The sequence below is a fragment of the Urocitellus parryii genome, chromosome 3 (assembly GCF_045843805.1).
Source record: "Urocitellus parryii isolate mUroPar1 chromosome 3, mUroPar1.hap1, whole genome shotgun sequence".
NCBI lineage: Eukaryota > Metazoa > Chordata > Mammalia > Rodentia > Sciuridae > Urocitellus > Urocitellus parryii.
The window spans coordinates 134,064,098-134,201,719 of NC_135533.1; the positions used below are offsets into that span (position 1 = coordinate 134,064,098).

At 62.7% G+C, this 137,622-nt stretch overlaps 1 protein-coding gene across 5 annotated transcripts; it reads left to right on the plus strand.

Moving 5' to 3' along the window:
- The first annotated feature begins 18,463 nt into the window (after positions 1 to 18,463).
- Positions 18,464 to 74,581, plus strand: Scarb1 (scavenger receptor class B member 1). Of its 5 annotated transcripts, none has more exons than XM_026402979.2 (13): positions 18,464 to 18,797; positions 46,274 to 46,431; positions 48,516 to 48,657; positions 48,912 to 49,115; positions 51,087 to 51,182; positions 52,165 to 52,280; positions 54,168 to 54,334; positions 58,684 to 58,802; positions 62,194 to 62,267; positions 67,195 to 67,246; positions 68,183 to 68,329; positions 70,991 to 71,116; positions 73,802 to 73,888. In XM_026402979.2, the coding sequence occupies exons 1-12, from the start codon at positions 18,672 to 18,674 to the stop codon at positions 71,114 to 71,116; spliced, it is 1,527 nt and encodes a 508-aa protein (XP_026258764.1). In that variant the 5' UTR covers positions 18,464 to 18,671; the 3' UTR covers positions 73,802 to 73,888. The 5 variants fall into 5 exon arrangements, with proteins under 5 accessions (XP_026258764.1, XP_026258766.1, XP_077652193.1 ...); XM_077796065.1 differs by lacking the exon at positions 18,464 to 18,797 and adding an exon at positions 19,896 to 19,916; XM_077796066.1 differs by lacking the exon at positions 18,464 to 18,797 and adding an exon at positions 21,292 to 21,361.
- Positions 74,582 to 137,622: the final 63,041 nt, after the last annotated feature.

Genomic DNA, 137,622 nt, shown 5'->3' on the forward strand with positions numbered 1-137,622 from the left:
TCCCCACGGGGAGGGTCTGAGCTCTGTTCTTGTTTGGGCTGCTTCAGTGAGAACTCGGTTCCTCTCGTCAGCTCCACGCTGGTAAACGGTGATTTCAGTTCTTGATTTCTCAGGAATTACCCAGAACAGAGCTGGAACTGCTGTGGGGCCTGATTCTCCAATCTGAAATTCGCATCCACAGCATAAGCCTGGAGGGGAGCCTGAGAGGGAGGCTGGGAGAACTGGGACCATCTCTAACGGCCAGAGGCCCCCTCCCTTCAGTTCCAGAGCTGGAGTGTCAGAGGGGCGTGTGGCCACCACTGGAGGGGTGGTCCCCATCTTCCTAACCCCAACCCTAACCCAGGTGCAGCCTCAGGGTTGAGTGATGGGGACCTTGCTGTGTCCTCTTCTCTTTCCTGTCTGCTTTCAGCAGGAGAGTGGATGGGGAACTGAGAGTGGAGGTGGAACTGCTCTGACCCTGGGCAGGGTGGAGTAGTGAGATGAGATGGCCGGGGGCTGGTTTCGGGGCCACCATATGGAGTAGGGTCTCCTTCCTTCCTGGACTACCAGCCATCCCTACATGGTTATTTCTAATTCACCCCAGACGCTGTATTTTGGGTCTTGTGATTGTGCTTTCATTGCTATAACAAAACACCAAAGGCATGCGAAGTTTCTAAGAAAAAGAGGCCTATGTAGCTCACGATTTTGGAGGCTGAAGTCCAAGGAGTGTGAGGGCCACCTGCTCTCCTAGTCTGCGTCCCATTGCGGATGGCGATAGTAGGAGCCACTGTGGGAGGAAGAGATGGCATTGTTCAACAGAGGCCCAAGAGGAATGGCTGCTGTCCCTGGGGCATGCCCAGGCTGTCCCAGGGACCCCTCACTAGGCCCTGCCTCTTAAAGGCCCTCCGCCATTCTCCACCACCTGAGCCTCCAGGGCAAACCCTGGCGGGCTAGCCACCACCCTGCACCTGGCGGGCAGCCTCCCCGTCCACGCAACTTTAACTCTTGCCTTTGTAACCTGGCTCTCCTGACAGAGGCGCTCCCTGAGAACCACAGCCGACTTGGTGTTCAGCCAGGGCCCAGCCGGATAGCAACGCTGGAGGGCAGACATGGGACACCTGAGGATCCACAGGAGCAGACCCGCCAGGCACATTCCTCAGGCCTCCCTAGCCTCCGGATCCTGCTTGGACCTGGCCACATGGATGTGACCTCACTTAGAAAGGGTGGGAAGATCCCACTGACCAAGGTGACTACAATAACAAAGTATTAGCTGCAAAGGTCCAAGAAATGGGGAGGATGTAAATGTAGACAGCTTTAGAATCCTGTGGAAATAAGGAAGGCGGAGCCGGGCAGGGGGGCCACGCCTGTGATCCCAGCAGCTTGGAGGCTGAGGCAGGAGGATCATGAGTCCAAAGCCAGCCTCAGAAATGTAGCAAGGCCCTAAGCAACTCAGTGAGACCTGTCTCTATATAAAACACAAAAAGGGGCTGTGGACGTGGCTCAGTGGTTAAGCAAGTTAGGCAAGCACTCTGCGCTGGCTACCTCTCCACCCACAGGCCTTTCTTTTCTTTTTTTTAAATCAAACCCAGGGGCGCTTAACCTGGGGTTTGAACTCCAGGCAAAAGAAAGAAGAAGAAGAAGAAAAAAGTCTTGAATTTGTGGCCTTTGATCTTTGAAAGGAAAAATTCCTTTTGGAAAGATGTCAGAGTTCGCTCAATTTTAACCGGAAATCCATGAAATTCCAACCAAAATAACAACAGGAAAATTTGGGGAATTTGAGAAAAGAGTGTTTAATTGAAAAAAAAAATATGAATGTGTGAGAATTTCCAGGGAAATTCTAGAACTGAAGTATAACGAGGGACACTAGCTTTACCAAATACCCAAATGAAGTACAAGGCAGGGTATTGGATATGCTGGTCCTTCAGAAAGGATGGACAGACTGAGCAATGTCATAGGTGGAGTCCAGAAAGAGACGCAGGTGGCTAGGGGCCTGGGCGGCTCCCACCAGGGGAGGGCCGCGGAGCTGCGTTGGGTGGGGACCGCCGGATCTCTCTCTTTTCCAGAGAAGACAACAAATTTTGAAAAGGAGAACACATGCAAACACTGGAAGAGATGGAGAGTGAGGAAAAAACAGTCTCAGTCCGGGGATTTCTTGATCAAGACCCACGTATGCAAAATCCCTAGGACAGTCCCAGCCTCCCTGACGACCCTTCCACCGTAGGATGGTGCGCGAGGACACGGCTCCACAGAGATTATACTTTGAGTTTGCATTTGCTCTTTCCCAGCCTCATGGGGTGCAGAGCGAGCCCTCCTGGGCTGGGCTGTGGGGCAGGCCAGGAGGCTTTAGAGCATTTCCAAGTTGTGACAGGGTCCCCAGGACGTGGCCTCACTGTGTGTCCACATCTGTGCACTTTGAATGTTCACTTGTGGTTTCAGATCTCATTGCCACGATAACGTATCACGAGGTACTATCACGTCCTGGGGGGGCCTGGCTTTCACCTGCCATAACACCTGCTGACCGGCACATGTCTGTGTGGCTGGGAGACGGATGACCACAGGCCTCTGGGCAGGCGGCTGCTGGGGGCCCGGGGGGGGGGGAGCGAGGTCTTGAGCTCTGACAGGCTCTCGAGCCCCTCCAGGATGGAGGTCACACAGTCCCGCCGCGCAGCACCTGGGCAGAGGCAGGTGGAAACGGCACTCGGACCACCTGCCACCTTCTGAGGCTTTGGAAAGCATGAACTACCAGGGCCGGGTGCAGTTCTGGGATGGAGCTTCCCTGGCTAGCGAGGCCCTGGGTTCCCTCCCTAGCACCACAGACGTGTAAGAGAAGAACAGGTGGTGACAGTGAGGGACCAAGAAAGGGGACCTTCTTCCATCAAAGATACCTTTCTGTTAGGACCATGTTCCAGAATCTCCCACCTCAGGGTCAAATCTGGGCTGGGTCAGTCCCTGGCTGTGTGACCTTGGACAAATCCCTTTACTTGTCTGTGCCTCAGTTTCTTCATCTGAAGAGCAGAGTTAGTATTGCTCCTGACATCAGAGGTGAGCGCAGGGACTCAGTGAGCTGAGGTGTAGGCACTGCAGGGCGCCTGGCCCAGGTAAAGCTAAAATAAATATTAACATTTATGATCCATATCTGTCATGGTCTCCTGGAGTCCCCCTGGGTATTGAAGCCTTAACCCCAAATACCCCAGAGGGTGACTCCATTTGGATAAAGGGTGGGCCTGAGGGCCCCGAGACTTCGTCCTCCTAAGAGAGGCACAGAGGGAGGGCGGTAGGAGACAGCTCTGGGCCCCAGGAAGTGGGAGATGAGGGAAGGAGCTTCCTTTTTTTTTTAAAAAAAAGAGAGAGATAAAGAGAATTTTAATATTTTTTTTAGTTTTCGGCAGACACAATATCTTTGTATGTGGTGCTGAGGATCGAACCCGGGCCGCACACATGCCAGGCGAGCGTGCTACCGCTTGAGCCACATCCCCAGCCCCAGGAAGGAGCTTCCTTGTCCCTGCAGACAGCCTGATTTTGGACTTGGCCTCCAGAGCTGTGAAGGAACAAGGTTGCTGATGTCTTCAGCCATAGTTGGTGGCACTTCTATGACAGCACCCGCAAAGAAATACCACATCTGTCCATGATCACTTGATAAATTCAACAAAAGTGATTCTCGTAGCCTCTCTCTCTCCCTTTCTTCCTGTGCCCTGGGGCAGGGGTGTGTGTGGTGGGCACCCGCAGCTGCCCCTGGGTCAAGTTCACAGGTACCAGGGCTAGGTGACCGGGGGCTTCTGCAGGTGCGTGGGGGTCCCCCAGCTGCTGCCCTCAGGAGCGTCTCTGGTGAGCTTTAGGACTCTCACCTGCAGGCAGAGGGAGGATTTAGACCAGTGAGGGGCTGGCGCTGTCCTAAAGGGAGCAGGGTGTGGCCTGGAACAGTGGTTCTCAAAGTGCGGTCCCTGGACCATCAGCAGCTGTGTCCCCTGGGAATTTGTTGGAAATATGAAACTATGCTGAGTGCAGTAGGGCACACCTGTAATCCCATGGCTCGGGAGGCTGAGGCAGGAGGATTGAGAGTTCAAAGCCAGCCTCAGCAACTTAGCCAGGCCCTAAGCAACTCAGTGAGACCCTGTCTCTGAATAAAAAATAAAAAATGGCTGGGATGAGGCTCAGTGGCTGAGCACAACTGGGCTCAATCCTCAGTGCCAAAAAAAAAGGAAAAGAAAAGAAATGCAAAACTCTGGGCCATCTGACCTCCTGAGCCAGGCGCTGAGGCTGGGCCACTTGGGTTCACCAAGTCTCTGGGGCTGTGGCTGCACGTGCGCCCGTGTGGAAACCCTGGAGTCAAGGAAGGCATGGGGCGGGCCCACTGAGAGTGGAGGGTGCCTGGGGCCAGGGTGACGCGTCAAAGGATCACACACTGTTACCTAACGCAGCCTAACTTTCAAAGTTCTGGAGGCCAGAAGTCAGGAGCCAAGGTGTGTGCAGGGCCAGGCTCTGAGGGCCCAGGGAGGCCCTCCTGCCTACTAGCCCGGAAGGCTACTCCTCTTTCTCTAGCCGAGTCCTCCTCTGCCTCCAGAGACCCCCGGCCCCTGCCTTGGTCACAGAGATTTCCTTGCTCTTGTAAGAACGTCACTCTTTGGATCAGGGCCACCACAATCCAGAGTGATCTCCTCAACTTCATCCCATCTGCAAAGACCCTACTTCCAAATAAGGTCAGGTTCACTGGTACTGGGGCCTGGGTCAAGTTCACTGGTACTGGGGCTAGGTCAGGTTCACTGGTACCGGGGGCTGGGTCAAGTTCACTGGTACCAGGGAGCTAGGTCAAGTTCACTGGTACCGGGGATTGGGTCAGGTTCACTGGTACTGGGGATAAGTCAAGTTCACTGGTACCGAGGGCTGGATCAAGTTCACTGGTACCAGGGCTGGGTCAAGTTCACTGGTACCGGGACTAGGTCAAGTTCACTGGTACCAGGGGCTAGATCAAGTTCACTGGTACCGGGGCCTGGGTCAGGTTCACTGGTACTGGGACTAGGTCAAGTTCACTGATACCAGAGGCTGGGTCAAGTTCACTGGTACCTGGACCTAGGTCAAGTTCACTGGAACCAGAGAGCTAGGCAGGTTCACTGGTACTGGAGCCTGGGTCAGGTTCACTGGTACCAGGGCTAGGTCAAGTTCACTGGTACTGGGGCCTGGGTCAGGTTCACTGGTACCAGGGCCTAGGTCTAGTTCAATGGTATGGGGCTAGGTCAAGTTCACTGGTACCAGGGGCCTGGGTCAAGTTCACTGGTACTGGGGCTAGGTCAGGTTCACTGGTACTGGGACTAGGTCAAGTTCACTGGTACCAGGGGCCTCGGTCAAGTTCACTGGTACTGGGGCTAGGTCAGGTTCACTGGTACTGGGACTAGGTCAAGTTCACTGGTACCAGGGGCCTGGGTCAAGTTCACTGGTACCAGGGGCTGGCTCAGGTTCACTGGTACTGGGGCTAGGTCAGGTTCACTGGTACTGGGGCCTAGGTCAGGTTCACTGGTACTGGAGCTAGGTCGGGTTCAATGGTATGGGGCTAGGTCAGGTTCACCGGTACTGGGGCCTAGGTCAGGTTCACTGGTACTGGAGCTAGGTCGGGTTCACTGGTACTGGGGCTAGGTCAGGTTCACTGGTACTGGGGCCTAGGTCGGGTTCACTGGTACTGGGGCCTAGGTCGGGTTCACTGGTACTGGGGCTAGGTCAGGTTCACTGGTACTGGAGCTAGGTCAGGTTCACCGGTACTGGGGCCTAGGTCAGGTTCACTGGTACTGGGGCTAGGTCAGGTTCACTGGTACTGGGGCTAGGTCAGGTTCACTGTTACTGGGGCCTAGGTCAGGTTCACTGGTACTGGGGCCTGGGTCAGGTTCACTGGTACTGGGGCTAGGTCAGGTTCACTGGTACTGGGGCCTAGGTCGGGTTCACTGTTACTGGGGCCTGGGTCAGGTTCACTGGTACTGGGGCTAGGTCAGGTTCACTGGTACTGGGGCCTGGGTCAGGTTCACTGGTACTGGGGCTAGGTCAGGTTCACTGTTACTGGGGCCTGGGTCAGGTTCACTGGTACTGGGGCCTGGGTCAGGTTCACTGGTACTGGGGCTAGGTCAGGTTCACTGGTATCGGGAGCTGGGATCTGGCATGGATTTTTTTTTTCCTTGGCAGGGGCAGGGCCACACTCTGCCCACTACTGATGGGAGAAGTGAAAGCCGCCAAGTGGAATCTGAGTGATCAGTGGGGACTGGCTGTGGAACAGGAGAAGACGAACCCGCCTGCGGCCATTGTCACAGGATAACTCAGCTGGGAGTGCCCTGGGCTAGGATTTCAGGAACCTTATCCTGAGATTTTGGACTGGTAAACAGGTTGCTGAAATGGACTCCTGCTCACCTGGAGACAGCTGGCTTCCCGTGGGGGCCTGGGAGGCGGGAGGGCGCCAGGGGCCCCAGGTCCTGTCTGTCCTCACTCCCAGAACCCGGCACCACACCAACTCCAGCTCAGGTGACACCTGGATGCCAAGTTCAAGGACCCAGGGCCACCTGAAGTTGCTGTAGATCTCGGTGGCCTCGAGGGAAGGAGGGCGTCAGGGACAGTCAGCCTGTCCTGTTGTGCAGGAGCCAGCCCCAGAATCCCCTGCAGGGCTTGCGAAAAGGCAGGCCTCTCCTGAGTGTGACTCATGGAGTGGGTGAGGACCAGGGACTGCATTTCTGTCCTGTCCCCACACGGCCTGGTACTGCTGGTCCTGAGAACACTTGGGAGGACGGCCAGGCCCCAGGCCTGCGGGCAGTGGGAGGCCACGGGAGGGTTGTAGAGGACACCAAGCACTGCCAGGGTTCTCTGAGGGTGGCCTCTCCATGGCCCTGGGGGCTCTGGAGGGAGGTCAGAGGGAGGTCACACCTCTTGCCATCCTGTTCCAAAAGCCTGCTGTGGCCCCGGTCCTCCCTGCTCACTCCCTCATGCCAACCTCTCCCTCACACCCATCGTGGGCCCTGTGTTGTGCTGGAGACCCCGCGGGGAAGGCCAGCCAGGTGTCCACCCTCGCAAAGCACACTCTGCACAGGCGCCACCAAAACCAAACTGAAGCGCATGACCAAGGGCGCTTTTTTTAAAAAAAATATTTTTTAGTTGTTGATGGACATTTATTGATTTATTTGTATGTGGTGCTGAGAATCGAACTCAGTGCCTCGTGCATGCCCAGACAAGCACACTACGACTGAGCCACAACCCCAGCCCCCCAAAAGCACTTTTTTTAAAATCTCATTTAGCTTTCTAGGTACTGGGTCGGAGCCCAGGGTGCTCCACCACCGAGACGCACGTCTTACTTCGAGACCCGTTCCCACTAAGTTGCTGAGGCCCAAGGTCTGAGTTCCTCTTCTCCATTCCCTCTGACCGTTGAGGCTGGCTTTGAATTGGCGAGCCTCCTGCCTCAGCCTCCGGAGCTGCTGAGATCACAGGCGTGTGCCACTGCACCTGGCTTAAAAGGCATTACTTTCATGGGCTGCTCAGGGAGGTCTCACTGAGGAGGTGACATTGGAGGTGCAACTCAAAGAAGCTGCTGTGGAGACTGAGACTTTTTAATACGGGGAATATTTAAAACAGGGGGCACCGCACATGCTTAGGTCCTGGGGTGGCACAATGGGAGCAGGCGGGAAGATTCACAAAAACTCAGGGGAGGCTGCCTCCTGGGCAGCCGTGGAGGAGGACAGGAGGTGGGCCCAGGGGTCCAGCTTCCATGCCTGCCCTGCGGGAACCTGCAGAGTGCTGAAGCAGGAAGGAACGCAACCCCTTGGCCTCGACCAGCTGCGCTGTGCAGCCTCCAAAACGGGCCTTCACAGAGCGGGTCCCACACCTGGAAGCATTTTTCTCAGGTGTCATTAGAGACATGTTGGTGTGACCACAATATCTTGGTCTGCACAGGTCTGTGACCTGTGTGAGGCACAGTTAGTGCCCCTGTGTCCCCCCCATAGGGAGTGCTCAGTCTGCACCGTCCAGTGCAGGGCCCTGTCCACCCCCTTCCCAGGCAGGAGCCTCCAGCTGTGCCCAGGCAGGTGTCCCTGCCCACTGTGTGCCCCTGAGCATCCTGGACACTGCTTCTGCATGGCTGCCAGACGCCCGGCTGGAGGACGCCCCCCAGGAAAGAGCCCCAGGGAGCGGCTGGCCTGGGGTGGGTCTTGAAGAGCAGTTTCTCACCTAAAGGGCTCTGGGCACGGGCTGGCTTCCCAGAGGTGCCTGCCAGGTGCGGCCAGGTCGGGCTGCCCTCCACCCTGCTGTTGTTGACAGAGCCCCAGGGCCTCTGCAGCTTGGGCAGGGAGGCGGGTGCTGGTGAGGAGGCCAGTGTTCTGGGCAGGAAGGAAACACACTTCTGGCAGGGAGAATGGTAGGGCAGATCGGGACTTGCTGAAACCCTGTCAGGCTGGAGCCCCGAGACCTGGCTTCCCTGGGACAGGCTGGCGTGTGGCAGACCCACACACGGGGAGAGAACCTGGAGCCTGAAAACCCAGCTCAGCCTCCAACAAACCTGAGCTTGTAAACTCCGGTCCTGGAAACAGAAGTCCAAACAAAAAGGGAGGGAGGAGAGGGACTCGGACTGCGGGCTTTTTGTTCACTTTTAAACACTTTCTTGAAAGCCACCATCACAACTAAGCCATGTCACAGTCCACATTTCAGTTCCATGAACAACCAAAGTTCAGGCCGACCACAGGGTCTTTGCACATGCCATGCTCACCACTTGGAATGCCCACCCCATTTCATCCAGCTCTCTCTTCAATGTCACCTCCCCAAAGAAGGGCCAGCCTCCTCCACTGTCCTCCTAACCACTCTGTTTGGTTTCTTTCTCGCCATTTAACACATTAGTCGGCTCTGTATCTGCGGATCTCACATCCGCACGTTGACCAACGGTGCATGGGAGATATTTAAAAATATGATGTTAATATGTGAATGTGCAGACTCTGTCACCGTTCCCCAGACAAGGCACTATAGCAACTGTTGGTTCATTTACACTGTGTTAGGCTTACAAGTCATCTAGAGAGGATCTCAAGTGTAGGGGAGGGTTCGTGTTGATTACAGGTAAACATGACATCATCTTATACAAGGGACCTAATTATCCTTGGAATTTGGCATGGGCGGAGGTCCTGGAGCCAATCGCTGTGGACTCCAAGGGATGACTATCTGAAATTAGGCTGTTGGGGGGTGGGGTGCAGCTTTGCATGCAGGAGGCCCTGGGTCCAAAAGCCAGCACCGAAAAAAACAAAAAAGAAAAACCTGTTTGCTTGTTTGTGGACTCGCTTTTGAGTCTCTCTGCAGCCTCTGCAGCGCACGTCTATAAAAGAAAGGCCAGCGTCCCTCATGCCCTCCATTGCCCAGATCTGTCTGGACATATAGAAGGTCTCTGTAAATAATTACCAAGTGAATCGATCAGTATGGCTGTTGATTGTGGCTGCTGGCTGCTGGCCAGAGGGTTTTATATCTGTACCTGTGGGGTTGCTTTGGTTTAAAGTACTAGAAAGTACCAGCAGGCACGGTGGCACACACCTGTAATCCCACAGACTCAGGAGGCTGAGGCAGGAGGATCACGTTTGAGGCCAACCTCAGCAACTTATTGAGGCCCTGAGCAAGGTAGCATCCCACTTATTGATCTTTCTCAAAAGAAAAAAAAAAAAAGAATCAACCCAGAGGTTTAGCAAGGAAGACATCGTTTGTCCTCACCTATGGGGACAAGCTGGGGTGACTCTCTCTGAGTCAGGGCTGCCTGGCTGCCCACCAGCGCCCAACACCAGGGCAGGAGCTCGACCTTGAGTTCTCTTTAGACGTGGGAACCCTCCGCACTGCCCGGCCCCGGCACGCTGCCAGAACTTGATGACACGTGTCCCCCTCGGCCAATCACAGCAAGGGGGACCTTGTTGCCCAGGTCGACTGGGAGCAAGCAGAATGCTCCAGTGCGGGCTCAGGGACCCCTTTTCCAAGCATCGGTGGCTGCTGGGAGGAGGGTGGACCCTCTGCCTTCCAGAAAGGAGCGGGGAGAGGACGGGCCAGGAGCGGTCCCCACTTCTCCAAAGAATAAAATAACAAATAAGAAAAAGGAAGAAAAGAAAAACAAAGTGGCTCTGCCTTGGGCAGTCACAATGCTCCCGTGGGCCCCTGGAGGCCTTGGGCGAGGGCCCCTGGGACGCCCTTGTTAAAGCTGAGTGACCACAGTCCCTGCCATGGTGTCCGGCTCAGGGCCGAGCAGCTCCTCCCCTGGAACGTGCCAGGTCATTCACACGCTGGGCTTCCTGGGCGGGGGTCTCGGCTGCGGCCACCGGGCGCTGTCACCGCAGCAGGGAGGCTGCTACGAAGGGGGCTCGGGAACGCGCGGGCGCCAATAAAGCTCCACTCACCGGCTCATGGCCCGGTCAGGTGCAGCCTGCGGGCCTCACTGCCGTGGGACTTAGACCAAGGGACGCTGTTCCAGGGATGTTTTCATCACCGACAGGGTGAGCGTTAGGGCCACGGTGTTGTCAGCAGGGCCGGACTGTGAGTGGGCTGCACTGTAGTCCAGCTCTCCTGGCGGTGCCCGAGGGGCTCGCCACGGTCCAGCTGTGGTTCACGCGTATTCTCAGGCCACAGAGGAGCACCTGGCCTGAGGGGGCACCTGGTGACCAGAGCAGGTACCAGGGCTGGAGGCCTTGAGCCACTTGTGCAGATCCCAGGCCCCCTTGCAGAGCGAGACCCTCCCGCCCCCTTCCAGGGGTGCTGGGAACCAGGGAGGCCGCCCCCTCCTCGGCCTCTGCTCCCCCCTCGGCCTCCTCCCCTCCTCGGCCTCCTCCCCCACCCCCACCCGGGGCCCAGCATCTCCTCTCTGCCTGTGACCTCTCTGCTCTGGGGACCTCCCTCGACGACTGGCTACATCAGAGCCTGCTGCCCTCGGGTTTGCTGGGCTGGACGAGGATCCGCATGGACAGCCTCGGCTCCTGTCTGCACTCCTCGTCCGTGGGTGGGTATAAGGCTTGCTCCCATCCGTTGCTGGGAACCCTGGTGTTGGAGGCCTGTTTCCGGTCCTGCCCTGGATCTCTCTAGGTACATTCCCACCAAGGGACTCGCTGGGTCGGCTGGTAGTTCTGCTCTTATTTATTTCTCCATTTGGACCTGGGAATTGAACCCAGGAGCGCTTTGCCACTTAGCCACACCCCCAGCCCTTTCTACACAGGGTCTGGCCAGTTTGCCAGGGCTGCTCTCAAACTTGCAATCCTCCTGCTTCAGCCTCCCAAATTGCTGGGATCATAGGCGTGAGCCACCACACCTGACCTGTTTTATTTTATTTTTTTTGCACCAGGGATTGTACTCAGGAGCACCAGACCACTGAGCCACCTCCCCAGCCCTATTTTGTAGTTTTATTTAGAGACGGGGTCTCACTAAGTTGCTTAGCACCTGGCCATTGCTGAGGCTGACTTTGAACTTGAGATTCTCCTGCCTCAGCCTCCCGAGCCACTGGGATGACAGGCGTGGCCGCGGCGCCCAACCTGACTTGTTTTGGATTTTCTGAGAAACGCCACCCTGTCTGCAGCAACTGCTCCTCTGCCCTTTCTGTCGGCTTGGCGAGGTCTCTGGGCCCTGGCCAGGGCTCGCGGTCTTTGCATTTGTCCGGAAGCGGTCCTCACGGGTGCGAGGGGGTGGTGAAGGCTCTTTGTGTTTCCCTGATGGTCAGTGAGGAGGCTCAGCCTTGGAGGTCTGCCCACAGGAGGCCCCCACGTGCCCGCCCCCACTGTCTCCTCTGAGGGTCCAACAGGCTGGGGCAGTGTCTCACAGCAGCCAGGGGGTGGCTGCTGCCCATGGGCATGGCTTTCCCCTTGTGCAGTGGGCACGAAGACATGCCCAGGACAGTGAGGGCCAGGCAATGATGGGGTGACTAAGGAGGGTCTCTTGACATCCCCCTATGCTTAGGGAGCCCTGGGGTCCCTGAGACCCCCACCCTGGCCCACCTTGCCCTGGCACCCCCATCACCGGCACCCTGGCTCTCTAAGGAAGGTTCTGGCCCATTTACAGGGGGTCGTGGAGGCCTGAACCCCACTCACCATCTCCTGGTCTGCTCCTAGTCACCCCCAAGCTTTCATCCCATGGCCCTGTCCCTGCCTCCAGCCCCTAGCCTCCAGCCCCCAGCCCCCAGCCTCCTGTCCTCTCCTCCTGTCCTCTCCTCCTGTCCCCTCCTCCTGTTCCCCCCTCCTGTCCCCCACCCCAGCTCCTGGGCATGTCAGCCTCTGGGCAGGAAGTGGACAGCACCTGGGAACTGGAGACCAGAGGGTCCAGGGCTCCCTATGAAGGTTGAGGCAGTGGCGGGTGGCACTGTCCCAGAAGGGACGTGGTGTTCCTCAGGATTCTAGGGGTCAAATAGGCAGTTCTGTCTTGTCACAGTGGCTGGGATGCTAAGGTGGCAGGAGGGTACCAAAAGGGCCTCACTTGGGCACAGGTGGCAGCGGGGCTCTGAGGGCCCAGCTCTGCCCGGGTGGCCGGGTTCCCCGCATGCCAGTGGCTTAGTCAAGGACGGATCCAGGGCTGAGAGAAGCCACTGGTTTCTTGAGGTCACGTAGTGTCCCTTCTACCACCTGCGGTTGGTGGAAAGGGTCACGGTGCCACTCCGGTGGCAGGGAGGAGTCACGAGGGCTGGGGGCGTCTCATCTACGTGCTGGGGGCAGTTCTTCTGCGGGGAGCCAGCTGCAGGTCAGCTTCCTGGGGAGCAGCGCAGGACGGGGGACTGATGGTGATTCTGAGCCCATCCTTGAATGTCCTCCCACTCTCAGGCCCTTCTAGAATCCTCCTGGGGGTGTGTTTGCCAACGTGAACCCCAGCGGTCAGGTGTGGTCGGCTCTCCTGGAGACTGGGGTCCCGATGCCCTGCCCACCACGGACCCCATGTCCCTCCCCTCCAGCCTGCGCCACTTTGCTCTGTTCAATCCGTCCAGCTCCTCCTGGTCCCCCTCACCAGTCACGCGACCCAGCTCCCCAGGACGGCGGCGCCTCCGCTTTTACACCTGACTCCCAAGCAGCAGCCAGAGGGTTGCAGTTTATTATTAAAGAAAAGAAAAGCAGGGGCTGGGGATGTGGCTCAAGCGGTAGCGCACTCGCCTGGCATGCGTGCGGCCCGGGTTCGATCCTCAGCACCACATACCAACAAAGATGTTGTGTCCGCCGAGAACTAAAAAATAAATATTAAAATTCTCTCTCTCTCTCTCTTTAAAAAAAGAAACAAACAAACACAAAAGTAGAGGAAATCCCCCTGAGCTCGCTGGCTCCAGGACCCATTTTTCAGACCCGACAACAAGCCGTACTTGTATTTCTCTACTTGTCACCGTCTCTCGTCCTCTTTTTCTCTTTCGTGACTCCTTTGGAAGCAGACTCCATCCGGGTGGTCCTTCTCCCCTGCGTCCCCCAGCATCGCCTCTGGAGCAAGTGGACATTGTCCTGCGGCCCACCGGGCACCCTCTCCCCCTCTCCCCCATGGTGTCAGTGGTCCAAGGTGGCTCCTTGGCTGAGCACCGCCCCATGGCCCCGAGAGGAGAGGGGACCCTGTAGTTCACTGTCCAGATGCGGAGAGCTAAAGGGGGTGCTGTGGCACTCTGCGTGGGGACGGGGTATGAGCAGGGGCTCTGAGGCCCTCCTGGGCCAGCTCGCCTGAACCCCCGCCTTCTCTCTAAAGAAATCAACTGCTGTGTCTCGTCAGCACCATCTCAAGTCTGTGCTTACGTGGATTTTGGGTTTTTTTGGTGCTGGGGCTGGAACCCAGGGCCTCCTGTGCGCTAGGAGGCTACAGCTAAGCCCCCCCCCCCCACACACACCCAGGCGTGTTTTGAGTGTTTAAATCTCTCCCTCGCCCCCTGCTAAAATGTAAGGCCCACCCAGAAAGGACCTGGTGTGGCTCCCTGTCCTATCTCCATGCCCGCCTGTCCCCAGGGCCAGGGGCAGCTCCCACACCAGCACCTTTGTCCTGGAGACTGTCGGTGCTGAAGAGTCCACCTCACCCGTCCCCAAGGCTGGGGCAAAGGTGAGCTCACTGCCAGCCTCAGTGGGGGAGGCCCTCCTGGAGGCCCGCTGTGGTGGCCGGCAGGGCAGCCGCTGGGGGAATCAGGACTCCCGGGGGCTCCCTCGCCCAGGCTGCTCTGCTGCCCGAGGCCGGGCCTCCATCAGCGGTTTACCTCACCCAGTTCTGGAGGCTAAAAATCCAAGATCAAGGCCTGGAGAGGTTGGCATCTCTTGCTGTCACTTCCTGTTCCTAGATGACGCTTCTCGCTGCTCCTGGCCCCGGGGAAGGGCCAGCAGCCCTCTTGTAGCCACCTTCATGGGCCCGGACGCCATTCCCAAGGGCCCAGCTTCTAGCGCCGTCACATGCCACTTAGGGCTGGACAGGAGCCATTCAGGCCACAGCATGAGGCTGGGGGCCCAGCAAGGGCTGAGTCCAGGGGCTGAGTTGAGTCTCTCCAGGGGTGCGTGGGGCACGGGCACGTTGTGAGGGACAGGTCAACCTCTGAAGAAGACACCCCAGGAGCCGCTCGCACCGACTTAGGCAAAAAAGGAGCTTTCTCCTTCTTTGGGTGCTGGGGACTGGACCCAGGGGTGCTCTACCCCTGAGCCACATCCTCAGCCCTTTTAGTTTTTTTTTTTTTTGAAGCAGGGCCTCACTAAGTTGCCTAGGCTGGCCTTGAGATCCTCCTGCCTCAGCCTCCCAAGGTGCTGGGATCACAGGTGCGGGCACTCCACCTGGCTTTAATGGTGTGGGTTTTTATGACCCTATGTGTCCAGTATTGTCATTTCACACTGAGATCCACATAAGAATATCAAGTGGCCTTCTGTTCTTTCCATGCTGGGCCTTTGAATCTGCTGTGTGCAAGACCTTAAGCACCTACTGTGCTTAAGGTAGGTGCTTAAGCAATCCAGGCTGCGTGAATCGAGGAGCAAGGGTGAGCTCCTTCCCCGCACTCCATCCTCGTGGAATGCAGTGGACACCGAGAGGGTACACAGCTTGCCCTAGGCCACCACACTGGGCAGCTGGGCTCCCCGGCTGTGGGCAGTTCCTAGCCACAGCTCCGAGGACCTCCTGTCTGCCCCACACCATTCTAGGAGTGGGGCCCAGGAAGGCACAGAACAGATTCCTGTTCCTTTGACCTTGTGTCACTCTAGAGGAGGAAAGGAGGAGACTCGGTGAAACAAATCAGTCCACGTACGGGGTGGCATGTTGGACTGGCGGGTGCTATGGAGAAACAGCAGGAGGGAGACACATGGGCAGGGTGGGGGTGGCCTTGCGATTTTGAAAGGGCGGATAGGAAGCGAGATGTCTTTGATAAGGTGACATTTGAGCAAGAGCTTAGAGGGAGAGAATCTGGGGCTCTGGAGAGATGAGCTTCCTGTTGTGGGAAAGGCCCGAGGCAGGGGCAGGCCGCAGGTGGAGGAGCTCCCAGTTTGGGTGGGGCTGGAGCAGAGTGGGGCTGAGGGGAAGGTGAGGTCAGGGCCATGGCGTGGACATGGTGGCCTTGGCAAGGACCGTGGCTTTGATTCTGAGTGAGGTGGGAGCCATGGCAAAATTCTTCTTCTTCTTCTTTTTTTTAAATAAGTCTTTATTGAGATACAATGTGCATGTCATAAATCTACCCATTTAAAGTTTACAAATCAATGGCTTTTAAAAATATTTTTATCATGTTTTTGTGTTTTTTTAATACCTTTATTTTTATATGGTGCTGAGGATGGAACCCAGTGCCTCCCACATGCTAAGCAAGCGCTCTGCCACTGAGCCGCAACCACAAACCCCAATGGCTTTTAGTATATTCATAGTCGAATACCATTACCACAATCACTTTGCTTGTATTTTATAGTGTTCCTGGGGATCTAACCAGGGATGCTGTCCCACTGAATCACTTCCCCAGCCCTATTCTATTTTATTTTGACACAGGGTCTCACTAAGTTGCCCAGACTGGCCTCAAACTTTCAATCCTCCTGCCTTGGCCTCCTGAGTCGCTGGGATTACAGGCATGTGCCACCACGTCCAGCACTACCATCAATTTTAGAACATTGTCACCACACCAAAAAGGGACACTGTGACCCATGAATCCTCACCCTGCATTCACCCCAGCCCCTGGCAACCACGAGTCCACGTTCTCTTACAGCCTGCCTGTTCTGACATTGTGTGGAGGTGGAACCCGCCTTCAGTTCCAATCACTTGGTCTGTCCCCGGGCCAGCAGGGTTGGGCTTCACCCTCCTGTGCTGAGGGCCACGTCTCTCCTCAAGGCTTCTCTCCGCCTCTTGAGGAAGTCCTTCCTCTCCCTTCCTAGGCTGCGCTCCTCCTCAAGGCCGAGGCTGGTCATGTGTGTCTGACACCCTTTCATCTCTGCCCATCCTTCTGGTGAAGTGACAGCGCCGTGGGGCGCCAGGTCACTCTGGCCCTGGCCTTGGGTTCTCTTAGGTAAGCGCCACGTACATTTGGTCCTTGAAGACTCGATGATACGCAGAAGTTGGCCTGGGTGGCGGGGTCAAGGTGAGTCGGTATCAGGGAAAGGAGGGAGTCGGTGGCCAGTGGCCGCTCAGCTGGCTGGCCAGTTCCCAGCAATCACAGACGTCACTGGGGATAAAGCAGCCCCCGTGGTGGAAGGCTGCCCAAGACCTTGGAGTTCCATGAGAGTTATTTTAATTAATTAATCAATGAGTTACTTGATGAATTAGAAGTTAATTAATTGAGTCTTCGAGTATTCAAGGAGACCTGCGGGGCCCACACCGCCGCCGGGTGGTGTTCCAGGGGCTGACACTGGTGGCAAAAAAGACCGGCTTCTCTGAGGAGATAAATGAGACCTCTCAGACAGAAGCCGGTATTTGCTGGAGGCGGAGGGGACTCCCAGTTCCAAGAGAGTCCACCCTGAAGCTCCTGGGAGGAGGACAGTTAGCCGGGGAGAGGCGCAGGGGAGTGTTCTAGAGGCGAGAGTGGCCAGGCTGGGGTGGGGTGGACAAGGGGAGAGGGCAGGAGGTGAGGCAGAGAGGGAGCAGGAGCCAGGTGATGTGAGGTCTCAGTGATGCTCCCACACACTCCTGACACCGTTCTGAGCAGGGTCTCAGATCTTCAGCATGACCGTCCTTGGAAAGCACCTCCAACGTCCCCATTGTACTGAGGAGGAAACTGGAGACTGTGAAGGCTCAGGACTCTGGGGTGGGAAACCTCAGAATACAAGTTTCTCTGAGTGTCCCCATCTGACGGATGCCACAGCCTGGCCCTGTCCCCAGCCCCCTGGTGTAAGTTGGGGTAGCCCTCTTGGGGCACTATACACATCGGGTCTGCAGGCAAGGCCAGGGCATACATAGTAGGTGCTCAAGAAGTGCTGACTTGGGCCAGGACAGGCTGCCTAGGTGCTGTCTCTGGGGTGGCCCGCACTGCATGAGGCCTCGTCCTGAGCCTTCCATTGAGGACTGGGCCTGCCTTAGCCAGGGGACACGACCCTAACTCAGAGTCTTGCCCTCCTAGTAATCCCACCCAGAAATCGAGGGACTGACCTGCATGAGGGACCCCACACTCATGGTCAGCAGGGTGCAGGCCAATGAGGGCTGTGAAGAGACCTCTCCATCTGGGGGCAGCTGCCACTCTGCACCACTCTGCCCCAGACAGTTGTTGGGCACAGTTTTGTTTCCTTGGGGGCACTGACCAACTAGTCACTTGGTTAAATGACTGTTAATTAAGGACGTTGGGGAACTGCCCACATGCATCTGCTGCCCTGCTCCCCTGGCTTTCCCAGTGGCACTGGGCGCCTCAGTTTCCTCTGTGACACGGAGCCGGTCCCTGCTCTGCGCAGAGGGCTGGAGAAGCCTCCTGGTTCACTCTGCAGGGCTTTTGGGGGACATTCTCCCGCAGGGCAGTGCCCCGAGCTAGGCACTTGGTGGGGCGGGGTTACTAGCGCCGTCTCCCTAGCCGCGTTCTAGGTGGGCACACGGTCAGCAGGCGGAGAAGCAAAAGATTACACGCGGGTGGTGCTGGCCGATAAGGGTGGGCGCTGTGCTGCACAGGCGCGAGGCAAGACCTTTCTGATAAGGTGCCTCGAACAGGCGGGTGTCTGGGGACACAATTCCGATGAAAGGGTGCACAAAGGCCCCGAGGCCGGGGTCAGCTCCCCAGTGGGCCTGGTGTAGGGGCAGTGAGGCCGGGCGTGTGCATGGAGTGCGGGCTGAGGTCCGGAAAGTGGCGGTGGCGTGGGGACCATCTCAGAGCTCTGTGCTCCCGGGCGGGCGGTCCGTTCCCGCTAAATGTAAGCAATGACAGCGATGGCGGGAGGAGGAGAGGGGACCGGAGGACGAGGAGGAAGAAGGGGAAGGAGCGAGGGGGCGCCTGGCGCGACCGCCACCCGGGGACAGCTCGCCCGCGCGCCCCTACTAGAGCCAAGGCGGGCGGAGGCGTGTCCCGCGCCCCGGCCCCGCCCCGCGTCCGATCCACGCCCCGCCCCGGCCCCGCCCCGGCCCCGCCCCCGCACCACAGGCCCCGCCCCCGCCGCGGAGCCGCCCGGATCCCCGCGCCCAGGGCGGCCGGGGCGGGCCATGGCGCATAAAACCGCTGGCCACCTGCCGGGCTGCTCCTCTGCGCGCCACCGTCCCGGTCCCTCCGTGCCGCCGCCGCCTGCGTGCCCGGAGTCCCGCCCGTTGCCTCTGTCGCCTGGTCGGCCCGTCGCCGTCCCCCCGGGCGGGCGCCTGGGCGCGCAGACATGGGCGGCCGCTCCCGAACGCGCTGGGCGGCCGTGGCGCTGGGAGTCACGGGGCTGCTGTGCGCGGTGCTGGGCGCCGTCATGATCGTCGTGGTGCCCTCGCTCATCAGGCAGCAGGTCCTCAAGGTGGGTGAGAGCGCCCGGGGATCGGGCCGCCAGCGCGGGGCAGCAGGGCCCTGGGGCAGCAGCTGCCCACCTCCCCACACCCTCACGGCCCAGGCCTGGGCGCTCAGGGTCTTTGCTGGAGGCACGGGGCATGGGTGACCGACCACCCGGGGCCTGACCTCAGCCTCAGGAGTCTGGGGCCCAGGACGGGTGAGGAGCAGGACCAGGCTGCCCGCGGTGCCGCCTGAAGCTGCCCACCGCCGCCTGTGCAGTGCCGGTGACATTAGGGCTGCGCTTTGCCTGTATCTCGAGCGCCCACGAGGACAGGATGTGCTGCTGTGGGGCTCACGTGGGTGCCCAGCCCACAGTAGGTGCTCAGCAGGGTACCCTCCCCCGCCCGGAATCTCCCAGAGCGACCCTGCTCTGGCGCCGAGGGCTGCCCTGTCCCCCTGCTGCCTTCCCGGCGCTGTAGGCGGGCTAAGCCGCTTTTCTCCCCAGATGCAGGCGGAGGCAGGCACGAGCCCTGTGCCGGCGGCCTGAGCCTCCCCTGATTCCACGTGGTTGCCCTTTTACCCAGGGAGACACACGGGGTGTCACTGGCCTTCAGACCAGCGGACAGGAGGCGGTGGCTGGCCTTCAGACCAACAGACTCTGCCCGGGCTGGCGGCCTGTTTGAATGAGCTGGCCTGAGTGAAGGGCCAGGAGATGGCAGCTGTCACATTAGAAGTGCCTCAGAGCTTTGAGGCCACTGGGCAGTGCCCAGGCAGGAAACTGAGGCTCACCTGTCCGGAGCCTCCCAGCCCACCCTGAGCTGGGGTGAAGGGAGGGTGTCGCCAGGCAAGTGGACGTCTTTCCCCCCTTCGTCCGCTTCTTTAGGAATGGGGATGTGTCTGCAGTTCTCGACATGCCCGGTGCGTAGAGCGTGAGAGAGAGCGAGCAGGAAGGAAGGACACGTCTGTTTAGGTGTCTGCCACTTCTTGGGACCCCGCAGGCCTGGAGGATGGAGCCCTGTTTGCTTTCTCTCGGGGTCTCTGGGAGAGCAGTGGTGCTCTCCGCTGTTTCCTCTTTTCTGTTTTTTGGGTTTTCCAGTCTTGCCCCATGATGTCCTGGAATCTGCTTGCAGAGAAGCCCTGGTCAAAGGTGAGGTCACCTCCGAGGTGCGGGAAAGCTCCTTCCCTTCCTCCTGGGCAGCTCCAGGGTGTTCTGTTTTGATTTGCAGAGTAGCGGCCAGCCGAGCTTATCTCAGTGACAGCCTGTGGTTTCTGTAGTGCCAGGACCTCTCCTGTGTCACAGCATCTGCCCAGGCTGCCCGCTCCGGGAGAGCCTGTCGTGCGTGCGTGGGGTGTGAGCCGGTGGAGCCGTGCCAAGGGCACCTGTGTCTCGCTGGGGGGGCCTCGGCATAGGTGGATTCCAGGGGAGACCAACCCGCCGGCTCGCCTCGTTTCAGGGTGCTTTCTTTCTCAGGCTGTGGATCGGGGTGACGGAGGTCAGTGGGTTTATGTGTTCACACGTGCGTGTGTCCCCAGACTCCCTCCTGTCCCCTGGTCTGGCAGAGAGGCGGACCACGTCATCCTGAGCCGTCCTGGAACTCAGAGCTCCAGACTCGGGGCTGGGGGAGAGCCTCCCCGCACCCCGGCCTGAGGATTGGCTTGGGGCTGAGTGGCGTGAAGGCAGGAAGACTGCGAGACACGCCCAGCCCAAGGCGGCTTCTGGAGCAGCCCGGGCTGGAGTGGCGGCCAAGGGCCTCGTGGAAGAAGAAAGCCTGTGTTCAGAGGCTGAGGGTGGGACTCCAGGGTGGGAGGGCGCCCGCCCGGGTTTTCTTTGGCCTCCCATGTCCATGTGCCTCTGAATGGGAGCCTGTGTCTGGCTCTTTGTTGGTTAATGCTGTTTTTGTTGATTAAAAAAGTTCATGGACAAAAGCATGAATACTTGCTTATAAAAATAAAAACTCATGGCTGGGGGTGTAGCCGAGCCGCAGAGCTCTTGCTCAGCACTTGCCCTGGGTCTGGTGGCGCACAGTGGGAAGAAAAAGTTCAAATGGGGGGAAAAAGATAGTTCCCTTGTTTTACTTCCCTCTCTTTGTGGAGTGGATCCTCCTAGACCTTTATGTGTGTCAGAAACACACGTCCACACATTAATGCATAAACCCAATTGTGCTCTGTGTAAATATGTTACCATTCGTCTTTCAATGTAGTGATATTACTCCAGGATTTCTCCCTGTTGGAACATGTGTATCTTGTCACATTTTTTTTTCATCACTGTGTCGTTTTCCTTTGAATTGGTGAATATTTGTTGTCCTGTTTCTCTCTCTCTCCCTCTTTTAATTTAATTTAATTTTTTTTTTTTTTTTGGTGCTGGGGATTGAACTCAGGGGCACTCTACCACTGAGGTACACCCTAGTCCTTTTTTAAAATTTTGAGACAGGGATTTGATAAGTTGCCTAGGGCCTTGCCAAGTTGCTGAGGCTGGCCTCTAATTTGTGATCCTCTTGCCTCAGCCTCACAAGTCACTGGGATTACAGGGGTGCCCCACCGTGCCAGGCACCTGTTGCTCTGCTGACTGATAATCTTCTCTGCCACATGTCGGTGAGTCCGTACCTCTGAGTGCATCCAGCACCCCTCCACAGCATGGATTTCTGCAAGCGCAGCTTCTAGACCCAATGTGTGCTCAGTCGGCGTTGTGATAGTTACTAGCAAACCTCTCTTTCACCCATAGGTGAGGGAGTGTCCCTTCCCCTCCAACCAGAGATTTTTTTACTATCCTTTTCTTCTTTTTTAGGGTTCGTCTGATGAGTTGATTTGCATTTCTCAACGGGGTTGAGTAGGTACATGACATATATATATTTTTAGTTGTCAATGGACTTTCATTGTATTTATTTATATGTGGTGCTGAGAATCGAACCCAGTGCCTCCCACATGCCAGGCAAGCGCTCTGCCACTGAGCCCCAGCCCAGGCCCTACGTGGTGTGTTTGAAACGCACATGGGTGGCAGACTCCTGGGAGAGCGGGCGGCCAGCTCTGTGCTGGCCGGGGACCTCGGGGACCTCGGGCCTCTCAGATCTGCTTTGCCTCCCAACAAGATTAGCAGGAACAAAGGAGATTAGAGTGTGTGGACCGCTCTGGATGTACCCCGGCCCTCCTGCCCCACTGACGGCCGCTTTGTGAAACCCACAGAGGCCCTGGCTCCCCTCCTTCCTGGAGATAAGCTATCTGGGCCGCGGCTAAGGTCAGGCACTTGGTCAGGAACGCGCTGGGCAGCAGCTTGTGGTGGGCAGGGTCCCCAGCACCCCCAGCCCGGTCAACTCTTCAGTGGGGAAGTAGAAAAATAAACCAGGAGCTCTTTTGTCCAAAGGATTTCTGAGCAAAAATTAGAAAGCAGGAAGTGGATGTGTACATTTCAGCCCAGTTGCTGAAGCACCCTGCTAAGGGACAGAAAGTCTCTGGGGATTTATGATAAAACAACAACAACAACAACAACAAAACTACTCAACAATATTCTGTATTTTCATTCACTTTCTCTCCCCTCCTTCTTCCTTCCTTCTTTCTTTTTTTGAAGTACCCGGTTTACCAGGGGTGCTCTACTGCTGAGCCCCATCCCTAACCCCCACCTTTTTAAAAAAATTTTTATTTTGAGACAGGGGCCTCACTAAATTGCTGAGGCTGGCCTCCCACTTGCAATCCTCCTGCCTCGGCCTCCTCAGTGGCTGGTGTGGTATGCACCACTGTGTCCAGCAATGCTCTGTATTTTCAGTAGGCTCATATTCGTGCATTCAAAAGCTTGGACGCAGGTGTGGAAGGGTCTGCGCCAGCCTGACAGAGCTGGTTTCTCCAGGTGGGGAGGACGGGTCGCCTGGGGGCGTGGCCAGAGGAAACTATTAAAGGCAGGGCTTTGTCCGTGATGCTCCTTGTTTTGTTAACAGAGCGTTCATGCTTTCTGTGTTCAATTTAAAAAGTGACATAGCTTTTGTTAAAGGGTGGCCCAAATGCAGAGCGTGTAACAGAGGGGCCCCTGGCACTGAGGTCGCAGGGGGATGGTGTCTCCTTTCCCCCAGCGGTAGGGTGGGACAGGTGTCCACACCGGGGCTGTACTGGTGAACGTCTTGGCTTCCCTTTGTGGTGCTCCCTGTGTGTGGGGCAGGAGTCACAGTCCATTCTCCAGGTGGCTTTGCTGGTGTGTGTGTGTGTGTGTGTGTGTGTGTGTGTGTGTGTGCGCGCGCGCGCGCGCGCGCGCGCCCGGTGAGTCTGTACTCCAGGCGGGGGTGGGGTTGAGGGGTCCTGCTTCCCCTGCACCCAGTTGCCCCTCTGCCTGGCCACCGTCCTTGATGATGGCCCTTATGACCTTCTCCCACATCCAGGAGAGAAGCCAAGTCCCCGATTCCCCTGGTCCCTGCTGCTCTCCTTGAACCCAGGGGCGCTTGCTTCTTCCCTGAGCCACGTCCCCAGGACTCTGCTTTCTATGTTTCATTGAGAGACAGGGTCTCCCTGAGTTGCGGAGGCTGGCTTGGAACGCGGGGTCCTCCTGCCTCACTTCCCCAGCCGCTGGGGTTTCGGGCGAGGCCACCCGCTGCTCCCTGGGATCAGCCTCAGGGCCACTGACCTTCCGGCTGTGCGGGCCTCCCCTGGCCGGGTCCAGTCAGTGGCATCTCTGTTGGTTTCCAGGTCGCCGTTGCCTGTGGGCTCCTTCGCGACTCCCCTGTATCTCACAGGCCAGCAGATCTCAGTGACTTTACCATCAGGACACCTGGACCCTGACCCCTCCTTATCATCTTGGCCCTGGCCGCCCTCCCCTCCCGTTGGCAGCTTGGACCTGCACTAGAGTCCCCGTCTCCAGGGAGGCTCCTTGTGTCATTCCACCCCTCCCCCACCCGGCCTCCCTGCCCCTTCGCCGCAGCCCTGTGGTCCTGTGTCCTGTCGGTGGTCCTCCCCCACCCCGGCCTGCTGCCGCCTGGACGCTCGTTCCCCACTCATCTTGGTAGCCTGCCCCTGGCTTCCTGAAACATGGCCCCGTGAGCATGTTTATTGGTGCCCTCTCCCTTCCTCCCTCAGGAGCATGACGTCTGTGAGTGGGGGCTTTATGTCACGTCCCAGCGCTGTGCCTGGGTCATGATGGACGGAGCGGGCAGTGCGCACTTGACGTCAGGCTGTGTCCCCTCCCGCCTCCTCAGGACCAGCCACAACCTCAGACTCTGTTCTCCCCATGTCCCTCCACAGCGGCCACCGTGGGAGCCCGGGCTGGCCGTGGACCGAGCTGGGATGCTCTGTGTCCTTTGCTGGTCAGTTCAAGGTGGGCTGATGGCGGAGGACAGTTAGGGGCACTCCTTGTGCAGCCATAGGCTCCATGGTTCACCTCGTTTCATTCAGTAGGGAAACCGCCACCGCCTCTGTTTTATTGAGGGGGTCACCAATGGAAAGTAGCTGGCCCTGGTCACCTAGCTGCAAGGATGGAGCTGGGGACCTCCCAGGGAGCCCGGCTCCTGAGCCACAGGGGGACACCCTCCTCCCTGCCTGGTGTCCGCTGGTCCTGCCTGGTCCGCGTTGGCCCTGGCCTCAGCCGGGTGGCCCTTGGGTTTCTCTGCATCGCAGCGGGCAGCGGTGGTCAGTGGTCAGTGGTCACAGGCCCTCCTTATTCCCCGCTGAGGGTCCACGCTGCCTCCCCGGGTCTGGAGGCTGATCCAGGAGCCCATGGAGGGGAGGCCCCGTCCTAGCAGCTGCCTGGGCCCTGGGAGGAGGATGAGGGTCCCGCCTGGAGATGCTCAGGGGACAGGTGGCCCCAGGTCGTGCCCACAGGTACTTTCCCGTGTCCTGCCCACAGGTCCTGGCAGCTGGGGCTGCTGGCCAGCGCCTGCTTTGTTCCCTTGAGGCTATGTCTTGTCTGTCTCTCGCCCCTGCCCGGCTCCCTGCTCCGTGTACATGGTGGCCGTGGGCGCCTGGTGGCCGTGTGCGCCTGGTGGCCGTGGGCACGGGACGTGCGCACACCTGCACCCTCGGGCAGGACGTGCCCCACGGCTGGTGTGTCCATATGCTGGGCGATGCCCACTGCTGCCTGGCTGTCCTTCCAGGAAGCCGCTGCCCTTCCTCGAATGATTGGGCAGCTGTACCCAGGCCCATCCACCCTGGCCAGCGGGAACTTGGGAGCTCATTACCTGGAACCACCGCACCCTGGCCCCGGCCAGCACCTGAGGCGGAACTGGGTCCCTGCCGAGGACAGGCAAAGTGACAACTTCCCTCAGGTGCATCTTGGTCCCCAGGGACCTGGCCGGGGGCACCTGTGCCCTTGGCGTCTGTGGGCCCCGCGGGGGCAGGAGTGGGGAGAGGCGTTAGTGTGCAGAAGAGCTGTCACATGCTCTCAGCCAGCAAGAGAGGCTGGGGTCCCCCGAGCCAGGCCCCCAAGGGAGTTCCAGGGTCTAGTCTCAGGACAGAGTCCAGGAGGGAGGTGACCCCCGCACCCAGCGTCTCCCTAGCAGCTCAGACGCTGGAATAGATCTTCCTTTTTAGGTGCTGGGGACTGAACCCGGGGGCCTTTCACCACTGAGCCACGTCCCCACCCTTTTTGGTTTTTATTTGGAGACAGGGTCTCACTGAGTTCTTAGGGCCTCCGTAGTTGCTGAGGCTGGCCTGGGACTTGGGATTCTCCTGCCTCAGCCTCCCCCGTCGCTGGGCCAACAGGCGTGCGTCACGGGGCACCGAGCCCCGCCGTAAACAGTCGATCGTGCAGAGGACTCCATGGGCGCCGCCAAAAATAAAAACAAAATAAAAATTTTATTGACTTCACCCCCCCTTCTCCCAGTTCAAAGGCGACCTGGGGCTCCAGTGGCCTGGGGAGTGGCCAGCCTGGGGCTCACCAAACAGCACAGAGAGGCTGGCTGGGCTTTGCAGCCTGAGGGAGGCCCAGCCTGCAGCCTGTCCAGGGTGACTCCCTCTGCCCAGAGCCCCCAGAACCAGAGACCCCAGCGTGGTCTTTGTTTTCGCAGCCCCCCCCCCCCCCGTTTCTTCCTGTTGAAGGAGCATCTGTTGCTGGGGGGTGGGGGGAAGGAACGGGAGTGGCCGGCCCTTGGCTGCTTCCTGGCATTTTGAATGAGTTCCTTCCACCTTCTCTGGAAGCTACTTGAAGGTCTCTTGAGCCACTTTAGACGTGCATCCTGGCTTTTCCTCCTCCCTCGCTGGCCGGCCCCTCTCGGTCTCATCTTCCCGGCCTCCTCAGTGGCCCGGTCCTTGCTGTGACTCCCAGGCTTCGCCACACTCCCAGTGTCCACTCAGGCCCGGGCAGCCTCACCCAGAGGCACACGGGAAGTGCCCCTTTGGCCTTGCCCACTCCCAACTTGGTGTCCCCGGGCCTGGCTGCTTCCCCTGGAGTCCAGCCTCCAGGGCTGACTGTGTCCCCCGCAGGCCAGCTCCCGGCACCCTCCGCCTTTACCCGCGGCCCCTCCGACTTGCCGCTGCCGGGGACCAAGGCCAGGGCCAGCCCTCATCTGCTCCCTCTGCTGCCCACTTTGGACCCATCGAGGATTCGAGCCACTTGAAGACGGCTTCAGCTTCAAAACCCAAAGTCCGGCTCTTTCTCTCAGGGCCACGGCCAGCGCTCTGGTCTGAGGCCCGTCAGCTTGGATTCCCCAGGTGGCCTCCCAGGGCCTCCCTGAGCTCTGTCTTGCTCCCCAGGAGGGTCTTCAAGCCACTGGCCTCTGCTCCACACCTGCAGGGCTGCTGTCACCCGGGTCCAGAGGCAGAACCCTCTGCCTCCGTCCGCCCCTCTGGCCTGGGCCCGTCCCCTCCCTGGCACGCTGGACTCCTGGTCACCTCCAGCACAGTCTGTGCCCTCAGCCCTGGCCTGCTCATGGAGGACGCCCACCCCCCTGGGGAAGATGAGGTTCCTCCCGTGGCCCGGACCCCGCCCCCTGACCCCACCCCTGCCCCCCGGCCCTGCTGTGCTCTGTGGCTCGAGACACAGACACGTGCCCTTCACCTGTGGGTCGCGGCTTTTGTTTGTTGTCAATTTCTCTTCATGAGAACGTCGGGCCCAAGAGGACCTTTGTGTCCCCAGCGCTTGGAACGAGGCCATCACTTAATCTCAGGTTCTCAAATATTTATCAAATGGACACTCAAAAGGCAGGTCACTGCACAGGGTGGCTTGTCACCGTGGCGGGTCACCATCCTGTGCTGGGGGTGAGGCCACCCCTCTCAGCTGCCACGTTCCTCGCATAGCTGCCAGCACTTCCCTGTGGCTGTTCCCTGCCTGTCCCTGTTGTCCTCCTGCCACTCCTTCCTGTCACAGCCAGAGGCTCTTTAAAACAGGCAATTTGGATCATTCTTGGGATCTGAGGAGAGCCCTCCCGCACCTGGCCTCTGCCTGTCCACCCGGCCTTCGTGTCCTTCCTTCCTGGCCCCCCCGCCTACCTCACCTCTAGCGTCCCAGCCCGGCCTCTCAGGCCTTCCTTCAAATCTGCTGAGCTTTTCCTGCCCCAGGGCCTTTGCACAGGCTGTTGCCTCTGCCCAGAAGGCCTCCTGGGGGCTCTGACATTTCAGTTCAAATGCAGTTTCTTGAAGAGGACCCTTCCCAGGCCCAAGCCTAGGTGGACCTTTGCCCTGCCCCTGCCACTGGCTCCAGTGGCACGGTGACTGCTCCGTGGTCCCTGCTGAGCCCTGGCCTTCTTTGAAATGACCTCATCTACTTGCTTGGGTTCCAGAGACGGGGTCCTCCATGTCTTGTTCTTGGCTGAACCCCACAGTTGGAGGCCCTTGTCCAGGGAGGAGACGTGCCTGGGGTGGGGCCTGGGACCTAGCCCGGGAGAGGACCCCGGAGGATCCCCGAGAGCGTGACTGTGGAGCCCAACTGGGTAGGTCCAGCCCCTGCTCTCACTCCTCCTGTGTGGCTGAGGGCGAGGACATGCCCTGGCTGTGCCCAGCCACCTCCTGGGGCTGCGTGAGGCCGAGGGGGTCACGTGCCCCTCGGCACCCAGAGTCTGGGCCCTGAGCTGCAGCCTGCCTGATCCGCGTTCCGGAGCCTTCTCTCTGGGTCGTGTCTCCTCTGAGCACTGGTGTCCGCCTCTTTCCCGCCCCAGTGGAGGCTGGTGGTCAGGAAGGGGGGACAGACAGTTTAGAGTCCTGTCCCCAGGCTGCCCGAGGGCCGGGCCAAGAAACAGCCCCTGTCCTGGCAGAACTGGGAGGCAGGGGGCTGGTCCCGGCACCGCGGCCTCGGGGAGCGGGCCTCCAGGAGGGCCGACGGGACCGCTCAGGTGGCAGCGTCACTCTCCACCTTCGGGCTTCAGCAGGGACAGTGGGGTGACCGAGGGGCCGTCCCTGTGGCTCAGGAAAGGCACCGCTCTGATTGGTCGGCCCAGGTCCCAGGCTCGTTGGGAGGCGAGGGACAGCTGGCCTTCTCCAAACCACAGGGACTCAGGTGGGAACGGTGCCCTGGAGGAAGGAGAGTGGCGAGCAGGACAGGGAGGGGGTGACATAGTGACATGGTGTCGGGCCTGCTGCCCCCAATAGTGCCCTCGCCTGACCCCACACTGCCTCCCACGGTGGCGGCTCGCTGTGGCGGTATTAGGGATTATTTGGCGCTGTATCCAAGACCTGGGGGTGGCTGCCTGTCACAGCCCATGGGGGAGGTGTCAGGGCTCTGCAGGTGGCTGGCTCTGGGGCTCCCGGGGCCACTCCCTGGGGAACCGTCCCGGGGCAGCAGGCTCTACCCACGGCTGGGAGCGGGGACTGTTGGCAGGTGGGCTGCTCCGGCCCCGGGAGGCAGGAGGGCGTGGGAGCTGGAAGGGGCCTGGGTAGGGACAGGAACAAGTCATCAAGAGAGACGCCAGGCCATGTCCCCGGGGTCCCATCTCCGCCCGCCTGCCCTGGCCTGGCGTCGGGGCTGGGAGGGGTGTTTTTCCATAAAGCAGGAGAGATGTCAGCTGGGTGGGCCCGAGACGGCTCCGCCTGGCTCCAGGGTGGCACTGGGATGCAGGTGAAGGGGACGGGGCCAGGTCAGCCCACCCTGGCCCCTGGGAGCACCCTTTATGAGCCTCACAAGTGGCCCGGGTGCCCTCACGAGTCCCTGCCACCTGGCCAAGAGGCCCCGGCAGAGTGGGGAGGTGTGGTCCCAGATGTCACTGTCAGGGTCACGCCTGTGCTCTCAGGTCCTTGGCAGGGCCTCAGCTTGCAGAGCTCAGATGCACTGAGCACAGTGTGTCAGCCCTTAGAAGAGCAGCTGGGGGTGGGGGTGTCACCTCTTGTTTGCCGTTTTCAGCATCTTCACCTGGTAGAGGAGCCCCGGGGCTGTGCCTGTCACTCAGGTGGGTGGGGCTGTGCTCTCCTTCCTGCGCCAAGCTCCTCTCTCAAGGTGCTTGTCTGAGTCTCTCACGGTGCTTGTCTGAGTCCCCCAAGGGTACCAGGGCTTGTCATTAAATATCATGCCAACTCCTGGGACACCTGGGTACCCCCAGCCGGTTCCCCAGAGCTTTCGCAGTGGAAGACCTTAGGCTGAGCAGCCCCGGGGCTTTTCGTCCACACCAAGGTTTTATTTTGAAAATTTTTATTTTGAGAAAATTACACCACAACATGAACCTTGGGTTCTCTCTCCTCCCTCTCTCTCTCTCTCTCTCTCTCTCTCTCTCTCTCTCTCTCTCAGACTTCTTTTTGGTCCTGGGGATGGAACCCAGGGGTGCTCTACCCCTGAGCCACACCCCAGCCCTCTGTAGCTTTTTATTTTGAGAAGGGCCTCTCTAAGTGGCTGAGGCTGGCTTTGAACTCAGGATCCTCCTGCCTCAGCCTCCAGGGCCAGTGGGATGGCAGGTGTGGCCGCAGCAGGTGCCTCCCCTGGAGGCCTGTGGCCCAAAGGCCGTGCTCCCTGTCCCTCAGGCGGGGGGCGGGTGGGCATGCACGCCGGGATGGAGCTCAGGATCCCGCTGACCAGCCGGTGCTGACACCCTCCGGGCCACACCACCCTCCGTGGGCGGCTTCATTTTTATTTTTTACTTATTTATTAGTTTTTGACATTTTCATTTTAAACCAGACTCTTGTCCTGTGTCATCTGTCCTCCCTTCTCTGGGCCAGGGAGAGGCCTGGCCAGTGCCTTTGGCAGGACACGGTGACGCTGTCCAGGTGGACCTGTCTGGTCGCTTGCCCTCCCCCAGACCCTGGGAGGGGACGGAGCAGAGCCCTCCCGCGGTGGCCTCGGACCCGGTGAGTTTCAGCGCCTGGCTGGGGACAAGCTGCCTCTGCGGCTGCTTCCCCCACAGTGACCTCCGTTCCCTGGCCCCACTCTGCGCTGGCCGAGGTGTCCGTCCCTCCAGAGCCTTGGCCAGGCCCGGGCCCGCCAGGCTCCAGGACATGGAAGGAGAGGTCGGTCTTACTCCTGAGCCACCTCGGGTTGGCAGGTCTGGGCCCCGGGTGCCAGGGCTGTGCTGGTGGGGGTGGCGCACCCGCGGGGGTGCAGGTGGGGCTTCTCCGTCCCCGCCAAGCCCTGCAGAGAGCCCCGGCCAGCTCCCGGCTCCGTCTGCGGGAGGCCACTTTGGCTCCAGTTGGCCGGGAGCCGAGTCCGCCGGGCTCCTGGGCAGCTTCGGCCGCGGCACTGGCCTTGGGATTTCCTTCCACTGTCCGTTCCCAGGCGCGCCGGCCCCACCTGCGGCCACCCCCGGCCACCCTCTCACCTCGATGCCTGCGATTTCTTTTTATTGTGAAACATTATGCAATTCTGGGAAGGTGCATGACAGCCGTGCAGCCAGACAAACAGCCAAGCCGGGCACACGTGCAGTGACCCAGGAGGAGAACGGACCCTCCCCGCAGCCCCTGGGGAGGAAGGCGCCAGCTCCCCACTTGGCTGGCTCCTCACAGCACCCCCCTCTGGCCATCGCTGCTCTCTGGGTTTGGCTTGTTCTGAACGTCACCTGAGTGGACGCTCCTCACTTTGCCCTGTTGGGCTGCTTTTTGGTTCAAATTATCTTCGTGAGACTCAGTCCTATCGTGGCCATAAGGGATGCCTCATTTTCACGGCTGTGTAATACTCCACCAGGTTGCCACGGTCTATCCAGCCTCTGGGTGACCCAGTGGTGTGTCCCGTCCTGAGCTGTGGACTCTTGTTCTCCTGACTCCAGGGCTGGAGGAGGAGGAGGGCTGGTTATTGCCTGGGAAGTGCAAAACATTTTTCAAAATGATTGCCATAGTTTTTGGTCCGACTCATGTTTTTTATTTGATTATTTATTGAAGTGATGTTGACCTTGCAGAGCATTGAGGTGCTGGGGGCCGGCAGGTCTGGGTGGTCCTTGGTGATCCTGGCTTGGGGCAGGTCACTCTGGTCTGCCTGTCCTCATAGGGCCTTCTCTGGGGTTTCTCCTCTTCTCTAAGGACCTGTGTCCTGGATTCGGGGTGAGTCGTCCCCAAGTCCGGGGTGATCTCGTTCTGAGGGTCCTGATGGCGTCTGCAGAGACTTATTTCCCAATGAGGACCAGGTGGACATGAATTTGGGGAGACAGATCATGCAGCCCATGTGCCCAGCACCAGGATCTGCAGAAACCGGGGTGTGTTCAGGACCCGCTCGCGGCCCGGGAGCCAGCCGCTGGCAGGGGCACCAGGGGCTCTCCGCCAGCCTCGCTCCAGGGGGACCTCAGTCAGTAGCTGCTTGTTTCTTCCTGCAGAAAATATGTCCCTGTCCCCAGGGCCCAGCTCTGCACGCTCTCTGCCTGGCCTGGGCACACCGGCTCTGCTCCCTGGGCCCTGTGGCACCGTGGGTTGGCACCAGGTGGGTGGGGGCACCGGCTCGTCCTCTGGAAGCCAGGTCTGCCCCTCGCTATGGCTTTGCAGATGGGCCTGCACAGGACAGAGCCACATGTCCACAGGCAGAGCCCTGGGGAGGGCCGGGCCGTGGGGCTGGCAGGTGGGGCCACCCGAGGCGTCTCACCAAGTGGGAGCGTCACCCAGAGGACCCGTGTGCCCGTGTCCCAGGGCCGCCTGGCCCACCACCATGGGCTCAGGGCGTGGGGAGTGCATTTTGCAGCCTGGGGTCCAGGTGTGGGCCGGGTGCTGCCTGCCCCCGAGGACCTTCCCGTCTCGTCCTGCTCCCCATGTCCCTCCTGTCCCTGGGTCCCAGCCTCTCTTCACAGGCCCCCTCCTCAGTGCCTTCTCTTGTAAGGACGCATGACATGGGCTTTGGGCCGTCCTCGTCCAGGGGAGCTCGAGACCCTTCACTTAATGATGACACCCGCCAAGACCCTCTCTTCCAACAAGGCCACTGTCACAGGTGCTGAGTGGACTTAACTCCTGGGGTGCCACCATTCAGCCCCCCAAAGGAGGGATGGCGTGCACAACAGCCAGCACTGATGGAGTGCTTGCTGTGTGCGGCTTCCCAAGCTGTATGACGTCTCCGTTCAGATCCAGACCCACCCACTGAGGCACAGTTACGCTTTTCGTAGGAGGAGGCACAGGCTCAGAGAGGTTGAGGTACCTGACTGAGGCCACACAGCTGCTGGTGGAAGCCAAGTCCCAACCAGGACTCAGTGCCCCACTCTTGCCAGAGGCTGTGCCCTGGTCGTGCCCAGCCTGGGCCTGGCAGGGCTGTGTTGGTTTCCAGGACTTAAAAATGAGCAGATCCTGATGTCCAGACCTAGATTCCCACACAGTCAGGGCGAACGGGAAGAGCAATGGCGGCTGCTGGCCCACTTAGGCTGGGCTGGTCCTCGCTGGACGGTGCTCTCTAGCCTGTGGCACAGGCAGGACCCTGGGCTTGCCCGAGCCTCGGTTTCCTTGTCTGTAGCTGGGGCTGGCGATGGCCCTGCTGCAGAGCAGATGCTCCAGGAAGGAGCTGATGGGGGGACCCTGGGGGTGCTGCCGGTCCTCGGCTGCCCCTGGGGGCTGTGAGGCAGCCCGCAGGTTGGCGCCGTCACTGTGCTACACGGTCAGCGGCTCTCGGAGGCATCCAAGGCCACGGGTGGGGGTAGGAAGGTTTGTGGAGGAGGCCTGGGTGCCTGGGCCAGCAGAGTGACAGGCTGGGGAGGCCGGGGCTTGTCATCAGCCCAGCTCTGACCTCATGGCCTGCGCTCCACCCTGCAGGTGAGGAGAGGGACGAGGCACGCCTCCGCCACTCCTACTCTGAGCCACAGCATGGGGGGACGGCCAGGCAGGCCCTGCGCTGGCCTCCGGCTTGTCCCGCCTTCCCTGTGCTGAAATGCAGAGCTCTGAGCGCCCCCGGTCCTGGAGGGTCCTGGAGGGTCCTGGAGGGTCCTGGAGGGTCCTGGAGGGTCCTGGAGGGTCCTGGGGCTGGGCCGAGGTGACAGGGTGAGCTGGCGAGGGCAGTGCTGGGCTCCTCCACCCAGAGGCACGAGCCAGCCCGACCTGGGGACGGGTGAAGGTGGCGGAACTGCCTGGAGCTCGGCTGTGGTTGTGGGTGGCTGTCCTGACGTGGCTGGCCTCGCGCTCCCGTGGCCTGCGTGACATGCGGAGAGGGGCCACGCCGTCAGCACTCAGGGCCACCTAGGCCTTGGTGTCAGGAGCACAGAGTCGGGCCGTCCTGGGCAGCGCCAGGCCCAGCTGAGGGCGGGACACAGGCACCGCGGACCCCAGTAGTGCTGCGGGTGGCCGCCCCCACAGCGAGCTGTCCTGGGCTGTCACCGCTGTGGCCTGGCTGAGCGCAGAGGGAGAGGAGGGGATGGGCGGGGCGGGGCGGGACCCCAGAGCCCGGTGACGGGCGCAGGCTCCTTCCCTGCTGCCTGGACAGGTGCTCGCCCACCTTGGGTGCCTGCCATGTGCTGGAGCTGCCACCGTGGACGGGGGAGGGCGGGTCCTGCCAGGGCAGCTCCATTCCAGTGGGAGAGGGACCGGGGACAAGAGTGTCCCCATGCAGGGGGCTGGGGGGGGTGAGGAGGGGACCCCGGGCGGGTAGTCTCAGCGCCCCTTGCGGCCGCGCCAATGGAGCCAAGGGGTAGCCGGCACAGGAGCCGGGCCAGTGGAGGGCACAGCAGGGCAGAGGCCAGAGCCGGGCACAGGCCCAGGAAGGGCGGGAGGACAGCTCAGAGTGACACAGTCCTGGGAGACCCGGGGGGCCCGGGCAGCCCTTCCCCAGAGGGGACGTGCAGGTGACCAGCAAGCAGGTGGGAGGCAGAGACCGGCCCCTTGGTGGCCACTGTCCACGCCCAGAGCCCAGGAGCTGTGGGTGGGCTCCAGCCCGTGTGGCCTCTGCGGAAGAGACAAGGGCTGGACTTCAGATCACCGAGGGCCACAGCGGTTCCCCCGGGCCCAGCTGACCCCAGGGACAGGACGCTGGGGCTCTGAGTTGGCGGCCACGTTCTCCACCAGAGCCACGGCGGGAGTGAGCTGGGTTCACTCACTGGTGACTGGTGGACACCAAGGCGCGCCTCCCAGGGGGCATTGTTGGGAAGCTGTTGGGCCACAGGCTATGGCGAGGGTGGACGCTGCGCAGGAAGCTGGCCGAGCTGGACGGGCACAGCGCCTCTGTGTGCGTGAGCCACCTGGAGTGGACGACGCGATGGGTACCGGGTCCGACGGAGGAGTCCAGGGGCGTGTTTCCCGGGCCGGGGCTCAGCCTGACAGCCTCTGAGGGGATGGCCAGGGTGGGCAGCCCTGGAAGGTCCTGGACGCCACTCAGCTGCACGCGGTGACCTGGGACCCACCCGTGCTGGGGGTCTGTACCAAAATTAAAACAAACCCCCAAAGCAGTCCCCCAAAGGTGTGAGCCGGAGGGACAGCGGGTCACCGCAGGGACCGTGCTGCTGGTGTGGGGACGGGAGAGCCTGGCCGAGAGGGGTGGCCTTCCAGTGCACTGAGCCGCTTCGAAAGCCACCGTCCGAGGAGCAGCCTGGGCTTCGGGTCCCCGCCGGCCTGGGCCCTGGGCCTCATCCCCGAGGCCTTGGCGAGGCTCAGGAGCGTCCCTGACCCGTGGCCAGGGTGACCCCAGGAAGCCCGTCTCGCCTGGCCCTCTGAGGCGCGTTTGCTGCTGTGCTTTCTCGGGACAGCTCATGTCCCCGGTCCTCGTGTCCATCGTCACCCAGAGGAGGGGAGGCGCTTATGTCCCCGTGTGGGGCTGGAGGGAGCTGGTCTGGGGCACCTGCCCCTCCCAAGTGGCGTGGCCCAGTGTCACGTGGGTTGCTGGCATGGCAGGGACAGTCTTCCAGGGCTTGTGAGTGGGCAGGACGGGAGCTGGCCAACTCTGCAGGGACCGACAGTCCTCAGTGTGAGCTCTCTGCGACCCGGGTCTCAGCTACTGAGCCTGCTGCTGCGCCGGCCATGGCCGCAGAGGGGGCCGAGCTGAGCAGGGGGAGTGGACACTGAGAGGCGAGTCACATGTCATTTTCACATGTCACAAAATGTGCTGTTTCCCTTTCAAAAAAAAAAATTTTTTTTTAGTTGTCAATGGACCTTCATTCTATTTATTTATTTATTTATCTGCGGTGCTGAGAATCGAACCCAGGGCCTCACACGTGCCAGGCAAGTGCACTACCACTGAGCCCCGGCCCCAGCCCATCAAAAATTTTTTTTAAAACATGTTTTGGTCCCGAGGATTGAACCCAGGGCTCTCGGCCACCGAGCCCCAGCCCCAGCCCTTTTTGGTATTTCTTTGGAGGCACAGTCTCGCTGAGTTGCTCTGTGCCTTGCCGTGGCTGAGGCTGACTTTGAACTCGTGATCCTCCTGCCTCAGCCTCCTGATCAAAACAACTTTTGACCATGTCGAGAGGAAAAGCTATCGTTAGCATCTGGGCCGAGCAGGAGCGGGAGTCGGGCTGAGTGTCCCCGGGCCGCTGGCTGAGGGTGCCTCAGCTGCACCAACCGGCTTTCTTGGCTGGAGGGACATCTCGGGGCGTAGAGGAAGAGTTGTCCTCTGCCCGACTTATGTGCAAAAAGGGAGGCTGGGATCTGCCCTGGAGCTGATGTGGCTGGTGTCTGTCAGGGAGGGACCAGGAGGGGCGGACGCTGCCCCGCTGGGGCTTCGCAAAGTTGTGCTGCATTTGCCTTGGGACCACTGGAGCCGAGGAGCAGTCGCTGGGTCCTCACCCTTCACACCACCTCTGGCCTTCACTGGGGCGTGTGTCAGGGTCCTGGGGTCGGACCCGACTTTAGGACCCTATGCCACATCTGGGTTTATGCCTTTGAGAAGGTGAGTGGCTTGGTCTCTCTCTGGGCCTCGGTTTCCTCATCTATTCGCTAGAGTCCGTGACAGTGCCTGCTCCACGGGCTGTTAGACTGATGTGAAGGATGCCTTGTTCAAATGACGCTCTTTTTGGTGGTGCTGGGTTGAACCTGCAGGTAAGTGCTTTGTCACTGAGCTACCCTCTCAGCCCCTGAAGGGTGTTCTGAGCTACAAGCAATCTATTATCTGTTTCCCAGTGGCTGGTATGTTCCCTGCCATGCTGAGTAAGGGTCAGGAGCAGGTGGCCTTGCCACGTGTTGAGTAGGTCAGCAACGTCCAGACTCTGGGTTTGTCTTAGCCTTGTCCTCATGGTCTCATGATGGCTGCCATAGCCTCAGACATTTCCACACAACATCACTCAAAGCCGAAAAGGAGGTGTGATACGTTGGGAGGGCTGCCCAGGTCTCTTATTGGAAGGGGACGTTTTCCCCAGAAATCTCTTTCTTGTTGGCCAGCGTAGGGTCACGGCCGGCCTGGACTGGGGTCTGGGCTTTCTTAACGGGAGTCCGTGTCTCTTCATGGGCACAGGGGCAGCGGTGGCCTCTGGTGGATGGCAGACTGCGCGGCAGGTGTGGGAAGCCTGATGGGCACACGGTGAGTGGCCACATCAGGACACCAGATTGCCACCAGCACCAGGAGCAAGAAGCAAGAGCCCCCTTCCCTGGGGCGTCCTCGAGACCCACTCCTGGGACGTGGCTGAGGAGATTGCCCTGAGCCAACCTGGGCTTTTGCTCGGCACCAGGTGGGACTTGGGCAGGTGCAGCAGCCCCCGCGAGAGTCCCCCCGCGGCAGTCCCCCCGCGGCTAGAACTGCTGGTGGGGCCGGGCCGGGCTGGGCTGGCCAAGCCACCAGGAGCATCATGTGCCAGCCCATGTGCACACGCTTTCCTTCCTCTGGAGGAACAGCCAGGCCAGTGACGGTGTGTAGTGTCCCCTGCCAGCCGTGTCTGGGAGTGCTGCGTGCACCAGCGTGAGCTTCCAGGGGCTCCCGGTGTCCCTAGCTCTTCCTGTTGTGGTTGAGTCCTTGTGAGTCTCGGGCCCTCTGTCCCACTTCCTGCCCAGGAGCTTGGCCTTGCAGCTCTGTGCCCAGGGCGCGTGGGCAGGTCGGGATGAGCCGGCACCTGTGTTGCTCCATCCTCTGCAGGGCCTGTGGGGAGCGGCCAGGCGCCCTGGGAGGCGGGAGGAGCCGTGGCCTGGGGTGCAGATGGCCCTGGCGCAGCTCCCGGTTTCTAAAAGAAGCCAGAAACCGGGAATCTCTCTTTGATTTCCAGATATCGTCCACAAATTCCAATACCATGTGACCCAAAGCTCCCCTGTGGCCCATGGTCTGGCCTCTGCCTCCTGGGCTCTGAAGTCTGTTTGGGGATCTTTTCATAGTGTGTGTGGGGGGGCAGTGTCAGACACTTTTAAGTGACTTTAAAGAACTCGCTGCTATGAAAACCTTGAGGCAGACCTGTAAAGAGGACAGAGGCTGCCCGGCCTCCGGGACGGGCCTCATCGGGTCTCCTGCTCTTTCTAGTTGGGCTGCGGCACCTGTGAGCCAAGGTCCCCTTTGTCTCTGGCCCCTCTCTGACTTTGTGACATCAGCACATCCCCCAAGGCCAGAGTCCTGAGCCTTTCCTAGAGTCCCACCTGCTGCTGCTGGCCAGGGACCTCACTTTGAGGACCGCAGCTCCTGCAGCAGGACCGTGGGGGAGCCACACCAGGGGCAGGAGACCCCGAGCATTGCCCTGGGGCCAGGGGTACTTTCAGTTCAGCACCTGCTCCAGAGCTCCCCACTTCCCAGGCCTCCACCCTGGGCCTCCACCCTGGGCCTCTGCCTGGGCTCTCAGCCCTTTGCTCCACTGCCGTCAGCACAGAGGATGGGCGCCGACAGGGTCTGGGAGCTTCTGGGCTGTTTCTGCTCTCTGTGTGCGCATCCCCTGGGAACCCGGGGGCCTCGAGGCTGCCCAGGGGGAGGGGCAGCGGGCCTGCCAGGGTCTGGGACCCGATGAAGGCACCACACCCTTCCCGGTGCCGCTCGCTGGCTTCCTTCCTAACACTGGAGTCCTGTCCAGCAGGGTCGGAGGTCACCAGGAGCCATGGTCAGCAGGGAAGATCCCGGATCCCTTTTTGGAGAACAAAGGGCCCGCTGGGCCACTGGAAGGCGGCCCTCCCCACTGCTGCCCGTCCCTCCTGGGGCAGCTCGGGAGAAGTGCGCAGGGTCCCCAGTGGGTGTGGCAGCGCATCCTGGCTCCCCAGGGGCTCCGTCCTGATTCTGGGGACCGGGAACACTCTGCCCTGTGGGGAGAACGTGACGAGGCCCAGGGTCTGAGATGCAGAGGCCACCCTGGGTCACCCAGGTGGCCCCGTGTCCTCCACGGGTGCTTATGAGAGGAGGTGGGAGGCGGAGGAGGACGGAGTGGACCAGGGGTCAGTGCTGCTGGGACAGGCTGCAGACCACGGGTGCCCCTGGGTGCTGGGGCGGGCCTGTGCGCCCGGGGAGGGCAGGGGACGCCGGAGCTGCTGTCGGCTGTGGCTCAGCTCTGTTTCGGCAGGGCCTCCCTGGAGGGCACTCACTGCCCCGAGAGCCAGGAAAGCACAGGTAGGGTCCCTGGGGCTGGTGGAATGACATCTGGACACATAGAGTGACGTTCTAAGGGGTCAGATGCTGCTTTGGAAATTCTCAAAATTTTAAAAGCTGACGTTCAGGGGTGGGGGAGTCACGCCAAGGACACGGACACGTTTTTTCCTTTTGTCTAAATAAAGCTCGGGGGGGACCTGGCAGGCGGGCTGTGACCCGGGGACCTGCGACCTTTGTTTTTGAAGGACTTTCTGTTCCAGAACAATCCCAGGTTCAGAGGAAATCAGGGAGGACAGGGCAGGGTCCGTGCCCAGCACCCCCCGGGGCTGATGCCGGGACCTGGCTCGGCTCTTTGGGACCGTAAGGGACCGTGTGGGCACACTGTGGAAGTCACAGCCGCTCCTGGTCCCCTCCCAGGACTGCGGCTCCTGGGCTCACGTCTCCTTGGTCTCCTGGGTCTGCACCGTCGGTTCTCATGACTGGGCCATGCTGAGGAGCCCTGGCCGGGGCTTGGTGGGCCCCCTGCTGGGCTTGTGTGACTGTCCCCTCACTGTCGGGTGGGTGGGGGGTGTGGGCGGAAGAGCCCGGGTCCCCCTCGCCCACATCAGCCCGTGTGGCCCTGGAAGTGGGTCCTCCTGTTCCCCCTGTTTAGCAGGTGAGGAAACCGGGCCTCGCACCTGTCTCCCGAGGTCCCCAGCAGCTGTCCTGGGGTCACCTTGCTGCCCCGGGATGGTGAAGTGCTTCAGAAGTCAGAGTTGACCGGCAGCAGGACCCTCTGTGGGCCTGGGGCACCTTCATCCCGGGAGTGGGCCCCGGGCTGTGCTGGACACCCGGGAAGTGCCCTCCTTGGCGGCAGGAAGGTTGTGCTGTGACGTCTTTCTCTGTACGAGATGGAGCGCCATGCTGGCCGGAGGGCGCTCTCTGGGGTGGGGTGGCAGCGCCCGAGAGCCAGCGCCATCTGCCCTGGCCCAGCCCTGGCCCTCCCTCAGCTCCCACCCGCCCCACGCCTCGCCCTCCGTGACCCCCGACCCAGGGGTCGGTGAAGGCAGCATCCAGCCTGGTGTCCCTGTCCCACACCGTCGCTGGCCGTGGCCTGTCCCTGTTGGGGAGCTTCCCCTGTGTGACTGTGTCACCATCTGTGGTCCCCACTGCCCAGCTGTTCCCAGTAAGGCCACTCTGAGGGGGACCGTCTTTGGTGGCCATGCAGGTACCTGGAGGTGCCATCGCGTGTCATTCAGCGTCCCCATGGAGAGTATGCCAGGACCCCCCCACCAGCTCTGGAGGAGCCTGGGGCTGCTGCACCCCGGCCCTTCAGTCCAGCCATCCCGTTCTGGCCAAGGGTCCCAGCAGGCGCTGAGGACATCCCCCACCACCAGGCGCCTGGGGCTGGTGGGCGGCTTGGGACATCTGGGGACCCAGCCTCCTACCCTCTGCCCCACCAGCTTCTGGGTGTGGCCTCCATCCTCGGGGCACCTGTGGTCCCTGGTGGCTGCTCTGTCATGACTAATGCTGGGCGGCAGGAAGGGGACCGGCCCCCCAGACGCACGGGAGTTTCTGGTACGGATGGTGCCAGGGGGTCAAGCGGGGTGATGGGGGGGCCACTTTGCAAAGGAGGGCTTTGTTTTAGTTTCTTCCTTTTGTCTGTTTTCCCACTGTGGTGGCTGGTCCCCAAGCCTGGGCAGAACCCAGCCTGCCGTCCACACCTTGCCCGGAGGTGAGGAGGCTCAGAAAGGTCTCCTGGAGCAGGGGCCACCTGCATGGCCACCTTGGGGAGGCAGCTCCTGCTGGGGCAACGGCCGAGCAGAGGCCGGAGCTCGGGACCACAGCGAGGCCAGCGTGGCTGGACAGAGGGAGCCACAGATGGGAGACGGAGCTGAGAGGGCGGCTATGGGAGCGCAGTTGTGCAAGACCTGTGGGTCACTGCCAGGAATTCGGGAGCCACAGAGGGGCTGAGCAGGAGGACACCCTCTGGCTTGTGTCGAAAGGGCGATTCCGGGGGAGCCTGGGGTGGGGGGAAGCAGGGGAGACGGCTGCCCATGTCCACGTAGTGGAGAAGAGGGGGCAGGTCCAAGGCTCGCACCGGTGAGACCTGGAGCCAGGGGAGGGGCGGGGGGCGGTGACTAACCGGCTTGGGCAACGAGTTCTGGGACGTGCGTGGGTTTCTGAGAAAGATTTTTTTAAATTCTTCTTACCTTTGCCCTTCAAAAGCAAAAGAAATCAGAGCATTAGTCAAAGGCGTGGTGTCCCCAAGGCTCAGACTGGTCCTCTCTGCTCATTCTTCCCGCTGGCCACGGCTGAGCCCTGGGAGCCCTGGGATCTGTGTGTGGCTGGTGACCAACAGGAGCAGGCAGGATCTGTCCTGTCCCAGATCTGGGCCTCCAAGGTCAGCATGGCTCCTGGGCCAGGGTGTGTGGTCACTCTGGAGTCCGATTCCTGTTATCCCTGGAGGGGGAGTTGGTCTGTGTATTGACCGCCTGCGTCAATGATTGACTGTGCGACTCCCGTGCACCCGAGCCGGGTCCAGGAGAGGTGGGGACCCTGGCCTGACGGGGACGCAGAACCTGGGGCCTGGTCTCCCCTGCACCCCTGGCTTCAGTGAGGCCTTTGGCCTCCGAGCCTCCGTGTCCACACCTGTGAATTGGACCGCTGACCCTTTAGTGAGCTGGCCTGGGCAGAGTGCGTTCTGACCCGTCAGTGCTGGGGAGGGTCCACGAGGTCCTCTGTGCCCCTCTGGTCCCCAGCGCCTTGGGGGCAGGACCCGTGTCCTTCGTCTTTGTGTCTTTAGATCTCACAAGCGCCTGGCAGGGCGTGAGGGGTGTGTGGTGGACGAACTGGACTCCTGATGACATCAGAGCAGGGTCCTTGGGGGCTTTATTCAGGAGGTGGCCCCTGGGGACTGGGGCTTGGCTCCGGGACACAGCAGGAGGGCAGAGGCTGGCTGGAGAGGGTGGTGTTTGGCGTGGAGAGCCGGGGTGGTCTTGGAGTGGCCAGAATGGCGGGAGCCCACTGGTAGTTTCTGCCTGACATTAAGTGCCACCTGTGTGTGTGCTGCAGCCTGCCCCTCAGCCTTCACAGCCACCTTGCCCCCACCCTCCCCTGCTCCCGGCCCAGCCAGCCCATCTGCTTTCCGTCTCTGAGAACTTGCCTGTTGGGGCCATTCCTCCAGCAGGGTCAGGCAGAGTGGCCCGTCTGTAGCTGTCTGAGCACCGTGCGTCCAGGGCTGGTCTCAGGGTGGTGGGTGTCCTTGTCTGTGCCTGGATCCTTGGGGACGCATCTTGTTTCTCCTCTCCTTTGCTCTCTGGACATCTGAGTTGTCCCTTTTGGCTACTGCGAGCAGAGCTGTGGGGACCTTGGTGAGCGTGGTCATGAGAGGCAGGGTCTTCAGTTCTTTCCAGGGCCCTCCTGGAAAAGGAGGGGAATGTGGCAGTCTGGTGCCCTGGTGGCAAGCTCTGCCGGCCCTGGCGTCCTCAGCCGCTTGTGTCATCTGTGCAGAATCATCTGCTGGGTCCTTGCCTGTCCGTAGTAGATCTTTTCTATTTACAAAGATCACATTATGGTTCCTGGACTATCTTGCGAGGCGTGGCCTGGACATGGAAGGCCACACTTATCCCAAGGACATGGCGCCGTCAGCTTTCCACACAGCACACAGCTCTGGTGACCAGCATCCAGACCAGGAAATGGGGTTTGCTCCTGAAAAGCCCTCTCACCTCTCCCCACACCAGACGGCCATTCTCTTTTTTCAGTCCTTATTTTGAGACAGGGTCTCCATAGCTGCTCAGGTTGGCCTTGAACTTGCAACCCTCCGCCTCAGCCTGCTGAGTCCCGGGGATCTCAGGTGTGGCCTCCGCGCCCACAACACAGGGCGATTCTTACTGGGCCTCTCTGTCGTCTGTGCTGAGCCTCAGTCCTCGCCCGCTGCCTTGGTGTCACCTTCTTTTCACGCGATGTGACCGCGATAACGCGATGACACCTGCCCTTTGCTTTTACCCCCAATGTTCTGGATGCAGTGGACACGACAGGTCGTGGGTCTGCCAGGGACAGCAGTGCGCTCAGGTATGGCACTGCCAGACGCGGCTCCCACATGTTGAGTGTGCAGCTCGATGAACTTAGGGCTGCTTTATTCAGAAAAGCTCCAAACTGAGCAAGCAAGTGGGTGGGTGGACAGCTGGGTCACTGTGGCGTCCTGGTGGCCAGAAGGAGAGGAAGCAGGAAAGACGCACGTGGGGACATCAAGCTGACGCAGAGCGTGCTGTGAGGAGCTGTGTGGGGCCCTCGGGTCTCTGCTGGCTTCAGAAGCAGAACATTTTTGATACATGTGAAGACTTGGATCAGCAGATCTCAAACAGGAAGTGGACTCGTGGGGGCCAGGGGCTGGAGGGACTGGGGAGTGACTCCTGCTGGGGACGGAGAGGAGAGAATGTTCTGGAAGTAGGCAGTGGTGAAGGCTGCACTGCTGTGGGTTTGCTGAGTCACGGCACCATGCCCTCCACGTGGGCAGGGGACACGGCACAGATCCTAATAAAGCCATTAAAAACACCAACATCATGTTTTCAAGCCTCATCTTTCATGTTTGTCCTTCTCAGGGGACAACTTGATTCTCTTTTCCTTGGTGCTGGGGATTGAACCCAGGGGCACTCACCACTGAGCCACATCTCCAGCCCCTTTATATTTTATTTAGAGACAGGGTCTCACTGAGTTGCTTAGAGCCTCACTAAGTTGCTGAGGCTGGCTTTGAACTCATGATCCTCCTGCCTCAGCCTCCCAAGCCACTGGGATTGCACTTTACCCGGCACAGACTTGGGATTACAGGCGTGCGCCATCGTGCCCAGTTTTATCATAGGTGTGTACCTCACCTGTGTGGCCTCCACAATCAAGATCTAGAACATTCCGTCTCCCAGTGCCTGTGTGCAGTCCTGGCCCCTGGTGACCACTGGTCTGGTGTCTGTCTCTCTGTTTTTTTTTCTGTTTTCCACAATGTCAGACGAACACAGTCAGAGTGTGTGGTTTTTGCATCTGGTCTCTTCCCACTTGGGGTAATGCGTTGGGGGCTCACCATGTTGTGGCACGCGCTGGTAGTTGGATCCTTTTTATTGCTGGGTGGGTTCTGTCGTCTCAGGGTGTGGTGGTTTGTCTGCTGACGGGTATTTGGGTCACTTCCATACATCATCATTTTAAATACATACTGTCACTGAGGGACATTTAGGACAGTTCTGTGTCAGAGGCGACTCAGGCTTTCCCCGGGCTGTGTCCTTTGCTGGGGACTCCCTCCCACGCTAGCTGGCAAAGCCTGACTTGTGTTTTAATACCCAGCCCAGGTGTCCCTTCCTCCCCACAGCCTTTCTGCCTTCTCTCTGCAGAGGACTTGAGGGCCTGTTGGGTTGGAGGGAGGGAGTGGCATCCATCAGGACGTGCCTGCCATTCTCTCCCATCTCCAGGGAGGTGATCTTTGGCCTGGGGAGGGGGGACCAGGACAGTACCACAGAACCAGCCCTGTTTGGCAAGAGCCCGTGCCTGTGCTCCTCGAACTGCTATCTAATCAGCTGCCTGGCCCAGGTGTCCCTGGTTCACTGTGACTGAGGGGAGAGCATCCTGCTGGTCAGAAGCAGGGCAAAGTCCTTACCCAACCCAGAGTGCCGGTGTGCAGAGGGGTTACCTCAGGCCAGGGGACAATGTGGCTCACCTTCTGGGTGCCGGGGGCTCGGTGGACCCTCTCCTGGGCACTTTACCTGCACAGACTCGTCCAAGCCCACAGCAGCCCACGGGTGGATGGTGACCTTATGCCCGTCGTAGGGGTGAGGAAACAGAGAGGGCAGGTGACTTGCTCACGGCCACCAAGTCAGAGGGGTGAGCCGGGCCTGTACCCTGCCTGCAGGAAGTGCCAAGTGAGTGGGCTGGGGCCCCGGAGCCCCTTCTGTGGGAGAGATGGACCAGTGGATATCTGGTGACTTCTTGTTTCATCCTGTTGTCCCCAGGACCAGTTTGAGCAGGCCCAGGGATCAGGCAAGCTGGGACCCCGGGGTGCTCAAGGCTTCTCGGCCTCCTCAAGAAGCTGGGCTGGGGAGGAGGTGGGTGGGGGGCTGGTTTTCAAATGGCTTTATCGAGGGGTCACTGACACAGAAGGCGCGTGTGTTGAGCGTATCCGACGTGTCACAGGCACGCCCGCCAGCACATCACGGCACCAAGCACGTCCCCCCTCCCAGACCCCCTCTGTCCTTCATTGCTGCGGACACGGGATTGTGACCTGTGCTCGTGAGGACTTCTCCAGGGCCTTGGGCTCTCTTTGTCTTTTCAAGCCGCTCTAGGGAGCTAGAGGTCATGGTCATGCTGTTCTTCTGTTGGAAGTGGACACTGGGATGGCTCGGTGTGTCTGAGCTGCTGGGCACTGTCTAGTGACTGGTTTAGCACAGGGCCTGGGGCTGAAGGGTTTCCACTGCCCAGGGCCCCCGCAGAGGGGCATGAAGTGGGAGGATGATGCAGGGTCCCCTCATGTGGCTGTGGGCAGGTGGGACTGGGACCTCCTGGGGGGCTGAGTCCCTGCCTGGGCTGCTTCTCTGGGCCACAGTGGGTAGTTCCACCAGCCATGCCAGGGGGAGGTGCAGGGGGGAGCGCAGTGGCCTGGCACAGGACCCCCAGGGGGGTTCTTGCTGCTGTCAGTGCCCAGCACTCCCCAACCCTGAGTGTCCCTGGGCACTGGATGCTCAGTTTGTTGGGGCAGCCCTGCAGGGGACAGCACAGGGGCAGACATGGTTAGCCATGGGCACTTCGAGGATCCCGGTCTTCTCAGGAGAGCCCTCCAGGCTAGACTTCATGGCAGTGGAGGGAGCCATCATCACCCATGTGCCGCAGAGGCCCACTAGCGGAGCCGTGGCCATGGTGTCTCGGCCCTGCTGGACAGAAGGAGATTCAGACCCACGCTCCACTTCCTCCAGGGGACACGTGACCGGGTCTGGACTGTGGGCTCTGGCCTTCTGCCTCCTGGGGGCCTTTGCCTGTGGATTAGGGTTGGGGACTGTGGGAGCAGATGTCCTTGTCCTGGAAGGCTGTGTTCAAAGACTGTGGGAGGTGACGCAAGCTGCCCTGGTTGCCTGGCTTTGTGACACATTGGGCTGCATCTGATAGGCCTGCTGCTAGGCAGAGATAGAGATTACAGGCCAGGTGCACTGCTGGCCTCTTTCCTTCGGCCCTTTAGGACAATTTGGTATTTTTGCCAAGCATCAGGAATCAGTTTTCATAAAAACTTCCATATTTTGGGCTTTTCATGGACTTCTCTGCTCTCACCTCCTGCCTTCTCCCCTCAAATGCTGGCTCCTGTCTCAGAGCTTTGCACCGGCTGTGGTTGCTGGAGCACACGCACCCCTGGGTTCCTGTCCCCCACTACCTTGGTTCTTATTTGGGATTGGGCTTGTGGATTTGTACATTTCAGTCCCTGGTGACTGTCTGGAGTCCCACCCTCTCCCCTCCCCGTCCTTTCACTGGGCTGCGTCATAGCACCTCTCTGGCCCAGGGGTCAACGCCTGCCTTGCCGGCTGGGGAGGGGCTGCCTTGCTTGCGTGCCCACCCCAGCTCCTAGCCGTGAGTGGAGGAGGTGCTGGGCCAGGCGGAGCCCCACCACCTTCTCCTGCCAGCGTCCACCCCTGTAGGTGATGCTGCCCCAGCCCCCCCCCCCCCCCGGCAGCCCCCCCCCCCGCAGCCCCGCTGCAGCCCCTGGCTCCTCTGCAGCCCCCAGACCGTGGTAGGATCGGGCTGCTGCGTGGCTGCTCCAGCCCCTCCTGCCCATGCAGGACCCTCCTGATCGGCCGCCTTCCCGCCCACAGAACGTGCGCATCGACCCCAGCAGCCTGTCCTTCAGCATGTGGAAGGAGATCCCCGTGCCCTTCTACCTGTCTGTCTACTTCTTCGAGGTGCTCAACCCCGAGGAGATCCTGAAGGGCGCGAAGCCGGAGGTGCAGGAGCGTGGGCCCTACGTGTACAGGTGAGGAGGGCGGGGCCTCGGGGTGGGGGCGGGGCCTGAGGGATGCAGCGGGCGCTGTGGTGGGCAGGGCCTCAGAAGAATGGGGCGGGGCCCCATTCTCAGAAATTGGGGCAGGGCTCAGGGATGGGGGGGCTCAGAGGGTGGGCTCAGATGAATGGGGCGGGGCCTCAGAGGGATGGGGCGGGGCCTCAGGGACAGGGTGGGGCTGCTTGCTGAGCGCAGACCGGTTCCCGCAGCAGGCTGGGCGCACAGAGGAAGCTGCGTGCGTGCCGGCTGGTTCTTCATGGAGTTGGTAGGCAGGGCCTATGAATGACACACGCACGCACCCAGAGCAGCCCAGAGCGAGCACCTCCATCCCAACCCCGTGTGTGGTGGAGGACAGGGAGGGCCAGCAGGAGATGGGACCAGCATTTGTAGCTTGTGCTGACCCAGTGCCTGGGTTGTGCCTTTGCTCTCTGGCCTGGCTTGTACCTGGCTGTGGCCCCAGGGGTGACTTTAACCCCGAGCCTCAGTTTGTCCCAGTGCAGTCCAGGGATGAGGACGGCACATGGTGTCAGTGTCAGGCCATGTGCTGCCCAAGTCAGGACAGAGGAGTTGCCATGAGGCTCCTGAGATGTGGGGACACTTGCTAGGAGTGGCCACGCCTTTTTATGAACTGTTTTATACAGAACCCTGTCTCCACACAGGAGCAGCGAGGCCAGTGGTGTAGGGACCCCAGGCTTGGCCGCCTGCCCTGCCTGAGCCTTGGACTGTTCATTGTGGCTGAGGGAGCCAGCCCCCCGAGGAGTGGCTGGCTTCCCGGGCTGGGCAGGCAGAATGTGTTCCCGTTGGCTGGGGGCACAGTCTGGTTCTGAGGAGCCCAGGCTGGAAGCTCAAGCGTGCCTGAGGTTTGGCAGTTGGGCACGCTGGCCAGGGCACAGCCCATGGCACATACAGGACCCACTGCAATGGCAGGAGCAGTTTCCAAGACGTGGGGGACGGTGGGAACACGGGGTCCCATGCGACCCTCTGCCCTGCTCTGTGCCTGGCTCTGCCTCAGGGAGCCTCTGCTGAAGTGCACTGGGAGCTGACCCTGGCTGGCCGCAGCTCACACTTGCTCCTTGTGCCCATGACCTGCCTCAGGTGCATGTGCCAGGCACCATGCTGGTCCACTGTGGGAGCCGCGGAGAAGGCCTTCCGTGGTGGGAGCAAATCAGTGGGCAAGGTCAGGCTTTGGGCCTGCGTGGGAGGGTGACAGCTGGTGGGGTCTGGACTTGTTTCTGGGGGCAGACATCAGCAGCTGGGTCTGATGGCGGGTCAGGGACAACCTCTGCAAAGGGGGCATTTGCTGGAGCTGAGTGGCAGGAAGGGGTGCTGGGGCAGGAGGGTCCTGGGCAGAGTGTGTGCCAAGGCCCCGAGGCAGGGAAGGTGGCCTGCACTGCTGGAGTGCTGTGAACCAGGGCAGAGCGGAGGAGCCCAGGCCTGAGAAGGGGTGGGTGGGATGGCGAGGGCCTCGGGCTGCCCTGGGAGCTTGGTGGGTCCTATAGGTGAAGGCAGGTGGGGTCACACGACGCAGTCTCCTCTTTGGAGGGGTTGAGAGGTGAGACAGTACTGACCATGGCAGCTAGTGTTACGTGGTGCTCTGGTTTGGGTGGCTGTACGTGTTTGGACCCACTTACCCTTTGCACAGCCTGATGAAGCAAGTCTCTCCTGCTCTGTACGCTGGGACATTGAGGCACAGGGAGTCAGTGATGAGGGCAGGGTCCAGCCCTGGCCCTCGGACACATCCCCAGCCATGTGCTTCCTGCCGGCCTTGGAGGAGGGGCTGGCGTGGTCACCTGGTGGACACGGATGCCAGGTGGAGGGAGGGGTCGGGATCGAGGTGCTTTCTGGAGGTGGCTCGGATGAGGGTGAGGGCAAGCAGAGCCAGGCTGTGTGGACAAGGCTGGGCGTCCTGCAGTGGGCAGACAGTGGGGCGGACAGGCAGCAGCTGGCCAAGCTCAGCTTTGGCGCTGTCAGGTTGGGAGGTGCCCCTCCCCAGGGAGTCAAGGTGGATGCTACTGGGGGCTGCGGGGAGCACCCTCCAGCGGCTGCTCTCCCTGCAGAGAATTCAGGCACAAGGTCAACATCACCTTCAACAACAACGACACGGTGTCCTTCCGGGAGCACCGCAGCTTCCAGTTCCAGCCCGCCAAGTCCCGAGGCTCCGAGAGCGACTACATCGTCCTGCCCAACATCCTGGTCCTGGTGAGGCTGCTGGCCGGGGCCCTCTTCCCGGGAACGTGCGGGCGCTGGCTGGAGGGGCACTGGGTGCAGGTGGGAGAACAGGGTGCCCGGATCCGCGCTGGCTCCTCCTCTGGCCGACCTGCCCCTCGGAGTGGTCAAGGCCAGGGTCAAGGCCAGCAGAGGGGACCCACCACTCCCAGGCCCTCCTGGGCTTGGCTTCCCCCTGGCAGGGCCGTGTGCAGCCCTGACGTGATGTCCATCTCCGGGGTCTGCAGGGTGCTGCCATGATGATGGAGAACAGGCCCATGAGTCTGAAGCTGATGATGACCTTGGCGTTCAGCACCCTGGGGGAGCGAGCCTTCATGAATCGTACCGTGGGGGAGATCATGTGGGGCTATGATGACCCCCTCGTGAATCTCATCAACAAGTACTTCCCAGACATGCTCCCCTTGAAGGGCAAGTTCGGGTTGTTTGCTGAGGTAAGTGTGACCCACGCAGCTTGGAAACCGGTGACTGGCTGACTTTGCAGCTGGCTGGGTAGAGACTCTGACGGATGAGTGTCAGCAAAATAGGGAATTTACTGACTCACGCAATTGAAAACTCTTGGGGGTGAGTTCAGGTACAGTTCGATCCAGGCTCAATGATGGGATTGGGGCTCACTCAGCTTAGGAAATTGGAGGCTTTGCTGGAAGAAATGGGAATGATTGCTGGGGAGACAGATCACCAGTGTCAACCCCAGCTCTGCTCTGAGCTGCCTCCTTTATCCTGTTCTTGACCCCTGCTAACCTGGTAGGGTCACTGATTGGGCTCCCCAGCCAAGATCAATCCAGGTAGCATTTGACCCCTGACCTCTGACGGCTGATGTGGGCCCTCTGGAAGTGGAATTCCGTGGGCTCCCTGGATGTGTCAGTCTCGGCCTTCTCTCTAGGCTCTGCTGTTCTGGTGTAGATCGGGGTGGGGGGGGGGCCTGATGCTGAGCCTGGGTGTGTCCAGGACGGCAGATTCTGGTCCTGTGGGTGAACGGGCAAGTTGGGGTAAGCAGCACGGTACTGTAGAAGCATCCACATACCCCACAGGGCCCGGCAAGTGGAAGTTCTCGCAAAGTCAGCAGCATAGCTATAATCTACGTTTGACCGTGTATAACGGAAACCTCAAAATAACTGTCTGGTGGTCAGCTGTTTAGTGCTGGTGTGGCTTCGGGGTCTCCAGTGTCCTGGAAGCCTTCTGCCACTCCTCTCTGCCATCCTGGGGATGCAGTTGCCATGCTCAGGATAATCTCGTGGCTCAAGGAGGCGGCTAGAGTGTCAGCTATCACATCCTTATTCCAGGCAACATGGCAGGAAGGAAGAGGTGGGGGGGGGCTGGAGGGAGAATCGAGGGTGAATCGAAAGACCCAGCTGTCTCCTGTGGGGAGGGGAGAAACCAACTTCCTCTTGTTTTCCGTGGGCCAGAAGCGAGTCGCGTGGCTGCACCAGCTGCAGGGAGTTGGGAGGTGCAGCCTTCTGGGAAGGTGGGTGCTTCCCTGAGCCAGGCGTGGGTTGGAGATGAAGGAGAAAGTGGGGGTGGCTCTGGGTAGGGCAGGCGGTCTCTCGTGTGCCTTGTCTGTCCTGATGCATAGTCAGCAGTGATGTTAACAGTCTCTGACACCTCAGCGTCCCCTGGGCTGGCTCATGCTGTTCCTTCCTCCAACAGCTCCATCTGGGCAGGGACTTGACAGAGGCACAGCTCTTGGAGGCCAGGGTGGGAGAGAGCACTTCCGGACCCCCACTCTGTCTCTCTGAGCTGTGCACATCTTCATTCTGACCTGGAAACCTGCTTCTGGGGGCACTGAACACCAGGGCCTGGCCTCACTCTCTAAAGGCTCCATAAACTCAGGATCAGCTAGGGTTATGCTGCCTTGACAAGCAGCCCCGATGTCAGTGGCTGAAAGCAGCAAACACTGATTTCTTGGCTTGTACTCTGTGTCCACTGGGTGTGACCAAGGGGCCTCCTGCTCGTGGTGGTCACTCAGGGACCCAGGTGAGGGAGGCCCAGAGTTGACACACACTTCTGTCACCATGGCTGCGGCAGAGAGCTGGGGAAGTGCCTGTGCCCAGTCCTTCAAGTGTCCACTGGCTGTGACATCAACTTTTGCTGCCCCTGGCCATGCTGTGTTTCAAGTGGGGTGATGGGGCGGGAGTGAGCCTGCCATTCACCTGGGCGGAGAGGGACCTCCCTGAGTTAGAAATTTCAGCCCTCAAAAACCAGTAGGGTGGGCCTCCCAGAGGCCCAAGTTGGTTTCTCTTGACCCCAAGATGCAGGGGACGCAGCAGTGAGGGACCTCCCAGGGGAGGGGGCGCACTGCTGGGGGTGCAGTTGGGGTGCAACTGGGGGTGGCTTGGCATCCGCGTTCCCTGGGCCTTCACCCTGTCCAGAGGCTCAGGGAGACTGTCCTCTATCACTGTCCGCAGATGAACAACTCGGACTCGGGGGTCTTCACCGTCTTCACAGGGGTCAAGGACTTCAGCAGAATTCACCTCGTGGACAAGTGGAATGGGCTGAGCAAGGTGAGGACCGTGGGTGGCCCCAGCCTCAGGGACAGGTCCCTGGGGACCCTTCTTGAAGCCGGGCAGGGGCAGCTGTCCCCCAGGAAGGGCGTACTCAGGGTGGGGGTATCACCCGTGGTGGGTGAAGGCTGTGCCGTGGAGGACACCGCCCTTGCTTTGCCTGATTCTTCATGTACAAGGAATGTCCCCCGAAACACTAAAAATAAAACCAAGGCGTGTATTGAACACACGTGAAACTCACGTGATACGTAACGTATGTAATATCGCCCTTGGTGCCCGAGGCCCTGCAGTCTCCGCTCTCCCTCCCAACCACAGAGGAACCCAGGAGCCCACGGTGGCCGTTGGGGACAGTCTTCCTGTCTGTTCTCACCCCTCGTGTGCCTGTGTGGACCCAGAGAAACGCCATTTTCCTTCTTTGAACGCAGTGGGCCATCTCCTGCGCAGGTCCTGCAGCTTTGGCCTGTGATTTCAGTGGTCCCCCTGGTGACCGCCGCAGAGACCCGGGTCCTGGGGACAGTCACCCCAGAAGGGCCTGGGTGGCGGGATAACCATGGCTAATGAATGCCGTGAACATCCTTTCTGATTGTTTTTTTTTCAGTCTACAACATGGGCGAGCACACGGGGGAGGGATTTCCAGTTTTCCAGAGGGTGGGGACAGAGTGGCTGGTTTGGGTCCGAGCCTTGCTCCCGGGAGAGTCCGGGCCGCCCCATTAGGATCTTGAACGGCCGGCCACGTTCCTCCATTTGCCTGTCTTTACGAGGCGTCTGTCCACTTCCACTGGGGCAGGGAGAGGTGGGGGGCGGGCACGTGGCACAGAGGATGTCACCGGGTCCCCAGCAGAGTTATGTGGTCAGCGTCTGTGAGGGTGCGGTCGGCCCTGGGACCCGAGTGGTCGTGCCTGGGCGGGGGCTGGTGCAGTGTGCACCTCCGGAGTGCTCCCCGTGGCTGTCTGAGTGGCCGGTCCCACCTCGCTCCTCACAGGTCAACTTCTGGCATTCGGATCAGTGCAACATGATCAATGGAACTTCTGGGCAAATGTGGGCACCCTTCATGACCCCCGAGTCCTCGCTGGAGTTCTATAGCCCTGAGGCTTGCAGGTAACCCCGCTCCTCGGGCCCTGTGGCCCCGGCTCTGCAGCCGTCCAGCGGCCCCGGCTGTGGGCTGAGGACAGCTGTGGCCTCCCACAGCCCTTTTCCAGGTGTTGCCAGATCTGCTGGCCCATTCCGGCCACTCTGGGAATTCACGAGGGCACCCTTGACTCTCTGCCTCCCCGTCACACCAAGGAGCCCTGCTCCGTACCAGGTGTGGGACGGGATGGCAAGAAGGACACAGTCCCTGTGCCCTGGGTGGTCACTTCCTGTCAGGGGACTCAGGCCAGTGCACAGAATGTCACAGTAGAGTGCTTTTGCTGGGCGTGTGTGGCTGCTTTAAAAATAGAACCTCAGGGCTGGGCTGGGGCTCAGCAGCCGAGCACTCGCTAGCCCAGGTAGGCTCTGGGTTCGATCCTTGACAACACATAAAAGTAAATAAAGGTACTATGTCCACCTACAGCTAAAGAAATCTAAGAAAAAAATAGAATTTTATTTATTTATTTTTTTTGTGGGCTGGGTATTGCACCAAGGGCCTCGTGTGCTGGGCGAGCGCTGTACCCCTGAGCTACACCACAGGCCCCAGTAGAACACGCTGCAGTACCCGGGACCCAGCCCAGGGGGCGCTCTCCCCCGAGCTGCCCCTGCAGGACTTTTTATTCTTTGAGACAGGGTCTTGCTCAGTGGTCCAGGCTGGCCTCGAACTTGGGGTCCTCCTGCCGTAGACTTCTGAGTTGCTGGGATTGTAGGTGGTTATCAAAACCACCACGCCCGGCTGGAATCTTAAACGAGAAAAGTTGCAAGAAAGTGCGAGTTACCCGTCTACCCTTCCCCAGCGGTTGGCCAGCTCTCCGTCACTGCAACAAATGTGCCAGTTAATCACTCTGGAAAGGGAAGAGGTCTATTTTGGTCACCGTTGGGGAAGCTGCAGTCCATGGAGGGTCAGCCCTGTGACGAGGCAGCACTGTGTGTGACAGAGCAGGACTCCCACCTCATGGCCTGGGAGCTAAAGAGAGAAAGAGGAAGAATCTGGGGTCCCAAGGTCAGGGCACACCCCCCAATGGCCCGGAGACTCCCACTAGGCCCCGCCCCTTGAGGGTTCCAGCACCTCCCAGTAGCGCCACCTGGGGTCCACCTTCAGCACCGGGCGCTGATGGACGGGTTCCAACCACAGGCCCAGGTGCCCCAGCTCTTTCTCTGCCACCCCAGCTGCTGTGCCATGTGCCACCTCCCCTCGGGTTATCTTCGCCCTCCACCACTGAGCGCAGGGTGCAGACCGAGTGCCCCTTGACACCTGAGTACCCAGGGTGTTTTCTCAGAGAAGGGACATTAAGTCACCTCTGTTATCAAAACCAGGACCTTTTCCATGGATCAGGTGGGACTGGCTGTCCTGGGGCCGTTCCGTGAACACAGGATGAGTCAGTTCTCGGCTTGGCTTTCCATCCATGGTCGGCCGAGCCCTCGGATGTGTGGCACTGATTCGTTTTTTCTTTTTTTGGGAGGGGCGGTATCAGGGATTGAACTCAGGGCCATCGACTCCTGAGCCCCGTCCTCAGCCCTATTTTGTATTTATTTAGAGACAAGGTTCCACCGAGCTGCTTAGCACCTCGCTGTGGCTGAGGCTGGCTTTGGACTCACGATCCTCCTGCCTCAGCCTCCTGAGCCGCTGGGATGACAGGCGTGCACAATGGCGCCCCATTTATATTCAGCTTTTGATTTAAAGTTTGTGTGGTGGTGGACAGTGGACTGGCCTGGTCAGGGAGGCCACACTGCATTTCCCTGGGTGGCCCCAGGAGGGGGCCGTTCAGGTGGGCGAGACGGCTCCCTGGGGCGACCTGTGTCAGGTCGGGGGCAGCCAGGGGCTCTGGGGTCATCTGCCCCGTCTGCCCCCTGCAGGTCCATGAAGCTCATCTACCAGGAGCCGGGGGTGTTTCAGGGCATCCCCACCTATCGCTTCGTGGCCCCCAAAACCTTATTTGCCAACGGGTCAGTCTACCCGCCCAACGAAGGCTTCTGCCCGTGCCTGGAGTCCGGCATTCAGAACGTCAGCACCTGCAGGTTCGGTAGGTGTCCTGGGTGGAGGGCAGGAGGTGGGCGGGAGAGGGGCTTATCTGCCTAATCTCTGGCCTCTGTCCTCTGATAATCCTATTAGGCCTGCAGATAGGGAGCAGGGCTGATGATAACAGGAAGTGGCAGGTCAGCCCGTGGCTTAGGGCAGCACACACCTGTCACCTCACAGTCTGTGATCAGCGGCCTGCCACGGTCCAGCCGGCCACCGTCAAGGTCCTGGCCAGCTGGTAGTGCTGTCGGTTCTTTGCCCCCCTGCTCCTGGAGGGGCCCGTGTTCCTCCGCTCACGGCCCTTCCTCTTAGACGCCAGCAAGGTCCTGCCCCTCTGGCCCCCTCTGTGTCTTCCCGCTGCTAGTTTTCAGGACCCTCGAGGCTACCCCAGAGCCAGGTTGTCTGTAGGCGTGGGCACCGGGGAGGCCAAGATCTGCCTCCCACGCCCGTTTGCGCCCGAGAGCGAGGCTTGGTGGGAAGGAGAGAGAGAGGCTTGGTGGGAAGGACCCTTCACCTCGTCCTGGTGCTGGAGGAGCTGGTGCGGGCCCACTGTTATGCAAAACCCTCTTGTTCCGAGGTGTGGGCATGATCACTGATGCCGGCACAATGTCCTGGGTCGTCCTTGCTGCCTCGGGACCTGGGCCCATCTCCGTGGCGCACCCACCTCAGTTGCTCAACTGCTTGGGTGTCAGCTCGATCCCTCCTCACCCCTCACCCTGTGTGCAAACCCAGGTGGTTTCGCCCCCACACGGCCCGGGGCCCTTCCTCTCGCCCACCCGTCTGGCCTCTGGCCTCCTGGTCCTGCCCGCCAGTCCCTGCACCTCCTGTGGCTGTTGGAACTCATTTAATTGATATAAGATTGAAAACGCTCTCCTTATACCACACTGGCTGCAGGTCAGACGCCCAGCCACGTGGCCTGGTGACCGCCATGGTGGACACTTCATGGAGGCCACTGGGCCCCATTGGAAGGCCCTGCCCTGGGCCCCGCCAGGACCCCTGGACAGCACAGGCCTTGCCCTCTGGGTGCAGCCAAGGCCAGACCCTGTGCCCAGCGGGGCTCCGCGTCCCTCCTCTGCCTGGTGGCCAGCCCTGCTCCCACACCCTGTCCTCAAGTGGCCGCCGGCCACTCCCCCGTCAACCCCTGGTCTCTGGCTGCTCCTCCCGGGTTTGTTGCACACTGTCCCCGATGGCCTCCTCGGCTGGCCTGTGGGCGCTCTGCGGGCTCCCTGTACCCTGGCCTTCTGTCCACCTGGTCTCTTGGTTTCCAGGGCTGTGCCCAGCAGGTAGTGTCCACTCAGACTGTGTTTGAATATCTGGACATGAGGGTGGGTCCCGTTCTTGGGGAACTGAGGCCCAAGGCAGGTGTGACTGAGGTCACAGGGCTGGTGGGACAAGAAGATGGCCCTCTGCCTGGCCAGGTCTTGCTGACCTCATCTTCCCACCACGTCCTCCAGCTAGAGGAGGGGGTTGTGCAGGGTGGACCGAGCAGGGTCAGGAGGGAGGGTCATCAAGAGACCGGACGGCATCCCCGGTTTCAGGCAGGCCAGGGCAGAGGGCCTGGCCCTGGGGCCTGTGCAGTCCACCTGGACACTTTCCTCTGCCCGTCTCACTGTGGGTGTCCCCGGGAATCTCTGCTTATAAGGTGGAGTCGCCTGCTGGGAGCAGGGTTGCAAGACCTTGGGTGGCAAGTGGCAGACGCTGGGCCTAAAAGGACACTTGCACTTGGTCAGCGTGACCGACAGTCCAGGGCAGATCCCGTCTAGAAGCTGCCCATCGCCAGGCCTCAGCTGGACTGTCCTCTGGGCTGGCTCCAGAACCTCCAGTGGCTGCTGGCTGGGAGTCCACCAGAGACCAAGCCCCGGGTCCTCCTCACTGCAGCCAGGGTCCCAGGGTGGCTCTGACTGGTCAGCCTTGCGTCCAGCTGTGAACTGGTCCCTGTAGCCAGGGCTGGGCTGGGCTGAGGCCAGGCTGGCATCTCACACTCGGCCTCCTGCTCTGCGGGGAAGGCTGGCACCAAGGGAAGCAATGGCAGAGAGCAGGGGAGGGTCTGCACTGGGGCCAGGCCCTGCAGAGGGTGGCCCTGACTCTTGGCATGTCCACAGCAGACTCCCAGGGGCACGGGAGGACTCAGACACCCAGCAGGACCGACTCCCTCCTCCAGGTGCCGAGCGGCCTGGTGGCTGAGCCTCCCGTCAGGGCACGCCCTGCCCGTCCTACCCTGCACACCCAGCTCTGCCTGGCTTGGGCTTCCTGGGAGTGGATCCCGGTGCACGTGCCTTTGTTCTTGCTTTTCTACCACATGCTGCTGTGGCCACCCAGGTGAACACCCACAGGGTGCTCCTCCGTGGGAGCACAGCCCACTGCCCGGCCCCTTCCGATCTTCACCCAGCTCCCGTGGGGCCTCAGTTGTGTTTGGTACGTGGGATCAAACCCAGAGGTGCTTTATCACTGAGCTCCAGCTCCAGCGCTTTTTAAAGAATTTTGAGACAGAGCCTCCCTAAGTTGCTGAGGCTGGCCTTGAGTTTTCCATCCTCCTGCCTCAGCCTCCTGAGCTCCTGGGATTGCTGGCTAGTTCCTGTGCTCTGACCATGGCTAGGGTGCTTCTAGAACATTCTTGCACATGCTGCTCGGTGGTGCACCTGCCTCTGCGTTTCTCTGGCATTTTATCTGAAGATTAAAAAAATACCCACATGCTTCCCTTTCCAGGCCTTGGAAATTTCTTGGACTCAGAACTCCCTCATCTCAAGCCTCCGGGCCTCTGACTTGCCCAACCGCATTCCTTAATCTCCATCCGAGGCAATAACATCGCTCGATGTGCCATAAAGCTATAAATTAATTATGCTTATTGCCTGGGCTGGTGTCTTCCAGGGCGTTTGGAAATGAAGTGGCCGGCAGGCTCAGACGTCTGCGTGCAGGTATTCGCAGCCACGTGGGCTTGCCGTCTGAGCCCAGGGCCGCGGGGGCATAGCTCGGCTGCTGGTGTCCCAGGTTGGAGGCCTGGTGGAGCACCCATTCCTCCCCAGGCCTTTGTTGATCCTCCTGTCTCGGCCTCCCAAGCTGCTGGGATTATAGGGGTGCACCACCATGCCCGTCTCTTTTTATTTTTTATTCTTAGGGTCTCGCTCAATTGCAGAGGCTGGCCTCACACTTGGGATCCTCCTGCCTCAGCCTCTGCAGTTGCGTGGGCCAGGACGCCTGGCCTGACGTTTCCTTGCTGACCGGCTCGGGTGTAAGAGCTCTGGTTTAAACACAGTCAGGAGACCTCGGCAGCTGTGCGGAGAAGCACACTGCGCGCAGGGCAGGGTGTCGGGAGGTGGAGATGGGCCGGGCTAGAATGCGTGATCCGGGAAGGGGAGCAGAAGGACTTGGGGAGGACAGGCGACATGACACCCGGCTCTCACCTCAGACTGGTTTGAGAAGAGCCGTGGGGGCCAGGATCTGGGGTGGGAGGTGCACATAGGCCCGAGTCGGGGTCACCACTGGCAGAGGAGGAGGGGCTGGTGGCTCTAGGAGGGGGACCTGGGACCACACAGTAGGCCATTTTGAAGTGTTCGATTCACGGGCATCTTGGCCGTTCATGCTGTCTGATTCCAGAGCACTGTCACTCCCCCAAGCAGACCCTGTGCCCATTAACTGTCACCCCTCTCTCTGTCCCCCAGCCCCAGGCAACCGCCAGTCTGCTTCTGTCTCTGAGCCTTGGGACCCGGGGAGGCTCCTTGTCCACTCTGTTCCTCGGGCGGTGGCCGCGTCTGCGTGGGCTGGCGTCTGCCCGTTGGGTTGTCTATGGTGGGTTCGGCCTCACGTTTCTGTGTGGGGATTTCCGCTCAGAGGGTGCGGCCAGCTGTCCCCGCTCACCCAGGACATGCCACCCCTCAGACGGGCTGCTGGGGGCAGGTGTGTGGCGGGCCCACGTGTGACACCTGAGCTCTCCGGTCCTGCTGCGCGGCCTGCGGAGACGCTAGAAGCACTCAGCTTGGCGCAGAGGCCCGGCCCGCTCCTTCCCGCGTCCCCCGCGGTCCTCCTTCACGTACCTGCTCCCCAGGCACCCCACTCCTGCTGGCTTCTGCTGCTGTCCCCAGAGCCCGCTCCCTGCCTTCCTGGCCTGGCGTCTGTTGGAAGCCACCCCTCTTTGATGTCACTCTCCTCCAGTCCAGTGCTCATCCCTCGCTGCGTCCCTGTACCTGGGCCTCGGGCTCCTCCCTGGCTGGATGTTGGCGTCTGCCTCTGGTCATCGTTCCTGGCGAGCTCTGCAGACTGTGGCTCTGCCTCCCGGCTGCACCCTGGACCCTGCTCAGGGCCTCTGGGTGAGCCGCCGTGCCCTCCTCTGATGTCCCTGTGTCCTCTGCCTTCCAGGTGCACCCCTGTTCCTCTCCCACCCTCACTTCCTCAACGCCGACCCCGTCCTGGCAGAAGCGGTGGCCGGGCTGCACCCTGACCCGGAGGAGCACTCCCTGTTCCTGGACGTCCACCCGGTGAGCCCTGCCCGCCACGCACTGGGGCGGGTGGTTTCTCGGGAGTGGCCCCAGTGCAGGGCTGACCCATCGCTGGGGGCTGGCGGCCTGGTGGCCTGGCGTTCTTTGGCAGTGGCACTTGGAGAATGTTGAGCCACCAAAGGTCCCTACTTTACCCCGGCTCCATAGGTCAGGGATATTATTGTCCTTTTATAAGGGTCTATAAACGGCCCTGGGATCATAAATTAATTAGGACTTATCAGCCTGTGCTTCTTCTGCAAGTCCGGAGGCTGCTGGGCTGTGCCATAAAGATCTCCAGACACCGGCCGGGGACAGGCTCATCTGCAGATAAATCAGACTCGGGGACTCGTCCCATGTGGGGACCAGGAGGGATCCGTGCCCTCCCAAGGACAGGCCTGTGGCTCCCGGGCATCTCTGTCCCCTGCAATGTACCCAGCTGGACTCGGAGGCCCCCGCTGCCCATTGGAAGATTCTGTGGGTTTCTGCTCCTGGAGTGGACACTCAGGTTCTCCCCCAAAGACTTTTTTTTAAAAAGTGATTTTTTAAGTTGAGACATAAAAGTCACAGGAGGCCAGGGCGTCCATGTCACCGTGTGCGCACACGGGGCAGAGTGGCTGGGCCTCGCGCTCACTCCTGCTGAGGGCACGTGGGGTCCCCTTCCGTAGAGGTTTTCAAGTACCCAGCTCACCGACTCTGGCTCAGTCACCACGTCACATGGCCTGTGACGATGGCCCAATGACTCCTCCTGTCTGAAAGTCTGTCCCCAGGCCTGGCCCCGGCCCTTGGACACCACCTGACTCTCTTCTAAGTTCCAAGTTCTCGGGTTTTGCACATAGTGAGGCCGCACACTGTGGGTCTGTGCCTGGCCCAGTCACTTGGCAGGTCACCCTCAGTCACCCGTGTGGTCCCAGGTGATGGGAGTCCCTCTCGTAAGGCTGCACAGCAGCCCACTGTGTGGACGGACCAGCTCTTCCTAACCCGCTGGCCCGCCGACGGATGCCTGGCCTGATTCCGCTTCCTCGATGCTGTCGGGGGACCTGGGGTCCAGCTGTCCCTGACCCACCCCCTGCCCTTCCTGGCCTGGCACGGTGCAGGGAGGCCGTCCTCCTGCCCCTCAGAGCCCTTCCAGATGCCCTTCTGCCCGTTTTTCTTCCTGCTCCTCCGTGGACCTCCTTGGCCTCTGACCGAGCCCCGGGCCCAGCCCCAGCGTCCTTCCTCCCCTCTGACTCCCCTCTGGCTCCTCTCCGCTGGCTTCCTGAGAGCCCGCCTGAGCACGGCCTCCCCTGCCCTCGCTGATGGCTGCAAGGGAGGGGATTTTTTTGGCCCTGAGTAGAGAGGCCAGAGAGGCTGGGAGGCCAGAGAGAGGCCGGCTGTCTTGGCAGCTGCGGGGCCGGCGTCTCCCCTGAGGCTGCGTCGTGGGAGCCCCTCCCGGGTGGGTCCCACTGGCCGGAGCAGCGGGGTGCCGTGTGGGACCTCTGGTGTGGGTGTGGGCCGTGGACCCTGCACCTGCCGGGAGAGCCCCAGTGGCTGCTGGGCTCAGGGGACTCACTAGGAGTCTCTCAGGACTCAGCCAGGGTCGACTGAGAGGAGGACGCAGTGGGCCTGTGGGGAAGGCGGCCCAGGCTCCCCGAGGCTCCTCGTGGGCACGTAGGACGCACCCGCGCCCCGGCAGGAAGTGGTGACAGCTGGGGAGGGGCTTCCTGAGAGGCTGGGCTGGTTGGGGCCACCCCGGCCCCCTGCCCTGCAGCACCAAGCTCGGGCCCCGGAGGGAGAGCAGGCGCCGGCTTCACCCCGAGGGCTGTGCAGGTAGTTGGGGCTCAGTGAGCCCCGGGCAGCAGCTGGCCACGGAGGGCCCCTCTGGAAATCCAGGCTCCAGATAGCAGCGGTCTCTCTGAGGAGGGTGGTGTGGGCCTGGGGTGACCCCGTGGCCCTCCTGGTTCCAGGCTCGGGAGCTTCTCTTGCCCAGGCTGGGGACGGCCCGGGAGCTGCTGTGAGGGGAGGCGAGCCCTTTCCTGCGGGTGGGGATGGCCCTCCCTGCCACCCGAACCTGGCGCCTCTGCCACCCCTGAGCTGGGGGTCAGCTCCTACCGTCCAGCTTGGCCCTCGGGCTCCAACCTGGGCCTCTCCCTCTGTTATTTCCTGCCTTTGTTCTGGAAGCACCTTCCTGGATGGAGTCTGTGTGTGGCACTTCTTTAGCTGTTGACTTTCTGAACCAGTGGCTCACTTACAAAGTGGATTGTTGTAGGTTTTGGGTTTTTATTTTTTGGTACCAGGGATTGGACCCGAGGCGCCTAACCACGGAGCCACATCCCCAGCCCTTTTTTTAAAAAAATCTATTTTATTTAGAGACAGGGTCTCGCTAAGTTGCCGAGACTGGCTTTGGGCACTCGCAGTCCTCCTGCCTCAGCCTCCTGAGCCGCTGGGGTCACAGCTGTGGCCACTGTGCCTAGCACAAAGTGGCTCCCTGCCTACAGGGGCCCTTCAGTGCGGCTTCAAACAGGAGATGATGAGAGCCTGCCAAAAACCAGGAGGTGACGCTGGATAAACCAACGGGACAGCCGTCCTGGGCTCTGGGTGAAACGTGGTCGCTGCCCTGTGCTGGCCGAGGCCAGTTCTGGCAGAGAGGGAGGCCCGCCTGCTGTCGCAGAGCCGGGACCACAGGCCTTGCCAAGGCTTTCCCTCTGGGTGATGGAGAAGTGGGGAGTGGACCCAGAGGACGCTGCCCCCATGGCTGGGGGTGGGTTGGGAGGGGCAGCCCAGACGCGCCATCTGGGGCCTTAAGGTGACAGATGGAAAGGGTCAGGCCTCCTCCGCCCAGTGACGGTCCCTTCTACCAAGGGGACCTTGACGTCATGGGCACGAGGGCTGTTTGGGAAGCCCCCATCAGTGCTTGGAACAGGGTGGGAGGCCCCCGGCCAGCTGTGCGCCCGAGGTTGATGACAGCAAGCCCCCCAGGCAGCAGCTGGCCCGGGGTATCAGATCAGGCGGGGGAGGCTTTATTGAGATGTCACTCCCAGGCGGAACTCGATCAGACCCACGGAGGGGACAGGGGAAGGGTCTGAGGAGAAACCACGTGGAAGCTCGACCGGACTGGACTTTTACGGGGCTTACAGCAGGAAGGGAAGGGCTTGGGACAGGAAAAAGTGTTTTTAGAGTCCCTTCTCCCAAGGAGTTCAGAGGAGCTGGCTGAACTCCAGGATTGGCCAGGGGGTCCTGCTGATTGACAGGCGTCAGTCAGGAGATCTGGCTGATTGACAGGCGTTTCTGCCAGCATCTGATGGATGTGCTTTTCCGGTGCGGGCTGCTTTGTTCTAAGTTGCCACTAAGTCGCCAGCAAGTCGCCGCCACCGACCTAACACGGGGACATGTCCTCACTGTGTGCTCTCCACAGGTCACGGGGATCCCCATGAACTGCTCTGTGAAGCTGCAGCTGAGCATCTACGTCAAGTCCATCAAAGGCATCGGGTGAGTGGACACCGGGAGCTGGAGCTGCAGGCTGAGCTGCCAGGGTCTCGGATCCCAGGGACCTGTCCCAGGAGCAGGGTGTGGATGGGAGGGTGCCTGCTGGGGTCTGTCCTGCCCGTCCTGGGGGAGGCGGGCAAAGTGTTGATCTTAAATCTGTTCCCAGAGGAGGTTTTAAGCACTGATGTTCTTTCCTTTTAACTGGGTCCCAGGGATGGAGCCCAGCCCCAGGTGCACAACAGATGGGCATCTGCAGCCCCTTTTTAAAACTGTCCCTAGGCCCTGCTAAGTCTCTGGGTTGGACTTGAACTGGCCGTCCTCCTGCCTCAGCCTCCAGTTGCTGGGCTCACAGGCGTGGGCCACTGCGTCTGGCTTGCGCACTGATTTTTTTTAATAAGAGCTTTATGGAGACAGAATCCCCCACCACGAGACTCACCCTGGGAAAGCGTGCAGCCGAGTGCTTGGTGTTGTATTCTAGGGGCCACAGTGGACTCTAGGATGTTCCCACCACTCCTAAAGGAACTCTGCCCCACCAGCAGCCCCTGTCCCCTCCCCCGGCCCCTGGCCACCATGGTCTGCTCCTGTCCCTGCGGACAGCCCTGTTTTGGCCCCTCACACACAGAGTCTCACGCAGTGGCCTGTGTGTGGCACCCGGTCCTCAGGCTCACTGTGTCCTGGGGTGGGTCAGTGCTTCTCAGGGCCAGGCCCTCCCAGGTGTGAAATGTGCTGGACGCGCGGGGCTGCGTGTGGCACATCCAGTTTCGGTGTAGACGTGTGCCTCCCCCGGGTCTGTGTGCAGGAGTAGGCCTCGGGCCACCAGTCACTCTGGGTCACCATTTGTGGGAACTGAATGCCTTTGTGCTGGCTCACATTCCTGCAGCGCCCGAGGCACCAGCGCCGCGTCCCTGTCCCTGTCACTGTCCCAGTCCCTGTCCCCGCTGGCACTCCCGATGCCGAGTTGGATGGGCCGGAGGCGGTGCGGTGCGGCTTCGTGTCGGGGCCTGTTCTGCAGCATATTTGAAATGGCTCTGTTTGGAAGATTTCCTGGGAGATTCCTGGGAGGCAGGAATGTGAGCGTCTGTCTGGGTTGGTAAATGCCTAACCTGTCCACGGGGCTCCCGGCCTGGCCGGGACCTGCAGGCCCGACTGCTGGGGTGTCCTGGAGGGACCCCGGGTGCACAATAGACCCACTAGTAGCTGGGCTGTGTTTGGTGACAGCCAGGATCCCCCGCTGCCACCTCCATGTCACTGGGCCAGGTGGGGACCTTGGCCAAGGAGCCAGGAGGCTGGGTCTAGGTCTGGGGTTCGGCCAGTCGCCACCCAGTACCAGTGGCTGGGGGCCTGGGCGCTGATGGAGGCCAGCGGCTGCTGCCAGGCTGGCGGGCCCCATCCCACCTCCCCTGAATCCAGCAAGGTGTCTCAGTGGAGGTGACTCAACCGCAAGTGACCTCAACCCCAGGTATCTTGCCGCCAGAGGGCTGGGAGGGGTGGCCACAGGAAGGGCCCAGAGACAGCGGCCACCAAGAGCCGCTGTGCTGCCTGCCCCCTGGGCGGGCACAGGGACGCTGCAAGGCACCCACACTCAGTCCCGTGGGTTCTCCCAAAGGCTTCAGAGGGGCAGAGGCTGCGCCCTAAGCCACCCTCCCTCTGTCCCCACAGCGTCTCTGTGGCCTTCTCTGAAGGTGACACATGCAAGCCCACCCACCCACTGGGAAGCTGCACTGGGTCCTGAGGACACTGGGCTGGGCTGGGCCTGCGTGTCCCCCGCGGCTGCAAGCCCAGCCCCTTCCTTCCCAAGCAGGCCCGGGACAGGGGCCTCAGGTCCCTGGCCACCTGCTCACTGCTCTGACTCAGCAGCAGTGACAACAAGCTCCCGTGACAAAGGAGAGACGCCGTGGGGTGGCGGGCGCCCGCGGCCACCGTAGCAGATGCCCACGGCCACCATAGCAGACTGGCGGCTTGGAACGGCACACATGGGTCACCTGACAGCAGTTTGGAAGGGGCCTCTGGGCTGAGGGCAGGATGGGCAGGGCCTGTTCATCCCAGGGGCTCTGGGGGCCTCTAGAGAGAGGCACCCAAGGTCCTCGGCCCGTGACCTCCACCTCAAGCCCTGATCCTCAGGCCCACTGTGCTGGGTGGCATCTTCCAGTCCCCGGCCCCTGACGTCCTGCTCCACCATCCAGTCCCCGGCCCCTGACCTCCTGCCCTCATAACCCAGGGTCACCCCCGGGTCTAGGTGCTTGGCCAGACACCTCCGCGGAGTCCCTCTGCCACGCGAGGGCGCGTCTGCACAGGCCTGGGGACTGGGGCTCAGGCACCTTTGAGTCGGGCCCAGCCCCCAGGGCCTGAGCAGGGCTCGGATCCCCGGAGTCGAGGGGCAGGGAGGACCCTGCAGACGCCCTTCTGTGGTGAGGGTGGTGCCGGCCCCAGGAACAGGGACCACACAGGTGGGGACGGAGGAGTGAGGGGTTCCTCTGGGTACAGGCGAATGATGGCCATCGTCAGGACACCTGACACCAAGAAGCAGGCACTGCTGCACACCTGCACGTATTCTAGCGCCCGAGGGCCGCACCACAGCCACGTATTTTAACTCTCACCACTGTTACTCCCTGTTTATAAAGAAAGAGAGTGGAGTTCAGAGAGGTTGAGAGAGCTGTCTGAGGTGGCACAGCTCACAGAGGCAGAGCTGGGATTCATCCTGGGGTTGTGGGCTGCACGGTCTCCCCTGTGAACTGCTGAACGTGTGGACTTCTGGTGGGTGGGTGGGGAAGGGAGAACGCAGGCCTGGGTGCTGGACAGAAAGAACTGGCGTGGAGGGAGGGACAGACCACCCAGGCACATGGACACAGCTGCAGGGTCGGGAGCCCAGACCTGCCCACACAGGGCATCGATGCTCACTGTGCGCTTGCTCCGCGCCTTCACGGGTCGCGTGCCAGTCAGCCTTGCTCCCTCGGCCCTCGGCTTACTGCCGGTGGCTGCTCCTGCCTACCCCATTCTGCAGAGACAGGGACAGGGCACAAAGGGCAAAGGGCCACCCACGTTCCGAGCTCACGCTGTCCGGGGACCCCTGTCCACGTGGCGTCTAGGGGCCCCACTTGCTCTGTGCCTGCTGGGTGGGAGCCCGGCTGCCGATCCCGCGTGACCACCCTGTCCACCTGCCGCAACAGGCCGAGGGCGTGTGTGTGTGGGGGGTGGCGGGTTCAGAGCTCAGCCCGACCTTCTCTGGGGCCAGGCCAGCGGGCTCCTGTCCCCCGGGCCCTTGAACCCCGCGCAGGAGCTCTCCGGCCAGATCGGCACCAGCAACGCCTCTTCCCCGGAGTTTTGTTACTCCTTTAAAAATAAACTGGAAATTTTAGAATAGTCTTAGATTTATGGAAAAGTTACAGATGTACTACAGAACATCTGTGTCCTGCCCTGGTGTCCTGTCGTACCCTGGGTGGACCAGGATCCACGCTGCTCCTCGTTTCCTTAGTTTCCCCTTGAGTTCTGCTCCGATGCCATTTTATTATTATTATTATTATTATTAGTAGTAGTAGTAGTAGTAGTAGTAGTAGCAGTAGTATGGGAATTGGACCCAGGGTGCTTACCCACTGGGTCACGTCCCAGCCCTTTTTATTTTTTATTTTGAGACAGGGTCTCACCAAGTTGCTAAGGGTCTTGCCAAGTTGCTGAGGCTGGCCTTGAACTTGCCCTCCTCCTGCCTCAGCCTCCTGACCACTGGGCTCAGTCTCCTTGTTCTCGATGCCGTGGGGGCCTCTGTGGGGATGGGTCTGACGTCCTCTCGTGGTCGGCAGGCGGTGGGCGCGGGAGGAAGAGTGCTGAGCAAAGGTGCTGGTCCAGGGCACAGACTGTCCACAGACCTCACTGCTGACCCTGACCCCGGGTGAGGTCATGTTTGTCAGCCCTTTACTGCCCCTTTGGCATTTTGTTACTTGTTACGGTGGCACACGTTTTAAGGTCACTCTCTTCCTGACGGGAAACTAAGCGGAGCTTCCCGTGTGCTGTCCCCTGTCACCTGTGGAATCCCTGCCCTGCATCCCCTGCTTATTTACATTCACTACGTGTTGCCAGAGATGCAGATGCTGCCGAGGGTTTCTCTAGGAGTCCGCAGCTTGCTTATCATTTCCGCAGCTTGCTTATCATGCCTGACGCGTCTCAGACGCGTTCGTTGGTGGCCTGTGAGGACCCCATCCCTCCCTGTCGGACATTCTGCAGTGTTCACTGCACAGAGACGCCCTGGAGGAGGCCCAGGGTCCTCGGGGACATTCAGGCCGTCCCTGTCGTCCTGGGTTTGCTGTTCCAAGCAACACTGGGCACCTTCAGGGCAGTTACTGAAGAGTGTCCTGCTGGTCATGAGGTTGTTGGTGGATTAGGTTTGGCTGAGAGAGCAGGAGACACAACAGCTGTGACTCAAATAGGACAAAGCTTTACTGTTATCGGTTCAGCCTTCTGGAGGACGTTGGGAGGCAGACGTCCTGGGGTGCTATGACAGCCCGAGACATTCATGGTCCAAGTTCATCACCTCATTTTGATCCATTTTCCTAACACACGGTTTCCATCTTCAAGGTGGTCTAAGTGGTCTAAAGGGCTGCCAGAGCTCCAGCTATTGCATCTGCATTTCACACATCTGAAAGGGAGAACAGAAAGTGTTTTCCTCCCAGCTACTCTACATAATGCTTCTGTGAACATCCCAACAACCAGAATTTGGTCACATGGCCCTCCCTGCTCTCAGCAAGAGAGACAGAAACAGTCTTACCTGGGAGCATCACAAACCTGAATAAAATTGGGGTTCTAAAAGGGGCGTATGGGAATCAGCTAAGTCCCATCAGCCTAGCCGTTGAGTGGCCCAGAACCACATCCCTCCTGACCCTGGAGCCCACATCTGTGTACCGCACCCTGTCACAACTCACCTGCTCTGTCTCACTTCCAGACAAACCGGGAAGATCCAGCCTGTGGTGCTGCCACTGATGTGGTTTGGAGAGGTAAGGCTACGCAGCCGCAGGTCGGGACCCTGGGGGAGGGCAGGGCTGGGCCAGGGGACGGGACTGTCCCCAGACTTTATGTCCATGCCAGTGGGTTGCAAGGACCATGAGATGGGGGTGCCAAGCAGTGCGTCCCAGGCGGGGTGTAAGGTGACTTTGTGACTGCTGTGCCCACTTCCACGGGGAGAAGAAGGGTAGCTGGTTTTTCAAGGAAGTCAAATTTTTCCTTTAACTTTTCTTCTCTCCAAGCTTTTTAATATTCCTTATGGGTTTTTTATTTTTTAATTTAATTTTGTTAAGTTACATTATTTTGTTTTGTTACGTTATTTCTAGCCTCACCCAGATTGCTAGTGGCCTGGAGGGATAGGTCAAGTTTAAGGTCAAGGCCACTGCAGCTCACACAGCCCCGTGCTGGTCCACACAGCCCCGTGCTGGTCCACACAGCCCCGTGCTGGTCCACACAGCCCCGTGCTGGTCCACACAGCCCCGTGCTGGTCCACACAGCCCCGTGCTGGTCCACACAGCCCCGTGCTGGTCCACACAGCCCCGTGCTGGTCCACACAGCCCCGTGCTGGTCCACACAGCCCCGTGCTGGTCCACACAGCCCCGTGCTGGTCCACACAGCCCCGTGCTGGTCCACACAGCTCCCGGGCGCCACGTGCTTTCCGCTCGTGGCCCCGCCCCCGGAGGCTGTCAGACTCCGGCTCCTCATTGGTCAGGTTAAGATAGGGCAGCCACGTGGGAGGGGCTCGTGGGCCAGGTCTGCCTGCCATTGGTAAGGCTGTGATCACATGGTTCAGGCCCCTGCAAGGTCGTCTGGGAAATGTAGTCTCACCGAGCTCACGGAGGGAAGGTAGGCGCCTGGACCCTGGTGGGCGGGCGAGGGCGCAGGGCTGTGGGACGGCCGCGTGGGCCCAGCTGTGTGCCCTTCCGCAGAGCGGGGCCATGGAGGGCAAGCCGCTGCAGACGTTCTACACACAGCTGGTGCTGATGCCCAAGGTGATGCACTACGCCCAGTATGCGCTGCTGGCCCTGGGCGGTGCGCTGCTGCTGGTCCCCATCATCTACCAGGCGCGGAGCCAGGTAGGTGACTGCGCGAGGCCCCGGGTTTGCACCCGGGCCGGGCCGGGCGTCGGGTTGATCCGCCCTCATCCTTCACTCTGCCGCCTCCTCGCATCTCTCTCACCCTTCGCAGCCTCTGCTCTGCCTCCTGGTGTCCTGGGACCTCCCCGGGGCCGCAGCGGGCGTTGGGGGTGAGGCCCGGCTCTCATTCAGCAGGTGGGCACCTGTGAATGCCAGGCTGCTAGGCCAGGGCGTCCAGGTCCCCGCTCGGGGGACAACCAGGCTGGCACTCCTGAGGCGGGAGACAGGAGAGAGCCAGGTTAATATGAGAAGAGATAATTTTACCAAAGATAGAGGGTCATAGAGAAAGTGACCAGCCAGAGCCCCTGCTGTGGAGCTGAACTGGGACACCAGCCACTTCAGTGTGTGCAGGTTTCTCTCAGCCTCGAGACACATCTGAATTTAACTCGAATATGTCCGAAATGTTATTGTCGCAATAAGAACCAACAGGAAAGATATAGGAATTTTTGCAAATTTTTTCCCCAAATCTTTGAAATCCCATGTGTCTTTTACACTTAGAGCAGCTCTCCATTTGGCTCACCCTGTTTGAAAGGTTTGTAGCCACTGCATGTGGCTCCCAGACTGAACACCCCTGTCCAAGGAGGTAGGACAAATACAGAGAGGAAAGGCCTCTGGAGTGTTGGAATCCAAGCTTAGATGCAAGTGCACAGCACCCAGAAAGTGCTACAGATGGAGGGAGGGCCAGTGCAAAGACCCTGGGCCAGCAACAGGGCAGGCACAGTGAGGGGTCCGGCAGGGCCGAGGTGGCTGGGGGAGGGAGTCCTGGGAGGGACAGGAGATGGTGTCTGAGAGAGCACACGGGCAGGTAACTTGGGGTTTTTTAAAGAGGAGTCACTTTGTCACCTGAGTGGCAAACAGGTCCTGGGCCAGGAGGGTCAGGAGCAGGGAACCAGCGAGCAAGATTGGGAGCAGCTTGTATCAGGAGAGGGCAGAGGGGAAGATCTGTGACGGGAGCTGGAGATTGAAGCCAGGGTGCTTTACCCCTGAGTCACATCCCCGGCCCTTTTTATTTTTATTGTGGGATGGGGTCTCGCTAAGTTGCTAGGGCCTTGCTAAGTTGCTGAGGCTGGCCTTCGAGACTTGCAATCCTCCTGCCTCGGCCTCCCCAGCCGCTGGGATCACAGGTGTGTGCCACCCTGTGACCACTTTGTTTTTCGTGGCATTTGCTCGCACACATCTGCTGAGACACTTATTTGAGGGCTGAGCTGGGCACAGGTGGCGGGGATTCAGAACAGACCAGAATACATAGTCTGTCCCACAGATCTGGGTCAGCAGGGCGGTCTCAGGTCGCGGGGCACAGGGCAGATGGGTGAGCAGCCGAGATGGATGGGGGCTGCTGCTCTCAGGCAGGCATCTGGAAAGGCCCCCCCCCAGGGGCACACCTGAGTTGACCCGAGGCTTCCTGAGGGCCTGGGGACCCCATGCCAGCCAGTTTCTCTCCTGACCCTGGGAAGCTCTGTCCCCTGCTTGCTTGCTCCCTGTACTCTTGCTCTCCGTGGGCCTTTCCCACTCTAACCGGGGCCCCACGTCCCTTCTGCCTCTGGCCTTGGGGAGCAGTTCCCAAGCGCCCCCCAGCCACTCCCTCTCCCTTGCTGCCGGGAGCCGAGGCCCAGCTGGTTGCCTAGCAAAGTGAGTGCCCAGTGTGTCCCAGGTTACTGTGGGGACCGGGGGCAAAGCTCCCTGCAGACAGATGTCACAGTGTCCTTCAAGGACACCCAGCCTCTGAGGGGCTGGGACAGCAGGGGCCCTGGTCCGCTGGCCCCTGTCTCTGTCCCAGTCTCAGGCAGGGGGGTGACGAGACTGAGCGTGAAGGTCCTCCCTGTCCCCAGATCAGCGCCCTGCCCCATCCATCCAGCTTCTGTGGGGCCTCTTCCCACAGCTTCGCCAGAGGCCGGATGAGGGACGCATGTCCATCAGCTGCGCTTTGCCTCGGCGGCTCAGGCCTTACCTGTCTTTATGTGTCCTGAGTTTCTAAATTGCACTCCGGCGAGCTCCGTGTGTTCCCGTGTCTCTGTGGAGAGAGTTTTCCAAAGTCTTTGTTGCGGGGCAAAACAAAATAATCCTAAGTATTTTAACAGAAAAATCTCTTCTGTCCAGTCGATTTAAAATGCCCCTGTCCCAGTGGAGCTCAGGTGGGGCCTGTCCTCAGTGTCCCTGGGCCCTGGTTCCACCCCAGCACCAGAGCCACAAAGGAGACACAATGGCCCCAGACCAGCCATTGGCCTCGCCCCCCCCCCCCCCCCCCCGCCCAGTGGCACATTAAGTAATGTGCGGGACCTCTTGGACCAGGCTTGGCCATCCTCAGAGTGGGCTTCTGGTCTAGGAGCAGCCACAGCTCCCCGTCTCAGCTTCTTCTGGTCTCAGCCTCCTCCCATCTCAGCTTCCTTTGGTCTCAGCCTCCTCCCATCTCAGCCTCCTCTGGTCTTAGCCTCCTCTGGTCTCAGCCTCCTCTGGTCTCAGCCTCCTCCGGCTGGGAAGAGCTGCTGGACCCTAAAACCCCACACCCCTCCTGTCCCCTGTTTGCTTCGGGAAACACAGAGCGGAGCGCGACCCTCGCGGCTGGGCCGACGTGGACTATAAATTAGCTTGGTTGTCTTCTAGGACAAATGCTATTTATTTTGGAGTGGTAGTAAAAAGGGCTCAAAGGATAAGGAGGCCATTCAGGCCTACTCTGAATCCCTGATGACGCCTCCTCCCAGCGTTGTGCTGCAAGAAGCAAGACTCTAGGTGGGTACCAGGTAAAGCCCCTCCCAGGGGCCAGCCCAGGGAGCTCTCTGCAGTGCGGTTTCTTTGATCCCTGGTGGCTGTGGGCTGCTCTGTGTCAGTTTCGAGGTCACAGTAAGAAGGCAAGGTCCAGGCGAGGCCGGCTGCTCCTGAACCTCTTCCCAGGGGTGCCTGGAGGGCCAGAGCCTCCTGGGGCGGCCTCCTGGGGCGGCCTCCTGGGCTGGAGGTCTGCATTTTAATGGACCCTGGGGGCATCTTGAAGGTTCAGGGACCCCTGTTTGAGACACATTGGCCTAAGCCTGGTAAGACTAATAAGAACAAAGAAGGTATCCATTGAGCACCAGCTGAATATATCCAGGACTGCTTCTGCCGGACAGGTCACCAGATTGAGCACAAATAAGAGACAGGAAGCCCAGTATAGGTGGGTTCCAGCCCAGCAGCCAGTGAGTGACCTTGCAGTTGGGGACATGCTCAGATCAACACCTGCAGGAGACGCACCTGAATTCGGCGTTCAGGGCTCCCTGGTTTTCACCCAGAAGCTCGGCCTGTGAGGAGCAGGCAGTGCCCGGGGCTCCCGGGGCCAGGTCTTGAGGGGAAGAGCCAAAGGCCCTGGGCTTGCCTTGGGCTGGGCCAGGGTGAGTCATACATCTGCCCGGGGACAGCTGCTATTTTAGTTTCTGGGAAATGTGCCGCCCTCACACCAGCCTTGGCCAGACCTCTGGGTCTCAGTCGCTGCCCACCTGGGTGTGCAGGGTGCTCTCGCCTCGGCCAGTGGTCATCGCCAGCGGGCTTCAGTTGCCAAGGCCAGGAACTGGGCCAGAGGAGGAAGTCAAGGGGAGTGGGCAGCGGTGGCAGGGCCTCAGGTTGGCAGGAGGGAGGACGCTGTGTCCCGGCCAGGCCTGCGGCCCCTCTGCCCACCTGGGAACAGCGGGTAGACAGTGGGCAGGGCCTGCTCTTGTCCAGCGGGTGTCCTGAGGAGGGCTCCCTGCTGTGGGGGATGAGCGTCCTGGCCAGGCCCCTCTCCTGCCCGCCTCCCGAGGACCCCGCCAAGGACCCCACTGGGAGACCCATGAGCTGGGCACACTTGGGTGGTGTCCCTGCCCCCCAGCCCCCAGCAGAAGCGTGTCTGGTGTCCCCTGGGACAGGCCGAGGTGGCAGTTAGTCAGTCTTAGCCTGGGGAGGGGGTAGGGAGGTCCCCGTGTCTGCACCCCTGGACAGAACCTAGGCACCTCCCAGTGGGGCAAGACATACCTGGGGTCTCCCTCCCACAGAACCCAGCCCTCCAGCCACCCCCTGCCTCCAAGGGCAGCCTGTCCCCAGGACACCCGGCCCCTCCTGGGTGTCTAGGCCTCAGCCTGGGCTGGCAGCTCCTGGGGGGCCTCCACCCTAACAGGCCTGGCAGGGGACTCCCCACTTTGCCCTGCACCTGGGGATGGGGTGGCCCCAGGAGGCTGCCTTGCTGGAGAGAAGGGGAAATGGCCTCCACCAGCCCAGAGGGGGTTTTTAAATGAATAAGAACCGGAAGGCCCTGCAGAGCTTCTAAGGGGGGGCCGGAGCCCTGTGCAGTCGGCAGCCTGGGCCACTGACGGGGAGGGGGCCCTCCTGGGAACCCCGGCCCCTCCCCACCTTCTCATTGCCCCCCCAGGTGGGGGAGGAGAGGGGGAAGTTGGAGGGACCTGCTTCACATGCTGGCTCCAGGGCTGTGAGGTCTCCAAGACGGGGTCCCCTTTCCTCCTAAGGGACACTTTCCGTCCTGGGGAGGACCGGCTCCTGCAGGAAGCCCTAGGTCTGCCCACGGGAGGAACAGGGCAGGCCCCTGGGGGTGGTGAGCTGGGCCCTGGTCGGCAGCAGGGGGGTGGGGTTCCCGCTGTCCTCAGGGTAGGGAGGCCTGGGTCGGGGCCTGTCCTATCATCACTGTCCTCTTCTTCTTAACTTCTTAACTCAAACTTTTTTTTTGGTTCAGGGATTGAACTCAGGGGGCACTCGGCCACTGAGCCACGTCCCCAGCCCTGTTTTTTTATTTATTTAGAGACAGGGTCTCACTGAGTTGCTTAGGGCCTCGCTTTTGCCGAGGCTGGTTTTTAACTCGCGATCCTCCTGCCTCAGCCTCCCGAGCCGCTGGGACCACAGGCCAGGGCCACCATTGTGCCCGGCTAACTCCAACTTTTGAGTGTGAACCTAGATAAACTCTCATCCCAAGTCCCTCGACCTCTGTTCTATCTCGTGCTTTTCTGTGTCCTCTGTCCCTCCGTTCAAGTCCCGCGGCCCCCGCCCTCGCCAGGACTTTCCCCCCAATACTGGACGTGTGTGGCTTTGCCAGCTTATCCGAGGCTGGGGGCCGTCAGCGTGGTCTGCAGGGTCCCTTCCTGTCTGTTGGGGACAGCTGCCCGGTGCAGTGCTGCCCTGAGGCTGTGCGTGTCTGTGGGGCGGAGGCCACGTCCAGGCTGCCAGTGGACAGCCCTCTCCCTGCAGTGGTCAGGTGTCTCCGGGGCTCAGTTTCCCTGTCTCTGAGAGGGGTGGGGGTGGGGCAGGTGGGGCACTGAGCCAGGGAGGGCCTTGGTGACGTGTCCAGCCTCCGAGCGTCGGTGTCACCTTGGGCAGTGGGAAGGGGCTCTGTGTGGGCTGCGGGCGGGCTGGGCTGGCCAGGCTGGTGGCGGGATGGTGACCCAGCTCCCCGTCTCTCCACAGGGCAGCAAAGGTGACGGGGGCCAGCCCCCCCCGGGGGCTCAGCCCGCCCGGCCCCCCAGCCCCTGCGCCCCGCTCCTCCAGGACTCCCCCAGCGGACGGCCCCCCAGCCCCACGGCCTGAGCCCCGCCGGCCGCACCCTGCACCCCGCGTGCCCAGGCGCGCAGACACACTCAGGGACGGAGCTGCGCCAGGGACGGGAGAGGCCGCCAGGAAGCCATCAGGAACCTTCTCTCCAGGTGACCTGTGGCCTGGCCGCAGGTGCCGTGGACATTAGCCCTCTCCTGGGAGAGGATGGCCACCACCTTCTACTCCTGGCTCCCTGCAGCCAGCGTGGCCCCAGCCACAGAGGACGGGCCTGTCCCCTGCAGGACTCTAGTGCCAAAGCCAGGCCAGCAGGGCCTGGTCCTGCCCCTCGCCCCGGCCCCTGGGCCTGGCCCGGGCTGGAGCCGCTTTGAGTGGGCCTCAGGAACAAAGGGCAGAGGGTGCCCTGCCAGGCTCCCAGCGCCCTGCCCCGTCACAGCGGCCCCAGGCGAGGGTCCGGCCCTCCTCCCTGACCCACATTGTCCTGTACGCTGAGCCGGCCACTCCCTGGCTGGGTGGCTGCAGCCTACCCCAGCCGCCCGGGTCCCCAGCTCCAGGTGCCCGGGGGAGGTGGGAAGGCCCCGGGACCCCTAGTGCCCCTGGTCCCAGGGACAGCCCAGGCCCCTTTTCTACTGGAAGAGAAATGGGTTTGTCGTGTTTTACAGCTGACTCACTGTGGAAGCAATAAACTTTGTAAGAACCGAGCCTGTGTCTGGGTGTGCCGCCGGGGCCAGGGCCAGGGCCAGTGCTGGGGCTGGTCCTGCCCAGAACTGCTCTCTGGCGGGGGCCAGGCGCTGCCCGCCTCTGCTGCTGTTGCCCTGCGGCCTGCCGTCCCCTCAGGGTCCCCGTGGCCAGCGCCTTCGCCCATTGGTCTGTGCACAGGGCCAGTGCCCAGAGCACAGCAGCCCCACGGTGCTGGCTCTCGGCTGGCCCAGGTTGGGCAGGAGGGCGGGCAGGAGGAGGGGCCCCGCAGAGGTCTCCGTCCCAGGGTCAGGTGGCTGCGAAGGCTGGTGCTGCCCCGTCGAGGAGGACCTTCCAGGGACTGTCCACGAGCCGTGGGTCTGGCTGCAGTGGGGAGATGACTTTTAGCACCAAATGTTGAAAAAAGCCACCGGACCGGCCTCTGCCGGCCACAGCGTCCTGCCTGTCCCCAGGACTTCCTGTCCTCTTGTCCCTAGGATTTCAGGGTTCTGTAGTCAGTGACGCCCGCCCTCTGCACAGGATGACTCTGAGGCGTGGTGACGACATGGGTTGGGTTTCTTGGGACCATCCAGTGTCACCGTGAATTTTGAGTCGGGGCTGGCTGCCCAGGCCGGTCCCAACTCCTGGACTCAGGGGTCCCCCCTCGGGGCTGCAGACGCTGCCCCCACGCCCGCGGGGCTCTTCTGTCTTAGGTTTTGGTCTGGTGTCTCCCGGGTCCCGGGCCACCTCCCTCTGTGGCCTCACCTGGCCGGTCCCTGGTCTGTGGGGAGACAGAGCAGCCCCCACCCAGCCTCCTCGGGCTCGGGCTCCAGCATGTGGGTGGGGCCATCTTGTCACATTGTCACTTACCCGAGAAGCGTCTGTGGCAGACCTGGCCCTGTGTCCTTCAGGGGAGGACTGAACTCCACCCCTGAGCCGCAGCCCAGCCCTAGTGTATCGTAGAGACGGGGCCTCACTCGGTTGCCGAGGCTGACTTTGAACTCATGATTCTCCTGCTTTGGCCTCCCGAGCCGCTGGGATTACAGGCGTGGCCACCGCGCCCAGCTGTCACCCAGCCTCTAGATTTGTTCTCAGAACCAGTGTTTGGGGTCCCCTCGGGTGGGGGCTGAGGTCGGGAGGGCCCTGCCTGGCTGCTGCGGGGTGGGCCCACAGGGCCATGCGAGGGGCCAGGCCTGTCAGGGGCCCCCTTGCAGCCCCGCTGGCTGCCCTGGAAGCTGAGTCCACGGCCCCCTGTCCCCCTCCTGGTCATTTGAGCACTGCCAGGAGGACTCCACTTTCCTGGGTACAGGCCTCATCACCAGCACGTCTGACTTGCCCTCACCTCTGCTAGGACAGAAGGGGACAGGACCCTGGGAGCAGTACGTGTCCTGGGGACCCTTCCCCACGTCCCCTGTGTGACCATTAAGCTTCTGAATGTCCTTCTGGGGTGGAAATCCTTGCTACCACCTTGGTCCCTAACCCAGCCAATGACTTCACCCTGGCCTCAGTGAGGATGGGCTCTGGGTCACCTGCGGGGTCACCCCCCCCCATCCCCTTGGCGGTCCCCCGGGACCCAGGCTGTCAGAGGACCTTCTTCCTGCCGCAGAGCCCCGTGGTGTGACCCTGCTCTCCCTCCCCGACTCCCTCTTCTACTTGGAGTTTTATGTGGAAGGGAGGCGCCGTGCCTCTGTGACCTGGGGTCCCCGGGCCAGGCCGTCACTGGGATCCGTCACCGCAAACGCACTGCTGTCGGTGGGGCTGTCCCTCCAGGGACCTCGGGGCTGCCTGTCCCAGAACCCTCTGCACGCCCCACGATGTCCCCTGGGCAGGGAGCATTGGGCCGCAGGGACTTGCCCTCCTCCTGTCTTGCTCCGGCCCTGCCCTCATCAAGGACACTGGCCAGCGGCCTCCCCCGGAGGCCACGACCTCTCCTGACCACGTCTTGGAAGTCCGGGGCACTTTGTACCCCAGTTGACACTAGAATTTCTAGAGCATCCGATGGCCTGACCCTGGTTCCCGTAGCCCCAACCACCAGGCCCTGTGACAGAACGCCCGGTCCCTGCCACTGTGAGGGACCCTGGAACGTGCCTCTCCGGGCGTTACTGGTTCTCTTTTATATCCCCCCACTCCCTTGCCTCTGTGGGGCCCCGGACAAGTCACACGACCTCTCTGGAGCCCCCGTTTTCTCCTTTTAAAACAGTGCCAGTGTGGTGGCCTATGCCTGTAATCCCAGCGATTTGGGAGGCCAAGACAGGAGGATTGCAGGTTTGAGGCCAGCCTCGCAACTTAGTGGGGCCCTGTGTCAGAATACAAACTTTAAGGGCTGGGGCTGGGGCCCAGTGGTAGAGCGCCTGCCTCGCACGTGTGAGGCACTGGGTTGGATCCTCAGCACCACATAAAAATAAAGACAGACATCGTGTCCATCGACAGCTAAAAAAAAATATTCAAAAAACATTGTTAAAGGGCTGGGGATGGGGCTCAGTAAATTGCCCTGGGTTCAGTCCCCAGCAGCCCCTGCCAAAAAAAGTGAGTCAGACCATCTGCAGGGCAGTAGGAGGACCAGCCCAGGGGCAGGGAGGGGCCAGGTGGTTTTGGTCCTCTGGAGCAATGGGAACGGTGGGTCCCTGCCTCCTGGGTTCAGCATGCTGCTGAGAGGTGGCCCTATGTGGTGGGCCCGGGCTGGGGACTCTGTGTTGGCCATCGCAATGGGGCTCTCCCTGTTCCCTCCTCTGTGGTCCCTCACCAGGCTGCTCCACAGTCTCCCAGCCGCCACCTGCCCTGCGCCACCCACTGTCCACGTAGCAGCCTGAGTCTGTGCCGCGTCCCTGCAGGGCTGGCTGCCTGGCAGTTCTGGGGCCAGACACTAGGGGGCGAGCTGTGCACACGGTCGGTCTGCAGGTGCCTCCCTGGGTGCCGTGGGCCACACGCCCGGTCCCTTGAGTGGAGTGACAGAGGTCAACTTGGGTTTGTGTCCCCACATTCAACAGCCTGGCTTTGGATGGTGTGGTCACGTGGGTGTCTTGGTCTCTGCCAAAGCATGTCCTGAGTAGTCCTAGGTTTTCAAAGGGGTCTTGGAAGCAAGAGTCGGAGTCCACCCCGCACCTTCGCTCCTCTGCCCGCCACGGAAGGGCTCTGGCCTGGCAACGGCTGCCTGCAGCCTCCGCTCCGCCCAAGCTGCTGGGTGGCTTTGGAGCCATTCATAACCTCTCTCAGCCACCTGCTGCCCACCCACGAGGTGGAGTGAAGGTTGGTTTGGGGCAAACCTGAGCCCGGGACTCCCGTGATAGACCTCGATGCTGAGCCTCCAGCAGCACTTACTGGACACCTACTGTGTGCAGAGCACTTGTGACCTGAGGGGTGAGCGGATGCCCCCCGACCTGCACTTCAGCTCTGGTTTGGTGTGCACTTTGCAGCAGCGTGCCCGAGTCACCTTGGGCTGGTTCCCAGGAAGGGGACACCCCTGGCCAAGGGGAGGCCAAGACGTGACCAGGGAGGACAAGTTGGGCTCCAGCAGCCCAGTTCTCCAAGGAGGGCCAGCAGTTGCTGGGCTGTGGACAGATTGCACTTAGAGACGGTCAACAGGGACCTGTGGGGACCTGGCCAGGCACCCACGCCATCCGCCTTGGAGACACGGATGGCAAGACCAGGAAGCTCTCACAGGTGGACAGCCTTGTGCGCAAGCAGACAGCTCCCAAAGAGTGGTTGGTGCCAGAGAGGGAGAACGAGTCTCTGGGGGAGGGAGAGGTCGCCTCCGTGAGAGGGTTTCTAGAAGTTTCCTCTGAGAAGTTCCATGTATGCTGAAAGCCCTCGGGGAACCAGGAAGGGCGTGTGCCAAGGCCCTGAGACAGCAGTGTGTAGAGCAGAAGCGAGTGGGGTGAGGGGGCAGAAAGCCAGAGGGTGGGCCCGGGGGTGTGGAAAGCTCGTGATTCAGGGTTCAGGTGCTGCGGGAACCCACTAGAGGGGCGGGGAGCCTTGGTGAGGCAGGCATGGATGGGGAGGGGTCCCAAGGAGACAGGCCTGACCTGAGCAGGGGGTGGTGCCCTGGGCCGGGGTGGGGCAGATCTGGGGCGTATTTGGGGGCCCGGAGCTGGGACCTGGAGGTGCTGAGAGGGTCCCTGGGAGGAAGGAGAGCGCAGGTCTGGCTCAGGGAATGCCCCAGAAGAGGCCGGGACTCCCTGCTGGGCTGCAGAGAGGGAGGCCAGCCCTGCCCTGCTCTCTGGTGCCCTCCTCCCGCCAGGCCTGCGATGGGAGGCAGAGGGTCAGGGTCAGGGTGCTGGTGGTTGAGCTGGAAGGGCTCCAACTCAGGGTCCAGTCAGGGCCCTGAGCAGTGTCCCAGCCCTCCCGCCCTCCTGCCCGCTTGCCCAGCTCTCTGCAGGCCACACACGGCACTGGGGCAGGACGGGGGGCAGGACTGGGGCCGGGGGCGGGCGGCTCCCCCCACTCTGGCTCTTTCCTCTGCGCCCCGCCTCCCTGCCCGGCCCCGACCTGCCCTTTGCGGCCTGGCCTCGTGTGGGGTTTGTCACTCTCCGCCCCGCTCTTCTCCTGCACTCGGGGCTGTGGGGTTCGGGGCGCAGAACTGCGTCAGTGTTGGCTGGGGACCTGGAGGAGTGGGTGGCCTTGGGGCCGGGGCCTGCCAGCAGCGCAGTGCAGACACGGCCACCAGGGGGCACTGTGGGCCCAGCCTTGTGGGCCGGTGGGTGCGGGGCAGGGGGCCTGGGCGCGGCCTCTCTGGCAGCCGCGGGGCTGAGCGTGGTGACTTTTTAAAAATATTTATTTTTTGGTTTTTTTGTTGGACACAACATCTTTTTAAAAAATGTTTAATGTGGTGCTGAGGGTTGAACCCAGCACCCCGCGTGTGCGAGCGCGGTGACTTTTGAGGCTCCAGATGAATTAAACATAAAAACTGGGAACCGCCAACCCTCCCGCAGCCGGGGGTCCCCGCTCTGGGCTGTTTCCGCACCAGGATGGCCGCACAGGGACTGGATGCCACTGGGGTCCAGGACATTCTGTCGGGGACACTCAACGTGCCCTTGGGGAGGGCGGGGCTGGTCACAGGGAGCGAGGTGGCCAGGTGCTGGGACAGGACACACAGGACAGTGAGGCCGGGCCATGTGCAGAGGCCTCGGAGCTGCCCGCCGACCTGCCCTGGGGTGGCTGCCGGTCAGCACTGCCCGCTGCCCCCGCCTGCGTCAGGACTCTGCTGCTCATCCAGGTGCCACCTTTGTCCTCACTGGACGGTCAGGAGCGGGGACAGCAGGTCACCCTCCGCGGTCTTGCCTGGTGGTGAGCGCAGATGGCAGCTTGTGGCCTGTCCCGGCTGCGTCCGGCTGCTGCTGCACATGGTGGCCCAGGGCCTGGCCATGGGGACCCCTGTGTCCTCTTTGCCTCTCCGAAGTGGCACTGGGGACCCAGCTTCCAGGCCAGCACCCCGGCACGGCCAGCAGCTCAGGCAGAGCCCAGCGCCACCCGGGAGGAGACCGCAGGAGCCCCTGGGGACTCGGGGCTCTTCCCAGGGTCCAGGGGGACAGAAGCAGGGGTCAGCGCATCTGAAACAGTGCTGGGCTCCGCAGCCCGGGACGCAGGGGAACAAGGGAGGAGGGGGACAGGGGACGCGCGGGGAGCCTAGGGGCCGCGGCCGGCTGGCCTCTGGTTCCTCCCAGGCTCTGGTTCCTACCCCTACTGGACACAGCCCTGCAGGTGGCGTGGACACAGGGGGTCCTGGTGGTGGCTCCCTGGTGGCCTGGAGATGTCTCTGCCTTTTGGGATCGCCCCTCCGCTCCCATGGCCACCCATCTGCCCGGCCCTGCCCGGCCCTGGACGGTAGGAGGGCCTTCCTCTGGGGACGGGGACTCTGATGTGACACTAGCCTCCCTGGCCCTGCTCGGGGCCTCTGGCCCTGGGGCAGCAGCAGCTGTTTGAGGGCCGGACATGGTTTCCCCGTGACATCAGTGCTGGCCATGGGCAGCAGCAGGGGGGCCAGTGCTGGGACTGAGGCCGCCCAGTGCCCTGTGCCCCTCAGGTAAGTGGCCTTGCCCTGCTGTGCCACCTCTGCCCAGCAGGAAGACCCACTCCTGCCGCCCGCCCCGCCACAGGCCCTCACGAGGAGGGACGGCTTCTGCATGTTCACCTGGAAACAGTGGGCAGTGGCCGTCACGCGCGGGCCAGCTGTCCCTGACGCCCAGGGCCACTCACGGTCCTTGTGCAGTCCAGTGGGGCTGAGCTGCCGTGCCCACGGCAGGTGGGTGTGTCCTGTGGAGGGAACCGTGTGGCTTCGTGGAGGGCCGTTCACCTGCCCGTGGAGGTGACCAGGAGCTTGCTGGGTGAGTGGCGGCTGCTGGTGTCCAGGCGGAGGGCAGGTTGTGACCCGCCCAAAGCTGGCAGAGGTGGGGTCAGCCAGCCCCGCCAACCAGGACAGCGCTCTGACCCTCTTTTGGTTTGTTGAAGTGCCAGGGATTGAGCCCAGGGGTGCTCGGCCACTGAGCCACGTCCCTAGCCCTTTGTGATGTCTCATTTAGAGATGGGGTCTCCTCGCTGAGCTGCTGAGGCTGGCCTTGACCAGATCCTCCTGCCTCGGCCTCCTGAGTCTCTGGGATCGCAGCCGTGTTCAAGGCGCTTGGCAACCTTCACGACCCTCAAGGGGGTGCTGCAGACACCCTTCCCATCAAGACCGTGTAACGGGGTACTGGGTGCGAGAGCCAGGCCCGTGGGCCACGTGGGCCTTCAGTGGGCGGAAGCGGTTCTGGGCACACGGTCCCTGGCCACTTGGTGAAGGGCAGCCCGGCTTTGCCCCTGCACACCCACCACCGCCTTCTAGAAAGCAGGCCACGGTCACCAGATCCTCCTTGTAGACAATTTATGTCACATGAGGAAATGGATTTTAAAAATGTGACATCTCCTGAGTTCAATCATTGGCACCGAATTCCGGTTAAGAAACTCCTGTGCAGCCGGAAAGACGGACACAGTGCCGACGGCGCTTGCACTCGCTCGGGGGTTGTGGGCCCCGTGTACCTGGGCCGCGCTGCCCTTGGGGCGTCCAGTGGGCGTCCTTCACCAGCCCAGGCCACTGAGCATGCTCACAAGGTAAAATGGATCCAGTGGCCAAAACACTGACCTCAGGTCTCTGAGGTCACCACCACGAGGGTCAGGCCAGCGGACTCGTGGTCCCCAAGGTGCCCGGTCCCGATCCTGGGGCCTGTAAACGCACTGCTCTCCATGGCCCGGGGCTCTGCTGACGTGGGGAGGTCAAGGTCCTGCGGCGGGAGATGACCCTGGGCCACCTGGGTCCTGGTCAGAGGGAGGCAGGGCCGTGAGGGAAGCATGCCCCTCGGGGACAGTGGCCTCCTCGGGGACAGTGACTGGGAGAGGTGGGCAAGGGCCTCCCAGAGCCACTGCAGGAGCAGCCAGCACCCCCCAGGACTGCAGAGCCCCGAGAGGATGCTCCGCTGCTCTCAGCTGCTGGGTCGAGGAGCCTGTCACAGCCGTCCCAGGAAGCCGAGGACGATGGCACCGACGGCCAGCACACGCAGGGCCTGTCTGCCGAGGCCTCGTTCACGGGACTCTCTGTGTGAGGCCACGAGCCCCCCCACTCTACAGACGAGGAAGCTGAGGCACAGAGAGGGTGGGACACAGTCCCAGGTCACACAGCCAGGGGCTCAGTGTAGACTGGGACGAGAAGCCACCATTCCCATTGTGTCCTGTGACGGGAAGGCAGAAGGCCGCCGTCCCCCGGGGGCTTTGTGGGCCCCTCTCTGCCGGGTCCCTGACCCTCCCTGGAGGCTTCGGAACTTGGGGACCCCTCCTCACTCCCGCGGAGCCAGGGACGCTGCCCAGGCCCCTACAGGACCCCTCCTCACAGGGCTGACTTCCTGGGGTCTGTGCCTATCCCTTGGCGCAACTGTCACAGTGTGTGCAGACCCGGGGTTGGCAGGCTCTTCCCTGCTGGGGGTACCCTGCCCCTGACTGGGGACGTGGGACATCAGAAGTCCACCTGGTGTCTGCCACCCCTGCCACCCCCTGCTGCCGCGTGCAGCTTTGTCATTGAGGAGGCAGGACACACAAGGCCCCCGGTGCCCATTTGTCTCCCTCGTTGGCAGGCGCTGAGTGACCCGGTCAGCAGCAGGACGGGCCTCTCCAGATCAGCTACCTGCGGCCACTTTTGTAGCATTACCTGCAGAATTGTAATTAAGAGATAATGTCACTGGGAGGACGTCGTCACCGGGTAATGGTCTCCCGCGGCTTCCGAAATGTCAAGGCAAAGTCACGGCATTAACCAGGAATGAACACTGGCGGGAGGCGCCTTGGTTTCCGCCGTGGGGACCTCAGTCCTGCGGCAGCCATGGCGCAGGGTCCTCTAGGGATGACGGAGGCCAGCTGACGAGGTGGCCCGAGGACGAGGGCTCTTGCCGGTGTGGGAGCCCGGCTGCCCGCGGGTGGCGGTGCCTGATGGGCTCGAGGGGGGTCCGGCTGCCCTCCCTGCCCAGGACCACGGACCTGCTCTGTGTGGCCGAGGTGCAGGTGGCCCGGGTCCCAGGTCCGGATCGGGCAGGGCCTTCTCTGCAGCTGGCCGCTGTGGCCTGCTGATGGGCGTGGAGAGGGCCGTTCTCTGACAGGTCCTCTTCCTGCCCCCGTGGGCTCCCGGGGACCGGCTGGTGATGCAGCGGCCACCCCTGGACAACCTCAGTTTCCGCATCGCCACCCAAGAAGCAGGCAGCGGGGAGGCATGGAGAGGGGCCTCGCTGTCTAGGCGGCACACACAGCTGGCTTGGTGGCTGGCGTGGCCGAGGCCTCTGCTGCCCACTGCTCGGGGTCTTTCTTGGGTACAGATCTGCTCTGGCAGCTGCCCAGCTCCGTCCTGCTCTGAGCGAAGGCTCAGGTGCCCGGGGACCAGGCTCCAGCTGCTGCCCAGGGCTCTGTCCTACTGCTGGCCACCATCCAGGGCCTCCAGCCTGCCCCTTCCCCTTGGGACGCCTCCCCCAGGAAGTCCCCCGGGGGCCCTTGCCACAGTCCTCAGCCCCTGGGTCCCTGTCTCCCTGAGCTGTGCGTTTCCACCGGGGCCTGTTGGGTGGTGACCCTGCTGTCACCTGCCGGTGGATCACACACACCACCAGCCAGTGACTCTGACAGTGAGCATCCACTGGGCTCCTGTGTCCGCAGGCCAGCGATGGAGGCCAGGCTGCCCCACGGTGGTGCTGTCTGTCGGCTGCTCCCAGGGGGACGTCGGCAGGGACAGTGTGTCAGCCCGCGTCACTGTGACCTGGTATCAGAAAGCCACTCGGCGGACAGAGGATGACTGCGACTCTCAGTCCAGAGGCCCCACTATGCAGGCCCGAGGTGGGGTAACACCGTGGTGGATAGACCTGTCCACCCGTGGTGGCCGGGGAGCGGAGAGGGAGAGAGAACGGGACCTGGACAAGGCACAGTCCCCAGGGACACGCTCCTGAGGCTCCACCCGTCCTGCAGGCCGTTAGCCCGAGTCACGGTGGGTTGATCCCTGCGGTCAGGGCCCCGCGGTCCTTGCTTGGCCCCGGCATTGCCACCAGGAGATGCAGCCTTCAGCACACGGGCCCAGGGGATGCGTCCCTCCAAGCCACGGCGGCCAGCAGCTCCCTGTGCCCGGGCGAGCCTGCAGAGGGGGCAGTGGGCACAGGCCGGGGCCACCTCAGCCAGGACTGGCCTGTGCCACTGCTGTCCCCTACGGCTGAGAACAATGAAAACGGAACACAGCCCCCGGTGCCACTCAGACGTCCCAGGCCTCCGACACCGCCGGGCGCCCACAGTCGTGTCCTTGTCCAGGTGGCCAGGGCGCACGGCTCTTCTGCCAAAACCCACCGGAGCTCATCTCCAACCCCAGGACAGGAGGCTGGTGTCCCCGGCTGACAGGTGCTGACACCGTGTCCTCTGCTGGGGCTGGCCATCTCAGGCGGGGAAGACCCTCGGCTGTGGGCATCTCCCTGGGCAGGCCCTGGTGGGGCCTGGGCAGAGGGGCCGGGGTGGACCCAGGCCTCGCAGCCCAGCCCGGCCCTTCCTGCCATGTCTCCACGGGGGCATGTCTCCCTGTGGGGCAGCCCGTGGGTCTGGACGGGTGGTCCCTGGGGATGGTGGACAGCAGGGTGACTTGCTGTGTCCCAGAGACGAAAGGAAGACACAGTCGGGGACACTGTGGGGCAGGCTGAGAACAGGCCGTCATGGTCTGTCCGTCTCTCCTGGGCCCCTGGGCCACCCCGGGGGCCTCTGCAGTCAGCGGTGCCTGCTCCAGGTTGGGGACAGAGGAGGCACGCTGTCCTGCACTGGAGGTGCGAGGGCCAGAGCCCATCCAGCCATGACCGCAGAAGGGCTGCGGAGGCCCCACCATGGTGTTGTCACTGCTGCTGGCCATGTCCTCACAACTGCCCGCTGCTGGGGATGAGGCCGGGAGATGCAGGTCCAGACATGAGGTCCTGTCCTGGTGCAGACAGCCTCGGGGCGTGTCCTCCTGTGTCACACACCGCGGTGTCAGTCTTTGCAGTCAGGAGGCCCCGTGGAGACATGGCGGGAAGGGCCGGGCTGGGCTGCGAGGCCTGGGTCCACCCCGGCACCTCTGCCCAGGGGAGGCCGGTCCTCGTCGTCCTGCCTGCCTCTGTCCCCCAAGGGGGACCTGCTTTGACCTAAGGAGTGTGGGTGGGTGGGCCCTGGGCTGCTGCCTACCCCGAGAGCCCTGGCGCCGTCCTGCGGTCTGTCTAGCCCAGCTTTCCCTCGGATCCGAGGGGGACGGGAAATGGCAGGACCACCAAGCCCAGCTCATAGGGAGGTCCCGCCGGGCGGCAGCCATGAAAGTCACGATGGAGGTTAGGGTGCTGGGTCTTCGTCCAGCCGCATGGGGCGGGGGGATGAATGGTAGTTAGTGGACACAGCTCCCGGTGCCTCCTTCCACAGGCAAGAAGCCAAGGTCCAAGTGGACGGGGACCTTCTTGAGCTGCCCTGGGGCTGAGCCCCGTGAGCCCCAGCCCTGCTGGCTGCCCTTGCAGTTTTCCTGAGCACCTACTATGTGCCTGGACTGGAAGCTGGAGCTGCCCAGTGGACACGGCCCTCCACCTGTGAGCTGCCCCTGTGAAGGCACCTCTGTCCTAGAGGGTCAGTGCAGGTCCACCGTGAGGCCAGTGGGCCGTGCGGTCACCTGCCTGCCGAGCCTCATGGCAGTGGTGGCTGGGGGGCGAGCCAAGGGTCCCCCCGGAGCTGAGCAGGGAGCCCCCCGAGCACAAGGACGGTGGGGCAGAGAGACGGTTTCCGAAGAGGGAGCGCTGGTGAGGGGGTCAGTGCTGGCCACAGGAGGACCAGCAGTGCCCATGGACCCTGGCCCAGTGGAGCCCCAGCAGTCCTCAGCCTCTGTGCAGCCCCCAGCCCCCACAGCCTCCCCGCCCCCCGGCCTCCCCCAGCCTCCCCCTCCCCGCCCCCCTGCTCCCCCAGCCTCCCCGCCTCCCCAGCCTCCCTCGCCCCCCCCCCCGGCACCCCCCCACTCCCCGCCCGTGTCCCTCCGGCAGCTCTGGGAGACCAGCTGTGATTTATTCCTGGGCTGCGCGGCCACTTGCCGTAAGGTGCTGCATCGCGGACAGTAAGTCACAGGCCATTTGTCTTTTTGGCGGCTCCGACAAGATGGGCAGCTGAGCAGACGGGGCCTCTGGTGGACACGACCAGGGACGCACGGAAAACCAGGGGACCTTGAAATTGGCTTTAATTGAAGGGGGAGCAGCCGGGCCTGGCAGGCTCGTGGGGGAGGGGCTCACCTCCCGAAGGCTGCAGGAGAGCACCACTGTCCCCTGGGGAGGGGTGCCCACTGTGCCCTGGGGGAGGGGTGTCCTCTGTCCCCTGGGGGAGGGGTGTCCATTGTCCCCTGAGGGAGGGCACCACTGTCTCCTGGGGGAGGGGTGTTCACTGTGCCATGGGGGAGGGCACCACTGTCCCCAGGGGAGGGCACCACTGTGCCCTGGGGGAGGGGTGTTCTTTGTCCCATGTGGGAGGGGTGTCCTCTGTCCCCGGGGGGAGGGTGTCCTCTGCCCCGTGTGTCCCCTCTGTGCTTGCCCTGACCGTCTCCCCGCCTGTGCAGTGGAGACGCAGTGGGCTCGGACACAGCCCTGCTGCTGCGACAAACAGCTCCACCACCTCACGGCCTCAGACTGCAGGGTTGGCGTCTCATGTGTGCCATGTGCCCGAGGGTCAGCGGGGGCTCTGCACCTGCCCCTCATCCTGGGACCTGGACGGATGGAGCATCAGGGACCTGGAGGCCACCAGGCAGGGCAAGCAGTGCGGAGTGCAGGAGGGGCCTAGCCGGTCTCCTGCCCGCTGTCCCCACGGCCCCAGGTCTGGGTTCTGCTCACATCTCAGGTCTGGCAGATCACGAGGCCACGCCTGAGTTGGACCAGAGGCGTGTGCTAAGCCCGTCCCGCGGCTGCCAGCGGGAGAGCCGGGAGCAGGGTCACCTGTCAGAGCGAGCGGCTCTGCTTGGCATGGGGTGCGGCTCTCCTCTGCCCTGGGGTGCTGACCGTGCCCTGATCCACGCTGTTTCCCCGGCCACAGTGATTGGCCACAGCGATCGTCCCCAGCCCTGGCCACGTCACTGCATGTGCCGCAGACTCGAGGCTGCTAAGAGAGGGACTGGCCAGCCTGGCGTGCAGAGAACTCCAGGCCAGCACCCCACAGGAGAGCCAGGCCAGCTCGGAGGGCCTGGGCCAGCGCTTCCTACCCCCACTCTCTCGGCCTCCAGAACAGCGCCCGGCATACAGTAAGTGCCCAATAATTTCATAATTCCTCTGAAATGGCTTGGCATCCTCACACGCCCTGGAGGACCTCAGAGGCAGAGTCTGAGCAGGCCTCACACAAAGCGCTGCCCTGGTCATGGCCTTGACCGCCCACCAGGTGCCCTGCCTCTCAGTCATCTGCTTTGGAGGCATCTTCCCTCGTCCTTCTAGCTGCTGCCCCTGGAGACATCCTGGGGACAGGCTCCTGGACTTCTCTTTTTGCAACATAAATTTAGAAGCTTCTAGAAGACAGCCCATCTGCATCTGCCACTTGGAGACCTGAGTGTCTGTTAGGGTCCGTGCTCCACAGCGGTGACAGGGACGCCCCGATGGGCACGGGTTAAGCAGATGCAGGTGGGTTTGACAGAGGAGCCATGGCAGGCGGCTGTGCCAGGGACCCCGAGCTCCACGCCACCGTTGTTTGAGGACTGGGTCCTTTCCTCTTGTCCCTGTCACCCGAGGCCCAGCAGAAGTGGAGTCGGAACTTGATCCACACTGGGGTCTCAGGAAGGAGAGGGGACCCTGGAGTCCTCCCTGGTGTGCACGGAGGTGGGAGGTGGCGTCCGACCAGCAGGGACCTGTGTCCAGCTCCAGCTGCGTTCCTGCCCCAGGAGGCCCTCCGGCTGTTGCCTTGCACACCTGGGCTCCGATACCCTGCTCATGAAGTGAGGAGATGGGCTCAGGAAGTCAGGTCACTGCCCAGGTCACACAGCAAGGCCATTACAGAACCAGGGCCTGGAGCCAGGCTGCCTCTGGGGCCCGGGAGGGCTGCTGCTCTCTGTGCTGCCTGGCCTGCGCTCCCCCCTGGAGCCTGTGCACAGGGCAGCAAGGAGGACCGGGTGGGAGGCCGGGTGTGAGGAGGAGAGGCCGTGCTGTGTGTGTAGGCGTCCAGACAGCCTGGAGCTCAGCTGCCCCGTCACAGGACATTCTGGGGCCCTGGGAGGCCTCTTGGAGGCTGGTGCCCGAGGTCAGCTCAGAAGCACGGCATGTCTCCCAGGCAGCCGGGCTGGGGGTCTCCTGTGGGCTGGGGTCTCCTGTGGGCTGGGGTCTCCCGTGAGCTGGGGTCTCCCCGTGAGCTGGGGTCTCCCCGTGGGCTGGGGTCTCCCCGTGGGCTGGGGTCTCCTGTGGTCTGGGGTCTCCCGTGGGCTGGGGTCTCCCCATGGGCTGGGGTCTCCCATGGGCTGGGGTCTCCCCGTGGGCTGGGGTCTCCCGTGGGCTGGGGTCTCCCGTGGGCTGGGGTCTCCTGTGGTCTGGGGTCTCCCGTGGGCTGGGGTCTCCTGTGGTCTGGGGTCTCCCGTGGGCTGGGATCTCCTGTGGTCTGGGGTCTCCCGTGGGCTGGCAGCCCTGGTGGGCTCCTGGCCTCCCGGTGCCCCTCCCTCCTGCCTGCAGGCCTCCTGGGCCTCTGAGCCTCAGTGTCCTCTCCGCTGAGACGGGCTGAAGGCAACTCCCATGGGGGGTGGGGAGGGGGCTGTGGACGGCCAGCGGCCCTGGGCTGTGTCTGGGTTTCTCCAGGGAGGGGCAGGCAGCTCTGACCCCCGCTCAGCCCAGGCCCAGGAATGTCACCGTGTGGCTCCCGTGGAGGGCAGAGGCTGGGCAGGGAGCCCCTCCTCGCTGCCCTGACAAATAGAGAACAGATTGGGCCTGCACTGCAGGGCGAGCCGCCCAGACCTGGTCAGTCCCCAACAAAGCAGGCTCTCTTGTGGAGTGGACGCAGGCCAGGGCCGTAGAGCAGGCAGCCCGGCCGCCTGGGGCACAGTGTCCCTGGCACCGCTTGCCTGGCCGGGCCTGACCTGGCTTCCTGCTCTGCCCAAACCCGCCCCTCTGGCTGGGCTGAGCAACTGACCGCTCCCTGCCCAGGTGTCCCTCAGGACTGTGGTCCTCCTCAGAGGCTCCTCCAGGGAAGTTCTGCCTTCCATCCCTCCATCCCTCCTTCATCCCCCTCCCAACGGCTACCCCTTCAGCTCCTCTATGACCTGCAAGTGTCCCACAGCCGGCCACTCCCCCGGCTGGCCACTCCCCCAGTTGAATTCATCTGTTCATCAGATATTTGTGGAGCAAATTCATTCATTTACCACATATTTGGGGACCCACTGTGGGCCAAGGGACATTCACTGGCTTGCCAAGTGTCTGGGGACCCACTGTGCGCCGAGGGACATTCACTGGTTACCAAGCATCCGGGGGACCCCCTGGGCCTCAGGTGCTGGGGACCCTGCAGGAGCAAGTCACCTTCTCTGCCCTCAAGCCCCTCAGGGTCCAGCAGGCGACAGAAGTTTGACAATCCCGTGTTGCGGGCACTCACTGGGTGCCAGCCATGGGCAGGGCTGGGGGCCTGGGGGTGGCCAGGGAGGGCAGCGGAGCCCAGGCCAGGCTGGGAAGGCCCCCCCCGCTGGGTGTGGCTGGGGCTGTGTCCTGCAGGGCTGAAGGCCAGCAGCTGTGGTCAGCGCGGCACGGCCTGGCGGGGAGCCCAGACTCCAGTTCCCTTCTGTGGGCAGCTGCTGATCTCGAGGACTCAGGTCCTTCCTGCTGACCCTCCTGGTCTTGCTGGGGGATGGTTCTCTTCTCTCAGCATCTGCAGGTCCCGAGTGGCTGGCCCCGCCCCCTCCAGGAGCACGTGACCGAGGTTGGCCAATCAGACCATCCCATCCCCTGGTCTCAGCCTTTAGTTCAGAGGAAGGTCACATGATCCAGGCAGGGCTCAGTGACGTTCAGTCTGGGACCGACTGAAGGAGACAACTGTTTCTAACGGGGTTGGGGTTGGCGAGCGGATGGGATGCACGCCTAGGTTTCCTGAGAGTAAAACCAACCCAGAAGAAATGGAAAGATTGAGTCCTGGTGGTATCATATTGAGCCCCTGGATCAGGCTCTGCCTGAAGCTCATCCAACTCCTAGACTTTTCAGTGACATGAGCCAATAAATACTTTTGTTGCTTCGGCCACTTTGACTTGGGATTTTTGTCACCTGCAGTCAAGGGCTCTGACTGGTAAATAGACCTTCCCTTCCCTCCATTTCGTAAAACAGAAACCCCACCATCACGGCTGTGGAACAGCAAAATTAATCTCCCTGCTTTCTAAAAGCTGATGCCAGAGGAAGCAAGTCTGGGCCGTGCACCCTGCCCCCCAGGGGAGGACGTCTGTCCTCCTGCTGGCCTGACCTGGCCTGAGTTGCAGCAGGACCGCCTGACCCCCAGCCCAGCTCCCAAGGGCTTCTGGTGACTGGTGCTGGACGGCCCGGGGCACAGGGGGCAGGTGTGTCTGGCCTGGCCGCCCTTCTGGGCTTCACAGCTGGCCCAGGCTGGGGGGTTGATGACCCAAAGCCAGCAGGACCTGGGACGGCGAGGTTCTGAAAGCAAACAGAGCCGAGCAAGGCCTCGGCACGGGGCATGGGGGGCACAGGGGGCTCCATGGGGCATGGGGGGCTCTGGGGGACAGGGGGGCATGGGGGGGGCTCTGGGGGGCAGGGGGGCATGGGGGGGCTCTGGGGGCAGGGGTCATGGGGGGGCTCTGGGGGGCAGGGGGGCAGGGGGGGCTCTGGGGCTGAGAGGTCCGTGGTGGGTGCTGCTGTTTCCTGTGCTTGGCTTTTGATTTTTACATCTTTTTAAAAACGTAAGAATCATCCTTAGTTTGCAGGCTGCACAGAAATAGGCCACAAGATGGCCCCGCAGGCTCCATGACCCCCCTCCTCCCTGTCCCCTCCCCTCCTCCCTGTCCCCCCTCCTCCCTGCCCCTCTCCTTGTCCCCTCCCCTCCTCCCTGGCATCCTCCCCTCCTCCCTGTCCCCTCTCCTTGTCCCCTCCCGTCCTCCGTGGCACCCTCCCCTCCTCCCTGTCCCCTCCCCTCCTCCCTGTCCCCTCTCCTTGTCCCCTCCCGTCCTCCCTGGCACCCTCCCCTCCTCCCTGTCCCCCCTCCTCCCTGCCCCTCTCCTCGTCCCCTCCCCTCCTCCCTGGCACCCTCCCCTCCTCCCTGTCCCCCACCCCTCCTCCCTGTCTCCCTCCCCTCCTCCCTGTCCCCCCCTCCTCCCTGGCCCCTTCCCCACTTCTGTGTCCCCTCCCGTCCTCCGTGTCCCCCTCCCTCCTCCCTGTCCCCCCTCCTCCGTGTCCCCTCCCTTCCTCCCTGTCCCCTCCTCCTTGTCCCCCTCCCCTCCTCCCTGTTGCCTCCCTCCTCCCTGCCCCCCTTCCCTCCTCCCTGTCCCTTCCCTCCTCCGTGTCCCCTCCCTTCCTCCCTGTCCCCTCCTCCTTGTCCCCCTCCCCTCCTCCCTGTTGCCTCCCTCCTCCCTGTCTCCCTCCCCTCCTCCCTGTCCCCCTTCCCTCCTCCCTGTCCCCTCCTCCCTGTCCCCTCCTCCCTGTCCTCTCCCCTCCTTCCTGTCCCCCTCCCTCTTCCCTGTCCCCCTCCTCCCTGTCCCCCTCCCCTCTTCCCTGTCCCCCTCCCCTCCTCCCTGGCACCCTCCCCTCCTCCCTGTCCCCTCCCCTCCTCCCTGTCCCCCTCCTTCTCTCTATTTCCTGGGGCAGGACTGCCCTGGGAAGGTTCTGGGGTCAAGAGTCCTGGCTGGACGTCGCCCTCTCGCTGTCCCCGTGGGACTCGTGCTGGGGTCCCTCCTGGGTCCCCTCTGGGTGCTGGACGACATATCCATGGGGGAGGAGGCTGGGGCTTCCCGTCTCAGCAGGCGCGGCCGCCCCCCTGGGGCCTGTGACAGTCCCAGCGACCCACGCCACGGTCCCCTTGCCTGGCCCCCTCCTCTCCTGGAGTGCAGCCCCCGAGGCGCTACTGACCACGGGGTCAGCTCTGCTTGGGTGGCAACAGGGACAGCTGTGACCCTCATTTACCAGCTGCTTCCTGACCAGCAAGAAATGGCTCCGGGACACTTGCTGGTGGAGGGCTGTGGCCGTCACCCTGGATTGGCTGGGAAGCGCCGGCTGAGGACGCGGAGCCGCTGGCTGCCCAGGAAGGTCAGGCCTCTCCAGGACTCCAGTCCAGGCCTCTCCTGGCCTCTTTCTGAGGAGGCTGCCACCCCAGAGGGCCTGTGATTCCCGCCCCGTCCCACACTGGGACTCTGCTGAGGCTCACTCTGTCCTCTTGTTCCAGTGAAGGCACCTGTCAACTGTACTGGGGGGGAGGACGATCCCCGCCAGACACGGGCCCAGCAGACCTGAGTGGAGCCCAGTTTCTGGTCCTGAGCTGTGTGACTTTGGGTGGGTGGTGCGACCTCTCTGGCCCTCCATTTCCTCACCTACGAGATGGGGCTGGGAGGCATAGCCTTGAGTTTTTGTGATGGGGCTCCTCCTCAGCATGGCCTGGCCTTGAGCTAGCCAGCTCCTGGCCCCCAGGACCCTGGACGCTGCGCCCTGCGCTCAGCAGCCCTGGGTGGCACGTTGCTTTCTTGGTGCTCGGGAATCTCCGTCTGGTGACTGGACGTTGAAAGAGGCGCATGGCCTTCTGGCCGGGCTTCCTCACAGTGTCCCACCAGGTCACCCAACTGGCCTGAGGCCCCCGGAGACCTCTGCTTCGCCTCCCTCCAGCCTGGGCTCCGCTCCCTGGACGCCCAGCCTGCTCCGGGCCCGCGTCCCCTGGTCCCCTGGGTATGTCTTGGTGGTGATGCGCCCTTGGCCAGGCACAGTGCCCGCCCTGGACCAGAGGAAGAAACAGACGCTCCACCAGGGACCCAGCAGAGGCCCCTCGGCGCCGTCCTTCCAAACGAAACAGCTCCATTTCCCCGCGTCCTTCCCGGCTGCCCTGGGCCTGTGCTGACCCGGGCTGGAGCCGCGCATGGCCGGAGCCCAGGGGCCGCGTCTTACTGACTCGATGGGGACCGACCTGGACTCGATCAGCAGCCGGGACAGTGCTGACCGCAGGCGGGATGTCCAGGGAAGGGCCTGAGACTCACCCGGGGCTGCGGCAGGCCAAGGGCAGCTTGTGGCCACCTGCCCTCCTCGTCCCCAGGCCCGGCTCCCTGGCCCGAGGGCTCGGCCCACCTAGTAGAGAAACGTCCATGCTGCGCGAGTGGCCGGGGCTCTCTGTCCCCTGGTCTGAGCTGGCGGGAGGCCGGGCTGTGCTCAGGGCCTCTCCTGAGGGGCAGGTGGGGCCTGGAACAGTCTCCAGACACCAGGGGACATCGTGTTGCTGCGGAGGTGACATGGACGTGGAGAGGGCTGCCGGCGGACCCCAGAAATGCCAACGTGAAAAGGACGTGAGTGTCTCAGGGACCGTTCTTAACGTGGATCACAGTGACGACATTTTGGATCAACTGGGGCCCATGAGAATCGAGAACCAGCTTCACCTGTGTTTTTCTTCAGTTTCTAACGTGGCCGCTAAACCCCGGGCGAGGCCTGCGGATCCTCTGCCCAGACGGGCCCAGTGCGGCTCCTGGGGAGGGGGACGCAGCCCCTCCTCCCGCGAGCTCAGGTCCTCCATGTGCAGAGCACGGCACTGGCCTCACCCGGCGTCCCCGGTGCAGGAGGCCGGCAGCTGCCCGATGACTCAGTTCCTGAGCAGGAAGGGGGAGTGGGCGTCCTCTACTCTGCCTGGCGTCCCTGTGCCCGGCTCCCCGCCCTCCCTGCCCCCAGCCTGGTCACCAGCTGCATCGTCAGCACCCGAGGCCTGGGGGCATCTGAGGTTTGCCCCTTCCCTGCGCCGTCCTGAGTACCCCTGAGTACACATTGATCCGGGCCAGGGGACCAGACCCAGGCCCTGCTGGGACACAGTGCCTTTGAGATTTATGTAAACCCTGAGACACCCTGGTTGGCCCCAGGCCTGACACCAGGAGGTTCACTGCCGTAGCTGGGTTTTTGGTTTTGTTTTTTGGTTTTTTTTTGGAGGGAGGGTTCCAGGGATTGAGCTCAGGGACACTGGGCCACTGAGCCACGTCCCCAGCCCTATTCTGTATTTTATTTAGAGACAGGGTCTCACCGAGTTGCTTAGGGCCTCACGGTTGCTGAGGCTGGCTTTGAACTCGGGATCCTCCTGCCTCAGCCTCCCCAGCCCTGGGGATTACAGGCGTGGGCCATGGTGCCCGGCTCGCTGTAGGTGCTCTTTAAGCGCGAAGTTCAGGGCCTGGAGGGGCCCACAGGGTCGCGCACCTTGCAGTGGCCCCAGCCTCCCACCTGTGCCAAGGCCAGGAGGGCCGTCCAGCCTGGTAGACCCCTGTAGGGGCGGGGCAGGGTCACCCTGAGAAGCCCGCACCCTCTCCAGGGCCTGGGCAGCTCCTGGCCTCCCGCCCTTGATCTCCACAGGGCCCACTGCCAAGGCCAGAAGGCAGGGCAGCTTGCCACCCAGGGGCGGCCTGGGGACAGAGGGGGGGGAAGGGGAGGATCTGGGCGGAAGGATGGGCACCAGTGGAGCTGACTCTTGTTGCCCTTCGTGGGCACCAGCCTGGTCCTCACTGGGGATTGGCCTCTGCTCGAGCTCCGCAGACAGTGCCCGACTCCAGGATGGGAGGGGCGGGCGCAGCTGGCCTTCCGACCCGCTATGGGCCTAGGAGAGCCGATCCAGCCTGCGCTGCGGCCTTTGCCAGGGACGTGGATAGGGGCAGCTCCTTCTGCTGTCTCGGATCACAGGGACGATAGTAGGACTCCTGGCAGCCAGCAGGCCACCTCGGGGAGAATGTGAATGGAGGAGTGGACAGGCCAAGGAGGGAGTGTGACCAAGATCTGGTGACATGACTCAGGTCCCTGGATCTGGCTGTGCCTGAAGCTGACTCTATTCCTGGAATTCTGCTTCCTGGGGCCAGGACTCTCCCTTTCCGCTTGCACAGGCCTGACTTTCGCTGGCCGGCAGGAAAGGTCCCTCTCGTTGTCAGTTTTCTCGTTTCTCTTTGTCACTGTGGGCCACAGCCCGGTTATGCCGGTCTCAGGGATTTTCAGCGGCTCAGGATCGCTGAGCAAGCGGCAGACGTGGGGACACGAGCCGCCTTCTGCCTCCGACTCCGACAGCATTTCCTCTGCACCTGTGTCGGCCGGGCCCAGGGGGGAGGAGAGGCTGCGTGGCCGCGATGCCCGGCTGGCATGCGCTGCCCTGGTGCCCCTCCAGGGGTCTTGCTTCCTGCCTTCTTCTTGCCCAGTGTCCCCCGTCACTGAGCCTCGTTCCCATATCTGCCACCCGGGCTCCTCCTTCCCCGCCTGCCCCCCCGGGTCCCAGGAGAGCCCCGGGCCAGGCTGGGCAGGGTGTGCTCTGGCCCAGCACCTACGGGGCAGTTCCCGGGGGAGGCTGGGGGCCACTCCAGGACGGAGCTGGGCAGCGCCTTCCCTGTGCTGGGGTCTCAGGGAGCCAGGTCCCTGCCGCAGACGGAGGGAGAGGGCTGGAATTTTACCCAGGGGACATGTTCAGCCGAAAAACATCACCTCGGCCCTCCCCGCCGTCCCACCGTGTTCCAGAAACTTCTCAGCTTAGCCAGTCCCTTGAGATGCGCCGGGGCCCCATTCTCTGCCCTGCCTGGCCGCGGGGGGTCACACGAGGCCACCACGGGACGGGCTTTGGTGTTCCCAGCCTGCTCTACCAGCCTGGCACGGCAGCCGGGGCACCTTGGGAAAGCCCTGGGACGCGGGAGCCTCCGTGGTCCCCTCGAGAACGTGGGGACATTTCCACATCCCGGTCAGCGTCATGGCCAGCGTCGGAGCATCGTGCCTCGGAGGGCAGCGTGGCCACTCCTCCCGCCCCGGGGGACAGGGCAGCTCTCCGTGGGCTCCTCCCGTCCCTATGGTTTGGTGACTGCGCTGCAGGGCATCCTGGGTTAGTGACGCTGACCGTGAAGGTGGCCGAGTCCACTGTAATGGTGACATCAACTCTCTGCCCTCCATGCCCCAGCTGCAGGGGGACAGGAGCCACTTCTGCTCAGGCTGCAAAGAAGATGGCAGCTGCCCAGCAGCTGACCGAAGCCCCACGGGCAGACAGCAGGCTCGGGGCAGCCCCCGGGGCAGCACCCTGACACCAGGTCCTCACCCCTAAGGGTCCCGGACCCCAGGAGCAGAGGCCCCGGGGCAGCACAGCCTGCGAGTCCTCCCTGGACACGTGTCTGCCTGGCCCAGGGCGTTCTCTGCTCAGTGTCGGGGGCCGGGGGCTCCCGGGGGCTCCTGGGGGTCTGCTTCCCGCTCACCTGGCCGTGGGCAGGACCTGGGCCTGGCCATGGAGCCGGCTGGCCGCTCTCCCCAGGGTTCCCAAGCTGAGGCCCAGACCCCAGGACCTCAGAATGTGACCACATGGAGACAGGGTCTTTGAAGGGGTGACTAAGCTACCTGGACCTCACGTGTTCTCGCGCCCACAGTACACCAGTCAGGAGAGGTTAGGTTTTGCCGCAGTAACGAATGACTCCAAATCCCAGCTAAACAAACAACTGCGGTTTCTCCCTTTTCCTTTGTGGGTCACGCAGACCTCAGTGCTCTTGGTAAACAGAATGGCCACCACGGGGCGGCAGCCAGTGGCTCACAGGCTCTTGAAATGAGTCACATACCAGTGTGGTGGCCACGCCTGCAATCCCCGCGACTTGGGAGCCTGAGGGAGGAGGATCGCAAGCTCTAGGCCAACCTCAGCAACTTGGCAAGGCTCCGAACAATTTAGGGAGGCCTTGTCTCAAAAAAAGAAAAGAAAAAGGAAAAAGTTTGGAGGGGCCAGAGACGCTGCTCGGGGGTAACGTGCCCGCGGCGTGTGGCCTCAGGACTCAGAGGTAAGATGTGTGACCCGCGCTGAAGCTCCGTCACCTAGAGAACCCAGTCGCTGCCCCCACCCGCTGTGTGACAAGATGGGCACAGTGATACCTGCATTTTCAGAGGAGAAAGCCGAGGCTCAGAGAGGTTAGGAGTCTTGCTCAAGAACCCACAGCTTCAAGCAGCTAAGCGGAGGCATCCCCCATGGGCTCAGGACACCCCCATCCTCCTCCCCAGGCCTGGTTTATGGTCCGACCTGGGCCCACACACGCGTGTGAACACACTCACGCTCACATGCGTGCACCGCCCTGAGCGTGGCAGGGGTGGCGTGGAGCGTGGGCTGAGCCCCCCCACCCCGGGCTCATGACACAGTGATGACCAAGGACGGGTCCAGGGAGCCGCGCTGCAGGGACCTCTGTGTCTGAACCTCGTTCCAGGAGACGTCCCCGAGGCCCTGGGGTCATCCTGGTGACCTCTGGCACCGGGCAGCCTGCCATCAGCTCCGCGGGAGGGTGTGTCTGGCTCTCTGTGTCCCCAGGACCAGGCGGGCGCCGGGCAGGGCCTTGAGGGCTCTGCAGACAGCGGGCTCCCGGCTCACTGGACCTGCCCCGTGTGGACGGTGGACTGGACTGCTTCTCTGTCCCCCAGGACAGGGCCACCTGCTGTGGTGGCCCCAGAGCCCCCAGCGTCCCTGCTGCTCTCTGTCCTGTGTATGTGTCCAGCCCCCTGGTGGCCCCTGCCTCAGCTTCCAGTCACCCCCAGCCTCACCAGGCTCTGGTCATGGTGGCACACCTGGACGGTGCAGCGGTCCAGCCCCCCGGCTCCTGGCGGCCACCTGGCCCCCTGAGTCCCTGGGTCACCGTCAGACAGGGGGATCCTGTCAGAGCCCCAGGCCCACGGCAGGGAGGCTCCGCCCGAGGGTCCCTGCGGCTCCCACCCCAGAAAGAGCCAGAGTGTGACGTGACAAGCCCCCTGCAGCCGGTCCCCTCCCCGTCTGTCCTCATCTCCCACCTGTGGCCCGGTCACTCACCCAGCACCAGCCCCTTGGTGGCCCCTCACAGTTGCCAGCCCCCCACACTGGGTCACAGGGACAGCCTCCCGTCCCCTCCCTGACTATGGGCCCTGGGGGTGGGCAGTGGCCTGTCTGGTCCTGTGACCTGGGGCAGGGGTCCCACAGGGCTGCAGAGTGTGCCACGGGTGGCCCTGGTGGTCCCAGAGACCAGGCCCCTGAGCAGCCGCCCCATCGTGGAACCTGCTGCCCCCCCCCCCGCCCAGACCCCCGGCTTTGGCTTCGGCCAGGAGCGCGAGACCGTCGAGAGGGAGCGTGTGGGGGGCCGGGGGCTCTCGAGACCCTGGAGTGAGCTCCTCTGTGCTCCGGAACAGCCTCGGGCCTGGAGGGAGCGGGAGGCGTGTGGAGGGGCCGAGGCTGGACCGGCAGGGCTGAGGCTGGACCGGCTGACCTTCGGCTGCAGGGGTGTGTCCGGGGGCAGCCAGCAGAGCCCAGCAGATGAGTGGCCAGGACAGCCCAGTGCCACCAGCCTGCTGCCCACCAGGAGCCAAACAGAGCTAGCTGGTGACTTGTGCCCTGGGGCCCTGGGGTCCAGGGGTCATCGCCATGCGGCGTGTAAGTGCTCAGTGAGTGTCTCTGCTGTGCGCCAAGCATGTGGGCCTGGTGGCTCCTGGGGTGGGACCAGCCGGACACCTGCCAGGTGGTGTCCTGTCACCCTGTGGGAGTGGCACTCACGGCCGGGTTCACTGGGCCGAGCTGGCGGGGGGGCAGATCTGGGGGCAGGGCTTCCTGGGCCTGCGGCTCCGGCCCTGGCCCCCAGCCAGCTCTTCCACGGCAGGACTCCTGGCAGGACAGAGCTGGGTCCCAGTCTGTCCACGGCCCTTGCCTCCGACCGTATGGCCTCAGTCCTGGCCCGGCTGCCCGGCACCTGGGCCTCTGGATGGTGATCTCGCCGACCCACAGGGCCACCCACGGTTCCTGCTGGCTCTCCCCTCAGCCGGTCCCCTCCTCCCCGGCACAGACAGTCCCTGGAGCAGAGCCAGGGACAGCGGTTCTCACGGGACAGGCTGGCTGGGAGCAGGGACAGAGCCATCTGGAGGGTCTCTGGGCCCTGAACTGTACCGGGGAGGGTTCTGTCTCTGAAAGGCGTCCCTGAGGCCCCTACTGGAGTCAGGGCTCAGCAAGAGGAAGGGCTGGTTAGAAAGTGAAAGGTGGCAGCTGCATCCTCAGAGCAGAGTGCGGGCTGCATCCGTCCTACAGAGGGCTTCTGGGACCTCAGGCTCTTCCTCTAAAGGAAACCTGGTGTGGGGTGGCCACGGGAAGGATGTGGGAACGGCATCAGCCGGGCGCTGGTGGCGCTGGTGGCGCTGGTGGAGGCCTGGCCTCTGGGATCTTCAGGATGTCACTTGTCTCCTTGATCTGATCAACAGGTACGCGCCCGGATCATAGGTCTCTTAAAATATACTGCTGCGTGATCTGATCTGAAAGTCCATGCTGGAGCCGACCAGCTCTCGTACGCAGGCGAACCGGGTGATTCTCATAGACCAGCGGGGCTTCATAGCACGAGGATTTACAGATTTCTCAGGAAGCTGGGAGTGACCGTCAGGAGGGATGGGCCAGGGGCCAGGGTGGCTGCTCAGGTCTGGGCTCCGTCCTGGTCCCTTTGTCCTTCCTCAGATTCCTTCTGTCCTTTCTTCCTTTCCTGCTCCACCTCATCTTCATCGGGAGCCAGGCCGGCTGGGGGGTGGGGGTGTTACAGACACAGCTTTTCTTCATTTTTATTGTGGTAAAATATCTATGGCATAAAAACCACTGCATTAGCCACTGTGAGGTCCAAGGTCTGGTGTTAGTGACACTCGCCACGAGATAGTTCCTAGGGCTCCTGTCACCCTGAACAGTGGCCCTGGCCCTGGCCCTGTGGAGCAGTAAGCGCCACTCCCCTGGCCTGGCCATGGTGCCCTAACCCTCCTCTCCTCTAAGCTGGGTCTCCTCATGGGCACCCCTGGCTGCCAGCTTCTTGCCCTTGGCATAACACCCTCAAGGCTTATCCACGCAGTGGCCGAGGCCAGAAGTCCCTCGCTTCCTGCCCTTTCCATGATGTAAATGGGCTTCCATTTTGAGCACTGGGCATGCGCAGTAGAGAAGGCACCCCGGCCCGGGAGGCAGGGCTGGCCCAGCAGGAGCTCCAGGGTCCCTGGGGATGCACTGCTGCTGGAGGGGGAAGCAAAGCATTCTGGGCCACCAGCTCAGCAGGTGCAAAGGCCCCGTAGGGGAGGCCGGCTGTGTCTTCCGATGCGTGGGTTACAGATTAAGTGTCTGTGTCTCCCCCACATTCACAGGTTGAGGTCCTGACCCTGTGTGTGATGGTGTCGGGAGGCAGAGCCTGTGGGAGGGGACAAGGTCATGACGGGGGGCCCCCATGGGGGGTGGTAACTTCAAGCAGGGACCCTAGAGGACTCCCTGGCCAGTTTCCGCCCCGTGAGGACATCTGGGGAGCAGCAGCCCTCACCAGAGTGGAACCTCTGGGGCCTCCACCTCGGGCCTCAGCCTCCAGAGCCGTGAGCACCACATTTCCTGCTTCTTGGCCACCAACGGGACCCCGCGAGACAGTGTGTCCTCAGCGCTGCGTTCAGCCCACGGCGGGAGCTCTCTGCGCAGTGACGGAGGGCAGGGCCACGGCCAGGCCTGTCCTGGGCTGCCGGAGGGGCCCGGGCTGCTCTCACAGCAGGTCTGGCCCTGCAGACAGTAAGTGCTTGCTGTTTACCTTCCTTCCTCCAGACCTGGGCGGAGGTGGTGAACTTGGTGCTGTCCGTGCGTTGGGCCAGTAGCCGTAGGACGAGGGCATCGGAGTTAACTGGAGTGACCCTGGGGACAGGGACGAGTGGCTAAGACACCCCTGCAGAGGGCAGGCAGGTGGCGTGGGATTCTGGTCACCAGCTCAGGCGGGAAGAAGATGGCGCACGGCAGGTGCGAACTCCCAGGCCCAGCCGTGCCCTGACCTCGTCTGGCGCCCCACATGCCCACTCACCATGGCAGCACAGAGCAGAAGTGTCCGGAACCTTCTGTCTTGGCGACCTGTAGAGGGGGGCCAGGGACTGGGCACAACTGGGCCTGCAGCAGGGAGTTGGTGTTGGGCACTGCACAAAGCACCCCTGGAGGGGAGACGGGCCGACTGGCGCCCAGCGCACAGCCTGCAGGCCACCTGGGGTTTACGGTCTGTCTGGGTCAGGGTGGGGTCCGATGGCAGGAGATGGGTTGCGTGTGAGCCACCACATCCCCACCTTGCAGGGACAGGGTATGGCCTGCTCTGGGGTCAGACTGAGCTATCACAGCACATGGGCAGGTTGGAGGGGAAGGTCCCTGGCTGGAGAGCACCCCTCCCGGCCACCCACCCCCTCTCTTCAGCTCAGGCCAGTGAGAGCTGCATCTGGCCCATCAGAGGGGCCCTGACCCTAGCCATCCAAGGGACATTTACCTGGGACCTTTACCTGGCAGGTCCTGGGAGGGGAACGGGCAGAATGAGCATGGCCAATGGCCATCCTGCCTCAAGAGTAAAGTCCCTCTACAAGAACATGAATAACCAAAAGCCGGTTCCTGTTGACCCTGAGCGCCTGGATCCAGCTGTACTTGAAGGAGGAATGAATGAGACTTTCAGATACGAGATACGCGGAGCTCCTGGCTCCCGCCCTGGGGTGGAGCCTGCGGTGCCCCGGCTTTCCCTGGGCCTCCCTCCCTCTCCAGCTCCGACACTGCCCGGAACCCCAGCATGGACCCCTGGCGCAGGCCCGAGGGAGGTCAGGACAGCCTCCCCCGCCCTCCCCCTGCCCGCTGGGCTCCTGGGCGATACATCCTAATGTATATTTAACAGTGGTTCAAAATCGAATTAATTTAGCTGGCTAATAAACTGTAACATCCGTTTCTAAATCGGGCACATTTTCCCGAGCCTGTGGGTCTAATTTGTTGCTGTTGTGATCCTTCAGCGCTGATGGGATCGCGGAAAGGTTTCCAGTGAAATCATCCAGATTTGATTAGGCTCCAGCACGTTGATATCCTTCTTTCCCCGAGTCCTCGGGGAGCCCCGCCGAGTCCCGCTGTCTCCCACACGGGGAGGCCCCGCAGGCCGTCTCAGAGCCCGGCTCACCCCGGGCCCTCTTTAGAGACACCCTTTGTGGGGTGTGCATTTATGGAGCGCTGACTGTATGCACAGCCCTGATGTGAACATTCTCAATGGAGAAGAGAGGGGTTCCCATGTGACAGTCACTGCAGAGAGGTCACGTCCAGTTTTGCCTCCCAAGGGATCCCGGGCCCGGTGCAGAAAGGTGCCCATAGACAAACAGGCTCGACCTTGAACTTGCCCTGACTCCCCGGCGCTGGGTGCTGGGATGGGTCAGGCAAGAGAGGGCAGGAGGGGGACCCAGGCAGCATGCGGGAGGCTGGAGCAGGCAGGGGTCTCTGGGACCCTCTGCTCTCACCGCACCCCCACTCCACTTCTTCGGGGATGTGCCAGGCCTCCCCATGTGTTGAGAGTCACAGCAGCCCCAGCAACTTCCAGCTGACTGGCTCCTCTGTGGTGATGCTCATTGGGCTGTTTCCCCGCCCTTTCAGACCAAGGAGCTGCTCATTGGGGGACTTTTTGGCCCCGCCCACACAACCCAGCCAATCGGCCTCAAGAGCAGGAGGAGTGAGTGGGGGAGGTGGAGAGGCTTGTGGGAAGCCCCTGGTGGCATTTGGGCTCTGAGGGTTTTCCTGAGGAGCTGTGTGGTTTGGTGTGTGTGTTTTCTAAAAATAAAGTTCGTTTCTTTTGACAAGTGGCTCCTGAATTGTGCCCAGCCAGACTGCGGCACCCATGGTCACAGAGGGACGTCCAGTGACCTTCCAGGGACCCTCCTTCAGGGAAGGGTGGGCAGGGCCAGGCTGGCAGCAGAGTCCCGGGAGCTCCGCACAGTCGGTCCTCCAGCCAGCAGCCAGTCCGTCCGTGGGGACAGGGTCTCGGTGGCCCGGTGTGCTCCTCTGCCTCTGGTGTGCTGGCTGGTGGCCCCTGAGCTTGGCACCGCCCTTCGCTCCCGTCCGAGTGAGCACCGGAGCAGCAGCAGTGTCCATGCCACGCTGGACCTTTCAGATCCGCAGAGGACAGTGCCCCTCCCCCGCCCGCAGCCCCCACCGCCTGGCCACCCTGGGGCGCCGCCCCTCCACTCCCCGTCCCTCGTCCTGTGCCTCCCACCTCCTGTGTGGATCAGCAGTGTCCTCAGGCCCTGGCCCCCGACAGCAGGAGCCCACGATGGCCCTCCGATGTGCCCGCTGGCCCCTGCACGGGGCGTTGCTGCTCCTCGACAACTGACTGGCGTCTGAGGCCAGGAGGTGGCAGGTGTCAACTCTGGCTTCTGTAACTCGGTCCCTGCTGTCACACGTGAGGACACCAGTTGGAGGGAACTGGGCTTCCTGTGGGTGGGTCACTCTTGTCCCCTGGCCCCTCCCACGCCCTGGCCCGGGTGCCCCAGGGGCCCACTGGGTTAGGGGCCCGTCTGGTGCCCACAGGTGAGGAGGGTCCTGAGCCCCCCTCTGTTTCTCCGTGGCCTTGCCCTGGCCATGTCCAAGTGACGTCCTCAGGGCTGCAAGGACGCCATGCCCGTCCCTACTTCCCAGAGGGGCTGAGCACACGTCAAGGTTGCTGGGCCCAGGGTGGAGCCAGGACTGGAGCCGCGGGCCTTGGTCTCCCAAGCCCGGCTGCCTCCTGCTGCCCGGGCCTGCCCAGCTGGGTGGACAACGGCCCCTTCCCTCACGTTGCCCACATCCTTCCCGAGCCTGGCCTGTTCCCCTTAAACCAGGGACAGAAGCATGTCCCACAGGGGCCACCTGGCACCTCGTAGAGGGCAGAGCCAAAGGGCACAGAGGCCCAGGCAGGAACACTGCCCCTGTCCTGGTGGACGCTGAGTCTCGAGGAAGCCAGCCCCAGCCTGGTGTCCACCCCACTGTCCGCACACCTGCCTGCCTGCATTGGCCTGTTCGCTGCGTGGCCGAGCCGTGCCCTGGACTTCCACACACCAGTGTCTGCTGGCTGCAGGTCAGGCTGCACCGGGAAGCCTGGCCACAGGCTCGCTGTTCTCAGGGTGGGCGGTCAGCACCCAGGGGACTGAGGGGCCTTCCTGGGGCCTGTAAGCACTGGTGCCTGGAAGCCTAGGACGTCACCTCTGCTACCCAGGGACTGTCCCTTCCCTGCCCACACTGTCTCTGGGCCTTCCCTCCAGGCGCCAGGTCCTCACTGCCCGTTAAAAACAGAAAAGGGCCAGTGGTTTACTGGGCATCAAGCACTGCAGAGCCTGGGCAGCTTCCAGAGTAAGTCAGAAAGGGCTCCCGGAACCTCGAGGAGGAGCTCGCCTGTCTTCTGTAACATCCGCTGCCTGCATGTCCTTGCCACCTCCTAAGTGCCCAGAACAGATCCTGGCATGCAGTCAGTGCCCGGCCAAGGTTTGTTGAATGACTCACGGACAGTAGAGTACAAACATCTTCCCCCATGGCCGCTAATGGGCATCGCCCAGGCTCCTGTTGTTACTCTGCCTTTAGGGAGAGGGTCTGAGACCCCCAAGAGGTGCAGGAACCAGCCACACTGCCCAGCTGTGCAGGGCGGACCAGGAGCACAACGGGGGCCTCCGCCAAGGAGCAAGCACCCCCTCTGCTTGTCCTTCCCAGCCCACAGCAGGAGCCGCCGTCATGGTGGATGCCCGGTGTGTGGTGGCATCCAGGGACTAAGCAGGCAGGTCTGGGCGTCGGCCCAGCCGTCAGGCCACACAAGGAGACACCCGCTCCCCTCAGTGAGAGCCTCGCTCTACGGCCAGGGCAGCCAGAGGTGCCTGCAGCTGGACAGGTGCTTTGACCTTCACCAGGTGCAATGATGTCCACAGGCAAAATATTGGGACAGAGCTTCCAGGAATCCAGCAAAAGAAGAGGAGTTTGAGGGAAAACGCACCCGTTCCTGCCTCCCTGTGTGAGCTAGAGGGCTCTGCCCAGCTCTCCGAGGGAGGCCAGAGGGCCACGGGGACGCTGGGTGGGCTTCAGGCCCTCGGGGGTGGGGACCCTACCCCGGGAGTGAGACAGAGAAGTGCTTCTGGGTGCCGCTGGCTTTGGCTCCAGAGGGACAAACAGTGTTCTTCTGAGGACTCCAGGGCCACGTCTCACCCCGGCAGAGACCAGGTCTGCAACGTCATCTGTCCACCAGGGACTCCCAGGGGACGCGGGCAGAGCTGGCCCCAGGGGATCTCACCTGGCTTCGAGTCGCTGGCCCCAGGCATCCCCGAGCCTTAGCGAGCTGAGAAAGGTGTGGGCGTGAGCCGGCGGCACTGGGAGCCCTAGGGTGGCCAGGCCTCTTGGTCAGTGGCGGACAGGGTGTTCAATTTTCCACTGTCAACCCACGGAAGGGGGCCCGAGTGCTGTCCAGAACGCAGCAGCCCTGGCCAGCTGCCCTGGGCTCTCAGTGTGGCTCCTATAGGTGGAAAGAGCAAACCGCGGGGCAGAGGCTGCACTCCTCCCTGCGGGGCTGTCTTGGCTCTGCTGCCGTCTCTCTTGGGAAGGTGACTGTTTCTAACAAGAAATGAAACTCCCAGAGCCCAAACTTGGGGCGCAGGGAGAGCAGGTGGGAAGTTTTGTGGTCATTTATTGCAGTAGCCACTGGAAACGCGCATCGCCCAGTGTCCCCGCCCACAGGACCCAGTTGGCACTTTCCAGTGCAACAAAGAAGGACAAAGGGAATAGTGGCTTCACATTGGACGGGGCTCAGCGGCACATACCACTGAGAACATGGCGGAGATAGGCCGTGACAGTGACCAGAGATCTACCCAGGAGCTGGGTGTGGCTCCGTGGATGGCAATGACTCCTGGGGCAGGGCTCAGTGGGTGTGGCTAAGAGGGGGTGGCTAAGAGGGGCGTGGCTTGGTGGTAGGAAGTAGTTTGGAGGGGCGTGGCTCAGTGGGTGTGGCTTAATAGTGGGCAGTGCTTCATAGGGGTGTGGCTCTGTGGGTATAGCTCAGTGAGGTGTGGCTCACTGGGGGCGTGGCCCTGATGGGCGTGGCTTGGTGGTAGGAAGTGGCTGGGAGAGGCGTGGGTCAGTGGGCGTGGCTTAGTAGGGGGAGAGCCTCAGAGGGGCGTGGCTTGGTGGAGGTGTCTCCATGGGGCATGGCTCTGGGGGTATGGCTCAGAGGGGTGGGGCCCAGTGGTGGAGCATCTACCCATTTCGCAGGAGCCCCAAATCTCCACCCCCAGAGCCTCAAAATACATAAACAGGAATTCAGGCATGGAGAGTGGATCTAGTACACTAATGAGCATTCATTAAGCACCTACAGTATGCCTGGCCCAGAAATGGGTGCCAGGCTCACATGGCACGGACCCCAGCCTTGGAGAACTCAAGGGCACTGTGTGGTCCTGAGCTCGGTTACCTCATGTGAAAACCAGGGATAAGAGTTCTGACCTCATAGCGGTGAAGTGACTGATCTGTTGAGGGCCACATGCTCAGCTGGGACCAGTTGTGTTAGTGGGGGGGGGGGGAGCAGGCAGAGAGGCGGGAGGGACACGAGGCCCCAGCGGAGGAGCAGAGCAGGTGACGGGGTGTGACGGAGTGGGGGTGCAGGTGGGGCCTGGCAGGGCTGCCCCTGGGGAGTTGGAGCCCCCGAGGAGCCTGCGGAGCTCTCTCAGCCACTCAGCCTCCCGGTGCCCTGCCCCAGCCTGCTGTCCTGAGCGTCCCTGGGAGGAGCGAGGAAGAGCTCAGGATCCGAGCCACTCCCTGACCACGGGGGACTTGGACACGGCACAGTCCTGGGGCAGAAGCCGTGTCAGGGTGCTGGCCAGCCAAGCTCCTTGCGAGACCCTGGAGGACCCCTGTCTCTTCAGTTCCTGGGGCTGCAGGGACACTGTCACTCCTTGGCTTGCAACTACCTTCCTGGCTACCTTCCCACCATGTGTCACCTCGTCATCCCATAAGGACACCAGTCACTGGACGTGGGGCCTGCACTACTTCAGCATGACCTCATCTTAATTCCATCTGCAAAGACGCAACTTCCAGATGAGATCAGTCCCTGGCTCTGGGTGGACCTGAGCCGGGGGCCTCCTCAGACCCTGCGCCTCCCAAGGGCTGAGGCAGCCCAAATGCCCGCTGCAGGGCGGGAAGGCCAGGCTCACTGTGGCTGACCCCAGGGCCAGCGCCCAGGGACGCACGCTGCTGGCTGCCGAGCATGGTTCGGACGAGGTGGACGAGGGGCCTGGGCCATCTCCTCTCAGCTCTGCTCTGAAATGGTGACGACTTTGTCACGTGATTCCCCAGGGTTTCCACTTGTGCACCGTGGGCATCCTGTCCTGGGGGACCTTCCTTGGACATTGGTGCCTGCACACAGCAGAAGGACACAATGTGGCCAATATCATTCTTTCTGCGAACTTTACTTGAAGGTTTTGTGGTGTGTTTGGGTTTTGTCTTGAACCTTTCCTCTCTCAACTCCACTGCTGGAGTCAAGTTCTGGTGGTTAGTGGCCCCAGGGTCACCGCTGTGGTGACAGACATTGTGAACACAGAAGCTTTCCCCAGAAGGTGGGAATTGGTGCTAAGGGACTCCCTCCACCTCTGAGCATGGACGAGGGTACTCGGTGGCCAGCTGCCATCTTAAACAGCAGAGGAAAGGGGACCCGGGATGGGCCAGTGTTCGCTCACTTCGTCGGGGGAAAGTGAAGTCCAGGGGGAGGACAGACATTCAAGTTCCTCTGCGTTTCCCGCTTCCCAAGCCCCGGCCAGCCCCCGCCAGGAGGCCCGGGCCGCCATGGCCACCAGCCCCACGCCTGCGCGCTGCGTGTCTGCCAAGGGCCGAGACGGCGGTAGCTCAATTTTATTGATCTTGTCAACAGCAGTCGTTCAAGTCAGCCATTTAAATTCTCGGGAGGGAGCCGGAGCCGTGACTGCCTCTGCGCCAAACTCCTCCCGCTCATCATTGGCCACCAAGCCCGGGAACAGCCGCTGCTCTGAGGCAGACGTGGCGGGAAGAGGGGCCGGAGGGCTGAGGGTCTGTTGGCCACCTGGAAGAAGAAAGACCATAAGGGACAGTTCCTGTCCAGGTGCAAGTGCAGGAAGGGTCACCGGGGTCACCAGGAGGGCACGAGCACCCAGTGGTGTCAATTCATTTTGTCCCTCATCCCAGCCAAATCCCCTCCGTCCCCCCAGCCCCCCTTTAGCACCTGTGGTTTGAGGTGGAGAAGAAGACATCCCCAGGCCCCCCCTCCAGAGTGACTTTAATGAAAGCTGAGCTCTCAGCCCAGCCCCAGTGACGGCCACACAGGGTGTGCAGGAGGCTCCGCGAGGCGGCTGGGTGGGCTGTGGCCAGAGCACGTGTGTGTGATGCCCTCTCTGGTGTCCTGGTTGCTGACACACAGTGTCCGGTCTGCCAGGGTCACAGTGACATCAGCTCTAAATCCCTGCCACCTGGAACCCAGCCAGACCCAGGGACGCGCTGCCTGTTCCCAGTGGCCGGTGGCTCCCTGCCCCAGTAGTGGGGTCCTGGCTTCCCGCTGGGCAGGGGGCATCCCGGCTGGCCTTGTCCCCTCTGTAGCCCTCCACTCTGCACGGTCCAGAATGACCTGCAGGGCTGGGGCCTCTTGGTGGTGTCTTCTAACAAGGGACAGTCCCTGTGCAGCAGGCTCTCTGCGCTCCTACCTCTTTGCGACTGTCCCCAAGGACCCTCTCCTGCTCCCTGGTGGGGAAGCCCCCATGGACGGTGATTGGCACTTTTCAGGACCCGCCCCTGTGTTCCTGGGGCCCCTGGGGGGTACCACAAGTCAGTGCTGGACTCCGACTCTTTCAAAGTCAATTCAGCTCCGGCCTCGTCCCAGGCCAGCGGCCCCTGCGGGGCAGGGCGCCAGGCCAGCACCTCAGTGCCCCACAGGAGCTGGTGAGGAAAATAGACCCTCAGCCCCCACCTCCTGCGACAGACCCTCGAGGGTGTCCCTGCCACATGCATCTCCACAGCTCGCCCCCCAGGGACATTGTCTCAAACATGAGGTCCCCTGGGGCAAGAGATGATGGCCGCCCAGCCTCGGGCCTGGTGTGTGGTCTACACTGCCGGCTGCAGTCCCAGCCTCCGTGCTCCTCCTTCCTTCGGAACAGAGCCTGGATTTACTCAGGACAGAAGCATTCCCAGTACAAGCCCCACCTTTCCCAACTTCCTCTACAGAGGAACAGGGGCACCCCCTGACACAGGCTGGCCAGTAAGATAGAAGTGGACGTCACTGCGGAGGACTTCTGTGAAAGCTCTTCAAAAGTGAGGAGGGGGAGAGCAGAAGTTCGTGCAGGCCTCTTGCCCTGTGCTCCTTCCCCTCTTCATGCCGGCAACATAGATGCAATGCTAGAGGTGCAGCAGCCGTCTTGTGACCATAGATGACTATGAGATTCGAATGGGCAGATAAACCCTGAGTTTCGATGTCACAGGGCAGCTGCAGTCCCAGACCAGGACAGGCAGTCTCCAGAGAGCGTGTTAGGAAACAGAGGCCTCTCGTTGGGTAAGCCATTGCTATTTAGGTTTTCTGACATATGCAGCTAAATGCAATCCCTAGTTGTAATAAGTACACAAGCTGCCGTGGGTGCGCCTCTGAGTGGCCTGCCAGTCATCTCACGTCCAGGAGGCCCTGCTCTAAGGAGCCTTTCACGGAAGGCCAGGGGCCAAGGAGCTGGAAGAAGGGCTTGCCGGGTCCAGCTGGGCCCAGAGCCTTGTCTCCATCTACCTCCCTGAGAAAGGTCACTTCAGGAAGACCGTGGGTCACATTAGGCCAGTGGAGAGAAGGATCACAGAGCCCAGGAGGCCCCCAGGGATGTTTCTGCCGCCAGCGTCATCACAGTGGCCACCCAGGGTCCTTAGAATACTATCTCTGTGCGCAAGGGACGGGGACTCCAGAGACACACGGGGCCTCGCCTGAACTTCCGAGGATCTGGCTGTGCAGGGGGGCGCAGCCCCAGGGGTTGCTGCTTGGAGGGGTGTGACTCATGCCGGGGACAGGGGTGCCGCTGGCTGCAGACCTGCCTCTCCCCGGAGCTGCCCCAGGCTCCTGCCCGGCTCAAGCCTGCTCTGAGAGGAGACTGAGGCCCAGAAAGGCAGAGTGACTTGCCCAATGTCACACAGCCTGTTGGGGTAGCTTGTGGGCTCGGCTCTGAACTGTGGGCACCTGACCTGAGCCTGCAGACGGGGTCCCCAAGACCCCTGAAGTTGCCAAGGAAGGGAGGCCACAGCTCGGGACTCACTAGTTCCCGTCCAGGTGTCTCAAAGTGGTGACACTTTTCAGAAGAGCAGCTAGCCCCCGGGGGAAGCCATCAGGGCCTGGGAGGGTCGGAGCGCTCCGGGAATCCAGGAGGCTCCAAGAGGAGGAGGCTGGTGAGGCCAAGGAGGCGCGGAGGGGAGGCCAGGCTGAGCCGTGGTGGTGGGGCCACGCGGGGTCTGCTCCATCAGCAGGAACCCACGGTCCGCTGCGTCTTTGGCCCGTGCTGGCCTGAGCTGGCACTGCGAGCCACTCCTTCCTCCGCAGTCTGCGTGGCTAGTTCACAGAACGGGGACCTGAGGCTCTCATCGGCCTCTCGGCGCCCACTCTACAGGCAGCTCCAGGGCCGGCCCAGCACAGACGCTCGGGGGCTCTGAGCTCTGGCCTGCAGCCGCCCAGTCTCATGGTGCATTCTGTCCCCTCTCCCTCCTCAGCCCCTGCAGTGGACATCTGTGCCCACCTCCTGTGTCCCCTTGAATGCCTTCCTCCCTTGTTCCTCACCCTGTACCTGGTGTGATTGGTTCCACCACAGTGATTGGTTCAGGGATGGTCATGTGACCCGGATTGGGCCAATGAGCATCTTCCCTGGGACTTTGGCTGAAAGTACCTGGGACAGCTGCCAGCTGCTGGGACACAGTTGGGTGGCCTGAGAGAGGCTAGCCTGGTGGAGTGGCCCAAGAACTAGGAAAGATCTCAGCGTGCCTGAAGCCCTCTGGACCTCGAGGGTTCGTGAAACGCCGTGTCCTGTCTCCTGGGGAAAGGTCACTGTCCTGCCCTGGCCTCACTGAGGAACCAGCCTCGGCCGCTGCTCGCCTGCCTTTGCCCTCCCCTCCACAAGGCCACTTGGTCACCAGAGGTCTGGGCTCAAATTGCAGCTCCTCCTTTGCTGGCTGTGTGACCTTGGGCAGGTCACCCTCTCTGGGCCTCTGTCACCTGGTTTGTAAATGAGGAATGCAGGTGACGCCTTTTCCTTAGGGTGAAAACAGAAAACAGAACGTGCCCAGGGGCTGCTCCCGTCCTGCACCTGCTGTTATTAAGAGGGAGGCCACGGGATTCCTGCACCCGCTGAGGCGGAGCCGCAGCCTCGCTTGGAGGCAGAAGCAGCCCGGCCTGTTGTGAAGTGACCATTCCCTGCGTCCAGCTCGTCTGGAGGACTCGGGGACAACGTCCCTTATGAAACAGAAGAAGCACCAGGAGGAAAGGGGGCTTCAGCATAGAGGGGAGGGGCGTGGGCTTGGCTGAGTCCTGGGGGGGGTCCAGGCCTGGCCTCCAGGAGGGCGGGAGTGGTTGCTGCCTGGGATGGTATGCAGTGGGGCCACATTCTTGCTGTTCATTCAGGACTCGCCAAGCCCAGGCCAGCCAGGGACAACCCAGCAGCAGTTCCCGCCTCCAGGGAGCTGGGCCTCCACAGCTGAGGCCCCTCCTGGCTCGCAGCTCCAGCCGGGAGCAGCTGTGGGCCTGTGGGCAGCAGGCGGGCGGGTCCCCGGGCAGCCCAGAGGCCCAGCCCTTCCCCCATGATGGGCTTCCCATGAGTGCTGGGCTCCCTCTGCCCAGGTATGGAAGAGGAGACCGAGGCTCCTGACCAGGAGGGGACTCACCCCGTCCCACAGCCGGGAAGTACCCGTGTGACCAGTGTGCCCAGCTCCCCATCCCGCGGGGGTCCTGCTCCTCGTTGGCGGGAAGGTCATGGGCTGGAGTGGGACAGGGAGAAGGCGATGTGGGAAGCGGGGCAGGGGTGGCCAGGATCAGGGCTGGGACAGCGAGGAGACCAGATGCAGGCAGGGTGGGGGGACAGGGTGGGGGGACAAGAGGGGAGCAGGAGAGAGGGAGAGACACGGGGGCAGAGCCTGGTCCCCTCCTGGGTCCTCAGTGTCCCCGAGGTACGCGGGCGCCTGCAGGGCTGGACACTCCCCCAGTGCCCGCAGTCCTTCACACAGATGCCCGTTTGACTGAGCGCCCACTGCTCCCGGGGCCTTGCCAACTGTGGGGCCCGGCAGAGGACGGGGTGGATGAAAACCGACTCATGGGGTCTGTGCTCCCGGGGCTGGCGTCCCAACACTGCAGGTGACAGAGGAAAGGAGGGACGGGCCTGGGCTCCCGCGGCCAGGGCTCTGCAGGATCAGGGCAGTGAGGCCCCGCCAGCCCAGGCAGGGCAGGTACAGGGCCTCCTCCTGCCCTGTGGGACCCCAGCTGGCCCCTGGACGTCCCCAGCCACCAGTGCACCTGGACTCACTGAGTCCCTGAGGACGCTGGGAGGCAGGTTCTGTTTTCCTATTTTTCCAGTGGGGAATTGGAAGCCCAGAGAGGTCAAGCAAAATGTCTAGGTCACACAGCGCATGGGACCCTCAACCTTGCTCGTTACTATCCTGGATGCTGGACACGCGGTTTTGCCTTTTAGGTCTCCATCTTCTCTATCAAATGGGTCGTCAGGAGGATTAAGTGACTGACATCTGTGAAGGTGACGTCCTCAAACACCTCTGCTGGTGCTGGTTGCTGGGCGGGCGTCTGGCTGGTCAGCCCTGCTGGGTGGCAGATGAGCTGGGGCGCCTGGGGACCCCAGGACGCCTGGCAGAGGGGGCAGCGCGACACAGCCCGTTCTGTGCCTGGCAGAGGCAGGATGCGGCCCACGCAGAGGGAGGGCAGCTGGCACCGTTGCCACGGCAACAGCCCGCAGCGGCCGGCTCGCTGTCTGCCCGCCTCCCGGCTGGGCGTCCACAGGGGCCGGGCCTCAGTGCCCCCCACAGCCTCCTGACTGACAGCGGGGGCGGTGTCTGGTTCAGAGCACACACGGGCCTCGTGGGGATCAGGTTGGCCGTGCCCTGGAGGCCGGGCCTCTGCAGGGCCTGGGTCGGGCTCCCCCTCCTGCCAGGAGCCCGGTCCTCCTTCCCCAGCCGTTGCTGTCCAGCAGGGGCCTGGGGTGGGCTTGGGTCCAGCTCAGCCCCTCTCTGGCTGTGTGTCCTCGGGCACCGCCCTTCACCTCTCTGGGCTCAGTTTAGCATCTAAATACAGAACGGCCCCATGGGACCTGCCCCTCGGGTGGCCGAGAATGTCACAGGCCGCAGGGCTCTGCCCAGCATTGGACCTTGGTGGCAGGTGTGGGTGGGTTTCGAGCACTCTGGGGACGAGCCCTGGTGTCCCCACCCGTCTCTGTGGCTCTGTGCCTTTGCTCTCGGGTTCCAGGTGGGGAGACCGAGGCACCCCCTCCTCTTCACCCAGCCCCTCCCTCATCCCGCCTCACTCCACAGAGGCCTTCAGTGACATCCCGGTCCCCTGGGCAGGCACTTATTGTGCACCTGCTGAATGCATGTGCTCTGGCCCCGGGGCTGTGGAGGTGGACAGAGGCAGAGGTGGGGCCAGGGCAGGAAGAAGCCGGGGAGCCCAGGACTGCGTGGCCCACCTCCGCCCAGCGGCCGGCTTCTCCCTGGGCACGACGCTGGGCCCTGGGCTGCTGGCCTCCACTGCCCTCCCAGCAGGACGGGGCTCCCCTGGCAAAGGCTGCGTGGAGGGAGGTGTGTCCCCTGCCCCTGCCCAGCCGTCATCGCCCGGCGTCACCTCCTCTGTCACTCCCTCCCTCCTGCCCCCCCTGGCCCCTCCTCTCCTCCGCTCCCTCACCCCTGTCCCCACGGCAGTCCCGTCCCCCCACCGTCCCCGCAGGCCGCTGACAGCCCCGTCCCCGTGGGCGGCACCAGAGCAGCTCCCCAGGCTGCGGGTCCTCCCGGGCTCCGGGCTCACAGTGCTTCCTTGGCGCTAAATAATTAATTCCCGCCACGCTCCCTGTGAGGGAATAAATAAATGTCACTTGTGTGGGGTGACAAAGCCCCGCTGGGAGCAGAGCTGACAGCTCCAGGCGCCAGCAGAGGGGTCGCCTGGGGACACTGGCCTCAGCCCTCGTCCAAGGCAGAGGGGACACGGGATGGCGCCCTGGGCCCAGGTGGCTCTGGGGCTCTGCTGGGTCACAGGGGTCAGGACAGCGGCCGGCCAGGCCCAGGGCGGCCCCCAGCCTCGCTCTGCCCATCCACGACCAGGGAGCCGTCTGGACTCGGTCCCGAAGTCCCCGATGGGGACACACAGGACGTGGTCGCACCCCGTGCCCTCTGCTCCCCCTCCAGCCTCCGGGCCTCCCAGGCCCGTGTCCCAGACCCCTCACCAGGGACGCCCCTGTCCCCGCTCCTGGGGCCCAGGCCTGGTCCTGTGCACCCTGCACCTCCCGAGCCTCCCCCCAGGTGGCCCCTCTGCCCAGAGTGTCCTGGCCCGGCCATCGCAGGGCCCACACCCCCTGGCAGGAAGCCCCCCCTGACGCCCTGAGCCGATGGCGGGACCCCCCACCCAGTTTGCTTCAGGGGACAGCATCCTCTGTCACCGGCCCTCACCCCCTGAAGCCTGTGAGCACCCTGTGGGCAAGGACCATGTCTTCCTTGGTCACTGCTCTGTCCCTGCCCCCGGCATACAGTAGGTGCTCAATACTTCTCTGGCTTGAGTTCTATCTCCTGCACCTGGAAAGCCGTGTATGCCGTAGGTGCTCAGCACATGCTTCGTTCCCTGCTCTATTCCCTGAGCCCAGAGCAGCTCCGGCATGCAGTAGGCGCTCTGAGCCCTTGTGGTCACTTGTCACCAGCCTTGGCCAGCAGGCGTGCCACCCAGGTCTGCCCAGCCTGGCTGTCCTCAGCCCCGGGAGGCGCTCGGCAAAACACGTGCTGTGTTCGAGGCTTCGCCCCTACCAGCACTCGGGAGGCACCTGCTGTTTACCAAGGACAATGGGTGGGGAAGGCGGCTCTCGCCCCAGAGCCCCAGGTCCCCAGAGCAGGGCTGCCACTCACCAGGACAGCGGGGGACGGCCCGAGACCAGGCTGTGTGCAGATGCCCCCTCAAGATGGCCTCCAGGCAGCCTGCCGGGCATGACCGGCCCCCGGCACTCGGCCCCCACATGGCCAGCACCAGGCCTGGCCGTACAGGAGGCGGCGAGGTAGGGCTGCAGATGGCCGGCCACCTGGCTGCCCGGGAGGCTGGACGGAGCCCCCAGCAGCCCGTGCAGGCCGTCTTCTTCCTCCCTGCTCACTGGGCCAGGCAGGGCTTGGGGTGAACAAGGCCCTGGGACCTGTGGTGACGTCCAGGGGTCACTGGGCACCCCAGGTGTGTCAGGTCTGCCTCTGGCCTTGGTGCCCGGCATGGCATTCGGGCATCAGGAAGAGTGTGATCAGGGCGTCAAGGGCCTGCTCAGGTGGGGCCTGGACAGGCCTGGGACTGGACTCTCCTGCTCTCAGCGGCCCCCTCAGGAGGCCCACTCCCTCCTCCCTGCCAGGAGGCTGTCCTGTCCCTCGTCCTCAAGGTCATCCAACCAGAGGACACTGGTGTCCGCCAGGCCTCACGGAGGTGCTGGAGCCCACGGGGTGGGGGTGGGAACGGGTGCGTGCCGGGTGCACGGGGCTGTGCGGCTCCGCAGGCGTGGCCAGGTGGACTCCCTGGACTCCCCAGATCCACACAGCTGAGCTACGCGGTTTGCGGCCCGTGACTGAGCACTCGGGCAGTGTGAGCGTGCGAGTGAGCGTGTGAGTGAGCGTGCGAGTGTGCCTGTGGCTGTGGTGGCCTGCTCCTCAGCCCTCCCGAGGGCTGTGCGCCTCCACAGGGGGCTTCTTCCCCCGCCCTCTTTGGATGCGGAAGCTGATGCTCAGAGAGGCACAGAGGATTGCCCGAAGTCACACAGCGAGCTGGGAACAGTGCTGCTAACCAGGCCTGCGGTGGGTCCTGCTGGAGGCCGCACAGCAAAGTCTCTGTTCTGCCAGGTTCAGCCCAGACCTGGAATCTGGGCCCAGCCTGTGACGTTCCACCCATAGAGGCCTCGCCTGCCCCGCACATACCCCCCCCCCCACCCTGGCCGTGACACCTGGGGGCGGAGGTCGGATCTGTGCTGTGCGGCAGGAGCCACCAACCCCTGGGAGAAGCCACCCCCTGAGCCGCCCCTGTGACCGTGGGGCGTAGGTGGCCACGGGGACTTTATAGATGTGACTCAGTCGAGGAGTGAGACGGGTGGCCCTGGGCCCTCCAGGGGCCTGGGTGGTCAGAGGACACGCCGGGGCATGGAGGAGTGACGGGCAGCGGGCTGGACTGCGGGGCTTGAGCGGCTGAAGGCAACAGGCGGAGGCCCTGGAGCGTCCAGGAAGGGGCTCGGCCGGCCCAGCCTCAGCCCCGGAGGCCATGTCAGGCTCTGGCCTCGGGGACTGGGAGGCCACGGTGCTGTTTCCAGGACACCCCAGCCCTGGTGGCACCGTGGTGCGTCTGTCATCACGGGGAGCCTGTGGCCAGCTCTGCTCCAGGCAGCTGGACCGGGCACATCGTCAGCAAGGGCTTCAGGGGGCAGCCCAGGAGAGGGGCGCTCCAGGAGACCCACCTCGGCCCAGCTGCCCAGGGTCTGCGGAGCTGCCCCCAGGGACAGGGCCCGAGGGCTCCTTGCGGCCAAGTTCACAGGACCCAGAGGCACAGAGAGGTGAAGACACCTGCCTGACCTCACACAGGGTGGTCGGGAGGCCGGGGGGAAGCAGGCTGCGCTGTCCCTGGGCGGGAGGGCAGGGGCTCCTCCCGCAGACTCGGGCCCTGCCTGGGCAGCTCCTGCCCTCTGGAGACACGGCCCCACACGCAGGCCCAGGTGACAGTCCCGCTCACCAGGTCACCTCGCAGGGGCTGGACAGCAGGGGTCTGGTCCTTCCTGTTGTGGAGGCTGAAGGTCAGGAGGCGTCAGAGGCCACGCCCCTGTGGAAGGTTCTAGAAGGGTCCATCCAAGCCTTTTCTGGCTCCTGGTGGTGGCCACAGTCCTCGGCATCCCTGGCCTGAGGTAGCATCACCCGCCCTTCTGCCTCTGTCCCGGGGGCCTCCTCGCCTGGGTGCCCACGTCCAGGTCCCCTGTGACCTGTCCTCCCAGACGGCAGCCTGACAGGTGGCAAGGGGCACAGGCTCTGGTGAGGGGCTGGTTCAAATCCAGGCTTCACCGCTCACTGGCTGTGTGACCTTTGGCAAGTTACTTCACCTCTCTGTGCCCCCGGGAGGGAGACACCGGCGACCACCTGCAGGGCTGTCGGGGACATTAAATGAGACCCTGCAGGTGAAGCTCTCGGGCCCAGCCCCCAGCAGGCCCTGGGCAGACATTGCTGTCACCTTAACTGGTGACTGTCCCCAAAGAGTTGGGAAGACCTGGGTGACCGCAGACCCTGCCACAGAGGGAGCCTCGCCTCCCCCTCTCTCTCCACTCCCCGGGCTTCGAGGACTCTGGCCTCCGCCTGCCAAGGCTGGGCAGCCTCTGCAGAGAGGAGCAGGCTCAGGTGACAGCCTTTGTTTCCCTCCACAGTCACCTTCTGTTGACAGCAGGTGACGTCAGCCTCCTGATTGGAGGCTGCCCGGGCCTCCCTCCTCACCTGCTGAAGGCCGTCGGTGGGCGGGTTGAACATGCGGGGCCGGAAGGGTCTGTGTCCACAGGGGAAGGGGGTGAGGGGACTTGGGGACACGGGGATTATTTCCCCACCTGTGCAGATGCCACCAGGCGCAATTCACGATGTGACCCTCCCGCCTCAGCCTCCCGCAGCGGGGGGACAACAGGCATAGACCAGGCGCCCCGCATCCCCAGAGGCCTGGCTGTCCTCCTCGAGGGCGAGTCCTGCCCTGCTCCGCTGGAGCCCGGCTGGGCCTGCGCTTCTGGGAGGACCAGGCCCTAGCGGTCCCACCCCGTGAGCCGCCACGTCCCCTGGAGGGACACGCAGGCCCCGGGGCGCAGGGTCGGCTCTGGGCTGCCTGGCGCTGCGGCCACCCGGGCCTGGGGCGGGGCCAGCGGCCACCCTTCCTGTCTTGGCGGTGACGAGGCGGCTCTGCAGACAGGCCCTGCTGGCCACGGGCCACTCCAGCCTGCGCCCCTCCCCCCTTCCAGTCCCGTTGCCACAAAAGCCTGGTCTCCTGCCGGGACCCCGTGACAGGGCCAGATGGCAGCTCTCTCGTGGGATGCAGTCACGTGGCCACCAGGGCCGGTCACCTGGCCTCTCACACCTGACGGTTGATCTGGGCTGCACCCGCTGTGGCCTGAGCTTCCTCAGAGCAGGGCAGAGCCCAAAAGAGTGTCCCGGGGCCAGGGGAGCCGTGTCACCTCCCTAACGTGGCCTTGGGAGCTGCGGGAGAGCCTGGTGGCAGAAGAGGACACCAGGAGGAGGGACACGCTGGGCAGCGGCTGTGGCCAGCGCACCCTGGGACAGGTAGCAAGGGGCACAGGCTCTGGTGAGGGACTGGTTCAAATCCAGGCTTCACTGCTCACTGGCTGTGTGACCTTAGGCAAGTTACTTTGCCTCTCTGTGCCCCTGTGAGGGGCTCAGAAGATGCAGGACGAGGAGCATGAGGCTGGGGAGGTAGAGGTCTGCCTCCCAGGTAATGGGGAGCCACTGCAGGTGCTTGAGCAGCAGGGTCTCCCCAGAGCAGCTGAACCGCGTGCGGCCTGGGGAGGGGCCTGGAGTGGCCAGAGGGAAGCCAGGTCATGTCAACCAGAGTTAGAGCATCGAGATGCGCCAGGACTGGGCAGGGCTGTCCTGGGGGACCGCTGGCCTGACTCAGAGACAGGGTAGCCGGAGGGGGCAGCCTCTGCACCTGTGGCCCACAGAGGCCCCTGCTCGGCTGCTCCCTCCCTGGGGACGGCGTCTCTCCTTGGCCACACGCGGCTGCGGCCACACGGTGCGGGGCGTCTGCCTGCCCATGCCCTGTGGGTGGACACGCAGCAGGGGTCCCAGTAGCCCTTTGGAGGTCTCAGCAGGGGTGACCTTGATCTGAGGGTGCCATCTGAGGACTGGTAGGCAGGGCTGCAGGTTGCCCAGCCACCTGGGGACAACTCAGTGTCACGTCGTGGGTCAGTCCAGGACCTCCCCAGGCCTGGGGCTCCCGGGCCAGGGCCACACCACTCTGTCCTCGCCCTCGCAGTCGTGGAACTGGGGGTGGGGCTGGTGATGGGCACTGGCCCTGGACAGGAGGGAGCCTGCCCTGGCCTGGCCCTGCTGGCCCTGGCTGGACACTGGACGTAGGCACTGAGCTGCACTCACTGTCCCCCAGGCAATGGAGAGGCCCCGGGAACCGCCGGCCACGCCCTTGCCCAAGACACACACTGGGCCCTTGTGCAGGCCATGGCCACCTGCCAGAGGACAGCCAGCTGCAGGCAGGACCCCAGCTCTGCCACAGGATGCTTCCGGGGCTGGTCTGCCCCTGCCCAGGCCATGGCCAGACACAGTTGCCCAAGAGGAGGCCCACCCCAGGTCCCCTGTGGAGGCCTGCAGCTGCCACCCCTCGCCCGGGGCTGGACTCGCTCCTGTCCACCCCACGGTGCAGCCCCGTCTCCTCTCCGCCCTCCCTGCTGGCCGAGAGCCCGGGTGCCCTCACTCACAGAGGACCACCTCATCCTGACGTCACGGGTCCCAGAGAGTCCCCCGCCCCTGCCCAGCGGGTGTGTGACGCCCTCACCCCGGGGTCTGAGTGTGACTGTCTGGAAACGAGGTCCTCGCAGATGTGACTCGTTAAGTTTCCACGAGGCCAGGCTGCAGGGGCCGGGTCCGACCACGGGACGGGCGGCTTCTGAAAATCGGAGCCCAGACACACACGTGCACACGCACAGTCACACACATGCACGCGCACGCCCAGGTGTGCACACAGGTGGGACCACGCCCGGGAACTTGAAGGTGGAGATGAGGGCGGCCCAGCTGAAGCCAAGGGACACCATGATGGCCAGCCACCTCCAGGGGAGACCATGGGGACGGATTTTCCCGGAATGGACCAGCCCTGTGGACACCCCATCTGCACATTTTGGGCTTCAGACCATGAGAGGGGACGTCGTGCGGTTTCAGCTGGACTGTGGTGCCATGTTACGGCACCTGCAGGAAACAAGTCCACCCGAATCCCAGGGATAGGGACACCTATGGAAGGGCAGCTGAGACCCCAGCTCTCCACTTCCTCGTCTCCCTCCACACCTCGTGTCAGCTGGGGAAGCTGGTTGGCTGCGAGTTGCAGAGAGCAGGACAATCCAGGGCTTGGACGGACAGGGTTTGCTTTTCTCCTCCAAAGAGAGATTTGGCTAAAAAACATATGGGCATATCCACAGCTGCAGAAAACGCACTTGGCAGACTCCACCGTATGCAGGACAGGAGACTCCACGAGGCGGGGAGAGCGGCACTTCCTCGACTCAGTCCTGTGGTTAGCACCTCATTGAACAGGGAGAAACCAGATCCTCTTCCTCAAGATCAGGAGCAAGGCAGGGCTGTGTCCCTCGCTACAGAGTCCTTTCAGCCTCATACTTGAAACACTAGCTAATGCAATAAGACAAGAAAGGGAATAAAAGTGACACAGACGGTCTTTCCTCACAGACGACACAACTGTTCATGGAGAAAACCCCAAGGAACAAGCAATTCAAACACCAACAGCAACCTCAAAACCCTCTGAAAGTGGGGTTGCAAGATACAAGGTAAATATACAAATATCCAGGAGGAACCAGCGGCGTGGGATGTTCAGAGAGGCCAGGCAGCACCGGCAGCTGCTGGTGTATGTTAGCAGCCATCACCGCCTCCGCTGTTTTCTTTTCTCTCTTTTTTTTTTTTTTTTTAATATTTATTTTTTAGTTCTCGGCGGACGCAACATCTTTGTCTTTGTTGGTATGTGGTGCTGAGGATCGAACCCGGGCCGCACGCATGCCAGGCGAGCGCGCTACCGCTTGAGCCACATCCCCAGCCCCTCCGCTGTTTTCTTAACCGTCTCTTGTGGTGGCTACGGAGCCGGAAAGTTCTGGAACATCTGAGACAGGGATGTGCAGGGGGCAGGCGAGTGCCCATTGAGCCTGCTGGGGAGCTTGATCCCCTCACCAGTGACGAGGGGGAACTGGGTGGATCGTCCACACTACCTCTCGGGGTCCCCCAGAAGAGCCAGCTCTGGGTTGGCAGCCACTGTGACGTGCTCGATGACTTGACCTTTCGTAACTTCCTGCCCTTCCCGTCTCGCTTCCTCTCTTCCCCACTTTCCCTGCCGAGCTTCCTGCCCCTTGCACTTGCTCCTTTGGATGAGGGGGTGGATCTTGAGGGACCCCACCCAGGACAACTAGCACCAGCAACATCTGTTCCACTTGTTGGGTCAGCAGAAGCACCTCGCAGCTGGCCCTCAGGATCCACGTCCTGGGACCACTGCCATCTGTCCAGGAGGCGGAAGGCATGCGTTTCTGTGTCTCCATCTCTACCTGAGAGGCGGGTGAAGGGACCGGGGCCGGGCTGGGGGCCGGGAGCCAGCTGGGCGAGTCTGCTGTTGTGGCTCCAGCCTTGACCTTGAATCCTCTGTCCCTCCTGACTCAGGGCCTTTGCACACACCGTTCTTTCACCTGAAACTTTCTCATCTACCTCTGGATCCAGCTGCCTCTGGTCAACCTTTGGTCCTCCTCTTACTGTCACTTCCTCTGACCCTGGTGTCCAGTGTCTGCTCTGTGCCCGGTCAGGGTCTCGTGCTTTCTGTGCTGCCCTTCAGTCGCTTGGTCTCTTAGCTGCCCTGCTCTGTGTCTTTCCCTCCGACTAGCCTCTGAGCTCCATCCCTGTTTTTGGTACCACTGTGCCCAAGCTCCTGTCACACTGTGTGTGCTCAATAAACAGCGGGTGAGGGAACTGAGCCAGTTGGAGAAGGTCAGAGCCGCCCTGTCCTCGCAGAACTGCAGTATTCGTGGGCAGGAGCCAAGGTGGCCACACACCTGCCCGGGCATGTTCGCAGGACAGTTTGGTGTGGGGAGGCACAGGGGTGGGCAGGCTGTCGAGTGCCCCCTGGGGGACTCTCCCCAGGCAGGCCTAGGACAGCGCCCACAGAAGTCACCCTCCTCACCCCACAGAGCGGCTGCGGTTCAGGTGGGAACAGCTTTGGACGTGGCTTTGGGCGTGGCTTTGGGCGTGGCTTTGGGCGTGGCCTCTGAGACAGCAGCGCTGTAGCAGCTGTGTGGTGGGTGGTCCGTCCAGAGGCTCTGGGTTGGAGGCCTGCCCCTGGGAGGTGCTGGCGAGGTTGGGAATGGGCAGTGGGCAGGGGGAGGCCATGGAGCCCTCTGCTTACAGAGCCGCAGGGCCAAGGAGGCCAGAGCGGGGGCTGGAGGGGGCAGCGGGGTTGCCCATGGGGGATTGGAGTAGGACCCCCACAGGTGTGTGGCCCAGGCCTGGTCGTCTGTAAGCCTGTGCGCCCCGTGAGGGCCTGACCTGTGTGGGTGCTCAGAGGCTTTCTTGGGTAACAAAAGACAGGCAGGCACCTGTGACCCCTTAGACACCCTGTAGTACCTGAGCCAGATCCGAGCCACCAGCCGGCCGAGCCACAGCCTAGCCAACCTCGGGCCACAAGTCAACTTCCGTCTGGACAGTGTGGTGCAGAGGACACGGATGGAGTCCAGCTGTGGGTCTCTGTTCCACCTCCGCTTGAGGCTGTGTGGCCTCAGGCAAGTCCCTGCCCTCTCTGTGCCTCCCTGGGTCCTCATCCTCCTGTCCCCACAGGTTTGGTGCGGAAGCTGCTGCACGTGGGCAGTTTGCCAAGTGCCTGGCATACAGTCAGCGCTAAATAGACGCCTCTGATCCTGACAGTTATCTGGCAAAACAAAATTGCCCACGGCTAATGAGTGGGAAGAGGGCAGGGGCTCCCCTGGGGTGCGTAGCTAGTCTCAGGCTAGAGCCAGAGCTCAGGCCTGTGGCCCCCAGGACAGGACCCCCCACCCCCCGTGTCCTGGGCCTTGGTAGGTGGCAGCGCTGTTCCCAGGGCAGCCGGGTGCATTGGCAGGTGAGCGCCTTCACGATGGCTGGGTCCTGGAGCCGAGGCTCCGGGCGGAGGACTGAGGACCGAGGACTGAGGACCGAGGAGTCGGTGGCTGGAGGGGGGACAGGCCCCCCGGCCCCCCAGTCCGGGAAATGGCCTGGCCGAGGGGCAGGGAGATGGGGCTCCCTCCTCGTTTCCACCAGGAGGCAGGACAACCTGCTCTGGGGCCTGCGGCTCCGCCCAGCCGGCGTCCCCCCTCCCGGCAGCCGAGGACAAGGACGTGTCCTGCCACCGCACCGCCAGGGCTCGTTAATTAAAGGGCTGAGCAGATGTCACTGTTGGTGAAGCGCAGCCCCCGCTCCTCTGCAGACGTGGCTGACTCAATGACAACGCGTCCCCGTCCCCGGGGAGCGCAGTGCGGGGGCTGGTCCTGTCTCCGGGCGCCAGGCGCGAGGTGATGGAGACTTTTAATTTCCACCCTGCTGTCCGGCGGGGCCCGTCCTAAATCACATTAATGGCAGATTAAAAATATATAGGCTGACGCTGCAGGGCCTCCTCCGGCCTCCAGGGCTCCAGGGCTCCCCAGCTCAGGCTCGGCCCGGGGCTGGCCAGGTGGGCCTGGGGGGGAGTGCGGGGCTCAGACAGCAGGTCCCACCGGGCCCAGTGCTGACCACGCCCATCTGCAGACCCTGTCCTCGGCCCCCCGAGCCACAGCCTGGCAGCAGCTCCAGGGCTATGGGCCCCACCCAGGCCTGGGAGCGTGTGATGTCCTCTGGCCCCCACACGACCCTGGGGGCAGGTCACTGTCATCAGGTCCTACAGGAGGCCGGTCAAGGTGACACCTCTGCTGGGGACCAGGGTTTGACCCAGGCGCGCCTCTGCTCTAACCACTGAGAATCCCTGCCTCTCCCCCAAAGGGGGTGTCAAGAAAAGAAGTTTCCAGAGAGGGATTCAGACCTCAGGGGGGCCTGGTGTCAAAGGGGACACAGAGGGACCATCCCCGGACCCCTCCAGCCAACTCCACCCACCCCCCCTGTCACCTGCCAGCCTTCCTGGGGCAGGACCCTGGCACGCAGGCTGCTGGGGCAGGGGTGGCTCACTGTGCAGCCCCCGGCCCTGCAGGGCCACAGGAGGCCGGGCCAGTCCCCTCTCCTGGTGGACGGTGCCTGCTCTGGCCCAGCCTCCCTGCCTCCCTGTCTGGGAGCTATTTGGATTTGGGGGGAGCCACCCACCCAATTGCAGCCCAGGAGAAAAGCAGGGGTTCCACACCCCAAGCTCCAGGGGTGGCCGGTCACCAGGGCCTGTGCCCCTCTCCCTGGCCTGGTCAGTTCTGAACCTCGTTGTCTAAAGGAATGCCCGTCTGCTCCCAGACCCAGAGGCCCTCAAGGTCACGGCCGTGTCCCACTGGTCCCCTGCCTTGTGGTGTGTCCCAGCACCAGACAGGGGCACTCAAGGGATCCCCCTGGACTGGATGAGTGACCGTGGGCTGGCCACAGCCTCTGTCCTCACCTGTGACCTGGAGTCTCGGTCGAGGCTGGGCAGGCTCATGGGGTCTGCCGAACGCCTGCCTTGGAAGCCTTCGACTTCCACCATAATCACGTTGAAAAGTGGGGGTGCCGGGCTGCGGAGGGTCTCCCCCCACCCACAAACCTCCACGTCCCTCCAAAGGCCACCCAAAGGGGTTCAGCGGGGGTCAGTCCTCCCTCCCACACTGCAGCCCCAGAGGCTTCCTGGAGGGGGTGCTGTCCCCGCCACTCAGCCTGGGGTCTCAAGAGTGGGGCCTTCATTGCAAAGACCCTCCCTTCCCTGCCCAGAGCCCCTTCGCTCCCCTGTGCAAGCCCTCCCCTGCCCCTCCCTTGCTCCTCCCTGTCCCCTCCCCTGCCCCTCCCCTGTCCTCTCCCCTGTCCTCTCCCCTGCTCCTCCCTGTCCCCTCCCCTGCCCCTCCCCTGCTCCTCCCTGTCCCCTCCCCTGTCCCCTCCCCTGTCCCCTCCCCTGTCCTCTCCCCTGCCCCCTCCCTTGCCCCTCCCCTGTCCCCTTCCCTGTCCCCTCCCCTGCCCCCAGCCCCAGCTGAACAATCTCTTCAAGAATGCCAGTGGTCAAGGTCAAGGCCTTCCCGGGGGTCCCCCTGGCCCCTGGCTGGGGGCTGCACTCAGGGCCAGCCATCTGTCTGAAACCAATCAGCAGTAAACGCCATCACGGGGCTCGGTCACCGGGGGTGGGCCAGGGGGCTATGAACCCAGAAGGTCCCCAGCTGAATCAGCCTTCCTGTCCACGCGCCAAGAAAATCCTCGGCTGCCCGAGAGAGCTTCCTGGCCCTGGCAGGCGGGAGGGGGCCTCGCGCAGGACCGAGCATCACAGAGCTGGCCTCGGCTGGGGGCGGCCAGGACCATCTGGCCGAGGGAGCAGCGGAGCCAGACGGAGGGCAGCGCTCTGTGCCAAGGACACGGCACCCAGGGCTCGGGCTGGACCCCGGCGGGGGGGACAGTGGGCAGGACGGAGGGGCCGCCCACCCTGGGGCGCAGGCTCAAGCCCCACCTGGCAGCCCCACAGGATTCTGTCCCCTCCCCTGCTTGGCCTGGGCCTCCGTCCACTCCCGGTCCTCCCAACCTGGCTCGATGCCCTTCCCTTGGCCGGGAAGAGGCCACTTTGCCAAACATGACCGAGCTGGGCAGCACGAGGGCCGCGCACGGAGACGCTTCTCCTCTTTGGTTGACTTGGGTGAGTTGCTACGTGTTCCACAAAGAAAGAAAAACCGAGATTTCGAATAAAAATCTGTGTGCTCAGCTTCCTTTGAAAACCCCAGGTCTAGTGAGACTGGGCAGCCGTCCAGCACGGCCAAGGTCAGCCAGGGCTGGGCGCAGAGCTGGGTGGCCGCCCCACAGCCGGCGCGACCCGGTCTGTCCTCTCTGCTCATTCATCACCGAGTCTGTGGTCTGGGGACTTGTCACCGTGCCCGGGGCCTTTGCGGGTTTAGATTCCCACAGGGGAGACAGGCGTGCAGTCCCTGAGCCTGAGCCGTGTCCCCAGGAGTGCGTGGGGTGGCAGGGCTCTGCTGTCACACCAGCCCCAGGGATGGCCCAACTGAGAGGAAGGGCTCTGAGGGCAGGAACAGCATCTCAGCTGGGGAACAGCAAGCCCAAGGCCCTGAGGGGACAGTCTGCTGTGTCCAGGGACACGGGGAAGGCCACAGGCTGTGTAGCTGGAGGGGCGAGTGACAGGTGGCTGTGCAGGGTTCGGGGTGCCCCAGGGAGCCCAGCCAGTGACCACGGGGAGCCCCACAGGACTTCTACGGGGGCCATCTGGGAGGACCCGGCTGGTTTATCCCAGGTCTCAGACTTTGGTCCCCGTGGGGGCTGCCCAAGTGCCCCCCAGTGAGTGAGGCTGTGGGTGGCTGGGCCCGTCCCCCACCTCTCTGTCCCTCCCTCACCCTGCCAGGGACTTCCCCTCTGCCAGGTGAGGTCAGCCAGGACCCGGGGCAGGGGATGGAGCCAGCAAGTGAACATCCACCTGAGACTGTGTGGTGCCACGGGACAGCGCCCAGGGCCTCCGCTGTCCAACCTCAGGAGCAGAGTCGGGCCACGGCCGAGGCAGCCGTCCAGGGACGCTCTTGAGGGTCGTTTAGGTCTCCGTTGTCCGTATTCACCGGGTGGCAGGTTGAAACTGGCAACCTGCCTGTGTGATCCCTCCAGGACCCACAACGTCCCTTCAGGGTGACGCCGGCCGCCTGTTCTCCTGGAAAGTCTTACTGTCCTCCCACCACCCAAGCCACCAGGGAGCGGAGCAGCCCGGAGCCCGGGGCTGGGGACAGCTGCAGCTCAGGTCAGCCGCGTCTGCCGCGTGGCTTGGGTAGGAGGACCAGAGGAGAGCCAGCCCTGGGGACGGAGGACCGTGTGGAGCCCTCCTGGGCTCAGACCCCGGGTCCCGGGAACATCCTCTGGCCCAGGAGTGGCGAGGCCCAGGTCTGCGGGTCACAGGAGTCCCTGCGGGAGCTGCCCCTGCGGCCTGGGGGCCCCGGATGGGGTGAGCACAGGGCAGGCCCTGGACACTCGGTCCTTCTTTCCCCGGGGGACGCTGTTGGCACGGGGCACCGTCAGGGGCCTGCCAGCCACTCCAGACTCAGCTCCTGTCTGGAAGACAGTGGCCGTCCCCATCCTCAAGAGTGGAAAGAGTGGCCCTGGGCCTGGCCCTTTGGGGGACACAACCCCCAGCCCTCGGCTGCCTTCCCTCGCCTGCCTCTGCCCTCTGCTGCCCACGCTCCCCCGGGATGGGCACCTACTGTGCGCTGAGCCCTTACACCCCCGATTCCTTTGGGCCTCTGGGCAGTGTGGCCGGAGGTGACGTCTTCTCTGCCTTCTACAGAGGACGGACGCAGGGCAGGTGGAAGGGTCCACAGGCCTCGGACAAGCTGTCCCCTGGAGAGTGGGGGTCTCCAGGAGGGAGCAGGAACAGGCCTCGTCCAAGTGGGAACAGGGACGCTGAGCTCCACAGGCCCCACCACCCCCTGCCCACTGCCCCCTGCCCACGCCCCCTGCCCACGCCCCCTGCCCACGCCCCCTGCCCACCACCCCCTGCCCACGCCCCTTGCCCACCACCCCCTGCCCCACCCCATGGGGTTCCTGGGGAGCAGGGCCAGGTGCTGGACGGGCACAGTCCTGGGCAGACCAGGAGTTGGTGGCCCCCGCCCAGTGTCCACCTTATTTAGGACGGGAGGGGAAAGGGGGTCACCGCCCAGGCCACCCTCCCTCCCCAGGCCCCAGGGTCCCCCCAAGGTCGGGGCTGGGGACAGGCAGGTGGGAGCAGGCACTGGCTGGCTTGAGCCCACCAGGATGACCTCATCGGCCGTCCCAGGACTCTAATGAGATGATGTCACCGCAGATGGCGGAGGCAGCCCGGGCCACCAGCCAGTGTGGGCCAAGAGGAAGGGGACACGCCTTGTCCAGACCGATCCCTCCCACGGGCTAGAGTGGGCGGAGGCCCCTCAGCCCCCCGCGTGAGAGCAGTCCTTAGGTGACCAGATGGACATGAGGCCCTGGGCCCAAGACCTCTGCCGAGAGCCAAGAGGCGCCCACTGATCCCAACCCCCACCCTGAACCTCCAGTCTCTGCGTTCTTGGCCTCTGATGGCAGCTATGCAGCCAGCCCTGCTGCCTCCTGGCTGTGTGCCGTGGGGCAAGGTGCCTAACCTCTCTGAACCTCCACCTGGACCTATAAACGACCCCTGGGTCAGACAGTGGCTGGTGGGGTCAAAGGAGGGTGGACAGCCCAAGCAATGAGGTCACCTGCGCATGGAGCAGGCGGGGCCGGAGGGCTGCAGGACACCCGGCTTGGAGCTCGGGGTGCAGCTCCCAAAGGTGGTCCTCTCTGGAACTTTCCATGGCACCAGGAAGTTTCGGCTGCGACTGCGTCGGGGATCTTGAGGAGGGGAGGCAGGATATGAACCCTGGACCCTCTGAATGGGCCCTCCCTGTGGCCAGTGTCCTTCACAAGGGAGGCAGAGGGGGTGACTGAAGAAGGGGAGGCAGGGGATGTGGCCTCCACGGCTGGAGGCTGGAGGGTTTCAAGACAAGGGAGGCAGGAGGGCCCCAGAAGTTAGAAAGGGCAAAGCCGCAGCCTCCAGGGCCTCCCTTTGCCCAGCGAGGTGGCCTGACATGGGCCTCAGGCCACCGGAGCAGGGCGTCCTGTGTGAGCCACCAGGTTGGCGATGGCTTGTCGTGACCTGGAGGCTGAACCGGAGGCTGAGCCCGAGCGTGTCACTGAGGAACCTGCTGCAGGACACACTGCCGACCATCGGGCACCGTCCTGGGGTGGAGGCTGCCCACTGCGCCTCTCCTGCCTAATTTTTCCCATTAAATAAAATATCAGCCTGGCGTTGTCGTGGCCACGCCTGGGATCCCCGTGGCTCGGGAGGCCGAGGCAGGAGGATCGCGAGTTCAAGCCAGCCTCAGCAACAGCGAGGCCCCGAGCAACTCAGTGAGACCCTGTCTCGAAATAAAAGACAAAACAGGGCTGGGGACATGGCTCGGTGGTGGGGTGCCCCTGAGTTCAGTCCCCAGTACCCCCCCAAAAAAAGAAAAAGGAAAACGTGTCTCATCTGCACCCGGAACACAGGCCCCGTCGCCTGTTTTTAAAGGTGTTAGAACCTGCCCTGTCCCAGGTGCTCCCCAGGCTCAGGCAGAGAGGACACTCTGTCCTGCCCACAGTTTGTGGGCCAGGTGTCACTCAGAGGCCAGGCAGGCGGCCGTGCTGCAGGTGAGTCCTGCTCTTCGGAGACTCAGACACAGTGGCCACGCCCTGGGCCGTGGTCCCCTGGGGGCCTCCCTGCCGGGGGACAAGAGTCCTGCAGAGTCCCCCTCGGGGGTCCCCCCAGGCCACCTCAGGCCCAGCAGCCGGCTGGAGGGGCACACAGGAGCTAGTGGGCATTGCATGGACTGTGGGAGGGGTGGCCCTGCAGTCGGCCAGGCAGAGGGCACAGCGGGTCCAGGAGAGGCCAGGTGCCTGCTCCCAGCTGCCCTCGCCCCGTGGAGCCTGTGGACGGCGCTCAGTTCTCACTCCAGGTGTCCTGCAGCCAATGGGCCCACCCGAGCCCTGGTACCCAGGATATCACTGGGGGTTAGTCACATAGCCACAGAGTGTCCCTGTGGCTGGTCTTGGTCACTCAGCCCCCCTTGGCCTCCAGCCACACCCCACTTCAGAGGCCAGACTGCAACATGTGGCCCAGGGCCCAGGCGGACAGCCACAGGCGTCCACCACAAACCCCAGGGTGGCTGGACTCGCTGGCCTGGCCCTGGGCCCAGGTCCACAGACCCTCCCACCAGGCAGGACGTGCTGGGGGCTCAGAGCTCATGTCCGGGAGCCAGCAGGACTCCTCCCTCCTCCGAGCGGGCAGGGTCTGGACAGCCCAGGCCAGCAGTGAGGCCTCCATGGGTTGTCTGGCCCACGCAGCTCGTGCTGGTTGCCGCGGTCACACTGGAGGGCCAGCCGTGGTGCCCACAGCACCCACCAGGGCTCCCGTGGGACGGCCAAGGCCTCAGGGTGCTCTCCCCTGCTCTGCACCCCTAGGCCCTCTGCAGTGGCCAGCCCCGGGGGGCTGCCTGAGCACCCAGGGGACAGGAGCCTGGCCCCGGCACTGCCTGAGGCCCCGGGGGCTGCAGCCCTGTCCAGGGCCAGCGCCAGCTCTCCTCCCTCTGCCTCCTGGAGTCTCGTCGGGGATCCATAAACGTTTGTTGAATGAATAATTGATCACAAGTTCCATGCTGGCCGCTGGGCTGGGGGCCGTGAGGATGAGATGGAGCGTGTCGGTCCCCCGATGGGGCCAGCCTCCTTCGGAACAAAGAACAGACAGCGTCTGGAATGGGGGCAGGACGTCTCCTGAGGCCATGGCGGGCACGTGACCTCCCGGACTCCCAGGCAAATCCAAGAGGCAGGTGTACCCTGACCTGCACCGTCCAGTCCCGGGGGGAGGGGCGTAGCCAAGATCAAGGTCACTGTGGAGATGAGGGGAGGTGGTGACTGGGGGCAGCAGGAGGGCTACACGGCTGTGCCCAGGGCCAGACATGTGGCCCTCCTGCTCCTGGACCTGAGGGGCAGGACAGAGGACAGAGCCTGGAGCCAGAGAGGGCTGGGCAGAAGGTGGACAGCAGCCTTCCAAGATGTCTGCGTCTTGATCCCTGGACTCTGCAGCAGGTTACAGCGGGAACTGGGCTGCCAGTGGGCAGGGGTGGCCAGGCCTGGACCTCGGGAGGGGGACATGGGCGGGTGGACCCCGTGTGGGCACAGCCTCGTTGGAGGAGGAGGGGTTCGGAGCCCAAGGCTTTGGCTTGCTGGGAGGCCCGTGTCCACCGTGCCTGGCCTGTGTCCTGCTTGCAGGGCCCCTGGGGCCTCCTCTCCCTCCTCTGTCCCCAGCAGCGAGTTGCCGACGCCGATGCAGAGGGAGGGGACAGGGAGAGCGATGTGGTGGCAGCTGACCCGCCCGAGTGTCTGTGGCCTGGGCTGGCTGTGGAGGGGCCACCTCCAGAGCAGGCCGCAGGTTGGGGCGGCCACGGGGCTGGAGGCCAAGGCCGGGCTCCCTGGGCCTGGCCAGGCGGCTGCCCCAGGGACTCGGCTGCTCTAGGCCAGCTTCAGGCAGGACCTGTGTGCAGGGGGTTGCGGCCCAGGTGGGTGGCCTCGCAGTGACGCTGTCCTGGCGCTGGCCTCGAGGACACTGTCTGCTCCTGGCCACCTTCACCGTGTTGGCCTTCAGCCCTGTGCCCCCGAGGCCCTCCGGCCCGTGTCCCCACGGGCTGTGTCCCTGGCAAGACCCTCCCACCAGGGCTCAGCCGCGGGACCGGACGGCAGATGGGGGTCTTCTTGGGTCCTGCAGGCTGCAAGCCCGAGACTGGTGACCACACTGGGTGCCCATGAGCCCTGGCCCGGCCTGGGGACGTGTGTCTCCTGGCCTCTCTGGTGGGCTCCGGGAGGGAGGGGGTGCTGGTGTCGGTCTCTGTAAGAGAACCCTGGTCCCTGCCACCAGGAGGCTGAGGCAGGGGGTGGCGAGTGCCAGGCCAGCCTGGGCAGCTGAGGGGGGTCCTGGAAACCCTGAGATGGCGGTGACCCTGGCTGGCCTGGAAGTGCTACCCTGGTGGGGACGCTGAAGCACCCCTCACGCTGGGTGGCATTTCTGGGGAGCAGGAGACGAGGGTCCACCTGCTGGGCACAGAGCTGCCCAGTGCCCAGACCCTGGGCCTGGGCTCCCCCAGGGCTGCGGAGCCCAGGACTGTGTGGTGGACAGATGGCTCCCCAGAGCTCCTGCCACTAGGGCACAGGTCACTCGGAAGCCGTGGATCTTGTCCCCAACTGTAGCCCGTGTGAGGCTGTGGCCACCTCGCCTGTCCCTGTCCCTGTCCCTGGCTCTTTCTGCCCTGAGCCTGTCCTGCTGAGCTCCAGGGGACCACCCTGGGGTCTGTCTCCAGGCCACCTGGCCTCACACCGGGAGCTGCCCAGCGGGGCCCAGTGTCTGCTGACCAGAAGTGGCCGCAGGGCGAGAGCCCTCTCTCGTGCCAGACTTTGAACCTTGAGAAGAAAGAAAGAGCCAGAGACGATCGGCCAGACGTGGCGCAGGCACCTTCTGCCCTCCACGGCCGCCCTGAGCGCCCGGTCCTGTGTGCGTCCCTCGCGTCCTCCCCAGCCCCCTCCACGCTGCCCTTGGACTTGGTTTCCGATCTCTATGTGACAGGGGGACACGCATTCGGACAGTTATCTCTGCTTTCTGATCCCACAGCCGACTTCTGTCAGGCATACAGTTGGCGCTCACCAGCGCTGAGTGACTAACGCCCGCGTTGGCAGACGGTGCTTAATCGGGGCTTTTTTTCCCTCCAGGGATATTTTTAGAATTCGGCAAAGAAAGACGCGGGGACTCTCCCTTAGCAACTCCCCTGGCGTCTGGCACCCGTGTCGCCGTCCGCGGCCCACGGCCCGCTCCCCGCCTCCTTCCCTCTGGCTCCTGCTGCCCAGGCACAGGTGTGTGCCGTGCGACTCCTCGGCCAGTCTCCAGTGGGGACAGAAACCGCCCTGTCCCCTGGCCCTGGAGGTCAAGGAGCTCGGGTTCCCTCTTCTGTCCTGGGCCTGGGGTTCCCCACCGTGGACGGGCACCCCAGGGAGTGTTCTCACGTGCCAGCTGGTGACAGTTGGGTGTGGCCATCCTGGGAGACTTGCAGTCCACACGGAGCGTCCACTAGGAGGTGGCAGGTCGCGTCTACAGCCGAGATCATGGAGGGTTCTGGGCAGGATGGTAGCAGGGGCCAAGGGTCCTGTCCAGCGGGTCCAGGTTCAGGGCTGGCTGTGAGGTGGAGGCCGGGGCCCAGAAGTAGCATGTCCTAGGCCTGGAGGGCGGGGCTGGTCCAGGGCCACTCACTCCACTGCTGCCCGGGACCCAGGAGCACGGGGGCAAGCGGTCAGGGGAGGGGGCCAGGGGACCCCTCCTTCCCCCGAGGCCCCAGAGCTCCTCTGGCCTGAGGACTGGCCCCCAGATCTGGAGGGACGGATGCAGGGGGCATGGTCCCCTCCTGAGGGCAGTGACCACCCCCTGCCCAGGGCCCCTCCAGGCAGTGCCCCTGGGGAGTCCAAGTTTTCACAGGGGCTTGGGGACGCGAGCCTGCCCAGCACCACGTCCTGGGCAGCTGGCCTCGATGGCGGCTTCTCTGTGACGATATTCAGCCTCATCACGCCACCCTCGGACCAGGACGCGGGCCAGGGAGGCCGAGTGCCCACAGGCCCCTGCGGCAGAGGGAGCCGGGCAGGGTGCAGAGCTCCCGGCCTCTCTGGGCCTCTCTGGGCCTCTTCTGGCCTCTCCTGGCCTCCCTTGAGGCAGCTGATGGCCCCTCATGCCAGGCCAGCCTCCCTGAGGCAGCTGGGAGGGTGCAGGGCTCCACGTGCTCCCAAAGACGGTCCCTGGCGCTGTGACCAGCTCCAGGGACCCCTGGGTGGACCCCTGTCTGCCGTGGGTGCAGTGGGCAGGCTGCTGACCCCTGAGGTTTGGCCATGAACCATGCTAGTGCTTCCCCGGGGCCTCTCGGGACCCCCTGCTGTGAGCCATGATGGGAGAAGCCCACCTCCCCTGCAGCCACCATGCTGGTGGGACACAGAGGAGGGGGACGGTCACCTGGAGGGTCAGCTGGCAGAGTCTGCCTGGTACAGGTGCGAGGCCGCGCAGGGAGTGGGCGCCAGGTGACACAGAGTCAGCCACCCAGGCCTGCGACCCCGAGCCCCGGCCCCCCAAGAGCCACCTGAAACCATGACCCGCAAGCTGGGAGTTCCTCACGATGACCGCAGGCCCAGGGGGTCACTGGTGGCTGCCTTTGCCAGCATATGCCCCCGGGGGGTCACAGGCTCCTTGGCAACCAGGCTGGGTCACGGCTCTTTTCTGTGCAAGTGACACCAAGTCCAGAGACTTTGCTGACCACGGGGTCTCGGTGGTCACTGCCCCTGAGACAGTGGATGGGGTGGCCACGCGCCAAGGAGACCATTCACCAAGCGGGGCCAGCCCTGGGGTCCGTGGCTGGCCCAGCTCTGACAGCCAGTTTCCAGGTGGGTTTTCTGGCACAGAGCCCAGAGTGTCCTCCTGTTGCAGCCTTGGTCAGAGGGCTCGGCCGGCGCCCAGTGTTGGTGCCCGGGGCCTGGGTGTGCAAGGCGGGTGTGGGGGTGGGTGTGTGCGGAGCCCTGGGCCGGCCTCCCTCCCGCCCTCTTTCCTCCCGAGGCCGGCTGCTGGCCCTTCCTGGAGGCCTCCGACTCATCTTATCGGCAGGTGACCAGCTGCCTCGGCTCCCCCGGCTCCGGACGGATGCTCCGCAGGCAGGAGTGTGGGAGCCTCCCCTGGGGCAGGGACCTTGTGCTGAAGCTGGGTGTGGACGGCCATGAGGAGAGGAGAGGAAGGAAGGAGTCCCCCGTCCCTCCCCACCTCGCGGGCCCCCTGGGGGCTGGAAGATTTGCTCATGAATGGCAACAATAATCACTTGCTGAGCGCGAGCTCTGTGATAAGGGCCGCGTACCACATGCATCATGGGCATTTCAGGAGCTGGGCATCTCATCGGCCACTTCTCATGGATGAGAAATGGGGAGACAGAGAGGGGAGGTCACTGCCCCGAGGACACACAGCAGGACCAGGATTCACACCCAGGCTGGCTGCTCCGACCTGGGTTTCTGTAGCCCCTGGGGACCCCTCCATGCAGCCTGCTCAGGTCACCCACAGCCCAGCCTGAGCCCACCAGCTCATCTTGTTTGTTCCAGTGGTGTCCAGTGAGCCATTGTCATTCTGCTTGAGATCCACATTAGTAATCAGCCGGGAGTGGGGGGTGGGGTGGGGACACCCGGCTCCGTCCAAGCTGCTGCCCAGGAGAGGGGCAACTCCACCCTGGGCTGCTGCGAGCTGCCTTGACCTGTGTCCAGGGGCTTCCTTGGTCCCTCCAGGGTCTGGATCTGGCTCACTAAGTGCCCTCCATTGACTGAGTGGACAGAGGTGGCCCGAGGTGGCCGGAGGGGCCAGCAGCAGCCCCACATGGTGTGGCCTTGGGAGCTGCTGCTGCCAGAGGAGGCCATTGCTGGGCAGCGAGGCCTCGGCCTCCTGGTGTGGGGACTATGGCCAGGCAGGGCCCACGTGCCCAGGTGGTGGCCGTGGGGCATGAGTGTGGCTTTCTGCTGTCCCCGCTGGCGGCTGCCCCGGCCCCGGGTCTGCTGGGCCATCTGGGCCGTCTGGGCTGGGAAAGGCTCCCGCGGCTGAGCCAGGTCCCGGCTACGGGGTGGATGGTGCCCCCTCCCTTGGTCACCCAGGCCTCAGGCTGTGGCCATCTGGTATCCCCACTGTGCCCCAAGGTGTAGGGCAGCAGGTCAGGCCTGTGGGCAGCAGAGGGGCGAGGCCGGCTGCTGGGGAGGAGGCTGGCCAGGGGTGCCTATTGCTGCTCGCCGTCCTCCTGGGCCCAGGCCACCCTGCACTCGCTGCCCACGTCCCTCTCTCCTGCACGGACCAGTGGAGGCCACGTGGCTGAGGGAGAGAGGGACCCCGGGATGGACAGGATGAGGCTGGGAGCCGTGTCCTGCAAACAGTCGGTGCCCCGGAGTGAGCAGGGCCCCCAGGTCCCCCCAAGGTCAGGGCCTCCCGTCTAGGGGGTGAACACTGCCTCGGCCCAGCCGTCCCTCCCCAGTGAGCAGATGACTGGGCAGTGACCGTGCCACCGCACGCCCGTCCCCAGGACAGGTGGACGACCCGCGGGTCCCCGACAGCACTGAGGACCCTGGGAATCGCGTCGCTGAGTCCAGGGCGGGGGCTCACCTGGCTCAGGACCTGGGCGTCCAGCCCGGGAGGCTCTGCTCTGGCCGGCCCTGGGCCTGCTCTGAGCGGGCAGCTGGGAGTGGACAGACGTACACCTCAGGTCACGGGCGGGTGTGAGGCGGGGTCCTCCTTTTGTCTTGTTTTTGCATGAAAAATGCAGGAGCCCAGGGACCCCCATCGTTTGGGGGGGCCAGGAGGGGTCAGCTCCGCCGGGGCCCCTCTGTAGGCCCATGTGGGACCCGCCAATCACACTCCCAGGGGTTCCCGAGCCACATGGAGACCACCTGGGTGAGAAGGTGACCCCCCGTGCTGGTTCCCCAGGGCAGCAGCCTGAGTGAGAGCCCTGGGCCGAGGCTGGGGGGACGAGCAGCCGCAGAGCTGCCCGGGCGGCGGACACTGCAGGTTCTGTTCTCTCCTCTGGTACCGGATGGAGCCCGGGGCAGTTAACGGCGAGCCCCCCCCCCCCAACCCCTGTTGATTTATTATTTTGAGACAGGGTCTCACTGAGTTGCTGAGGCTGGCCTCAAACCTGCAGTCCTCCTGCCTCAGCCTCCCCAGCCACTAGGACGACAGGGGTGGCCACTGCGCCTGGCTCGTCCCATGTCTTTCTTTAAACCCAGGGGACTCCACCACACGGAGACTGATCCCCGAGGGGACCTGTGGCCTGTGGTTGCTGATGCCGTTCCAATACCGACTCGAACGGTGCGGAGGCCGGCGACGGGCATGGGACTCGGGGTCTGGGGCACGGGCGACTCTTGGCCCCGTCTGACCAATTTTTCTGGAAGAGTGAAACCGTGCTTTAAAAAAGTCCATTGATTCTTTTAAAATGAAGACACCGAAATAAAAACCACTCTCAGCTCATGGGCTTAGGAAAGCAGGCAGGAGGCCAGGAGGGCAGCCCGCTGACCGGTGCCCAGGGAGCAGCCCTGTGTGTCCCTGGACGGGTGGCCCCCGACACGACCTCCGGAAGCCGCTGAGCCACGGAGGGCCACGCGGACCCGGGAGACTAACGGCTGTCCTGCTGCCCAAGGAGAGCGCTGACTACCACCCACAGCGCTCTGAGCTGGCCTGCCACCTTGCAGAGCCACAGCCCTCTCGTGCCCACTTGGCAGCCGGCAGACCTGAGGCCGCGGGGGCACCGCTTCCTCCAGTTGCCAGACCCTCGAGGTAGAGCTGGGCACAGGGCGGACTCACACCCTTTCTCACCAGCTGCAGAGGCCGAGTGGATGCCCCCAGCAGGATGCCTCTTGGCTGCAAGTCACAAAACCCTGCGCAGTGGCTGAGCCACTGGGCCACTCGAGGTTCACTTAGGAGGTCACCAGGAAGCGGACCACACCCAGCCGGGTTCACTAGTTCCTCAATGTCATGATGCAAGTTGAAATCTGTAAAGTCTCTTGACCTCTCCGCACGGTGGCAAGGTGGCTGCCACAACCCCAGATATCGCTTCTTCACGCTCCCACCTCCAAAGACAGGGAGCAGGGTGGGGGGTGAGGGGACAGTCCTGGAACCAGTTTCTCTTCATGTTTCCAACTCGGTTTTCCAGGGAGACCCTTTTCCAACAGACTTCCCTTTGTTTTACCAACCAGAAATGGGTCACAGTCCCTTCCCTGCAGGCCCAGGGGACAGAATTCAATTCCTGGCACAGGGGGTAGCCTGGGGACAGGAGGCCACCGTCCCAGGAGGGAGCGAGTTCATTAGAGTGGAAAATGAAGGGTCCTTGGGTTTGTGACCTGAGGCCGTGCACCCTCGGCCACCTGGTGGGTGCAGTAAGAGTGTTGCGTCCACCCCCCAGGACGTCCTTCTGGCTTAGAGACACGCACCA

Bases quoted from the DNA above. Each gene is read 5' to 3' on its own strand.
- Scarb1 (XM_026402979.2), top strand. From the start codon at position 18,672: ATGGGCGGCCGCTCCCGAACGCGCTGGGCGGCCGTGGCGCTGGGAGTC. The intron at 46,432-48,515 runs GTGAGGAGGGCG...CTCTCCCTGCAG, and splicing joins CGTGGGCCCTACGTGTACAG to AGAATTCAGGCACAAGGTCA. The intron at 68,330-70,990 runs GTAGGTGACTGC...GTTGTCTTCTAG, and splicing joins TCTACCAGGCGCGGAGCCAG to GACAAATGCTATTTATTTTG.